Source organism: Cheilinus undulatus, linkage group 4 (genome assembly GCF_018320785.1).
Source record: "Cheilinus undulatus linkage group 4, ASM1832078v1, whole genome shotgun sequence".
Lineage (NCBI taxonomy): Eukaryota > Metazoa > Chordata > Actinopteri > Labriformes > Labridae > Cheilinus > Cheilinus undulatus.
This window is the reverse complement of record NC_054868.1, coordinates 21,808,193-21,952,371: the sequence shown is the minus strand read 5'-3', so window position 1 is coordinate 21,952,371 and position 144,179 is coordinate 21,808,193. Positions and strand designations below refer to the sequence as shown.

The 144,179-nt window shown below is 37.6% G+C and overlaps 6 protein-coding genes and 1 non-coding gene across 13 annotated transcripts in view; 5 read left to right on the top strand and 2 right to left on the bottom strand.

Annotated features, from left to right (window-relative positions):
• Nucleotides 1–26,315: 26,315 nt before the first annotated feature.
• On the bottom strand, nucleotides 26,316–30,474 carry LOC121508770 (fibroblast growth factor 20-like). The gene is made up of 3 exons (XM_041785850.1): nucleotides 30,057–30,474; nucleotides 27,507–27,610; nucleotides 26,316–27,410 (listed from the first exon to the last, which is right to left on the bottom strand). The coding sequence occupies exons 1-3, from the start codon at nucleotides 30,388–30,390 to the stop codon at nucleotides 27,165–27,167; spliced, it is 684 nt and encodes a 227-aa protein (XP_041641784.1). The 5' UTR covers nucleotides 30,391–30,474; the 3' UTR covers nucleotides 26,316–27,164.
• A 5,198-nt stretch (nucleotides 30,475–35,672) lies between these two features.
• Nucleotides 35,673–82,546, top strand: micu3a (mitochondrial calcium uptake family, member 3a). Of its 6 annotated transcripts, XM_041784198.1 has the most exons (15): nucleotides 35,673–35,968; nucleotides 43,628–43,775; nucleotides 45,196–45,227; nucleotides 46,002–46,080; nucleotides 51,954–52,001; nucleotides 53,680–53,762; nucleotides 55,131–55,202; nucleotides 57,294–57,335; nucleotides 64,767–64,862; nucleotides 73,405–73,499; nucleotides 73,630–73,801; nucleotides 77,695–77,803; nucleotides 77,911–78,068; nucleotides 80,342–80,406; nucleotides 81,381–82,546. In XM_041784198.1, the coding sequence occupies exons 1-15, from the start codon at nucleotides 35,705–35,707 to the stop codon at nucleotides 81,385–81,387; spliced, it is 1,470 nt and encodes a 489-aa protein (XP_041640132.1). In that variant the 5' UTR covers nucleotides 35,673–35,704; the 3' UTR covers nucleotides 81,388–82,546. The 6 variants fall into 6 exon arrangements, with proteins under 6 accessions (XP_041640132.1, XP_041640131.1, XP_041640133.1 ...); XM_041784197.1 differs by lacking the exon at nucleotides 80,342–80,406 and having other exon boundaries at nucleotides 81,384–82,546; XM_041784199.1 differs by lacking the exons at nucleotides 57,294–57,335; nucleotides 80,342–80,406 and having other exon boundaries at nucleotides 81,384–82,546.
• A 1,331-nt stretch (nucleotides 82,547–83,877) lies between these two features.
• On the top strand, nucleotides 83,878–84,093 carry LOC121509174. The gene has a single exon (XR_005991851.1). It is a non-coding gene; the product is annotated as a small nucleolar RNA U3 (small nucleolar RNA).
• An 8,137-nt stretch (nucleotides 84,094–92,230) lies between these two features.
• vps37a (VPS37A subunit of ESCRT-I) lies at nucleotides 92,231–105,525 on the top strand. Of its 2 annotated transcripts, none has more exons than XM_041785933.1 (12): nucleotides 92,231–92,693; nucleotides 97,103–97,177; nucleotides 98,732–98,849; nucleotides 99,471–99,574; nucleotides 99,838–100,036; nucleotides 100,457–100,527; nucleotides 101,275–101,402; nucleotides 101,519–101,577; nucleotides 101,692–101,760; nucleotides 101,888–102,031; nucleotides 102,132–102,220; nucleotides 103,137–105,525. In XM_041785933.1, exons 1-11 carry the CDS (start codon nucleotides 92,584–92,586, stop codon nucleotides 102,210–102,212), a joined length of 1,158 nt encoding a protein of 385 aa, XP_041641867.1. In that variant the 5' UTR covers nucleotides 92,231–92,583; the 3' UTR covers nucleotides 102,213–102,220; nucleotides 103,137–105,525. The 2 variants fall into 2 exon arrangements, with proteins under 2 accessions (XP_041641867.1, XP_041641866.1); XM_041785932.1 differs by having other exon boundaries at nucleotides 99,835–100,036.
• A 764-nt stretch (nucleotides 105,526–106,289) lies between these two features.
• On the top strand, nucleotides 106,290–112,544 carry nsmce1 (NSE1 homolog, SMC5-SMC6 complex component). Its single transcript, XM_041785526.1, has 8 exons — nucleotides 106,290–106,426; nucleotides 106,946–107,081; nucleotides 107,359–107,480; nucleotides 108,539–108,616; nucleotides 109,075–109,221; nucleotides 111,099–111,215; nucleotides 111,844–111,970; nucleotides 112,147–112,544. Exons 2-8 carry the CDS (start codon nucleotides 106,964–106,966, stop codon nucleotides 112,167–112,169), a joined length of 732 nt encoding a protein of 243 aa, XP_041641460.1. The 5' UTR covers nucleotides 106,290–106,426; nucleotides 106,946–106,963; the 3' UTR covers nucleotides 112,170–112,544.
• A 2,806-nt stretch (nucleotides 112,545–115,350) lies between these two features.
• Nucleotides 115,351–116,343, bottom strand: LOC121509024 (trace amine-associated receptor 13c-like). The gene has a single exon (XM_041786213.1). It carries the CDS (start codon nucleotides 116,341–116,343, stop codon nucleotides 115,351–115,353), a length of 993 nt encoding a protein of 330 aa, XP_041642147.1.
• An 18,231-nt stretch (nucleotides 116,344–134,574) lies between these two features.
• The window catches only part of caly (calcyon neuron-specific vesicular protein), a 20,819-nt gene continuing 11,214 nt past the window's right edge, over nucleotides 134,575–144,179 (top strand). The window contains exons 1-3 of the mRNA XM_041784394.1: nucleotides 134,575–134,658; nucleotides 140,225–140,387; nucleotides 142,427–142,540. Coding sequence (XP_041640328.1) covers nucleotides 140,259–140,387; nucleotides 142,427–142,540 — 243 coding nt within the window. The 5' untranslated portion in view covers nucleotides 134,575–134,658; nucleotides 140,225–140,258. The remainder of the gene's footprint in view (nucleotides 134,659–140,224; nucleotides 140,388–142,426; nucleotides 142,541–144,179) is intronic.

The window sequence follows — 144,179 nt, the reverse complement described above, 5'->3', positions numbered from 1 at the left end:
GAAGAGCATTTGCATTTATGCTGAGTAGGAAAAAGGCAGTCACATGACTGGGTATAAAGGAGCATTTTAGAGAGGCAGTGTCTCAGAACTAAAGATAGGCAGAGGTTCACCAATCTCCTAAAACCTGCATCTAAAAATTGTGGAGTTATTTCAGGAAAATGTTCATCAATGTAAAAAAAACTGAAGATTTTGAATATCCCACTATCTACAGTACATAATATCATCAAAAGATTCAGAGAATCTGGAGAAATTTCAATGTGTGAAAGGAGCAAGGCTGTAGGTCAACAATGGATGCTCATAAACATCGGGCCCTCATGTGGCACTGCATCAAAAACAGGCATGATTGTGTATTGGACATTGTTGCATGGGTTCAGGAACACCTCCAGAAATTATTGTTGGTCAACACAGTTTGCCATGCCATCCACAAATGCAAGTTAAATCTGTATTGTAGCATCCCTCCTGAATGAATGACGGTTGACTCTTGTATTGATGATTTTCATGGTTTATTTTAACTTGACAAAATAAAACAAACTGTAGTTGCAGAAGTCAAAAATTCACCATAAGAGCTTGATGCCTGCACAGGGGGTGCTAGGTTTTCACTTTCTAGCGTTGCTCTCTTTGTTTTCCTTGCTCCGTTAACTTTTCTTAACATAGTCAAGTTACCTTGTGTTACTTTAGTCACTTCCGTTCTGGGACTTTCAAAGTAAAAGTCTGCTACTGTTAAACAGGAAGTAAAGTTACCTCAGCTTAAATCAATACAAAACTTGGTTTACTCGGTTACTTACATGTGTCATGAAAAGAAGAAGCCATATGTGAACTCAATCCAAAAATGCTGCATCCTCACTGGGACAAAGATCATTTAAAATGGACTGAGGCAAACTGGAAAACTGTTCTGTGGTCAGACGAATCACAATTTGATTTTTTTTTTAAACAATGAGCACCATGTTCTGCAAACAAAAGAGGAGAGGGACCATCCAGCTTGTTATCAGCCCACAGTTCAAAAGCATGCATCTCTGATAGTATGGGGTTGCATTGGTGCCTATGGCTGGACAGCTTACATATCTGGAATAGTACTATCAATCCTAAAAAAGTATGTAGAGGTTTTAGAGCAGCACATGCTCCCATGCAGACAATGTCTCTTTCAGGGAAGGCTTGTAAGGACAATGCTTAACCAAATACCGCATCCATCACAACAGCATGGCTTTGCAGTAGAGGATGATGAACTGGCCTGCCTACAGTCAAGACCTTTCACCAACAGAAAACATTGGGTGAATTGAAAAATGAAAAATCCAGCAAAGAAGAGCCAAGACTTGAGCAGCTAGAATCCTACATCAGACAAGAATGGGACAACATTCCCCTCACAAAACTCCACCAACTCGTCTCCTTACTTTCCAGTTGTTTACAGACTGGTATTGAAAGGCTAAGGGATGCTACACAATGGTAAACATGGCGCTGTCCCAATTTTTTTTAAGATTTGTTGCTGCCATCAAATTTAAAATGAGCTAATATTTTCATGAATAGGTCAAATGTCTCAGTTTCAACATTTCATATGTCGATTATATCCTGTTGAATGAAATTTGGGTTTATGAGATTTCATTGAAGTCATTGCTTTCTGCTGTTATTTACATTTCACATAGCGCCCAAACTTGTTTGGAATTGTGTTACACTTGTCACATGAGGAGGCAAAATCTCCTCTAATAAGACCAAAAACAAAGCTTTAAGAGGGCTGATATTGGTATTCTTTTCTTTAGGCATACACTAGGGGAGAGTGAGGTACACACAAGCCAGTGGGGGAGTTGACCCACCCCCTGTATCCAGCACTATATTTTGTCATGTGACCATCTATTCAAGAAGTATCCATTATTTCTGTCGCTAAGTTGGAGAGAAGCACATTGGAAAAGTGTTAAGTAATTTTTTTACACACAAAAAAAAAAAGCGTTTTGCCTGTCAAAGTAAATGTTCTTCATGTCAGGAATAACTATATATCACACATGTTGGTCACTTACTAACATAAAGAACCATGTAAATCACTCTGCTAAGGATTAGGCTGAATCGCTAAACTAGGCATTATTTTCCAGAATGGTTGCTCTGGGGTACAGTGAGCCTAAGGCTATGGGGTAAGTTGAGCCAACACCATGAAGGCATCTAAGATCAGTTGAGTCTCCAAAGGGTGAGAGTGCAAAAATGAAAGTCCTTTGACTTTTAAGTTTATGTAGGCACTCAGAGCTATGTTGCACTAAGCCGAGTTCCATATTTACTGAAAACTTTAAGAATATTCATGTTTTTTTTTTTTAAATAAAGAAGTGCTTTGAACTTTAGGTAAGACTGCCTATGTATATTACCATGAACTCAAACATATCTGCAGCATCCTGTCTGTTTGGTGAGTTTTTTTCACTTATATGTGTGTGTTAGGATTAATCCCTGGTGTTCGCCCTGACAGCTACATGTTTCATTAAAGAGAAACAGATAAAAGCTCTGGGGAAGGCTGTGTTGTTGTGAAGTCATGTTTTGTTCTCAAAATCTGGCAACTCATCAGCCCGGCTGCTGTCTACACCTCTCCCAGCTGAAAACACACATACACACACTTGCTTTTAGAAAAGGTGTAATAAAACTTCCCTGTCAGTCTTTCATGTGTGAGGCTTAAGAGCTGTCAGACTCACAGGAGGAAACCACCATGCTTTGATAGAGCTTCGAAACTGAACAGAACACAACACACAACGTGCATGGACGTGTGCAGCTGTGTTTTAGTGTATCTGTGTCCTGCGTTTACTCAGGTTTTATTGCTCCAACAGATAGTTTGATATCTGAGTATCATCTGACAGAAAAATCCCATCAAAGATGTCAAAACCCTGCCAAGGTCAATAGTCTTTTCTGTGATGAAAATTTAGCAGTGCAACTTTCATTCATGTCCTGGTATATTTAAAATAAACTCTAGACTTGTGTTTTAGACCTGAAGCAAAGTGTCTGTAAGACTTATTTGCAAACATAGCCAATGCAACCCTGCACAAATCTTTTCATCGATAAGACATTCAAAACTGGTTAAAATTTTAAGCATTGACCAGAGACATACAGTACTTGCTATTTAACTTTGCAATCAGCTGTGTCATGAATGTAACTGTATGCTTAGTATGTACCATGTATGCTACTGCAGCCGCATACCTGATTTGATACAAGGCCCAACAGGACACAGGGCTCTCTACATGGTGTGCATAAACATAAGCACTGGGTTTATCAGTGCCCCCCTGTGCAAAGCTTTTTGAGAGCACTAGTTCTTACTCCTGGTTGAATATTTGGTAATAATGATGGACAGTGAAACCCAACATTAAACCTTAAGGATTTTATTAAAATAAGTCACGCTCAAGCTGCTAAGTGCAAAAAATGCACTTTTCATACAGTAGCTACAGAAACATGATGATGAGTATTTTTTCTACTTTCATTGAGCTAATTTTTCCACCTACAACTAACCTATTTTTTTCAAACCCTTTAATTGCCAATTCTTTGTCATGATGCCACAATGTTTTTCAATGAAAAAAAAAAAAACTCAAAAAGAACTACTTTCAATACACTGTATGCAAAGTATTTTTTAGTGTTGAATTATTTCAGTCTGGGATATATCAAGTAGCAGCAACATTGATTTTTATGCATTATTATTTTTTTTTGTGTTTAGCATGTTTGTTCTCCATATGTCAAAAATGTTCAAAATGATGCCATCTGGTGGAGAATAGTAAAAATGATCTATTCTGAGGCAAAAGCCCAGATTGACACCTATATTGTATGTAATAAAATGCATGCATTATGCTTTAATGGAAGTGAGATTAAAAAAAAAGCAGTTAAATGGGTTTCAGTGGTGCATTTTTAGCTCAACAACTGGAAATAAGAAAACAAATAAAAATACAAAATCTTGCCAAAATTCATGCCATATACTTGAAAACAAAATTATCAAACACGGAGAATGAAAAGTGGGTGAAATGTGCACAAGCTCCCCTAAGGGTTTAAGTCATTCCAGGTACAACTGTTTCAGTCTTAAGGCCTTTGGACTCTAAGCTGGCATGGCAGATGGATTTCTTTTACACATCCATCTGGAAAACCACTCATAGACAGCGTTTGGGAAAGGGCAGAGCCTTTGAAAAAAACTTGGAGGGTGATTGGACAAACTGTTCTGTCTGTCATATCTTTACGGGCCAATCAGAGCAACAAAACATGTGACGTAGCCGCTACCAACCTGCGCCCCTACCGAAGGAGTAAACTCCGTATAGAACTGCATGAAACATGAACCATGGCGACTGTAGACATGTCAGTACATGACTTTTGTCATTTTTGAAAAGAAAACAACTCAATGCTGTTCTTTGTTCTTCTTTCAACGAAAATATGTCATCAAGTTTTGATAAAACTGGTGCTTTACCAGCATCCACACTAATGTCTTCCGCCATAATTGCACTGGTCTCTTGTCGCTGCTTGCTTACGTCATGACCCCGCTGCACCCGAAAGTACTGCACCTCGTCGCTGATTGGTCATGTCACTTTCTAACCCAGATGGTTTAGGTTTTTCTATATTTGATTTAAATCTCTTGTGATGTCAGATATCTGATATGCTGATAATTACAAATTAATTTTAGCAGATATAGATTAGTCCAGACTACTTTGTTCATACGACAATATTTACAGCTGATTGTAGGCAGAATTTAAAGCCAAAATATTGGCAGAAATTTGCATATATCTTTATACCAATAGATTCACTTTTTAGGCTTATATCTGTTGAAATTGATGTCATGCCGATAATACTGTGCATCCTTAGTAAAGTGATCATGGACACATCAATACCTGAAAATTTTAATTAAAGAATAACATAAGCATCCTGGAAAGGCAATAATGCCTTGTCATTTTTTTCAAACCTATGCTGTTCTACTTTTTAGATTCTAAAGTGCAAAACATGTTCAAAAGTGTTGGTAGAGCCTTGCATTGTCAGCTACCTTATGGTATCAAACCAAGGTCTTTATTTCTCATATTCTCATCTCAAAGGGCTTAAAGAAAGCTTAGCCTGAGTACTACAATAAGAAAAACTACAGACATTTTATTTTCTATGTTCCAACAGTCAGCACAAAATATATAATTTGAAAAAAAAACATGTTGTTAATTTATGGGGGCTGGAAATTGAAAGTGAGACTAGGTCTTGTATGAAGAGGGTCTTGAAAAAGATTTAATACCAAATATTTTTGTATTTACCTTGTGACAGCATGGAATGAGCCAGTGTGAGTCATCTTTACTTTTTTTTTCTCTTCACAGTATGAAACTCTGCCACGTTCTACTAACTTTTGCAGTGGCCAGCAGACTCAGTGTTCAAGGTTTCAGTACCTGATACTTTGTAGCTTACTACAGATGTGAAAAACATCTGAAAATAACAGACTCAGTTTGGAACCTTACATTGTTTCGAGGTTGCTTTAATAGCTCTATGGATTTAAGAAAATAAACTCAACCCAATACTTTTTTTTTTTCCTTAAAATTTTCTGAAGGCAAAATGGGAGTGGGCCTGATTTTGCTACCAGTTAATGATCACTTATAACTTCTCTATGATTTTTAATGTCTTGGTATGTACAAACTGGATATTTGGTTTCTCAGCATTCCTTTGTAATAATTTTCAGGAAAAAAATCCAAGCAACTCTTGCAGAAGTTCAGGTTTAATGTCCTTAAGTCCTTGACCCCGAGTGCTTCATGCTTCTCAATGTTTCAGCATCTTATTTTCGTGGGTGACCTCCAATTTTTACATACTCAGTCCACTCGCAAAGCACATCGTGGAGCACATCGCTCCCTTTCTTGTCAATTTTTGAAATTCCACTGCAGGCGCTGAGATCCATCTCTAGTTTGTCCCAGAAGCACCACTAGGCTCTGCTCCACTTAAATGTGAGAAGTTTATTTCCAGCACATTGACCTAAACAGCTAACCTGACAAACCTCCCATTGACTGTGTTTGGGAAACACATTTTATTCATTCTAAAACCTGGACTATCAGAAAGAGCTCTCATTATTATCCAATGCCGCTGGTTAACATACATTAAATCATAATAAAACTAAAGTAGTGGCAGAGAAAGGTTAAGGAGCTCAGTCACACAGTTGAGGAACTGAGCCAAGATGCAAACCCTCTTAGGATTGATCCCAAATCGGGGATAATCAATTCAACTCCAATTGAATTCACATCAAGCAGAGGGGAGAGGCATTTCAACAGAGCAGCAGAGGCGTTCTCCTTCTTCACCATTGATGGTGCGTTTGACACACATTTGTCATGTTGGGACCTTGTGGAGAAATCCAAACGATTATTCAGTAAAAATCCATATCTCTCTGTTCCCTGGATGCTTCTGCAAAATCTCAGCTCTCATTTCTTTTCCTGTCACTCCTGGTCAGCTGGGCTTTGTCCTGGCTGCAGTGCAGAGTCACTGGGGTATTATGTATTTATGATGACTGTACAGACTGTGTGGACTGAACACACATAACCACAGTCATCTCCCCCATGATAAACCCCCATGCTGTTCCATTGATCCACTAATCTAGCGGGGGGGGGGGGGCAAGACTCTCATTTAGTTAAAATCATTACCCCTACCACAAGATAGAGAGATGCAGGGATTTAAGGAAAAAAGAGGCAAGCATTGTGGGAAAAGGGGGGGGGAGGGGGCAAGTGAGCTGACTAAAAAAAATCAAAGCAGAAGTAATCAAGAAAAGGACAAAGCTAAATCAGCTTTAGCACATTATTCTGCACAGGGCATCACTGTCTGTCTGTCTGTCTGTAAATTCCTCTGTCCACGCACACAAAAATACACAAACACAACACACACACTGCAGAGATGAGTGTTTTGCAGGGGGAAGTCTTCGCAGCGGTCGATAGCACTTGGCGAGTGATCTATCGACAGAGCAGGAGCGTGTGAGAGATGAGTTCAATATACTTCAATTTAGCTCCACTTGCTTTAATTACTTCCACCCTGTGTGTGTGTGTGTGCTCCCTGAGGCTGAGTGCTGTTAGACTACTCGTGAAGGCTGATAATAAAAATACAGCTTTAGCCCTTATTGAAATTAGGGTCTGCAGAGTATTTAGGAGGCTCCTGAGGGCTGGGACTTTATTTTTATTTGATTCATTTATTTGTAAACATGTCTATTTGATACTTTTATGTGATAGATGTATATTCTTGGAAACATTTTTGCAGCCACTATATTTTTCCAGTGATGATAAGTCAGAGGACTAAGCTGACATCAGTGTTACTTTTGAGAGCTATTTTAAATTCATTCTCCTTTAAATTAAAATATTATTTTGTTTTAGTTACATTTTTTTTTTCTAAGATTTATTTTTGGGCCTTTTCATGCCCTTATCTGATAGAGGAAGGACAGTGGATAGACCTGGAAACTGGGAAGAGAGTTGGGAGAGACATGGGGTAAATGACCTCAGGCTGGATTCGAACCCGGACCGCCCACGCACATGGGCAACGCCCCAAACCACCCGACCACCTGCGCTCCCGTTTTAGTCACAGTTAAGTCTTTTTTTTTTAATAGCTTTAGTCAAGTTTGGTTGATGGAAATTATATAAAATAGTCATTTTATTTTAGTCTTTACTTTAGTCACAACGGTTATTCTCTTGAAAGAGATGTAATCAGCCACATTGTAAAATTAACATAAATGTAATATACTCATATTAATGCACTATCAATACTTTAATTGATTTAAATACAATGGTGAAAATACTGGTATAAAAGGTGTGGCTGTTAAATAATGAGCCTGTGCTTATGAGGATAAAACCACGTGGTTAACAGTCACACTGAGTGTTATATATTAAAGACTGGGTATTCACACACAGCCGTTTTTAGTTTCAAATAAGTGACATCTTTAGTTCACTGCTAGATTCTGATTAAAGTGAACATGTTTTTGCTAAGGCATCAGAAAATGAGTAGCTTAACAGTTTTGTAACTTCAGTGAATGCTCTGGGCACCCTTGCACATCAAAAACTTATAAAAACATTAGACAAATTGAACAAATCATTTGAAGGGCTCAGTATAACAATGATAGCACACACAATCTCCATAGATAAAGAGACAGTTCGGCAAAGTTTGCATGAAAATTTGAACGTGACAAAAGTGTGGGCCAAGCAAATTTGTGGAGGCATTTTGGAACAAATTGAAGCAAAAGGAGTGCGCTGAACATTTTCCAACTCCTTAAAGTGTATCAAACATGGCACAAATAAGAGGAAATCAAAAAGATGCTAAACAAAAAAGCAACACTGGGCGTGCCGGTAGTCGAGTGGTTAGGGCGCACACCATGTACGCAGGCAACCCAGGTTCGAATCCGGCCCGTGGCACTATTTCCTACATGTCTCTCCCCGCTCTCCTCCCTGTTTCCAACTCTATCCACTGTCCTATCTAATGAAGGCAAAAAAGGCCAAAAATAAATCTTTAAAAAAAAAAAAAAGCAACACTGAAATTAAAAGTCTAATATCTCCTGATATGAAATGATAAATACTTTGCTTGTTTCTTCAGCCGTTTCTCTCGCCTGTTCTGCCTCTCTCCTTCACTTGCTTTGTTTTTTCTGATATTGATGATTCTGCTCTTAAAAAGTGAATTTTGTCTGTGAATCCATATCATCGAGTGGACATGTCCTCTGTTAACCACAGCAATGATTTTACACCAGTAAGGTCGAGATCCACAGGGGAAAAATTTGCATGTCTTAATCCCTTCTTTTCTAACCGTTTTAGTTTTGTTCCTGAAATATCTGCAGAAAGGATCCAAGCATTTTATCTAAGCACACATGTGCACACAAATACCTAAATTATTTATGCTTTTGCTGTATAACCAAAAACAGATTGAAAATCAGAGAAATGTGTTTATAGGGTCATAAAAAGCAAAGTGCAAAAGTCTTTGTAGCTTGTTGAACAGTATTTTAAGTATATATCCCAGGTTGCTCACTGGCGTACTGTGGTCTGGATCAGGACTGAGGTGCTGTTATATCCGGACCTTTGTGTTACGTTATTCTGACTATCACTCTTATCTCAACCTGTGCTTCTTTTTCACATTAACAGTAATGTATTTTGATTCACACAGCTTCTCTCATCTTAATGGTGGTGACATATGACACTACTCAGCCAATCAGATGCTTTACTCAGAAGAGGAACAGCTAGTGAAGATGCTGGATGAGGGAGCAGCTGCAGACACACACAAAAAAGGCGGGAAAGTGTCCGAAACTCAGCAGAGAAAATTAGTTAAAGATTAGAGACACTGTGTTTTGAAATAAAAAGATGACAAGGAAAAGAGATGTTTTAATCAAAAATGGACAGACTGTCATATGTTTATGTCATATGTTTCTACAAAAGCCAACACGCCTCATATGTTTTAATACATTTGCTTTGATTAAATGTGGTAAAGTCAAACATTGCTACGAGTCAAAGCACACATCTTTAAAAAAGCACACTGACATCTGATCTGAGGAAGCAGAAAATAAACTACCACAGAGCCTAAAATGATCACTCCATGCTAATACAGCTCTCATGAAGTTGTTTTGGCTTAACATCAACATTTAAATTGCTTTGTGACTCCGGGGTTTTCTGATACAGACCTGATTTTGTCTCAGATTCAAAATGGGTGATCATTCCGCTCATAAAACATGAGAAAAGTATGAGAGTGGGAGAAGGGAAAGAGAGAAAAGCACATGTTAAAGCTGTTTAATTTTTTTATATTTAGATCTTTTATTTAAAATTGGCTTTGAAAATTAATTCCTCAAAAACTAGAGAAGGGGAAACCATCACTTCTTTGATTACATTTTTTCTAAAATTCAACCTTGAATTTGTATAAGGCCATTTTTAAGAGCCACTTTTTTTTATTTAAATAGCCCACAATGCTTTTATTAGTGCTGTTTTATTGTGTATATTCCCGACCTTTGCTTCAGGAAATTTTGTCAAGCCAGACCTCAGAGGATTTTAATTGATGACCCCTGGTATGTATCAATGATTTCACCTATTGTTGTTAAGATTAAAAAAAAATATTGATTTGAAGTTGACCACGTTTAAGTTATTTGTACATAAAACTTAATAACATAAAAGTGCTAAACTGATCATGTAAAACATTATTCTGTTAAATGATATATTTGTCTGTGTTTTAGCATATTTGATTGCAGATAAATGCAACATTGACTCTTAGTTCATCATATCTGCACTCAAAAATGTGTAAGAGTGCTCTCAAGTGTATACTTAAGATTTTGAGTCTTAGCTAAGAACAAATTACAGATAAAATGTTTTTGGTGAATATCAAAATCTTCCTAAAACTGCCTAGGTTTGGTAAACACATTTCTTCTAGAGAAAAGTTGGCGAATGAGGCCTAATGTCATTATTATTTGTTCTAGGCTGTGAATGTGTTTCTGCTGTTTGGATGGGTGTCTCTGGGACTTATGGTACTTTTGTAGCCAGCCTCAAGTGGACACTCAGTGAACTGCACTTTTAGTATTTCCTTTAATGGCTTCATTTTTCCACATTTGGCACTTTTAAATAAATATTTTAAGTCCAGTGAGACGTCAGTATCCCATTTAGATTTCAAGTTAGTGAAAAAGCTCTTGCCTGGATGCACGTCGTCTTTCTTGATGGCTTTCTTTCCTCATTCTTCTTTTAACCTTAAACAAGCAGAGGCCAAATTGTAAAAACTAATGAAAGGAAATGAACTAAAACCCAAAAGCTGCCCCACAGAGAATGTTCTGCCTCTAAGGTGGTTATTCTGCTTGAGTTCATTGGTACAATGAGCATTTCCCGAACAGGTGGGTAAAAGAAAAACCTGCTTTTGTAGGGATCACATAGTCAGGTTTGTTCTTTTTGGCAAACAAACATTACCAGGCCTCAACAGGCACTTTCAGATGATTAAATAAACTTTCATAAAGGTAAAAACTGTTTGGAGCCATTAATAATACTTATTCATGCACAGTCCTTTCTCAATGATCTATGGCTTATTATGTTTCAGCAACTTAAAAGACGTTATTTACCTGCTTATGGTTGTAAAGCTAAAAATCTTAATACAACAACTATTGTAAGCTAACAAATAAAAGGGATCTAAATGATTATCCTCAAGAGACAAGCAGATGTTTTTCTTTAAAAAATAAGAACTTTTCATGCACTTTTATTCCCTGAAGTGTATAATTTGTGGTTTGTAGATATGAGCTGAAGACAGTAGTTAGCTGGGTATTTGACATGGAATCTGCACGCTTACTTCTGCTCGACAACATGTTCTCCTGCTTCAGAACCGTTGATGATGACAGGGTTGAAAATATGTGCACTGGTCGGCGTGAATCTTTCATCTGTAATATGTCGGTTCACACCGTCTCATTGAAACAAGCACAGAGAAAACAGCAGCAGGGTGTGGAGACCAACATCAGGTACACTCACTCCACCTCAGCTCATGATGTGGTTTGTTGTATCTCCTGGGTTGATTTTTACACTTATTTGACTAATGTCTTCTAAATAAACCCCCTTTACATAATAGTAATGTATTTGGATCAATGTTCAATATTTTAACATTGAACACACCTATTTAGCTTTTTAGAAATGCTTGATTTATAATGACTGATTCTTTTACCAGTGTAGGAAAAGGAAACAATCTTAATATCAACCAGTGTTGTTGAAGTTCAGTTATCAACAACCGAAAAGCCCACTTTAAACATTTACCCTCCTTCTAGCTCTGTTCACACTTGCTGAAAAGAGAATTGCGACACTTTTTAATCTTGCTGCAACTTATTTAAAAAGTTCATGAACGATTCAACAGATCTAGGGCTGCACCCCATGAATTTTGTTATTGATTAATCTATCAACTATTAATCAGTTAATGTGTTGATTATTTTGGGATTGAATCCAGCTGAGTTTTTTTAGGTGGCCACAAACTTTACAAATAAATTTCAAAAGCTTATATAAGCATCATCATAAGCACCATCTCTGTCTCACAACTGTGCTAGTCATACTTGGATAACATAATCCTGAAAATAAAATTATATAATTAACCAGGAAACAGTCAGGAATCTAGATGGCCATAGGAGGAAGCATAACACCGAAAACATGAAGCATAAAGTTTAAATGGATGTCAGATATGGAGGACCAACTTGTAGAAAGGGTTGGATTTAGACTGAAATCGTTAATGCAGTGGATTTACCAATAAGCTAACAGTTAGCAACATTTGGCTTGTTTACTCTAAAGTATGGTGAATGGTGAATAAATAAATCTGTTGGTAGTATCAGCACTGCCACTACCTGGAGCTTGTGTATAAAGACACTTGACAACCCTGCTGGTGTTTTGCTGTCCAAGCTTCAGTGGGTTTAGGGGCTCCTTTGCTGAGTGCTTATCATTTCTGACCAGCACAAGTGTTTTTACCTCAAATCTAAGAACAGAATCGGTTAACTCTGTGTAATTCAGTTGCTGGCTGCAGCTCCCAAATGCAGTATTTTGATGTCTTTAGTTACTGAAACAGCATGTTGTCGCAAATTGCATGTCAGTTAAGCCTAATGACATCAGAGTTTAAAAGGTGAAGTCATTTGTTGGTTTGAAAGCTGATGAGTTCACAACTGTGTAATATGTCTAAGAATTCGCTTTTTTTTTTTTTTTTTGTCTGAATTCACCACAGCTGACTCACTGCTGCAGCACCATTAATCTCACACCCTGAGAGCCGATGACGGATGAGCACCTCTTATGTGTGTGCACTTATGAGTGTATTGGCGACTGCAGGAAGCACACCTGTGTACCAGCAGAGATCACTGACTTCTTCACCTGCCTAGAGGAAAACAAAACACACATAAACATGCACTTCATGACACATATGTGGCTTAAGCACTATCACACAGAAAGATTATTTATCACTAGGGGACCTTTGGTCATTTATAATAATCACAGATGACTTCTGTGTTTTTATCCTGTGTGAAGAAACTATGTCTGCATTTTGTGAAGTAAAAAGGTCAAATTATCTAACAAAGTTCAGCACAGCCCATGGGCCTGGTAGCATTTACAAAAATAAACTTGGTAAAAATGAAACATACTGTTATAATTAGGTCTATCTAGATTAGTGTTAATCACCTGAATGTGTAAAATAGTTTTACTTTTCTTCACTCAAAAAAATCCTTGTATTCTTACATACAGTTGAAACCAGAAGTTCACATAGACTGTATAAAAAAATACATACAACCTTTTTTTCTTACCGTCTGGCATTAAATGAGACTAAACTTATCTTGTTCTAGGTCAAATAGGATTACAAAAATTGTTTCTATTTGCTTAATGCCAGAATAAAGAGAGGGAGTATTTTTATTTCTTTCTACAAAGTTAGAAGATTATATACATTTCCTTTGTATTTGCCTTAAAACTGTGTAACTAAGGTCAAATGTTGTTCTTCCCCAAGCTTCTCACAAGAGTTTGCTGTAATTTTAGCCCATTCCTTCTGACAGAACTGGTGTAACTGACTCCGCTTTGTAGTCCGCCTTGCTCCCACATGCCTCTTTATCTCTGCCCACAAATTTTCTATGGGATTGAGATCAGGGCTTTGTGATGGCCACTCCAAAACATTGACTTTGCTGTCCTTAAGCCACGTTGTAACTAATTTGGCAGTATGCTTACGGTCACTGTTCATTTGGAAGACCCATTTGAACCCAAGCTTTAACCTCCTGGCTGATGTCTTGAGATGTTGCTTCACTATTTCTAAATAATGTTCTTTCCTCACAAAGTCATATATTTTGAGAAGCACACCAGTCCGTTTTTGCAGCAAAACACCCTCACAACATGATGCTACCACCTGCACACTTCACAGTTGTGATGATGTTCTCTTGCAAGCTAACCCTCGTTTTCCTAAAAAAATGATGGTCATTATGGCCAAACAGTTGAATTTTAGTTTCATCAGACCTCTGAAAATTAAGGCCTTTTTCCCTGTTGTTATTTTTTGGAAACTGTAATCTGGCATATTAATGTTGCTTTTGGAGTAATGGCTTCTTCTCGTTGAGTGGCCTTTCAGTCCACGTCAGTACAGGACTCATTTCACTGTGGATAATGACACTTTCCTACCATCCTCAGCCAGCATCTTCACAAGGTCTTGCTTTTGTTCTATTGTTTATATGCACATTTCACACCAAAGCATGTTCACGTCTGGGACACAGAACCCATCTTGTTCCTGAATGGTATGATGTATGGACATTCCCATTGTGTTTATACTCCTGTGGATGTCCACAATTCTTTCCCTGACATCTTGGCTGATTTCTTTGGATTCTCCCATGATGTCATACAAGTAAGCCGTGTGTTTGAGTTGTGACTTAAAATACATCAACAGGTTTGCCTCCAATGAACTCAAATGTTGTCAGTTAACCTGTCAGAAGCTCCGCAGCCGTGAAATCATCATCGTCTGAGCTTTCCCAAATCATTTAAAGTTATAAAAATCTTTGTTTATGTAAACTTCTGACTTTGAAGAGGGTAATAAAAATTATCAGAGAAATTCTCTCTCATTATTCTGGCATTTAGCAAATACAAATAATTTTGGTTATCCTAACTGACCTAAAACAAAAAAGGTTTTGTCTGTTTAATGTCAGACAGTGACAAAGAAAAGTGTTTTGTCTTTTTATCCAGTGTATGTAAACTTCTGGTTTTAACAGTAGCAAAAGTCCCGTTCATGGACTCCACCATCTTGATTTTTGCATCCTGCATGCTTCTAAAGTACCACAGAAGAGACCAGAATCTGTCTGTTAGTTAATGAAGGAGCCTCTTGTGCTTCAGCGCCTCCACATGTGGAGGTCAGTATTACTGCCTTTATACTGTAGCTACATCCAAGCTAAATGCTGCACCAGTGGCAGCCACTGCTATCGGCTTCCAGTACAATCCAAACCCCGGCCATAGCCTCCACCTCATTCTCCTAAAATGATGCTGATTGGCCAGGTCTGTTCTCAGACCAGACACAAATGTTTCAGTTTGGAGTTGACAAGACGGATCTGCCCGATGACAGACATGGAAGTGGGCCCAGTCATTCGCTTTTCAAGGTTAAAATCAGAACCTAAGCATAAGAATTCATATTGGTAATTTTGTGTCAAGCTTCATTAGAAAGATCACATGAGTGTTGAAGAGTTGAACTGATCCATAAAAGAAAAGGATGCATTTTTTTCTCTTTTCCTCATCTTTTGCTCTGGTTGTTTTTGCATGGACCATTTCCTGCTGGATCCAACAGTGGAGATCTAACCAGTCAATGGAAACCCCCACAGAGGATAGACAGAGAGGGAAGATAGGGGGTGGAGGCAGGACATCACACACAAGTCTTCACAGATCAGTCAGACAGCCCTCTAGTCAGGAGAACCCCTGGCTTACCTTCACACAGATTTACAGATCACACACACAAACACACACAGAAGTTGCTCTGACACGAATCCACGCCGTCACTTTGACTCACATAAACATGCCTCCCCCTCCCTGAAAACACTTCAAAGGAAGATTGTAACCTGACAGGCCAACAACACTCGAACCCACATACTGATTTTTCTTATTCTCTTCTCAAAAACCCACCTGTTTCTTACAGACCTTTACCTCTTTCTCTCCATGTCTCACACACACTGTGAGTCCGATCCTATGCTGGTACTCAGGCGATGTCCGTGTGATGTTCTCTCGACCACATCTTACACTGTGTACCCTTATCTTTGGATTATACACACACTGAACCCTGTCCTAACTGGAAACAGTGTAACCATGTTCCTGCAGGTACAACTGTCCAGATGTGAACAACAGCGCTCTGTAATCTTATCTGAAACATGTTGCCGAGCAGATGAGCCTGTATGCTGGCAGCAACCTGCACATGGCAGTAACTCCTTGATGTAAAATGCAGCTGGGGACATGAAACAATTTGATACAAATTTGACAGAACCGGAGTTTCCCCAGTGCCAGAAAAAGCATGGGCCAGATGTTAAGGGCTACAGTCAGGTTTGGGGCATCACTATCAGCCTACACAGGGGCCATGCAGGTGTCAGTCATAGTAGGTAAAAGTACAAGACTACTGTATTCAAGAATAAGTAGTTACTTTGGTTAAAACTTACCTAAGAAGTAATAGGTACTTATGAAACTCAAGGGTGTTGTACAGTAAATATGATCTTTTATTAATGTGCAATAACAAGAGAACATAGATTTCCAACCAGGTGGGTAAAGACACGCCTTTAAGAAGTAAAAGGGAACATCTGTTTCTGGCTGTAATGTGGAATCGTTCTGTCACTAAGTACTACTCACTGTTGTGTAATTGAAGCCAAACAACTGCAGTTTCATGTCATTGTCAGAAAGCCAGAAACTCCTTGTTTGGACCTTTAGTTTTTATTTTTTTCATATCAGAAATGAATGCTTTTTAAATGAAGTTAAGTACAATACTTCCCACAAAATATACTTAAGTGAAAGTACAATTATTGATTCTTTCAGTCCAGACCTTTCACCAAGAGAAAGAAAAACTTTGGAAAATGATAACACAAAAAAAACAGCAAAGAAGACCCAGGACTGTTGAGCAGCTAGAATCCTACGTCAGACAAGAATGGTACAACATTCCTCTCCCAAAACTCCGCAACTACTCTCCTCTCTTCACAGACGTCTACAGACTGTTGAAAGAAGAGGGGAGGTTACACAATGGTAAACATTGCCCTGTCCCTACTTTTTGAGATGTTTTGCTGCCATCAAATCCAAAATGAGCTCATAGATTTCATGAAATGTTAAAATGTTTCAGTTTAAACATCTGATATATTTTTATATGTTTATTCTGAATAAAATATGGGTGCATGAGATTTGCCAATCATTTGCATTGCATTTGGTTTATTGTCCCAACTTTTCTTGGAATTGGGGTTGTGGTTACTTTCCACCCCTGGTCATTGTAAGAAGTATAAGCATTGTATCTCACTTATAACTACCCCTACAGGGTCTTTTGGGGCATTTAGCCTTTGCTAAGTAGAACAAAGGTAACTAAACAGATCAGGAGGTTAAATTCCTACAAGGCCACCAGGTAATTCTAGTCTAGGGCTTAAGGAGGGCGAAAGTAATTCAAAAGATTGACAGGGGACTGAGCTTTGTAAGTAAATTATCCACACTCACTTTTCTTTCCTTGCTCACAGCAGCCCTAATCTGAAAGTCTTGAATAAACTGTTTATCCAACACAAACACACGTGTTTGTTTAAAAAAAATACATAAGAAGTAGTGGCTAACTGCTCGAGGCACTGAAACTGAGATTTTGTTTCCTTTACTCTGCATAGAGGTATAACTGGCTATAATCAGTGGTCTCAGCTGCAGCTCCTAAACTCAAATTTTGCAAGCTAAATTGACAATTAGCATATTTTCTTGTAGCTAGTTAGCTGAATATTGTTAGACACCAGTCAAACAAAAAGTTCTTTGGCAATGGAGGCATTTAGGTTTGCACTTTGCACAGAGCTAATAACTTCATTCGGCAAAGATATTTAAGTTTGTAAGTTTAAGTTAATATGACAGCTCAGCAGTGTGGTTCAGGAAGTAAAAACCCCATTCTCTCAACAGCAGATCTGATTAATAGTAGGGGTGTGAGTATTTGTATTTGGGTACGGTGCACGTAGTCACAAGTCAAAGCAGAATTATTTCCATTTATGGTTTGAATGGTCAAATGGCAATCACAGATGACAGTATTACTGCCAATCAAGGGAGAGGGGTCTGGCTGTAGGATGTACATTTCTGATGGACACTCCCACATACGTTCATCTGAGGCCCCGTCCCCACGGAAACAAATTCAGGTGTATACGCAAAAGTTTTATGTCGGATCGGCATTTCATCCACATGGAAACGGTGTTTCAGGTAACTGTAAACGATACTTTTTGTAAACGGGTCCCAGAGTGCATAAATCTGTAAATGACTACCGTTTCATCTCTGTGTGGACACTTTTCGCATCTTTCTTGAAACAATTACTTCACACATAGCGTATCTCCCTTAAGATGCCTGCACGGGTCCGACCAAAACATTAATGATGGACTACAAGGTTGTGTTTGTGCTGCAGAAGCTACTAAGCTTGTTATGGCTTTTACAGCAAAATCTGATGCTCCTTTACCACCACTGCGAAATGCATAAATCATATGTTCTTAAATCCAACGCGGAGAACACCCAGAAGGACGACTAGATGAAAGTTTGTGTCAGTTTTCGGTGGTCTTCTTTTTCTCCTTTGGTGCATTTCTGTGGCAGCGTTACAGTGTCACATACAGGCTTGGCATATGCATTACAGCTTTTTCAGTCGTTTCAGTGGATCCTGAAAAAAACTCCGTCTTTATGGAAAACTTTTTCAAAACGAAACGGCAATATATTGTTTTCGTCTCCGTGTGGACGGAGACTGAGACACTGTATACCTCAGTATGAAAGTGCTGTTAGAATTTTTTTTTAAATTAAACTTCATTCTAAAACAAAGTCTGGCAGTTACATTTATGAAATAATCACATTGCAAACATTAGGCAAAATTTCTTAACTAAAAACTGAGAAAAAGATCAGAGGTGTATTCTGAAATTAAATCACGTTTATACCATTTTATAACCACTCATACAAACCATGGCTCACTTTAGTTTTAGATAAAAATAACATAGCTATACTTGCAACGTAATTAACGTTACCATTGCAATGTTATGTTAACCAAATGTAGCTAAAGCTAATGTAGCTGCAAAGAGAATGCAGTAACATAGTTTGTGTAGCTTACATAGCTTATGTAGCTGCTTTCTGAGGCTAGCTTTAGCTACAGAGCTATGTAGGCTACACTTGCTACCTAAGAATGTTTTAATGGAGAACAAGCTTTTTCCTGTAAGCAGACTGTTTATTCTGCTTCATCGAGCGCTTTATAATCAGGTTTTTCAGGTCAGGTTTTTAACTTTTAGATTTTTGTTATCCATTTCCACACAACTAATGCTAACCTGAAGTTTGATCCAATTTTATTTCCAAAGTTTTAGCATGTATTTCTTTTTTTAAATAGACAGCATCTCAGATGAACAGTCCGTCAGAGATGGAATGTCTGCAGCCAGACTGACTTGAGTCTTGGTGGCAGTAACGCTCATAACTGTTTGCTGACCGCTTTTAAATGACCAATGTAGAAGAGTAAGAAACAGCATAACAAAACACAAAGAAGAAAAGTAAACTACAGGTGCAGTAGCACAGGAGCAACTGGAGCGATAAAACCTGCCAGCTCAGCTGTAAATGTAGAGAAGGTCGAGGACATTAGCAATGCTAATACACTTTCTAGGTCGTACGTGGATATACAGAAGTATAGAACAGTGGCTACAAGTGTGTGTTTACATGAGTTGTTCTGCCATCCTTCACAGATGAACACGAGTCCTAACTTTCTACATGACACCTTAACTAATGTCCTCTTTACTTAACCATGAAAACCTTCAATATGATGTTCATGAACAGCTATGTGACAGGCTGACGGTGTCATGGTCTACTACATAAAAAATAGATACCTTAAAAGGTCTCTTATAAACACAGTCTCATTATCATGCATGAGTTTGATTATTCTCAGGAGATAAAAGAAAATTAATGTCTGCTGCTTTTTACTTGGCATCTTTTTTTAATCTTAGTTTAAATAATCTTAAAATAAATGAATAAAAATAGCTACACTAAGCATTTTCCCACCATGAACTACAATGTTTCACACAAATAGTGCATTCCATTTAATCTCAGAGCTCAGAAATTCCCATTTGACGTCATCAAAAATGTACCCTGGACTCGTAATACTGACTCGTAAAGTTGGAACAACCTGCAGTACTACCAGACTCTAATGCTGTGTTCCATTTACCTGGGATGTCTAAGAAGGGAATGGCGTCACAACCGTGTTGTATGCGTCCCATTTGCTCCAAGCTGGGGGTTTTATTACAAAGGCAAATTTTTGATGACATCAGCTCAGAATTTCAGAGTTCCAGGATTAAATGGAAAGCACCATTAATTGATCAAGGATGGCACCAATCTCCCAAAACACATATTTTTAAGGTTAGTTTACTAATGTGTGACGCCCAGGTAAATCTTATGTTTGGTCAACGTTGTATATAAATAACCTTGATCGTATTCATTATACAAACATCGGCCTGATGTGCAGAGGAGGAACCCCCCCCCCCCAGGTGATGTGAGGCCCTACGCATCGTGCATGGTCTATGGATAGGGAGGGGCCGGCCTATTACTACTTTCTCACGAATAAGTGATTTCAAATTCATTTGTTCAGTGAATCTGTGTGTTTTATTTTTTGTACTATAAATGAATCATAAAATGATATAAAAAATCAATCATAGCTACTTACAGTATTAGACAATTTTGTAGGGGTATCCAGTCAACTCTTGTCGCTTAGATCAAGAGGAACCTTTTTTTTCCAATAAAATCAACATCATCATGTCTGAATAGAAACAGAAACATCAGCATCTCCAGGACAGCTTTAAAAAGACTACTAGATGTGGGCTGAAATGGGTCTGGATGTTATATTTTTCTTAGTTGGTCCTATGTTGTTTAGAATGAACTTGGAGTCTCAACACACAGTTATGGCATTACACTTGTGTTTATGTTGTTACTCTAAAAAAACTATTATTTAACATGAAAGTCTCTTCATCCTTGTCTTTGGCTGCCTTACTACATAGTTTTCTCTTTGGCATTACTCTTTTTCTCCCCTCTGCTTGATTGACATCTAGTCCGTTCAGTCTCAGGTGTTGTAAGATCTCTGAGTGACTCATCAAAGACAGCCGGATGAAGAGAGCGATAAAGGGATGATGAAGAAAAGGATAAAAGAGTGAAGCGGTGCACTCAGCCTGCCAGTCACTTGTGTAATTGCAGTGTCTGTCAGAGGAAGCGTGTGCTGTCTCTTCACACCAATGACTTCATGTTATTTTTCTCCTCCTTTCCCATTACTCCCATCACTGTCTATCTCTATTAGCTGAGACATACGCCCAACCATTTGTCACTCTCCTCTTATGCCTGGCTTTTCTAATGCCTCACTCTAACTTTTTTTTTAACTTTTGATACGTTGTTTTGCAAAATAGGTGATGATAAATTCCAGTCTGGAACCCGGTGCTATCATTGGAAACAGTCTCTTACTTTACTTTGACAAATTTTAACAGTCCAAGCTTTTGCGACCCGTCATTCTGGCAATTTTTCTGCTGATAGTACTGACGCAATTTGCAACCCTGCTATCTACAACCCCAATTCCAGAAAAAATGTGGGTGCTTTGTAAAATAAAAATAAAACAGAATGCATTGATTTGAAAAGCTCTTAAACCATTTTATTATTTACAATAGAACATTAACAACATATGAGGTGTTGAACTGAGAAATTTTAACATTTCTTAAAAATATTTGCTAATTTTGAATTTGATGGCAGCAACACATCTCAAAAAAGTAGGGATGGGACAACATAAGGCTGGAAAAGTAAATGGTACTAATGAAAAAACAACCCATCTACAATTTATAGTATCAAAATAATCTGGAGAAATATCTGTGCAATGGACAAGATCGATGGTCAGTGTTGGATGCCTGTGATCTTTGGGCCTTCAGCATTAAAAACAAGCATAGTTCTGTCCTTGAAATCCCTGCATGGGCTCAAGAACACTTCCTGTCAGTCAACACAGTTATCCGTGCCATCCACACAGGAAGTTGTATCATGCAAAGAACAAGCCATACGTGAACATTAACCAGAAAAACTGCTATAGGCAAGAGCTCATTTAAAATGGACAGAGGCAACATGGAAACCTGTTCTGTGGCCAAAAGAATCAAAATTTGATTGTTTTTTTGTTTTTTGGAAACAAGGATGCAGAGTCTCATGCAGACTAAAGAGGAGAGGGACCATCCAGCTTATCAGCACACAGCTCAAAAGCCTGCATCTTTGATGTATGTGGCTGCATTAATGGCTATGGCGGCAGCTTACACGTCTGGAAATGCACTATTAATGCAGAGACGTGTATTAAAGTTTTAGAGCGACACATGCGCCCAGCCAGGCAACATCTCTTTTAGGGATGGCCTTGCATATTTCAGCAAGATGATGCTAAACCACTGCATCCATCACAACAGCATGACTTCACAGTAGGAGAGTCCTGGTGCTGAACTGGTCTACCTTCAGGCAAGACCTTTCACTAGTAGAAAACGTTTGGTGCATCGTAACATAAAAAAACAGCAAAGAAGACCCAGGACTGTTGAGCAGGTACAATCCAATGTCAAACAAGTATGGGACAACATTCCTCTCCAACAACTCCAGCAACTAATCTTCTCACTTCCCAGATTTTTACAGACTGTTGTAAAAAGAAAAGGGAAGGCTACACAATGATGGGATTTTTTTTAGATGTGTTGCTGCCATCAAATTCAAAAGAGCTAATATTTTTCATGAAATACTAAAATGTCTCAGTATAAAAATCTGATATGTTGAATAGAATATGGGTTTACCAAATTTGTAAATCCTTTGGTTCTATTTTATTTACATATTACAAAGTGCCCCAACTTTTTTTGGTTGCATTGTTATTGGATATTATTGGAGCTGTAAGCTATGATGCTAGCATATGTTCCTGAAACATCTACCCCCTCAACAAGGCAGCCTTAACTTAGTCAATATCAGCTTTTCTGAATAGGTCTAGATGTAGTCACATATCAGCAGAGTACCAGTATTTTACTACTCCGTAAACTAATCGAGGATTGTTTTGAGAACTGCACATCAGATGCTGTAGTGTTAACTGTCAAATCATTAAAAATGTAAAATGCCAATTATCTCAGAATTTCTGTTGTTAATCGCGAAATTTTGACATAAAAATGATCATTCCCTTCAATACAAAAAAAAAATCATATTAAATTTGCAGTGCAAGTCAAAAGAAATGTTTTAAGTTGGTTATTTATTTATTTATTTTAGAATTTTTCAGCCCTATTGTTATCTACCCATGTTTTATTTGTTACAATAAATGGTTTCTTGCTCTTTTTTCGATAAACGCTCAAGATTACAGATTTGAAAATTCCATATTAAATGTCAATTGCAATTTTGGAATTAATCACAATTGGATAATTAAGCAACAAACTAGGGCTGAACTATTTGGGAAAATCTGTCATAATATAGTTTGTTCTATGGATAATCTAGAGTTTTACTATCTTGATATCTTCTAAACTTTTCAGTTTTAGTCCTACCGCCTTGTGTCCTTGTCACAGTTTCAGCATTTCCTTGATTTAGCTATCTCTTTTAATTTACTATTTTTTTTGTTATTGAAGTTTTTAATTTGTCATATACAGTGTTATCAAAATGAACTTTAATTGACAACTTGAGAATCTCGAGTCTCTAGATTATTTCTCAGTCTGTCTTGTAAATTGCTGGTATTGACCTACAGTCATTATATGGGTGCAGCCATCTTTTCTGGTTGCTGTAACTGTGGTGTCTCCTGTTACCTGCTGACTGTGACAGCAGCAGAGATGGCTGGATTAAAAATGTTGGCTGTAATTTCATAAGTCTAACTTGAGTTAAAAATGATCTGATTCTGGCAGCTTTACCAGCAGCTAACATTTTTAATGCAATCATCTACTGGTACATGTAGCTTTAACTTAACTATGCTTGCAAGAAGACCACTAAAAATGAGATTACTTTAGAAAACATCTTGGGATGCACAATATTGGATTTTTGCCGATATCTGAGATGCTGATGTTTACAGATTGATTCTAGCTGATAGCAGAATGGATACTAATATTTAACTTAAGTTTACTAATTTATTATTATGTATGGGCAAAATTTACAGTCAATATATGGTGATATTCACAGCCAAAATATCAACTGTAAATATCCTTGGTAACTAAAAAAAAGCTAAATACTGGCAGATATCAAAATTTCTATCTGCTGATACTGATACCAGACCAATATCATGCATTCCAAGACACCTCTAAAGATCACTCAAAAACAACTGGAAATATTTTTTGACAATTTGTCCTTTTAAAGAATATAACTGGTCTGAAAAAAGCTTTGTGCTTTCACTTCATGACTTCTGGAGCAGATCAGAAGTCGACTAATTCTCTGTTATATCCTGTAACTGGTTGCAAACATGCTCATTCAAACCTGCTTATATATTAGAATGGGTTACCACCACCGTAATGGCGGCTTGTCGACTTCCTTGTCTTTCCCTTGTTCTGTCTGTGTTGAAGATTTCGGCACTAATTACTGACCTGTTTAAACCCAACTTAAACCTTAACCTTGATAATCAATGTAATATTGTATTAAGTTGCACAGTGTTGAATATCAAATGTTAGAATCTGTAGTCTTGAGGAAATTGTTTTCAAAATAATGAATTCTGACCAAAAATATTGAAGATTGTATTTCAAAAATCTGCTGAATGGTTTAAAATTGTTCGAATGCATAAAGACTGCATGCATTGCAACTTATTTAATTTTCGTTTTTCACTTTAAACGGCAACTTTTGCTTTCTCCACATTTTTAAGGTAGCCTCTTCTGTTGACTTGAAATAAAATAACTCGACTTAAAATTTTGTTTCCATGTTTGTCAAAAGTCTTACATATTATGTGTTCCCTATGCTTCGTGTGTTTTTGTCTAATAAATGTTGGAGATGTTGCTGAGAATATATGGCTTCTGTTGTGATTGTTCGATAATGTTGGTTAATTCCTGTTATTTCCTGTTTTATTATTGACTGACAAGGAGCCCTTACAGAATTTTGACCAGCGGGACTAGATTTGGGTGACTTTTTGAGGTCCAAAAATTAAATCCACATCAGTAACTCTGCCATTGAATGTTTTTTTTTTTTTTTTTACACATTTTTAATCCATTTTAAATCTTTTAATTTTAAAAGGAGATGTTCCATTTAAATAATGAATTCATTTATTTAACATATCTTTTTCTGGAAATTAGAAATGTCATTTTCATAATGTCATACACTGTGCAAAGAGATGAGATTTGAAATGCTAATTTAATCATTTTGAGTCAAAAATGCACATTTTTCCTTTGTGTAAGAGGGCTTCCATGTTTTAATTATAAAATCTTATTCATTGTTTTGTCTAAGTGTTTCTTTATAGGTACTTACATGAATATAGATCACTGAACTATTCATTAAAATCAATTTTATGTGATTGTTTGTGCTTTTTATTCTGACAATTCACACACTCCTAGTCTATTTGTATTGCCTTATAGCAGACTTGCCTCTTGCAATATGGCAACGACATCAACGTACAGCCAGTCAGTCATTGAGGCATCTACGTATGTTATGTCTATGATCATGGATTAGTGATTATCAAAGCTGTCTACTTGTGTGCCAGTCACATTAACTCATCAGGGATTTAAGTGTAAATTATACATCTTAGCCTGAGTCTATTCAAAAATATATTTCCACTACTTAAAAATTTTGATGTAATCATTTTCCACGATTTTGTGTATTTTCAACTTGTTCCGTGTCATAGTGTAGCTGCTTTGGTAGCCACTGAGCCGTCAAATATGTTGTTGTTTATCGATGTCCTAATGTCTTTTATTACTTTCAGTCATTCTTTTAGATGCTGAACAGTTGATAAGAGAGTGAGCGATCATTTTTCATTAGATTCCTACGTTTGTTAGTGACTACAGTCTCGATGCACCCCTTGCTCCTATTTTTTCTGCATTCATATCTAGGGGTAAGGTGTTCCAACTTTTGTTGAAATGGAGGGGTAGAGTGAACTGGTAGGGCTACATAACCCTTCAAACAGATATTTTCCAGAAGCAAAGTCTGAAATTAGTGACGTTTGGAAATCTCCCAAAATGCCTTGGTAATTATCAGCAAGAAGGCAGCTCATTGGCTGAGTGAAGTGTACAAATGTTTGGACTTTCCTTGTTAAGATTTGAACATTATGACGGTAATCTTATTTAAATGTTTTGATGTTTCAATGCATGATGGTGTTTTTTTCCCCCCAAAAAAGCATTTCAAAAATTCCCATGTATAAACATTGTAGTGTTCATTTACATAAATACCATCAACAGCTACCAATGACTTATCAGGAGTTTGAAAGGTTGTCCCATTTCTCAGAATGAGATTCAACCACAACCCTCGTACCTGGGCACTAAGGGGCAGGAAGCAGAAATGGGACTGAGCCTATATCAGCATTTCAGCTTCCAGTTATCAGAGAAATGATTGCTGAATAAATGTGTTTTAAGGCACAACACAAATGTGATACCTCCTTAAACACGCTGCAAAAAAAGCAAACAGCACTGCATAATGACACAATAAAAAATCTGTCACGGTCTGTTAAGATTTTTTTATTTTATCTCATACCTGTAAAAATATATTCTCAAAATAAATAAATATATGAAATAAATATAGAGTATGTCCTAGCAACAGAAACTTATAAATAAGAATAAAATCTGTCCACAGGTGTGTAAAGGTGTCTCTGTCCGTCAGTCTGCTGGAACAACAGAATTCCTTCACAGGGTTCTAGAACACGTCTCTAGAGTTCCAATGGTATTCCACAACAGAAGTCCTCATAAAAAATCTTTCACTGAATCTTTTCTTCTTCTCTTGTTCCTCATGCAGCTTGTAGAAAAAGTCACCTTTTCTGAGCAGCATCGTCTTTGGAGCGGTTTCAAAGGAATTCCATCCGCTACTCCAACTTTCATGACTCTCTTATCTCTTAAACCTGATTCCCCAAACAGACATGTCCGCCTTCCAGTGCATAAAACTACCTTTATGTGTAAACCAGCCACTCTGTGTTGGTGATAATGTGTTTTTAAATAATCATTTACTTAGCAGCCAAATTGAATTATATTAAAAGACCAACTGAAAATAGCTGGCTTGACTCAGCATGTGTAGAAATAACAAGCAGCCTGGTTTAACTTGTACCCTTTGTTCCCACTCTCTGTCTGCTTGTACATGCACTTTGGGCTTGCAGATATTTGGACTCAGTAAGTAGCAAAATAATCTGTTGGCCACCATGGCCTCTGCATAGGACAATAATAGGGGAAAGGTAGCATCTCCTTCCATAATGGGGCCTTCACATCTCTCCTTGGAGATCTGTGTTTGCATTTAGCCAAACTCCACAGTCTGTTTTCCAGAGGGTCCCTTCCTTCCTCTATGCCACCACTGAGGAGTGATTTGGTGCACATCCTGTTCCCTCTAGTCCAACAAGAGCTTCGCACTCCCAAAGAAGGAGTCGTATTATGTGCACTTGGGCTGCTTTTGAGCTCACACTGGCTTTGACTGAGTCAAGGTTTGGTCCCTTTAGTCTCAGCTCTGTCCAAGGATGTCTCTGTACAGCTCTGGTACTCTCTCAGGGTCTACAGGCCTCGGTAGAAAGTGAGTGAACCTTTGATGTCTCCTCGACCTTGTTCCATCTCTGGAAGTCCCATCTTTGTTCAGAGCAACAAAGTAAAATGCACCTTTTTCTCCATGTCGGTAAATGTTTGACGAGTAAGTGTTGTACCAGTTCTCTTCAAACTGTTCCCTAAAAACACACTCTGCTGACAGCTTCTCCTGCAGAAAAAAAAAGAGAGACAATTGGTGTTCCCTGCTAACCAAGGGTTACATGCTGGAAAAATACTATACTGGACTGTATGTATGCCAACTTACTGATCCATAAAGTTCCCCCCTGCTGTTCATGGCGAGGTAAAGACCACTGTCCACGCCTCTGATGCTAACCAGTCCTACAGCCAGACTGATGAACTCCAAAATACCTGCAAAAAGATATTATAGCACATATTACAACACTAATACAATAATAAAGTAGACACTTTTATTGAAGGGTGCTATAAGGAACTTTTGGTTTGTTTTGATCCTGGCGCCCCCTGCAGATGAGGTGGCATATGTTCTCCCTTTACTGATCTTGTCTGTCTTTAAGCAGTATTCTAACACAAATAAAGAAAAGAAAGAAACATAATCCTACTTTCTTGTCAGTGCCTACATTGTGCTGCAGTTCTGACGCCTACCCTGCAGCAGTGGTTACAGGCATCACTCTGATCACATAGAAATGTTCAGCCTTGTCTATAATAGTCTTGTTTGCTGTTGTGGCTGTCCTAGTGTCATCAGTCTGTTTCAAAACCAGATAGGATTTCTGAAGTGTTAACTACTTTAATTAAGCATACACAACCTTGTAGATCCAAGATTGTCCACATTATTTCCATCGAAGGCCACATACAGAAGAATAAAAGGGTGGTCCAGCCACCTTGATATCCTTAATCTTTAGTGTATTAAAAAAACAATCCATTATACTTTGTTGCTGGAAGGCAATCCTTGTGATGTGATTTTTTAGTCAGATCTTGAGATGGGCTTGATAGCAGAGCAAATGATTCCCATTTGTGCTGCTATTTGCTGCTGTTATCCTTTTATTTTTGTAGTCATCAGAGCATTATCAATCAGGATATCTTTATCCTTTTCATTGTCAATTTCATCATGAAAGAGTATATGTCAACGAATTTCTCATGTCAAAACGTTTGTTTATAGAATCAACATGGCAGCACAATCTTGTGTCAAGACTAAGAAGTTTGTCGATCTGAAGCTTCATGTTCTAATGAGGGCCATTTTTCATTTTATTTCTAGAATTGATTGCAGGCCAATTAAAATGATCCACAAGTCAAAGTTGGCCCCTGGACCATAGTTTGGAAGGCCCTGTCGTAGACTCATCTGACAACACCAATAAAAAAGAAGTTTAGAATATCTCCATAGAGCAGCATTTGCCCTCACTTTTTGGTGATGGTGACCCACTTTTTACACAGCACAAGCCATTGCGACCCAACAACTTTGTTTTCCAAATGCCATTTCTTATCAGTTCTGCCTACTGTGCTGTCTTGGGCTGGTTCGTAGAGCTGATGGCTGGTGCTAGCCTGTAAAGCACTCTCTGCTTTACAAGCCTGAAAGAAGCCACTTTACTCCAGCCACTTGGTCTAGAACAATGTATCTTTTTTATTAGCCAAGCATCGATAACTGTGATTTTAGCTCTTTTGCCATGCAGTGGCTGGCCTTGTTTTGTGTTTTATTATGGTGGAGAGGTGAGTATTGCAGGGTGGAGCCCCCCATTTGGCTATAATGTGTACTAGATACATAAATGGCATTATTTGGCATATTAATACTGCAGCAAATAAATTCTGAAAACTCAAAAAAAAAAAAAAAAAAAAATCTACTATGACCAGACCGCAGGTCACAACCCAAACTTTGGAAATGAGGGCATGCCCACTTCTAAATCCTCTCCTTGGATGGCAAAGGCAACAACAAAGTAATGAAATACAAGTCTTTGGGCCAGCGGTGATCATAAAATCTGCTCTTCTTTTGTTGTTAATTTTGTACTGGTCCTTAATTCCTTAAACAGCAGGAGAAGTGATAATGTGCAAATAATAGAGGCCCATTTTAGGTGAGCTAAACATGCAAAATAGTCTTAGATGTCTTTGTTTATTAAACAGGGTGGATATCCTTTGTTTTTCCACCATGTCCTTTACATTACGCTACATTTGAGACTGTGATACCAAAATGTACCTGAACTAAATAGCTATGTATATCCATTGCTGACTTAATCAAGCAAGAGCATCTGGAATGGCCCCAGGCAAGAAGTTACATTCAAGCCTCAAATGGAATAAATCAGCTGATGGAGGAGCAACAGCCTCTCAGCCCTAAGAAAAATCACCATGCTGCAGCTGTTGATCTTCATACCCCAAGATAAACTGGTACAAAGGGAGAAATTTCAGTCCAATGATCTGAGTCACTGTTCAAATATACAATCATTTGGGGAAAAAAGGCCTATTTTGCAAAGCTACTCAAACTGAGGTTGGAAAATTTTGAGGTATGATTAAAATCTAATGGTACCCCAGTAGATTTATATGTAGTATATCATTATTAGTTAATTAGGGTTGTATTTAATTTTTAACTCCTGTTGAGTATTGTGGGTATGATCCTGTGGTATCATCGTTTTATCATGACTACGTGGGTTTCCCTGTGAGTGGAAGTGATGCAACTCTGTGTGAAATACACTTTGCATTCATTTTTGCCTTTAAATCAAATAAATGTACTTTTCACATAAAGACATTGTAACTAACGTATGTTTTTTAGACTACCCGTCTTATGGCAATACTACTAGAAATGATAAGCTGATAATGAGGTAAATAGCAAGTTTATTCCAGGACTGGTCTGTACCGAATCTGCTGTGGTCCTTCCTGGTGCCCTGCACAGTGCCATCAGGTCGGATCTCCAGGTGAAACCCGGTCCTGCAGTAGAGCTGCCGCCGTCTCAGGATCCCCTTTAGATGACTGAGGTCCGCTAGGCTCCGGGACAGCCTTTCCGCGGACACCAGGTGCTCCTGCTGCTGCCCCTGTACCCCCATCATAAGTCCGCCCACAGAGTTGTAGTCCACCGCCCCGGCTGGGGTGAGCACGAAATGAGAGCCTACGGGAGCCGGAGCGGCACCAGCGGAGCCAAAGCTGTCCAGAAATCCGTTGACGAAGCTCCCAACCTCCGTCGCTGCCCCCATCACAGAAAATAAAAAAAACAGATCCGGATAACAGCTCGGGAGATCCAAGTGATGAACAAAATGTCTCAGTGCGATTGATAAAGCGGAGAAATGGAAAAGTTGGACGTGCGAGCAGAGAAAATGCCCAATTCGTGCGCGTTTTTGCGCAGTCACCAGCTGCGTTAATTAAACTGACACTTGATTGAGATCAAAGTCCCGTTTTGTCACGATGTGTGCAGGTATCTCCAGTTCAGAAGCCAGTACCCCCTCTTCTCATCTCACTGCTATTTATCCCTCCTCTCTCTCTCTCTAGCTCTCTGCGCGCTCCCTCACTCTCCTCTTCCCTTCGGGATACTCCCCTTTGCTCCGGAGCACTCCGGGTTTTCCTCTCTCTCTCTCTCTCTACCACATTTCACCTCAGCTTATTTCTGCGGTACCCTCCTATTTCTTCTATCTTCTAACAGCTGCATGCAGCACAGTATGGGCCAGTTTTACACTGCACACTTCGCGTCTATCACACAACAATATTCCCTCTTTATAGAAATTCACCTCAAGTTGCCTTTTTATGCTAATGCGCCCTGATCTTCCCCCTTTATCGCTCTTTTCTGATCCCTTTTGAAAGTGCGCCCTCATCCCACAGCTCGTCGTGCTCTTCCTCATCTTTGATGTTCAGTTTTAGTGCAGAGAGCGCAGGGACTTGGAGAAGAAATAAAAAAACACTGATAAAAAGGAGTCTGAGAGGCGGAATTCCCCTTGCTTCTTACAGAGCAGTAAGATCACATAGATGCAAAATTTGGACACCTCGGTAGCGGCCACTTGCACATTGAACAGTGATTGTGTGTGTGTGTGTGCAGCGGCAACTTGTGTGTGCATTGGACATATAAAGAAAGTGAGAGTGTGTGTGTCCCAAACATCGTGAAAGTGATATTGCCATGATACCCTTAACGCTTACGGCCCCACGCCCCCATCTCCAAACGAGTCAGGTGCGGCAGCAGAGACACACAGAGAGGAAAGCCCCCATTTGCGTAATTTTCGCACTCGGGTGTTGATTTATTGCCCCTGTTTTATGTAACCCAGCCGCGCGTTTACTGCACCACCACAGACAGACACACACAACCACACACACGCACCCACACACACACCTGTGCAAACGACATCACTTGACTGTCAATCCCCTCATTGATCTTCCCGCAATGCTTTGAACAGTTCAGGGAGCCCACAGCCTATATCCTTAATTGTGGTCTTTAAAGACGAATCAAAGACGCAGATGCTTCAAAGCGGCGGGATCTTGTAAGGGGATCAGGTAATAACAACCAGAAGAAGGGAATATACCTGTTTGAACTTCAAGCTCGGATAATACCCAACACTTGACTTTTAAAGGGCTTGTAGTAGCTGTTAATCTTTTCTTAAACAGACTGACTTTGTTATGCATATGCAGCTTTTTATCGATCATGACTTTGAACATTGATCATGTGTGATACTATGAAGGTCTCATTTCAAATGACGGTTATTCTCAGTTTGCCTGCTGCTGTTTTAAAGCAATTACAATAAAGACTGACTATTCTATTCTATTCTATTCCATTCTATTCTATTCTTCATGTGATGGTGCAAACATAATAATCGTTGTTTTCTGTTTGCATTTATTAATGCTCCAGCCAATTGGATTGTTAACAAATGCAATAGCAAATATAGGGCTACAGCAAAGCTTTTGATGACGTTTCGCTCAGCTGACGTTTATAAACTAATTCAACCTCCCAATGTCTTTACATCCTCTTTGCAGGACTAAAGGGTCAAACAGCAGTTTACATGTTAGATTTAAACGTTCTTTTACCCAAACAGTGGCACGAGGGGCCATGTTCCAGCCTATATGACATTGATTTTGGCAGCTATACAGACCTGCGCTCGCGCGCAGCTGCCCCCTCCCCTGGGAGCCGCGTTGATAAATGAGTTGAAGGTGCAGAGGTGTTTGTGTGTGCGCGTGTGCGTGTGTGGTCGCTGCACGCAGGTCATTTTCTAGGCCTACTTATATCCATTTCTACTGAGTGACAGGAAGACAGAGGCATTGTGGAGCAGCTTTAAGGTTTTTAATATCATTTTATTTGTGCTAATCTGATTGCACAGTGTACAGCTATTGTGCGCGGACTCTGCTTTTGTTCACGTCAGCCTCAGACAGAATGCGTTTCTACGTGTGTGGCGTGCGTCCTCCTTCCTCTGGCTTCATTAGTATTTATGACCGGCCGGGAAAAAAACTTTTTCTTAAAGGAGACTGGATCAATAGGAATAGCCCTCGGCCTGATCAGATCCTGATATATTGGATATCGACCCGTCCACAATGGACATGTCAACTGCAACGCCACATTTCCAAGCATCCTTGCAAGCTGCAAAAGGGGTTCCCATGGTCACATGGTCTGCTCTAACATGTATTTTCTAGAGGTTTACTGCTTTGTTTTTAATAGAGGGAGGCCAAGCATGCAGCCACCCTAACAGTCATGGAGGCCCCAAGGCTTCTCTACCCCTCACCCAACCTCCCCCCCACCCACACATACACACACAAAGAAATTACAACCTAATCGAATGCCTGGATAATGGAATAACTGAATAAGTAGCCTGGAGGTTATTAATGCAAGTGGATCCAAACTGAGGTCCATGAAACTCCAGGGGTCCAAAGCAGGACTCATAAGACCCCCTGAATTTGTTAAATTTAATTATGAATAACACATTTAGATACAACTGTTGTCACCCATATACCACATAGGAAAAAGACGTGTATTATTCTGCCTATGACTTAGGATGTCATGCTGTTCCACCTAACTTAAAAACCAGTCATTCCTGCACAATTTGATTTCATCATTCATGTATTTCTGATCCGTTCTTTTTTACAATGCAAACCACAGACTAGTGCCACTCTAGGTCCATAAAAGTAGAATTATGTTATGTTTGTCACATAATAAGTCTATTGATTGTAAATTATAAAGATTGATTAGGAAAATAAAGAGGGAAATGCAAATGAAAATAACCCTATTGTGAAACTTTTTCTTGTTTTTTTTTCAACCACCTTATATCAGTGTTGGCTCTTTAGAATATTTAAACAAAAAATAAATAAATAACCGCTTGTGTTTCATATTCTGTTTTAAAACCATAAATCCAAATTACCCAAAGTTACAATGCCCAGGTCATCCACTGTGACAAAACCTAACTGGAGGCTGACCCCCACACTCCAATTAAACTGTCCAACTATTTTCATGCTTCTGAAGCCCACAGTGTGCATGTATAATGTTGATTTACCTGGAGCTCTGTGAAATGAATATGTACAAGGAATGGGGCAGTGATTTGGTCATTTGAGGTGCTATCAAACTCACAAGAATTCAATGATGGGAGTTTTTTGTTTTCTACATTTAGGTTGTAATTTTGCCTTAACAAACCATCTCCATGTGCGTCAGTCAACTTTGAAATAATCATCAAAATAGTCAAACTTATTTGGGATCATAAGCAAAATTTAAAATCAAACGAAAACATTAAAGGCTTTATAATTAGCCTTTTAAAGCATTTATTTGTTACCACTAGGTCTTGATATTCATTGTTTGATCTGTTCTCAACTTTTGGCTAAATGGAGCTTACAGGTCACAGTGATCCACCATGCTTCATGTGTGAACAGGTGACAGGCCCATGTATTAGACTTCACTCCTTTCTTCTCCAAGCATCAAAGTCAGAGGAAAAGCCCCATCAGGTTAACATTAGTCCTACATGTAAAGACTTAAATGAAGAGTTCATCTTTGATATTCGTTTGATATCTGCTCTCCGTTTGCTGCTTTGATCCTGCACTTCTCATTGGAAATTTGATACCACACTGACCCTTAGTGAAAAGAAGAGGATTGACAGATGTTTATCATCAACACTTTTAATTTCCACCATGTAAATGGAGATGGCTTTCAAGATCTTCCAAGATAATTTGTTGTGAGATATTTGAGGTAATAGAAAGAGGTATATATTACTGTTTTTGACTTCAGTTTGCCAGATTTGTCAATTTCTTTTGAGATCTGCACAAGGTCTTATTAATAATTCTTGGATGGGTCTTTACTTTGTTGTAACCGATTAAAGTAAGAAAGAACAGCCTCCCAACTTAGTTCTAAAAAGAAACAATGTGAAAATATAGCTTGAACTGCAACACATAGAGGAATACTTGCTTTTAAAAATATCATTGTGTATTTGAGTAACTCTAATACTTTTAGTTACCCTATTAGCAAACATTTTCTTCTTTTAGTAGGTCGAATTCAGGTTGACTGGCCCAGTTAAATATGATGAAAATGTATAATCTTATGGATATGGCGTCATGTAGGTGTGTTGGGCAAGCATCAACAAAGAGGCTGACTGTGTAATTCTTTAGGAGAGGAAAATGAAATGTTCATCTTCAGGTCATAAAGTTGTCTGCACTGATGAACTGCTCAAACTTTTGATGCATCTTAAATGTCTGTACTAATACAACAAAACCAGTCAAAAGAATGTTTACTCAGTGTGTATTCATTTTGGCATTAGGCTGTACTGTCACATCCAACCAATTGTGGTTTGGCTAGAAAACATTATTTTGATTGATTGGAACAGTGCTAAAATGCTTATGCTGTAAAGAAAATGATTAACCTTTTAATAGGAGACATTTGTGTGTCCTCTGCATGCTCCAAATCAGAGTTTCCCAACATCTTTGACCCCTAAAGAGTCATTAAAATATGACTGGCGTCAGGGATTTGGCCTTTTTGCTTGCCGTAGGCCAGATGTTTTTTTTTTTTCTGGAACCTAAGGATGCCCGGAAAATTCCCGCTTTTGCCCATTTTTAACAAATGCAGCAATCAGGCCTTACTCCAGTAACACATTTCTAGTTTGAAGAACTGTTTGGCTGATGAAGGTCTAACACCAAAACACTACGAGTATATTACATTTTGATTTTTTTCTTTTGAACTATTTGAAGCAAATAAATGTCAAAAGATGCTTCTTTCACCACCACGTAGGAGGGGAAGATTTACTTTTGTCCGCAAATACATTCATGTCGTTTGGAGCTTATAGGTCACTTAAGCTAATAGTCGGGATATTTTCCTGTTTCGCTGGTTGAATTTAGTCCTGTGTTTAGGTAAGGCTACATACTCGCACAGTGAATAACTGAATAACTTACCCTTACTTGGTAAAGTAGCTACCACATCCCCTCCACTCTGTCCTGGGAATGCTGTCAGCATCAGCACTGCTCACACATCTCGCGGTAACGACAAGAAACGCGATATTTCAGCGCTCCCCGCAAAGTTCTAACCAAAGCAGCACAGCGGCAGCAGCAGCGACCAAAACAGCAGCAATGGCCGCTTTCCGCAGAGTGGCAGCGCTGGCCGGTAAGCTTAACTTCTGGGCGGCGGCGAGAAACGAGCTCGCCGTTGGTAGGAAGACCGGTGAAAGAAGAGCTCGGAGGTGTCTGGCTGTCGGTACGTGTCTTGTAGCGGGAGGCGCAGTGGCACTTTACTTTTACAACGATATCATGACCGCCAGAGGCAGGAAGAGGATGAGGTGTCACAGCATCAACGGTCTGCTCCCGTCCATCCCGACCGTTGAAGCCAAGGAGAAGGTAGGAGGCTGCGTTTGACTACGGCTCTGCTTTTTAATGTTCCAACGAGGATTAAGTGACAAATAGAGGCTTAGTGGACTTATTGCAGATAAATTGTCGTCCCACATGGGCCTTCTGTGTGTAAAACAGTAAAGAAGAAACGACAGAACACTGTCAGAGGGCGCTGAGTATTTTCCACATCTTTTCCTTACTGAACTCAGAACCCGTAAAAGCAGTTTTAGGCCTGCTTCTGTTTTGTAGCCATGACTGGGCAGGCTATTTATGAGCTTGGTCGGATAAAATGTGTCATTCATTCCCAGCTCGCTTGGTGGAAACACTTCGCTCACTGTTTGGCTTGACTGCAGGACGGTGTGCGCGCGCAGATGCAGGAATGGCGCTCTCCGCTCGAGCTGGTGCTGAAATGACAGCCCGGATGTCGGTCAGTCAGTCAGTCAAGACACACAGCTGCGTGCCCACATCTGTCCAGAGTAACTGCAGGCACATTTGAATTTCAAAGCTAAAATTAAGTGCAACCATTGTGACTGTAGCAATAATTGTTTTCTCACATTATGCCTGATCAGTGATTAGTTGGTAGTTTCATCTTAAGTCACTTTAGAAAGGTAATAAGATCGCATTTTTCATGACATAACAACGTGTGCAGCACACTTCATTTAAAAACAATGCAAACAAATCTAGAAGGCTTATTTGGCCAGAGACCTTTCTTAAAATCATTACAACGCCTTTTATGGCGTACAATTCAGTTTTAACTCATACATATCATTGTAACCTATAAATCTGTGAAATCAATTCGAAGGACAAATAACATCTAAACTAGAACCACAACTGAGAGTGTTTACTGTTATTATAATAAGTAGGCATTAGTTGTATACACACTTTCAAAAGCTATATTGGTTTAACAGGATAGACAGTAGTAGAAACAGCAACAGTTTTTGGAACAAAAGCCTAAAATATTTATACCTGATACTTACAGCCATTTTATCGTTTGTTAATAATGATAGAAATTTTCATATCAGCTTATACTGAAAATTAACTTCTTAAGCCAATCACTGCCAATACCCATATCATGCCGACAATATAGTGCATGCCTATTTTCAACTAGTTAGAGATTTGTAATTAGAGATCTTTTTCAAGCTTTCCCCTGTTTTGTCTCCATCATGGAATAATTTTAGATTATGATCAGTCAATGAGAGAGAGCTGTCAGTTTGCAAAAAAACAACAACAAAGCCCCCCCCCCCAAAAAAAAAAAAAAAAAACATTGTCACAAGCAGTTGGAGATCCCGGAAAAAATGCACAGGGCCATGTTAAAGTTGCTGATTTAGATTTTTTTTTTTTTTTCTTGACAAAACTACCAACTTAAAAAATGACTACTTGACGCTCCCAGACAAGTGGATATAGCTAGTTAAGATCAGTAGAGCCACCCTGAGTAAGATCTTTTCTCCTTGATCCCAGTCAAACTTGACTGTTGTTGGGTATCTGCAGAGTCTTGTCTTATGTATTTGATCAGCTCCTGTGGGCACATTAAGGTGGAAATGGAAAAAGCTAGAAATGTATTTAATGTGATGTACATGCCTATTTAATATGTATTTGGGGCAGTGGAACAACAGCTGTTTTGGAAGCCCATTGTGATGACCTGATACTGTGGTTTACTTTTTATTTTTTCCGTAACGGAGACAGCCTAGAACTTGTGGTTCATAATCCCATCAGTAAGGTCAAGTATGTTGATTGTTTCTATAAAGTTAGATTGAAGTTTATATGAGATGCTGCGATGAAGGGAGCGTGTTGCCACTCACTTTATTAGCATGAGAGTCCATAGGAAGAGCAATAGCCACATGACTGTGGAACAGGATATTTCCAGTGGGAAAAGGAGAAAGAGCAGCCATCTGTTTCTCAGCTAATTTATTATGAAGGAAATCTGAATAATTAGGTTTAGAGTAATCATGAGAGCTCACCTGCAGGAGAACAAACCAGCAGGTAAACGAAGGTTTCACCTGAAAAGAAGATTACAGTTAAATCTAAAAAATACTATTATCAAGTGGGCTTTACTTTTCATCCCTTGTTATCTTGTTTTCCTGTTTTTAACCCTTAGAGCTCACGCAGCACGGATCCATGCCACAGGCACATCCTTTATAAATTACTTGGTAACGTCATAGACGCTAACTTGGTTTTTCCTATGAAAGCTCTTCGTTGTGCCTGTCTAATCATGTTCTCCAGAACTTCGGAACTTCGGTGACTTTTCAGGGTGTTTGGAGATTAAATTCACAGCGTTACATCCGATAATAAGCTCCTTTTCTTCCATCTGTAATCCATTTTTGATCATGTACTTTGGCTTTCTTCAGTGGGCAGTGCCATTTTTGTTGACATGCAATGCATTGTGGGAGTTGTAGTTGGCCAGTTGCATCTCTACTGCTTAGAGGAGTGGCACAAATGAATCTAACTGCAAAAAAATGCATGGACTTTTTCTTTGTATATATGTGGATATTTTGAAAACTGTTAGTCATGGTATGTTTATTTCTTCACTGTTTTGTCCCCAAGAGATGGGAGAACAAGTCTGTGCAAAGAAAAGGCTTAGTCACTATTGTTAACTGTGTGTTTTCAATAAGAATCGGTGAGTTTCAAATTCTGATTTATTTTTTTCTTTTGTCTTTAGAGTCCTATATCTTTTTTTAAAATTCAAGTGACATTACTGTGTTAGATATATTCTTAAATGATGTTTTATAAGCTTTTTAAGGCAAAAAGTCCAGACAAGGCATGATGGTGAAAAAAATAGCTGTGAGCTCTAATGGTTAATATGGATCTATGGAATTTGTTACATGGAACTACTTGATTTGAGCCTAAAGGTTTCAAAAGTACAGGATGGACAAGACTAAATTTAGCTTGGGTTAACAAGCCTTCAGAAAGTAATTTGGTCCTTATTCTGTATGGCCATGCTATATATAGAATGACTTTATGTCTGTTTGGCCACTGAGCACCAGTGACTGCATATGTGATGGCGATGGCATAAACAGAGTTCAGTTACTTAGCTCATTTTGTTTATAGACCTAACACAATTTAAAGTTTGAGGATGAACAACTTTACAAATTTCAGCCTTTAAAAAACACTTTAAAGTGTAAGAAATGATGATGAATAAATTAAAGACTTTAGCCTGAGTAGGTCCATTAAGCTTAACTCCACAAACTTCTTTGTTCTTACAAATGCGCCCAATATTGGCTACTGATACATGCAGATTTTTCTTGCCAAAATATCAGCCCTAAATATGGGCAGAAATGCTCATATCTGTATCACCGATAACTCACTTTTTAAGGTAATATCTGCCAATACTGGTATCATACCAATAATACTGTGACATACATCCCTAATTTTCGCTGACATTCAGCTCAAGTTTTGTTTTATGACAATAAAGAAAACTTCTTATTCACCGCTTTGAAATTGTTAGGGCAGAAAATGTTTGTGACCCTTCTAGTTGCTGGTTGAATCTGCTGGGACCTTTTCTGGACAGTGGCCACTAGATTTCACTGAATTTAAATAACTAAACTTGACAGCAGACAGGACAAAAAAAAGAACTGAAATTTGGAGAGTTAAAATCTAAAGGAATTCAGGCAGTGGACCAAAAGCTGCCACCTTGAATGGCGAGCGCTGTGCTGCCTGAGGGGAAATCACTGGAGCATCTGCTCTGCAGCCAAGAAAACAAGACTAGACGACAGTAACAAGTCTAGCTGGGCCCACACAGCATTGAAACTGTAAAAGAGCACAGTGTACCAAAGACAGTCCGATTTGAAAGGACTACAGTTTCATTCCTTTTTACACCAAGAAGCTTCCATTACATACATCAGGTTGTACAGCATGCATGTGCACTGAGCTGCCTTTGCAGAACTTCGTAATCTTCATTCATTAGTGCGAGTTGGAGCCATGGGCATCTTTGCTCTTTCACTTGATTACAGTGCATTCCTATGAAGCTGAGTGCTCATCTCCTATTCATGCCTTCAAAAGCCCCCTTGGTGAAAGCAGCATCAAAGCTTTATGAATGAATCTGTGTGTGCTCATTAGCATGTTAGCTGAGCTGAGCAGGAACATCGGTGCACTGGGCCCCGCAGCCAAACAGGTTTAAATTTGGAAACCTCTCCACTAATTACACAGCTCCATACTGCACTATCTGTTGGCTTAGCAGCTTTCCTACACTGCAGCAAATCAGGCTGAAGCCCCGGCTCCTTACAGAGAGAGACAGAGACAGAGGGGGAGACGCTAATTAAGTAGAAAAGTGACAAAGTATTCATGTGTTTTTTTTCTTGTGTGTTCGCACATGCCCCTGTGTTCTAGCTATGAATTGTGCCAGAGGTACTTTCTCTTTATAATCTCAGAGAGCTAAATTGAGACAGTCGAAGCCAAAAATAGACCATTTCCTCATTACTGAGGTTCAAAAGCAGTGAAGAGGCAATTCCACTTGAAATTCAGTGTGAGAGGGAAGAGAGTTTGACTGTAAAGGAGGCCAGAGTTAAGGGAATCACATTCACATAGAATGAAATTGGGATTATTTTAAAGCTGCAACTCACACTTGTTTTTTATGATCAATTATTAGGTTGACTATTCATGTGATTAAATGATTATTCTTTTGGTCTATCAAAGTTTTAAATTGAAGAAAAATGAGGATGTATATTTCCCAAAGCCAAACATGATATCCTTCACTCTTTTGACATCTAAAGCATATTCAGTTCAGTGTCAAAGAGGAGTAGAAGCTGTCTTGTTGATGTAGATTTGTTACTTTTTTCTAAAAGCTTTGAATGATTTTGATTGAAAAAGACTGAAATGGAGAGAAACACTGTAACAATGGCAGCTGATTTTGCATTTGTGATGAAGAGGCTGCATTTTTTGACAAATGATGAGCGTTGGGTCTTTATAACAATATGTCCAAGAGAACGGTCTTGGCCTGCCCTCTTTGTGAAAGGCATGGAGATAACTTTGGTTATGAATTGGCACTATGCAAACAGTCACTGATTGATTGATTGATTGTTTGACTGATTTCTTAATTACACACATCTATTTGAAGAGCATTATAAATTACTGTACACCTCTCAATAAAACCTAGTACCCTTGCTTCCCTATGCTGCTTTGCTAAAGCTACTGTAGACAATGTTGAGAACAGAAGCATCCTCTACTTGAAAAAGTACTTGATAACTCCATATATAAATCACAGCAAACATTATTTACAGAAATATGTCCTGTCCAAATGGTATTTTTGTGCACACTGGGTAATACTGATAACTGCAAATTGCTTTCTTTCTAATCAGTCTTTGCAATTACACTGCACACTGCACTCCGGTCAGCCTCCGCTCTGCTCCACTTGAGTTATGGGCCAGATCTATTTTCAGCACCAGCCACTGCTAAAACGCATCAGTCCACATAGGGACAATCAACCCAAACAGCTAGAAAAACTTGCAAAGCATCCGGTCAACTTCAACATAAAACACAATGCATTGATCCCTGATAGTAAGTCATCACTATATCAACTATATCATATATATCATCAGAGGTGGAAAAGTACCAGACCATATTACTCAAGTAAAAGTACTGTTACTTTAGTTAAAATGTACTTAAGTAGTTGAAAAGTGCTGCTCTATAGATCTACTCGAGTAAAAGTAAAAAGGAAGTTATAAGTTTACTCAGAGTATTGAGTACTGAGTGGCTCCTTGTGATCCTCAAAGGATGTTGAAGGTAAAATATGATCTTTCTTTAATGTGCAATATAAATGAAAGGATATGGGTCTCTAACAAGGTTGTTTATTGTAAGGTGTTACTTAACCTAAAGTGAAATGCAACAGGATAAAATGTGGGATAATTCTCTGGATTTATGCTTCTGACTGTCATGTGTTATGGAAGTTAGATTTGTAACCATTTTCTTCTTGTTGGCAGAAAGCTTAGATGTCCTCATTTTGTTTTTTTTATTGAGTTTTTTTACTCAGTACTTTATGCTTTTTGAAATATAATTAAGTACAATACTTTCCTCAAAATATACTTAAGTAAAAGTAAAATGACAAGTAATGATTTTAAAAAGCACTTAAAATGTACAAGTACACAAAAAAGCCACTTAATTACAGTAACTTGAGTAAATGTAATGAGTTACTTTCCAGACCTGTCTATCATATACCACAGGGGTTTTCAAAGTGTGGGAGAGTGAGCCTCCCCTAAGAGAAAATTATTCATTCAGTGGACCCCCATAAAACCCCAAAAAGATTCAGACTGAAAAAAAAATATATATATATTGTCAAACTTTAACAATTTTTAACAATATATTTTTGATACTTTGGTCTGCAAATGTTCTTAAACATCTGTCTTTCCCAGGCAATCAGTTGTTTGGCTTCAGTAATAAATGTATTGCCAATACTACCTGATTGTTATGCGCTTCGCTCTTATTTAGTGGGAACCTAATAAGTTTTCATCTGTACAGTTGATGCAGGATTGCATAACAGCAGACCATCCTCCACTTTCTGCCTTTCTTGGTACTTGCTTTTGATCAGTGCTGGTGCACTGATCAGTGAGCGAAATTCCTTTAACTTCCTGTTAAAAATTCCCCTAGTTTGGTCACTAGACTTTTTGCTCAGTCTTAAGATGACCCCAAGATTTACACAGCCTCATGCTGTCAATAGCTTGGATCTTTGCAAATTAAAAACTGTGACTTGAGCATCACCAGGATCAATGCAGGAAAATCCTAACTTGAAAAGTTGACTCTATAGCATAGTCCCTATAGTAACTGTAAGTCTATCCATTTTGCTCCATGCACAGCAGAATTTAGATCACCTTTTCTCTGGTTTCTGGTTCCGCGTCTCCCCTGAAGTTCTGTGGCGCCCCCCAGGAGAGGCCCGCCTCACACTTTGAAAACCGCTGTAAATATCCCTTTCTGTGGCACGAGCTACAGTTCATCTGTTGATTAGTGGGTCACAGAGCTACTATGGCACCACTGATGAAAAAAAGTCAACTTCTGATGTAGAAAACCACAGAATTTTACATGTAACACTTCTTTTGTAGAAAACATAGACCTTTAAACGTCATAATGTACTCAACCATGGTGGAATACAGGATACAGAACGCTCTAGAGCGCAGCTCAGGAGTAGTACGTGGATTATAGTCAGAACACCATAATCATGCCATTTTTTTCTGGAAACGGCCTGAATGGTAGTGGATTTATTTTCAAACATGACCATGACTCTAAGCAGAATGCTAATGCAGTGAAATAATTTCTGTGGGGAAAAACAACTGATAAATGATAAAAAAAATACAGATAGTGCTGTAAGTAGCTAGATAGTTTGGGATCATAGGGACAGGGAAATAAATAAAAAACTGCAGAAATGTGAAAATAATATTTAAAAAAATGATTAAAGATTACTTAAGAAATCTAAAAGACTTTCTCTAGACGTGCTCAAGATGCACTAAGTATGGAAGTCACAAAGAGCCAACTTTTGCCTGTGGAAGACATCTTTATTTTACTTTTATTTTGACACTTTGTAAATTATGAAAAAAATTAGTGATAAAATGGATTATCATTAAACTCTAAACAAAAAGGCGAATGATGGCCCAAGACTTTTGTATTTTGTATGTACTTTTGTATTGCTGTGTATGTCTGGCTCTATATAAAGCAGTTGAGCGTATTGTTTTTTTCTTTTATCTGCAGGCACGTTCCTTTGACTTTGAGGAGGGGGACGTGTACATGTCATCCCATGAACATCGCTTCCGCATGTTCAGCTCAGTAGAGTATGAAGGGCAGCTGTACATGACTCCGCAGAACTTCATTGAGTCAGTCACCATGAGCGAACCAAGAAGTAAGTCACATATTTAAAATGAGCTCTTGTCGATTGATATCATTCCGATTAAAGTTTATTCAACAAGTCTGAGAATTGTTGCTTTGATAGAAATTAAATTTTCTTATTGAATAATTTCAGTTAAGTAACACTTGAAGTTCATTTTGACTGGTTTTCATCTGGTAATAACATGCTACTGACAACTTAAATTCCATCGAGAATCAAGCACTTATAGATCACAGGGATCACAGAACACATGCATGTTGATTGGATGGAAATAACTGTTTAAATTTCCATCTTAGAGTTTGAATGATTTCAGTTACATTTTAACATCAATAAGTGTCATAATTAAATGTGATATTTTTAGCTTCCTGGTATTGATGTCTGATAAAGTTGCAGATCTTTTTTATTAAAACAAAGTTTAGTTCATTTGTTTAGTTGATAGGGGGCATGCAAAACAGAGCTGCTGAGCCAGAGTTAGCTATGAAGCTAATTTACATCTGTAGTCCCTGGGCAGGAAGATGTAATAACTACACAATACAAATGATAAAAACGAACATGCTAGCGTTCAAAACAATACAAGCTCAACAACAGTTCACCACTTAAAAACAACATACTTAAAACTGCATTTAATTGTCTGTAAGATTGATGCATTCAGAGGTTTACATGATAGTTTTTCTTAGTCTTAGAACACTTTGAAGTCCTATTTTTAAACAGGTCTTTGCCATTTCTGTCAGCCTGCTGCCAGTAGTAACAGATTAGACTGGCCAGCCAGCCTCAAAGCAGATGGCTTTACAGCTATTGTTTAGTCTGAGGTTCAAGTTAGTCACACGCACGCACGCACCCACACATGTACACACCTGCCACACTTCCTTACTTGTCCACATTTCTGTTTTTTATGCTTTTTCTGAACAACTAAACTATCTACAACTAAAACTTTTAAGTGTCTCATTGCTATCAGAAATGAAGTTATCAGAAATATCTGTGAAAAAATCTCTACCGTCAGTGTTTTGTGATTGTTGCGTGCAAACTGTGCACCTGTATGCTTATGTTTACATCAACCCTGGCCCAGTGACATACGATACAGCCACACATAACCTCTCAGCAGCCGACATCCTCTAATGCTGCCTTTGAAGTTGAATTAGATGAACTTTGTTGTATAAAACAGAACAAAAGTAGTATGTGCTTTTACTGGGACATTCCACCTACTACAAAGACAAGCACAGGGCACTTTAGACGCTACAAATGGGCCTGTGATGATGACAGTGTATATACAGCGAGTGTGTCTGCACGTTTTAGTGTGTGTGTGTGCCTTTTGTGACTGTACCAAGCACATTAAGACCCATTTCTACATCATACAGATGCTATCTGACCAAGCCCACCCAAACTCTCTCTTCTCCTGTTCCCCTTCTTCTCTGCTCTTTTGTCTCGTTCCTGGCAGACAAGCGGCCCTGGAGGTCCCTGACCAAACAGGTGGGAGACACAAGCTGAATGCTTATGTTGCTGCCATCTGTTACATGTTACATCTGTAGCAGTCCTTTGAAACCCTGCAACATGAACTCATGATTTTGCAACACCTGATGAAGACTTGTTTAAGGTTTACTAAATGTTTTGCTTGTAGAATTGGTGTATTATTGTGATCATCATCATCAGAACAGAAGATCATAAGTAAAGGACCTCTGTCCTGAGTTTATTAACCACTTGAGTGGTTCAGAGTTGCTGCTGGGTTGCCAGGTCAAGTCAGGTCACTTATTGCTTAGTCATATTTTAAGAATGTAGTTTAACTCTTTCACAAACATTTTTGGATGTTTATGACTTAAATAGATATGAATCTAGAAGAATTTAACAGATCTGTTTATTTTGCAATACACGTCACTGTTTTTTTTAAATGTTCCCTAAAAAAATAAATATGGGTCAACAAATAAGCTGGTATGAAACCCTTTTTTTGTTTCCACAAAGTGATCTGATTGGACGAGGGTCGTTTTGTGGGTGCTGATAAAAAATTACATAAATGTGGTTTTAACCTTTGGTTTTTAATGCTCACATAATGGTAAAATATAGCAATTGAACACAATGAAGTATTTTGATAAACAGTGTGTGGGATTGTTGAATTCTTTCCTCCTTCTCCATCTCCTGGCATGTTCTCTGTTTCTCTCTATTTCATTGGTTGAAGTTTAAAGGTTTGTTGGTTTGCTGTGCACATCATTAAGGTTGCTCTAAACCATGTTTTTTGTACATATTGGTCAGGAGCTGGAGAAAATTCTCACGGAGACTCCCCCAGTATGGAGAGGATCCTCGAAGCTGTTCCGCAACCTGAGAGAACGAGGTTTGACAGAGTACACACACATACACCACTCCCGCCTCCACCACCACCATCACCACCCCACCCCCCCCCCCCCCCCCGGTAATAAACATGACACAATCAACATCTACAAAATATACTCAGAAAAAGCTTTTGCAAATGCACCTTGATTACTTTTGCCAGCACTAACACTACAAACACATTTAGCACATTTTTGAATCCAATTTTAATGCTCTTTGAGGGAGTAACTAGCAGTCACCAATTTTAAAGAAACACAAAATACTTGTACCCCAATGAAAGGATACGTGCTCAGTGAATAGACCTCAGTCTCTATTGTGTCCCCATGCATTGCTGATAAGTCAGCCAAATACAGATTAAGAAAATGAAACTGAGACTTTTTAGCTCTAAACTGTCTGTCATGACATAAATGATGTTGTTTCTTTGGTAACATCTTACAGTACCAACTTCCTCAATCTTCTTTCAAGTTGCTTTATTTACATTTGAGACTGCTCCGCATGCTGAAATTTCTGTGCTCTTGTTGGTAAACATCACTGACATTATCGAACAAATCATGGGACGCAGGACAAAAATCAAACATGCTCAACTTTCTGTTGGGGGGTCGTGAGGAGTGTCCTTGATTGTTGTTATTTTGACACTGGACATGAGATGAATCAACAGAATTTTTGGGCCAATGGGTCCTAAAACTCAACAGCTGAAGGTGGGGTTATAATCGTGTTGAAAACAGGTAGACTAACCCAGCCTTTAAGCAGACCCATGATCTGTATATGAGATCTTCAGAAAGCACACCCATGCTAACACTAGGGATGGGTGATGTGGACTAAAAAATTTATCACGATATTTTGCTGTATTTATTGTGATAACGATATAAATCACGATAAAAAATAGCACCATTCAACACAACCTTTTTGGCTAGGTAAAATGTATCCAATTGGCTGCTTAACTACACCAGCTACATATAAATAAAGATATATAAATATATTTATTTAAATAGATATCTATTCATTTAGGGATAATTTAGTAAAAAAAACTATGTTGCCTCTACATTTAAGAGATTCAAAGAGAAATTTAGTTGGAAATAGTACAAAGAATGTTCCAACTTCACACATTATTAAACATTTCAGTATTAGCATTAAAAATTGACCCTAAATTAGAAGTATTACATTACTGTTTCACCTCCATATGGCCCATCCTGGATATGTCCTGTTTGCCTCTATCTCTAGTGTTTAAATCTAAAATGCAGTCTGATATCCTCTTTTAAGTTTGGAGGTTCCTTCAGTGGAGCAGAGCTGCCAGGCTCCACCATGTTTGCTTTTACAGAGATAAGTCATTTACTGCAAGTCCAAGTTGAAAGTCTTGTTGTGAAATTAATAAAAATAAGTAAATTTGATACATTTTTTTAACTAAGTTTGATTAAGTCCTTGATGTATAATTACACTGAAGCTTATAGTGTGGTAGTAGTAGTAATAGTCACATTTTCAGATATAATACATACGGTGTGGTGCTTTAATGTTTATCTGTCCCTCCATCATACACTTCTGTCTGTCTGTCTGCTGTCTGTGAGGTGTCTACATTAGACACACACCTATGCACCTAACAGACAGAACCCACAGCGCTGATAAAAATAAGCATGCGTCATGTTATCTATCATATTATGTACATTCTATGTTGTTGTAAATGTTACAATATGCAAACTTTATAGAAAATCTACATGAGATGCGAGTTTACTACTCATATCTTTCTAAATATTACACAAAGCGCTCCGTTATTTCCTTGTATAAACAGTGGGGCCGTGCGTAATTTCCACTGCTGTGAAACGGAGGAATAGGGGATCATAAAATAAAGCACACTGTGCAAATTACCGTTGTCTGCTCCACGTCTGATTTCCTCTAACCAAACCATTTCTAGATAACGGAGGTAGCTCCTCGTTCAGCAACAAACTCATCCTCTGTTTTAACTCCACCTTCGGCAATGTTTGTTACGTTTCTGCACGTGAGTTACGAGTGCGTCACAGTTGATGACATGTATGCGCGACGATCAGAGACATATATGCCATCAACCATAGTATATCGTTATTATTGTTGAATGCCATTTTCTCATCGTGGAAAGTTTTTTTTCGCGGTATATCACAAACGATAGGATATCGCCTATTCCTAGCTAACACCCTATCACATGACCCCTCAAGGGCCTCCCACTTAGCTATATTGACAGATGGAATAAAAAGCACATTGAAGGATAGCGGATCAGTCAGTAAAAGTTTAAAGTTTGAAATGCTTTGTGGTTTACTTTGCTCCATAAATACACTCATGATACTGATGAAGAATTTAAAAGTGATAGACTGATATTGTTGGTTCTCATTTCTCTTCCTTTTGTATATGTGTAATATAGCTTACCTGCTGGTGTGTGACTAAATAGTGCTTGTGAAAATGTGTGTGTGTCACTGCAGGTGTCTCTAATCCGGGGTTGGAGTCGTGCTGTCCCTCCTTACAGCCAAACAACCTGCTAAAATAACTAAAAATAAAACCTCTCCTTTCCTCTCCTTCATATGTAATAATCAGCTTGAAAGTGAGAGAGATGGAAAGCTCCTCTTTAATAGTGTACATAATTACACATACAGGGAATGTTACTCATAGCACTCCATTTCTCCCCCTACCAAGACAATGTTTTCTGTTTGTGATAAGTATGTGGATGTAGGTCTGTGTTACATTTAAACATCAGTCATCACATCATTATGCATCATTTAAAAAAAAACACATTTAAAAGGAGTCAGAAGATGATGTGATACTGACAGATTAAAGGAAGTGTAATTAGAATAGAGAAAAAGCAAGAAAGGAAAAAAGAGGGGATGCACTTTATTGGATTTTTGCTGATATGCAAATATTTCCAAACTTAATTCAGCTGATACTGATATACAGTGCTTAACAAATTTATTAGACCACCCTAACCCTAACCAGAGTAAGGTTTATGTCACAGCTGCCCTAAATTAACAGCATTGGTAATTACCAAAATCATTTTTTATGTTTTTGCAATAGTTAATACACCAATATGTAGAACCGAAATTATATTTTTAATGCTAAAATATAATTAGTATAATTCTTATCCATGAATTTTCAAATTTACTGATTTACAAAAAAAAACTGAAAAAATAGTAAAGCACATTATTATTTCTTGATTAATATGTCAAATTAGTTTTAGTGGTTGAATGTTATGCTTAATTTCTGACTTCTCAGAGAAGACCAGTGAGCCGGCTCAAACTTGGGTGAATTCAGTTTGAAATCCCTCATTCCTGTTCAAAATGGTAAAACGTGGAGAGCTCACTGAAAATGAAAGAGTCCGCATTAAAGCACTTCATGATGCTAGATGGTCTCTGAGACAAATATGACAGGTGGTCTAATAAATTTGTTAAGCACTGTATACACTCCCCTTTTTTACAGTAATAAACACCATCAAACTCTGTCTCTGATGCAAAGAGAGGCTGAGTCAAGCAGAGCCGAGAGAGGAGCAGGGAAGTGGACGGTCTGATAGTTTGTTTTATGTTTGGGGCTTTAATCAAAATGTTGAGGGCTCACAGTGGGCCCTCTTAAGTTGTTGCGCTCTAGGCGACCACCTTTACCTGATAGAACAGTTGAATATTTTACCAATTTTAAGGATATGCAGTTTACTGCTTATATGTACAGCTGATATTTCAAATGTAAATATCATCTGCAATATTTAAATTTTAGGTAAATATCCGTCATGCTGATAATATTGTGCATCCCTAAAGCAAGAATACAGAAAAGGCTAAAATTACAAGAGAAATAAAAAAGAGCAGGGACACAAAGAAAAGACAGAGCATGATAGTAAGCCTGTCCTGAGTCCTCAAGAGGAAGACATTGTATTTATATACACTGCATGTCTATTCAGAGTATTGTTGGCATATTTCCAAGACCACACACACAATCACATAGACATGTATTCACTGTCTGCATGCAGTAGTTCCTCTCTATGTGCTCTTGTTCATTTTTATTACCTTTAACCCACTCATTTCTTTTACAGGTTCGCTTACAGTGTGTACCTTGTATAATGTTAATAATTTGTATGTGTATTTAACTGGATGTGTGTGTATTTGACTGGATGTGTGTGTTTTTGCGTGTGTTTGTGTGTCTGCTGATGTCAGTACATGCTCGTCTGTTCATGCCATGATGAGCGAGGACAGTTAAAATCCACAGGATGGCTTTGGATTTCTGAGAATGACAAAGGAATGCACACAGCTGCCAAACACTGTTGACTATATGTGTGTGTGTGGGTGTGTGGGTGTGTGTGTGTGTGTGTTTAAAATCAGTTGTATTTATGATTACAGAAGAATAAATGTGTGTAATTTAGATGTCCAGTGTGGTGTTACTTAATAATACTGTGATTAGAAAAGTGCTCATATACATAATACAGCCCCACTTCCAAATAAGTTGGGGTGCTGTATAAAATGTAAATAAAACAGAACGCAATGATTTGCAATCACATGAACCCATGTTTTATTCACAATAGACACAACATGGACTCAGTGTACCATGTTGCCTTGCATTATGCCTCTGGTCTTGGTTTTCACACCCATCATGGTGTTTTGTATGAGAAATGTGTTTTTTTTTTTTTTCAACTAATACAAGCAATAAATCATTCTATATTATAACCAATACATTCAGTTAAACTCAGGTCAGACTGACTCATATTTCAAATTTGAAATGAATTGTTGTATTCTCATTTTGGTTAAGAAAAGATATCACTGGCGTCGGGCCAAAACCTTGTATCTCCAAAATCTCCAATTTTCAAGGAACGAAAAAAAAACCTCTGTATCTTTCAAATAATTTCACACTGACTGGTCATAGTCAGCATTGTTTTGATTCTTTATATTGCTTTAAATTTGTTAAAACCTACCGACAGATGTAAAGGTGGCCAATAGCACTGATTTATAAAAAAGAATTGGTTGGGGCTACCAACAGGCTATAGCTACAGCCCCAACAAGTGGTGGGCGGGGCTTGGATGAATTGACTTTCTACTGAGTTGAAGTGACACAGTTGGATCAACACTGTCAAATAACTTAAACCCTGAAGACCCCATAACTAAAGATGGGCCAAAATTACACTTTGAGAGTGAAAATCAACCCTGGAATGTTTAACCATAGATATAAACACTCCAGTTTTTGCTGTGTAGTTGAAATGTTCATCAGTTTGTTATACAGCATTTATTGCTGAGAGTGTGTTAGTGTAAGCATGTAGCATGTATCTGAGAAACCTGAGTGGTGTCAAAATGTATCTCCTGCTCTTTGCAGAGAGCTTGGGCTTCAAGCTGAAAAGAGAATTCGGTTCCAAATCAGCTCCTCTACACAAAGCAGCCGAGCATCAGGAAAACACTAAGCTCACAGTGGCCTTAACTGGTGTCATGTTCACCTACACACACACACACAGGCATGGGGAAGCAGTCTCCCGTAACACTCAAGCGAGTCACCCTGAACTATCTGAGCGATCAGACAGAAAGCGAAACAGAGGGAGAGAGGGATGAGATGGAGCTACAAAGATTCCTAAATGGGCCCGAGGCAAGAAAGGATCATCTCCTGAAACATTTTTCACTCGCTTATCCAAACACGCACACATCCAGCCCCGCCAGCCGGTGTCTTTACTTTGGGCACTTGGGGTGTAGAAAAGAAACGGTGTGTGGCCAAATGGCTGTTGGCGGCTCAGCTCAGAAAGACACATTTTAAGATGCTATCTTCATGAAAGGAAGGATTATGTGTGTGAGTGTGTGTCAGGAGGCCCTTGCATTTTGAACATCTGTAAACATTGTGTGTGTAGGGAGGTGTGTTCAATGTGACCTTTTCTTTAACTCCCTCTGTCTCTGTCTTATTACAGGCATCATCTCATACACAGAGTATCTGTTCCTGCTCTGCATCCTGACAAGTGAGTCAGTTTAGTGTCTCTACTCAGCCTTCACTTTATCCCCACTTCTACCTTTTTATTCTGTGTTTCTAGCTTCACTTGGACAGTCTCAAGACAAACAATGTTAGCTAAGGTACATGACAGAAAGCAAACCTAGGCCCACCCAGATTTTAACAAGAGGCAATTATAACTGCTGGGTTTCCCCTTCCCCTTGGGGTAACACAGAAGTTAAGAGAAGACGTAGAGTAAGAAAAGAATACCTCTACTTAAACTCTCAACACTTAAATCGAGACAGGAATGCAAGGTCATTACAGTTTTCACTTTTCATTAGTTTTTATTAGTGATGCAAGATACTGGATTTTTGCCAATATCTGATATGTTGTAATTTGCAAAATATACTGTATTCATAATCAGCATCGTCTTGGTATCAACAGTAGTAAGTTTAAAGGAGAATTATGTGTATTGTCAGAAATGTCCATTTCTGCTGATATTTTGGCAAAAACAATCTGCCTATATCAGCTGTAACTATTGAATGTACAAGCAAATAAGTAAGTGAAGTTTTAGGCTAGACCAACAAACCTACATCAGCTGAAGTGTGTTTCTTCATCTATCATCATCCTTACACTTTGAAGTATGTTTTAACTACTGAACTTTGTAAATTTGTTCAATGGCAAACTTAAATTTGTTCATCCTCAATGTTGTTATCTACATGGGTATCAGCTAAATATTGGCATTTCAGGTATTGGGAAAAAAAAACAAAAAGTTATATATATATATTCTTTGTTTTACTTGTTTAAAAAAATGTTCATGTCTGCCCCTCTCCTATTTTAAAAATGCCTATAACAATGCCAGATTTGTCTTTTTTTAAGTGCTTTAATCCATGTGTAACTGCAAAATAAATACATAAAACCAAAGAGAGAGAGAGATTTTCAGCAAACTAAAGAGGAGAAAAATTACTTTTCGTCCACATCAAAGGACAGGTTATCTGTGTTCATTTTGACAGCTATTTAAAATGTAGTTTAATTTCAAATGTAAATGTTCCTTAGTTATAGTCTAATTTTAGACAAAAACAAAAATATATTTTTTCAGTTCTGGTCAATAAAAAGCCCTCTTGTTTTAGTCTTTTCTCCTTCTTAAATTAATGTTACTATAAAACACACAACTCTCTCAGCTCTGCTTGTGTTTTGACAAATCATGTGTTCGATAGAGAAGTATACACATTTTAGTGTATGTGTGATGTTGTATCAATCATCACGGAAGATTCATCTTTATAGCTGCTTGATCAATTTAAATGTTAAATTCATGAATATTTTTTAAAGAACTTTGATTACTTTATTTTTGACAAAGTAGTTAAAAAACAAAGTGCTTTACATAGTAGCACCTCCTTTGTGTTTATGAGTTTCAGTGATTATTATAAATGAAAGGCTTTATAGATAGCAAAATGTTCAGTTGAAATGTCTGCATTTGCTGTGGTTATAAACATCCATGTACTAGTAATCTGAAATTGGTAGATCACCAAATACATGTGATCAATAAGAATCAGGTCGAGTGATTTAAAGAATATGAATGTTACCTGATTTATCTGTACTTCTCCAGCCTGCTTGTGACACTTTAGTGCTATTTCTGGATTTAGAAATTGCCTTTAACACACAAGCAAGCACACTCAGTCACTCCATGTGCTCTACTCTCTGTCCTCCAGAGCCCCACGCTGGCTTTAAGATTGCTTTCAATATGTTTGATGCAGACGGCAACCAGATGGTGGACAAGAGGGAGTTCTTGGTGGTGAGTCTCTGATACTGAGAAAAAATAAATCCTGCCATTATTTCTCAGTGAAGGAAATTCTTAATGAAGATATTGACAAGGTCAGATACTGGTGCGGATGTAACGATCTTAGCTCCTATTCTGTACCAGTGTTGGGTGGCGTTACTTTTGAAACTTACTCGTTAGATTACTGTGGTACATACTGAGAAAAGTAACTCTTTACGTTACTGCGTTACCTATTTCTAAAACTAACGCGTTAGAGTACTTTTGCGTTACTAAATATTAACACCCTTAAGCCACTTGTTCCACTCTGGTTGTAAAAATGACAGATAAAGGCCGCACGTCTGCATTTGAATGTGCAGACTCTAATGCCAATGTAGAGCCTAATTTACAGCCCATAATCTGTGCAGCCTGAGAACACCACTAACAGACAGGAAAACTTTTACAGCTCTTTAACATGCTCACAATCTGACAACAAGCTGAGCAGAAGCAGACAGAAACACTCAAATACTGTGCGTAATAAGCGCATAAATGGAACAGCTGCACAGCCGATTCAATAAAAGCAAACGGAGCTTTTAAACTTACGTTTCACCTCGATGCTGTTCTTGTCCCTTTTATCCAAAAATCCATCATAATGGGGATAATTCCACAGTGTCATGCTTTCCTCTGTTATCTCATTGGCTCAACAAGCTAACAATGCACGTGTAATGGTACAGAATGTGTACCTTCTGCTGGTATGGCTTTAAGTGCCAACCTGACAACAGCAGGAGAGAAGGACAAACAAGTGCTTCAAGGAGCCTGCTTTTTTCTTTCTCTCTTTTTGAAGCCATGGGAAAGAGAGGAAATTTGGGATTTTTCTTTCAGTAACAGATTACTTGTATGAAAATGTAAAATGTAAATGTAAAGGGATTACTTGAAAAAAACTAATGCGTTATGTTACTCATTACAACAAAAAAGTAATCTGAGTACTCTAACGGATTATTTTGTACCGCGTTACCCCCAACACTGTTCTGTACCATGTTAGTTGCTACTGCAGAGTATTCTTTTGTACTTCTAATTTTTGCTTTGTTTGAATGCATAAACAATTGGTGCTACTTTCCTGGGTCTTTGAGAGCAGGAAAGAAAATGATGACCACTTACTCAACAGACTAAGTGTAATTAATGACACCAAAAGATTCCTTTCTGATGTGATTCAGTATTGATTTGTGACCATGTGGCATTTCAAAAGTAAAACTACTCTCTTAATCATGTTGGAAAAGGCCACTACTTGAATCAAAGACCAGCCTCATAGACTGAACCAGCCCGACAGACAAAATGATGTTGTAACTAAACTTAAAAACTTCAACAAAAAAATTGATGATGAGATCCTGGTTTGATCTCTTGTCACAGCTTCAAGAGATCTTCAGGAAGAAAAACGAGAAGAAAGGGCGGAAAGGAGATGCTGAGAAGTCGGCACAGTTGGTAAGAAAGCTGGTAACAAAGGAAAAGGGTTTGTTTATATACGAGGAGAGGCACTTATGTATGAATGATAAATGCAACTATTCAGCTAAAAGATAAGGATTTTTATAGCCATGGACATCAGCTCTTCAGCTGTTATCAGTGTGGTACATTTCAAATACAAAGATGCAAAATATTTGGAGGCCAACAGTTACATGTTAACATAAATCTTAAGTTACTCCTCTTTCTAAACAGCATTTTAATACAGCCACAAGTATAATGTGGCACAACATCTCTTCTATTTTAGATAAATGTGTGAAGAGATTGTTGTGCCAAACTGTGCTTGTGAATGTATAAAAAATGACACATCATCATCCAAGCTAATCATCATGTGTATAAAACAGGTTGAAAGTAAGTTTAAACCCTTCATGTATACTATGTGAGTGCATGCAGCCACATAGAATCAGTTATTATGAAGTAATTTCTCATCAGAGTTTAATGTGAAGTTAACCCTGTTGTGTATTTGTTTGATCAGATACACTCCTTAAAGATTTTGTCTTTTTCAACTCCTCTGTGATGACTATGCAACACGGAGCACCTTCCTTTTTTGACTGAATCATTCAAATACACAGCTTTCCACATTATTATGCAAATTTCATTTTTCTCTTATTTTCCTAAATGACAGTCAGAATATTTTTTTTAAGTCATCAGCCGCTAGAACATAATTCATATGTTTTTGAACAAACTTCATACTGATAACCAATATTTTTTTTTTTAATGAAAACCTCAAAAGGCACTGTTCCACATTATTAAGCACAACAGAGTTTTAAAAGATTTTATAGGTTGTGAAGAACTGAAAATGGTCATTCATTGAATTTGCAGCATTAGGAGGTCATATTTACTGAAATCAAAAGCTATTTCAATCAAAAACATCTTAACAGGCAAAGTTACATGTTAACATGTAGATAAAGGGATAAGTTTTTTATTTGGGATGCCATGATTGACTGGTAACCAATCATTATCTGCCGATTTTCATTAAAAATGCGTGTAGATTGGAAATAACGCTTGTTATCACAGATCACCAAAACTGATCACCTGTGGTTAATAGTAAAAGTATCTACAGATGAGAGAAGTTCTGAGTAGTTATGTAACTGAAATTGGCAGTCGATAAGTATGAAGCACTTAAGCATTGTGGACAAAATTAAACCAAAACACAACATCTTTGACTGTCAGCTAGAGAAAAATTCCATCAGCTTGTGTGCTGCTTCTGTCGCTACAGCAGGACAGACATAATCGTTCTCCATTTAAAGCAGTTGTAGTAAGATCTCCAAAATTTTGTTGTGAGTCCTGCTGTTTGAAAATAATAAACTGTGAATAAAATGTTTAAACACATTAAACATTTTACTCACAGTTTTGTCCAATAAAACATTGATTTGAAGGAGCCTAATGAAACTGTTTCATTGTAATTTGAATTCTTAGAGATTTGTTATTATCTGTTTAAAGCCATAAAGAGCTGTTATTCTTGGATCATTAATGAATAGTTAGTGGCTCAAATATTTGCCTCCTCTTGTCAGTGAATAACACAACCCTTTGTTAAAATAATTGCAGTCTTGCAAACTAAAAATGCACTTTTATTCCCACACTAGAATGTATTATCACTTATTTAAAAAGATTTAATGAGCTTATATGTTAATGACTTAACCCTCATAGTATAAAACCTTACAATTAAATCTTCTCATGAAGTGATAGTTTGTGCATTTATTTCTCTAAGGCAACTCTAAGTCCTGCAGATCTTTCCTGCTAAAGGTATCATTACGGTAGATATGATAAGTGATTTAAAATGAAAACAAATCAAAATGAGACAGATTTGTCATTTTTCTGCTTACAGTTATGCAAATCATCGCCACTGGGAAGATCAGTGTTGTGATGCACAGTGTTGTTGTAGAATGTAATCACAGCCGTGTTGAAAATGACACATCCCTCTGCAGAGTGTATCCACAACCTCTTTCCTTGCATGTACTAACATGTTTTTACCTTCTCTCTTCTTTCCCTCTAAATGCATGCTCTGTGCTGCTCTCTCTCTCTCTCTCTCTCATGTCTCTCTCTGTGTGTTAGAGTATGCAGCTCTATGGATATCAGGTTGCCCCCATGAACAGCGTATGTATCCAAAACCATAATCCTTTAGCCTCCTCTCTGCTCGTCTTTAGATGGGTAAAGAAATGGGTTGAAGGATGAACAGGGAGCTTTAGATGTTAACACAGGCTATATGACCAAAAATGGCAGCACAGCTCACAATTTTATATGATAGCAGTGGAAACTTCCATGCAACGGTATTAAATGGGTGGAAGACAGATAATTGATTAACAACAGTTCTTTGTAAAATGATGCTATTTTGATATTGTAAAAATGGTCTCTTCTTGTCTTGTTATGGAGGCTGCCATAGGTTGTGAGTTCAGTCATTCAAACTTACCTCCCTAACATGAAACCCCTCACACAAGGCATTTCCAGTGAGTTGAGACAGCATTGCTCAGCACCTAACTCTGCATCCTCCTTCTTGAGTAGGAGTACTCTGATCAATCAAAGCGGCACCTCATAAGGTGTATTTACTTAACAGAAAACCAATGTTTTGTCTTTATTCAGAAATATTTTATAATGAGGGAGAAATGGACTCAAAGTGCACTTCCATGTTTGCGCTGAGGCGGTACAAGAGCGCTTGCGCATCTATGGATCCCAGAGCCCAAGTGCATTCTGGGACTTCCAGCTCGGACACCGAAGTGCACCTTTTAGTGCGGTTGTCCCTCATTAAGAGAAATTTTAAATGAAAACAAAACGTCAGATTTCTATTTAGTTAATGTGCCTTGTGAAGTGCTATTTTTATTGTGCAGAGTCCTTAATTCAGAACAAGAAGTAAACAGCAAAGCTGGGCAGCGCTGGTCTGTACTGCTTCACATTGTATTATTAGTTTGGTTGAGAGCCCCCTAACAGAGTACTGTGCGTTTAACTCCTGGATAATTTATGTTTAAAGAACACACAAATGTAAAGTGACTTTCTTTAGTTGTTTGAAGTGTCTTTCTTATCTAACAGTGGTGACAAAATTTAGAAGTCGCATTTCCTGGTTGCTGTTTTTGAAATTTTAGACAGAACTTGCTAGCCTTTTTCATCTGAGTTAGATCCTTATACCAAGCTAGCAAGAAAGCACAGAAGAATTTCTTGAAAATGATCTGTTTTTCAATTTTTTAAGGGTTTTTCAATCTTTCATGTCCTAAAAAAACTCACTGCCAATGACGGCCAAATGACAGTTATTTGAATTGTAAAATAAGGCGATGTAGTGGATTGGAGGAACTGGAACTAGCATTATTTTTATTTTCAGGCACGTTTTGAAAAAAAGCTCATCTTACTTGCAGTACACAACATGCTGGTTAGTCAACAAATCAAGCAAAAATTTTTTTTTTTCTTTTTAAAAATTATTTTTTTCAAGGCCTGTTAGATGTACAACCCAAATTCCAAAAAGTTGGGGCACTTACTAAAATGTAAGTAAAAACAGAATGTAATCATTTACAAATCTCATAAACCCATATTTATTCCCAATAGAACATAATCAATACACCAGATGTTGTAACAGACATTTTACCATTTCATGAAAAATTATTAGCTAAATTGGAATTTGATGGCGGCAACACATCTCAGAAAAGTAGGGAAGGGGCCATGTTTACCATTGTGTAGCATCTCCTGTTCTTTAAACAACAGTCTGTAAGTATCTGGGAAGTAAGGAGACCAGTAATGGAGTTTTGGAGAGGAATGTTGTCCCATCTTTGTTTTTTCTTGTTTAACTTTAGCTGCTAAACAGTCCTGGGTCTTCATCGCTGTTTTTTAGGGGCACTCTGCAGATGAAATATGAAGGCCTTCTCTGAAAGACATGTTTTCTGGATGGGAGCATATGTTGCTCTTAAACCTTCCCAGATGTAAAAGCTACCCACACCTTAAGCAAAAATGCAACCCCAATCAATCAGCGATGCAGGTTTTTGAACTGTGCAATGATAACAAACTGGATGGTCCCTCTACTCTTTAGTCCACATCTCACAGCGTTTGTGGTTTTCAGAAACACTCGAATTTGGATTCATCTGACCACGGAACAGTTTTCCATTCACCTTAGTCCATTTTAAATGAGTTTTGGCCCAGAGAGGAAAGCTGCATTTCTGGATCATGTACACAAATGGCTTCTTTTTTGCATGACACAGCTTTGACTTGCAATTGTGGATGGCACAGCAAACAGTGTTGACAGACACTGATTTTTGGAAGTGTTCCCGAGCCCATGTACACTGTAAATTCTAATAAGTTAAGTTTACTTAAAAGATTTTAGGAAACCGATAACCTTGGGAAAAGTAAGTAAAAGAACTTAATTGTGTCACGTAGAGTGAAATTATTATATCTGAGTAAGCTGTACTTCTTTTAAAGTTGTGAGCACTGAAAGTATCTCAGTATAGTTAACTTCAAATCAAGCTATTACAACTAAAATTCTTTGAGTCAAATTAACTTAATATATTCCACCAAACAAGTGGGCATTACTTGACATTAGTAATAAACTACACTTAGTGTATCTAAGTGTAATCCACTTCAATAGAGTTGACAGAAACTCAATGAAGATAAGTCACATGGACTTCAAAAAATTAAATCATATTGAAAAGATTACAAACAAAAGCTTTACACTTAGCGGAATCAACGGCAACCTTCCGTAGTGATTTCCTGCACAGAATCATGCCAATTTTTAATGCAGTGCCCCCTGAAGGCTTGAAGATCACAATCATCCAGTGTTGACCTTAGGCCTTGTCCCTTGCACAGTTTTCTCCATATTCTTTGAATCTTTTGATGATATGATGTACTGTAAATGATAGGATATTCAAGGTCTTCGCAGTTTTACATTGAGGGACATTTTTCCAAAGTTGTTCCACAATTTTTGTAGGTGCAGTTCAGTCAGGACCACATTGTCAAGAAACACGTAGTGTTTGTGGAAAGAATCAAGCATTAACAGCACATGCTCCTGCCCTTCTGGTGCATACAATGAAAGCCTGAGGCAGGGAGAGAAGCAGCGAAAAACCCCAGAGCAGAGCAGAGCAGGCATCAATGACAATAGAATGACATTGATTAAGTCAGATGCAGCATAATGGAGGAGCGAGGGTGGATGAGGGCTGAGAAAGCAAAAAGCTCATTTTGAGCTGACATTTTTCATGAAATGGTAAAAAGTTTCATTATAATACTTTTTTCGAATTGGGGTTGTAAATGTCAGTAGCACTGGGATCCTCAGCAGGCTTTGTTTTTATTTCCCCATCTCCCACTTTTGTTCCTTGACCTGGCCTTTAGAGAGCCTTCACCCTATAACACAGTCCACGTGACTCTCTGTTCTGAGGAACATGTCCACAGTAGACTCCCTAAAAGGATGTATGGACAGAATAAATAGGAGGGAAGGAGAAGGAGTTCCTAATGACAGTGTCCATCTGTCCATTCAGTTGAGTGATTGATTGAGGGATGATGACACAGTGAAGGATGAATGGAGAGATAGGGAGCAGTAGAAGAGTTATAGATTTAAGGGGTCGGAAGAGATGAACTCCTACAAAAAGAGAGTAATGTGATTTAGAAAGACTCGGAGCAATCAGATGCTGATGATATTAAGCTGGTTTAGCATACGTGTTGTTTGGCAGGGTGTCTGTTGATGGAAAGTTTTACTGATGAAAGAACTATTTAGGAAGTTGGCTATGGGTTGCCCCAGCTATGCGTAAGTTAAAATGTAGCCTAGTTCAAACGTAAGTTCTTACTTACGACTGAGTTTATGCTCTGCTATTATTTAACGTGTAAGCTAAAGATACAGACTGAAGAAAAAATAGGTCTTTACACACCCTAGTAGGTGTAAAGACTTACATAAAATATGGCTGTTATGGTGATAGCTTTGAAAGGTGGGATGATTCCAAGGATGACAAGGAATTTTCTGGCTGTTTGATGTCAGCAGTGCATTTTCTGTAATCAATTACACAATTGTTTTTCATGAGCAAAGATCATTTCTGCCATCCACCATTAAATTATGTGGTGTTATTTCTGATTTTACCACTCATATCAGTGCTTTTGTGTCCGGGCTCTAGCTTAAGGGTGTAGGGCTAATCACCCAAGCAAAATGCTTAGTCATATTTTGCAAGGCTTCACTGTCAGTGCTGTTTGAGAAATAACGGCAATCAGCAGAAGTTAATTTCAGCATTTAGCCTGTTTAAAGACAATTTGGCACATGTTACAGCACTATTACAAACAGTGTTAAAAATGCTTTCAATGATTGGTCAAAAGAAGCAAAAACATCATAGCTGTGTAATTGCTCTGGTTAGTTTGGACATGAAGTTCTCCTAGTCAAGATCAGTCTTACGTCTCCTTGGTGCAATCAAACAACCAAAGCTATAAATTAACTGCTTTCAATGAAGAGTTTAGTGTGGACATTACGCCATAACTCAAGACATGACTTACACAAAGCTGGTGCAACATGCAGCTGGATGCCTTCAGAAAGCTGCTTCTGCTGTTTGAGCACATTGACATTTACATTCTGATAGAGTAAACAGGACTTATCCTCTTAAGCTGTTTTCACACATGCACTCCTGCCCTTTCTGAGTTCCTCCCTTTCAGACAGGGAGCTAGGAGTCTGAAGAGTCAAGATATGACATAAAATGGTCACAATGGCAGATGTGTCAGAGCCAGACACTATGATAATACTAAAGCAGATGCTTTAATGGTTTTCGTTAATTAATGTGTCATTGGACGTATTCACAGACCATGGTGGGTAGCAGAAAAATATAATGCCTGTTCCAATTACTCGTTAGGAGTTTTCCTTATTTTATGCCGTGGCAGTGGTGACACATTAGCTTGCCTTGATTTCCCCTAGAAATTTAGCTCTGGGGCTGGCAGAAAAAATCAAAATAAAGTCTGAATTAAAACTCTGGCTGATTGTGTTCACACATGCACCTCACCCAGAGAATTTAGTGTATTTTATGAATGAGTGAAGGCAGCATTGTATTCTAAAATTACTATCTTTTTCATCTTGTTATATGGAAATTTGATTTCATTTCATATTAAAATGAGTCTGATTTAAACTTAACACATGGCATATGAGACACTTTACTTTGAAGTCCCTTTTTGGCCCAAACTCCCCTTTTAAAGCCCTTCCTCAGTTGTGTTTTTTTTTTTTTTTTCATTCAGATGTGGTATAATTTAGCATAAATGTCATGCAATGAAGGATAGCAGACTCTATTTTTCTCTATCTCTCTACCCCCCTCTCCCTCTCTCTCTGTGCTCAATACACACACACACACACACTCTTACAGCCCTTGTCCTGTCAGGGTTGTGATGGATAGCTGCATTGTCACTGTGAAGTTAAGAGCGGTGCAGGGTCATGTTAAAATGGCTGCTGCAGCTTCTCCCTAGAGAGCAGGGCAAGGTGGGTGGTCACAACAGCACCCGGGTTGTGTATCATAAAGACAGAATACGCACTGACTGAACACGCTCTTTTTTAAGCATCTAGACAACAGCAGTATGTAACGTGGGTTCACTAACATTGAAGTTCAAGAACAAAAACCTCAGTTTGGAAGGACAAATGTTTATTTTTGCTTGGGACATTGCTTGCATGTTTTAGTTTTTCATTGAATTTTACCTTTGTCATTGATTTAACTGAAATGCAAAGAAACAAGTCTTCGATGAAGTGGTTTTAAGGTATGGGGTCAGCAAAACAACTGAAGTCTATTAAATGCAGTATATCACTGAAAGGATCTTGGAACAACAGTTGCTTTTATGCTTTTGTTAGGTAACAATTAACCATTGGTATAGATTGCATTGATATATTAAGTATAAAGCTAAAAAATGCGACAGATCTTCAAATTCTTAACCCAAAATGAGAAATCTCTGGGTAGAAATATGTTGATTTCAATACCTAATCACCACCAACATACCTATGCAATTCAGATAGTCTGCAGGAGTTTCCATTTATGTTTTGGTAATAAAAAGCAGTTATCAAGTTTATTATGTAATTTTTCTTTCTTTTTTTTTTCTCTCATTTTCACTTTTGTTTTGTTTTCAATTTTAATTTAGTATTTGTTATTTTTTATTGCTGGTTTGTTTAGTTTCTATTTCAGTTTTCGTTTTCTTCAGTGATACCTGCTAGGGTTGAGACCCCAAAGGGCCAGAAAAAGTACACATTATACAATTTTCAGAAATATATTCTAATAGGCAACACATCACGCCTTATTTTATTTATTCATATTTGTTGTTTGAATACAACTCGAACCTAAATTAACCATTGTTTGAAGTCTTCTTCAGTCAGATCAGGCTATTTAAACACCCAGGTTTGGGTGTTTAAATATGAATCACTATGCACATGCTAAAGACAACAACTAAGAGTATTTTGTCCCTGATTTAATTTATTTTAGTTTTTTAAGCACACAAAAAATAGTAACAAGATTTCAGACTGTGAAGAGATTTTATTTTTAATAACAATTATTATCAGAATTTTTGTAGATAATTGCAATAATTCTCCCTTTTTGCATTTTAAAATTCCACTATTTTGCATTCAGAAGTGTTTTTGTGTCATTTTTTATTTTTCTTCTGTCCTTACTTAAGGGTAAATGACTTCCTGTTTGGATAAAGACCTGCTTTTATAGGTAGATAACCAACGAAAATAACACAACATGCAGATGTCTTTTGACTTTACCCCTGAGCTGTCTGTGGGATTTTAAAGTGAAATGAGACATTAAGGAGCAGTGGTAGAATTGTTATATCACTGTTGCAATGGCTTAACCAAATTGAGCTGAAGGGGACAATAAAGTATGTGATTAATTGTGATTTTAGAAAATTAATGCACCAAACATGGACCTTGATTAATTTGTATTAATGCAATTAATCTTGGCAACCCTAGTTATTTTGAAGCCTTGTTTAGATTTTAATTTGAGTTAAAGATTTTTATTTTTCAGTTTTTGCTTCAGTGAACTTTAATAACCTTTTTTTTGCTTTTATCTTTAACTTAATCTTCAATGCTGTATCTCACTTTTTCCTAAGTTTTTGTTTTTCTGCTTAGGGCTTTATCACAGTTGTGCTAAAAAAAATGTTAAGTCAAACATCACAAATTTGATGGCATTTAATTGAGTTTATATCTTTAGATTCTAAACTTTTATTTTATTTCCTTTTCCATAATTCTTTCTGACCTTTTCACCTAATAAACAAAGTTTTCTCAACGTACGCTTAGAAACTATTGACACTGCTTACACTGAAAAATAGTTTGGCTTGTTCTGTTTGGGTTAGGGTTAGGGTTAAAATGAACTGACGAGGCATTTTACACAGCTACAGAGGTGCGGTATGGCTTCATAGTAATAGAATTGATAGATAAACATTGATTGTGGAACCTGGTTTTTGAATATACATTGTCTGTACTGGAAATAAGAGTGAATATAAGTATTCTGCAATTCCTTTTTTGATTCTGTTTATTAGTTGAAAATTAGAGACCAATGACGTTTACTTCCTGAAGTATGTGAGTCGGAGGGGAACTGACCCTGGCCCTGCTTGACCCTACAGGTGCTAAAAAAAGACAGTCAGGAGTTTGTGGCGAGGAGTTACTGGGACGTTCTGAGGCGAGGCGCCAGTCAAGTCCTCTTTTCGGACCTGGCGGAGGTACATAGACCCAGCTGTCCTCTGTTACTGCATCCTTCCATATTTCATCCTTCACCTCTACTCCTTAGGCCCCTGTGTAGTTAATGTTGATCCTTTTAGTAGCCCTGTAGATTTAGAATAATGTTGCTGCATCAAGCTTGGCCAGAAAAAGACCTGAAATTACTAAAAATTAGATAATTACTTTACATGTTAGCTGAAATGATTTATTCTGTGATTTACAATGCAAGCTTACTGATCTGCTAAATTCTAACAATCTCAAGAGGATTTATCGAAGAATTTGTTAATTAAAGACCACACCACACAAATGTGAGTGTCTTTATTCTGGTTTGGCTTGATACTGTTTAATTACTTAGATTGTCCTGTCTCTCTGTCTTGTACCTTTCATAAACTATATCATATATAATATAGGCTACTTATTCGTCACAGTCCTATATTATGGTAGTAGGAAACTGACATCCATCAATCCATTTTTCATTTCCTTTCCTCATGTGAAGCCATTTCTATTTGAATGAGCCCTTCTTTCACAAAACAGTTTCTCCATCAAATTCAACTCCTCTTAAACTCAGAACAAGGCTCCTGTGAGGTGACTTCATTGTTTTATTGTGTCACTCTTGTTCCAAATAAAAATGGAGCTTCTTTCTTTATATTTGTTCTTAGTAAATACCATCTGTACAGGATGATATCTTGCTGCTATCACAGTATTAATTCTTTCATGTTAATTAATAGATATTGTAATGTTCAATAACCTGTTTGTTTCTCACCTGCCCTCCTCGGTCTCTTCATTGTGCTTTTGTATGTGGATCTGTGCCTTGTTATCTGTGCTGTGTTGTGGCTAGTGTTGTAGCTTTGCTGTCAAGTTGTTGTTACACCACAAAACACTCTACAACTCTGGTATGATGATAACAAGGGTGACTGCAGAGCACATATAAAAACCTAATCATTGTAGCACAACACACACAAATGATTCTGATCAAATGCATGTTTGTTTTTAAGTGTAGCCACAGGATTTTACCTCTGCATACTTAAATAAGTCATCAGATTAAAGCCACTGTAAGGATTTTTAACAGGTTCAAAACAGACTGAATTTAATAGTGATGTCTCTATATGAGCTGCAAGTTATATTTTGGAATAACTTTAACCTTTGACATGTGGTAGGTGTCAGAAAATACCATTTAAAGCTTTGGCTCTTATCTGGTGGGTTGGGACCCAAAAGTGGATTGTGTGACCCAATTTCAATGGGCCATGGATGTGTGCCTGGAAAAAATGTGGCAAAAAAGAATCAATAATGTGCTTTTATTTTGAAGAAAAAATATATTTTGCTCCATCTTAGGTCAAAACTGCAGCATTTGGTAAACTTGAGTCACAATTTGTCATTAAGGAGTTGCTGGTGGTCCTGAAGGGTTCTGAAGGATTTTTTTCAGAAAACTACCAGTGCACATTCAGGACAAGATCAGGAAAACTTAAACCATACCATGTTTTCCAAAGGAGTCAGCAAAGTCCCCACAAACAAAAAGTAAAGAAAGTTTTCTTTTTCCTTCCACATTCTTTCTACAAGTGTAAACCAGTATGAAATGTTGAGACACATGCTGTCATTACCAGTGCTGCTACCATTGTCACATATTGCATGTGACCTGAAGTAGTGGAAAAGTCACCCTATTCTTTGTGTTGTCATGTGTATAGCTAAAATGTGCTAGGTAATGTAGTGATGCAGATCAGGCTAGCAAAAACTTCAAAAGACTTCTCAATTAAAGACAACAACTGACCAGGAGGTGGTCCCAAGGCTGTGGGTCTAATACAACTATTATACTAACTTTAGCTTGCTAATATAAACACATAAAGTCTGACTAACCATTGAGGCACATCATGACTCATGGACAAGCGGGTTGAGTTAAAACAGGAAACATGGCTTCATTGTTTATTTCACCAAATAATTGTAAACTTACCATTGAGACAAATTATTTTCTTCAACAAATTTGATGTTCAGCCAAGCTGCTCTGGGCTCTAGTTCTCTCTGCTGTAAGGAGGGAAATATAGAAGTGTGACATGAAAGGAGTCAGAGCGCCCTCTACTGGATAAATAATAGAACACAGACATCATGTCTAACTAAAACTAAGTCATACTTCCTGCACTCTATTAGTGAAAATACAATACACAGCTTTCTATTGGCTGATTAACGATTATTTTTAATAGGCTATAATCGGTCTTAAAAATGTAGGTGACATAGTAATTCACCACAGTTTAACTTTTAGCACGGATTTAATAGAAATGAAGACTACTGGCTTACAGCTATGGATCTTGCTCTGTATGCATTGTGGTTATTGAAGTAAATGCTAACATGTTCATGGTAGCAATTCTGTCATGCTGATGTTGAGCAAGTTGAACAATTACTGCTCAAATTATAAGTTAGTGTGACAGAGTGGAGACTTGGAAATCAGCATGTAGTAAAAGAGGTTGATTAGAAAATAACAAGTTTTGCAAATACTCAGTCATACTCAGTAAAATCAAACATTTGACCATTTTTTGCATAATAGAAAATCTACTTTATTACCTCCACCAAGGAGGTTATGTGATTGTCAGGGTTTGTTAGTTTGTTTGTTAGCAACAAAACTCAAAAAGTTGTGGGCGGATTTTGATGAAATTTTCAGGAAATGTCACAAATGGCATAAGGGAGAACTGAATAGATTTTGGGAGTGATCTGGATCACCGTCTGGATCCAGGAACTTTTTAAAGGATTCTTTACTATTGGGAGATAGGTCTAATGGTGGAGGTCTGTGCTCTCCGAGTGCATTTCTAGTTTAATATCTTAAGCAGCTAGTTTATTTGTAACCCAAATTGTTTTTTCTTTTATATTTGAAACAGGGCTTTATGCTAGTAATGCTTATCAAATGCTTATCAGAACTTACAGTGCTAGCAGGCTAGCTGACTAATGACAGCCTTTGAGCTGTGGTGGCAGCGGAAGCTGAGGTGGAGGTAATAACAGTGGAGTGTAATGGGGCTGACCTTGTATTTACGTCGAACAGTCTTTAATCTGCCGGGATGTCAGACGGACAGAACAGATGAATCAGACAGAGGAGGGAGGGCTGGTAAAACTAAAAGGGAGAAAAAAAGGATGTTATAAGTGTGAGGGATTAATAAATCATACTTAAACATAAACATATAAGAAAATCGTTTAGAGAAGCAAGATCCTGGAGTTGTAACAGCTCAATAAGAACCAGATCAGATAAGCAGTAAACCTAAGAAGGGGAGCTAAAAAATGGGGAAAGATAAAATCAGTGACAACAAACAGGTGAGAGAGGCCCATAGAAGATGACACAGGTCAGCAGAGAGAACAAATGTCAAGCAACAAAGTGGGTGGGGAGAGAAGGAGTTCGGGAAATACATTTAGGGGAAAAGAGTGAAGCAGGTTGTATTTAGAGAGAGATGTGTTTACTCAACAGATTAGTCACCATTATACTCTCTTTGCTTTTGTCTGGAGAAGGAGGGACTGACTGACAGGTTGAGGAGGAGGGAGAGAGGTAAAGAGCAAGACACCTTTCGTGTTTGTCAAGTGAAGGAGGTAACGACGGGTTGTGTGAGGAGAAAGGAAATCAGAGAAATCAGAGCAGGGGAAGAAAGAAGAGATAGAGAGGGAAAGAAAAACAAAGAGACAGGCAGGTCGTGGGAAGGTAAAGACAAGGTTCCTGTTTTTACCCTTAAAGGTGTGAGTGACTGACAGCCTGACTGACCTGACTAAAGAGCGACAATGAGTTCTTCCTCTGAGGTATTACTCACAGAGAGGGAGGGGGAGGAAGACCATTTAGTGTTTACATCAGTAATTACTGTTTTTACCTGCAGCCTTGTGATCAAAGTCTGTTAAAGCTCTCTCTCACACACATACAGATGGACAAACAGACACACCAGGTGTTGGCTCGTGCCTGGTGGGCGTGGCTAATATTACGTCTTTCTGGGGATGATGAGCTCACAGTGCTGCTGCCACACTTCCAGGAACAATGATGAGCTCGTAATGATTAGTTTAGTATGACGTCTACCTAAAGTTGCACTGACAGGAGTCTTAGAGGAGTTCATAATGAAGCAGATTTTTTTATTTATAATAAAAATTAATAATAATAAAGACTTCTAGGTTTGATAGTAGGCGTAGCCTACTTTACTGTCTGTTTAATTTGATTAGGAGAATCCATTGCAGTATAATCAGAAAACAACATTTCAGACTACACTTTACAGTTTTAAGGTTGTCAAAATTGTAATCTCAGTTATTTTAAAAATGAACAATAGTACAATAGAACTAAAACAAAAGTACAACTGTATTGAACAAGGCCAAAGTTTTTTAAATAATAAACTTCATCTATTCCTCATAAGAGAAGGGCTTAGGGGGTATTTTAGGTGGGTAGCAGATGTGAATAGAAAAAAAATGTAACAAAAAGTAAATAATGTGCTTTTATTTTGAAGGATGTCTGTTTGATCCATCGCATCTTTGGGTCCATCATAATTTTTAACTGCCTTTTTTTCCTTGAAACATTTGATTATGATTGAAAATGTTAAGAAACTTGGGTAACATGTTGTTAAGGAGTTGGTCATAGGTACTGATGCTAGACTAGTGGAGAACCGGAGAAAATTATATAGTAAACAGAGATTTGACAGATCTGATCCAGTATCAGTTCTGGGTCCAAAATTTACATGATTCTTTTTACCGGACGTCGGACTGACAATGCTGATACAAGTCACTGATCCAAATTCTGGAGTTTTTGCTTGAACGCTCTGGTAGCATGCATTGTGTTGCAATTTACACACAAGGCATAAACAATGCAATACAAAAAATTATATGTGACAGACAACAGCTCAGTCTGAGTCCACTCGTCATCAGTTTTCTCTCCAACACTAAAGATCAGTCTATAACAACACAAGCGTCACCTGTTTGTTCCAGTGTGATTAATGTAAAGCACAGAAATGAGGTAAAAGGTGTGTTCTCACCCCTCTAAGCTTAATGTCTGTAATAACAGCAACATGAAGCGAGTATACTTGCTTTCCAAATCATCTCTAACTGCCTGTCTGGGGCTTTAATAAGAGCTACAGTGTAACCTTAAACAAAATACGTCTAAGAATACTGATTATGATTAAAAGTACCTGAATCAATATGGTGTCGTATTGGAAACATATTGGCACTGAAAAAAGGAGACTGGTGCATCACTTGTCATGACCAACTCCAGGTTTGACAAAAATGTATTTAACTCTGTTTCACATCATATTTTGACTCATGTTTTAACTATTAACATGGAGGAAGCAGAATTTATGACCTATGCTGCAGCCAGTCAGCAGGGGTAGCTCCAAATATTTTTACTTCACACTTGGGCAGCTGTTTTCTGTCCATCTTAATAAACAGTCTATGCTCTGTACTTGAATCACTTTAATTCTATTTCTAATTTTTAGAAAAATGAATTACCAAACCAGACTGAGAGCAACAGAAAATCACAGGAAAGAAAAACAACATAATAAACAGATAAAACATGCTGTAATGTTGAAAGGAGGCATGAGAATTAGAGACACACCACCTGGATGCTGTCTAGAGGTATGAACAGATCATGTGTCATAAAGACGTGAGTGCTGTGTCACTTTTAAGATAAAAGACCCAAAGTATGTTTGTCCTGTTTGTCAGAAATTAAAGGTATAATGAAAAGATCCTCAAATGAGTGAGACACAGAAAACAAGACACTGACACAAGAAGCTGGTAACTGTTTCAGTGCGTCTGGATGTAATTTTGTCCTTAATCAGAGACCAGACTGCAGAATGAATCAGAAACCATCCTAAATGATGGTGATCCCAAAACAGAATGAGGGCATTTTATCTCTTTGCTAAATCCACTACAATTAGAGGGACTACAGAGTTTTTTTCACTGAATGTAGCATCAATTTACTCATTAATCATCATGGTGTTTCCCATCTGATTTTTTTCTACTTTTACTGATCATTACATTTGTCTTGGCTTGTTTCTTACACTCCTCAAGATGTCTGAAAAGTATAAATCTGAGACTATCTGAAAAAGGTAATACTGTTAGCATTAAGAGTTTATCAAAATATGTACACTAACCTTTGATTGGGGGCATTAGTTAAATGTTTCTAATCAGGCTGTCAAATGATAAATAACTAATTGCTATTAATCTCTGAATTTCTGTGGTCAATCACGATTAATTGCATCCTTTGTATCCCTTTTTAATTTCACTATTTTGCATTTAAAACTGTGTAAGGTTATTAAGGATGTTTCTATTGTCTTAAGGTTAACTGACTTCCCATTGGATACAGCCCAGGTTTTATAGGTAGATTGTACATTACAATCTGCTCTTAACCACAGCAAAAAACGGACTTGTTACAAATTTGAGAGGAAATAAGGGAACAGTAAAAAGGTAGATGTTTGATAACAGAGGATGCAGATTACTTCTGACTTCTCCACTGAGCTGTCTGTGAGGTTTTTTAAGTGAAATGAGACTTTTAGGAGCTGTGGGGTTCTTATTTTGCATCGCTGTGGGAGACACTGCAGTGGCTTAACCTAAGTGTGTTAAAAAGGACAATAAAGCATGCAATTATCGTGATAAACATAAATAATACACTAGTTGTGGATCTTTGTTAATCACAATTAATGGGATTAATCTTGACAGCCCTAGTTTTAAAGCTATGGGACAAAATGCCATGTATTTTTACACTTAAAGAACAAATGGTTGTTTTTGCATCCTTACACACATTATGTGTTTTTCAGTCTTTGTCATTTTCTCATTCTTGAGTGAATGAATACACATTTATGTCACCAAAACCTCAGAACAACTGCAGCATCCGTCAAAGATGTGAAACTGTATTGTTTTCTCCCACTCCTTTTTTTTTTTTTTAACTTTTGTAAATCTGTGTCGTCTTGTCTGACATTTTCTTATCACCCCACTTTGGATTTTAGGATTTTACTCTTGAGGTAGAACCACGAATGGCATCGTGGTTTTGATGACAATGATGGTGATGATGATGATGGAAATGGCCTTAATGCTCTTCCTCCTTAATATGACATTAGATTCCAACCAATCTGATGTCTGCACTTCCTTCAGCATGGCCTTTGATTGGAAAGGGAGGTGGCTGAGGAGGGCATGGCAGGAAGAAGGAGAAAAGATGGGCGTTATATGACTCCTTTATGCTGACACACCGCAGAAATAGAAGCACCTTTTTCTGATGTAGATATATTAGTGTGCAAAACACAATAAAACAGTGAAATACAAACTCGGTAAGAGTTTTCTTAAAGACTCGTTAAACTTTACAGTGTCCCCTTGTTTGAGATTTAGAGAAACAGATTAATGCAGGAGTAAAAACAAACATCCCAAAGCCAAACAGACTCTTTGGATAGATAATATTCACAGTTAATTTAGAAAAAAAAAAAATAAGATAAACTACAGAAGCCCTGAGTGGACAGGCATCCTAACGTTTTATTTGCTTTATTCTCTCTCCATGTTTAATTTCTGGTTGTTTTCCTCCTATCTCAGTAAAGCCTATTCTTATCTCTGTTTTGTGCTTTTCAGCTCTGGATATACAAGATAAGACGAAATCTTGAGAAAACAACCAGATTTACCAATAATCATGGAAATATGGATTTATTTGTACATGTATTGATGTATGTCTACTTAAGGCTTCCAAAATAAACCAAAGAACGATGAAAAAAAAAACCAAAATAATCCCTCCCTTGACGGAAAAAGGTGGAATCGGCCTACATTCACTGCATTTGTGCTTACGTGGGTTTCATTTTTGTGCTGCTGTTTGTGACATGAGGTTCTGTCGAGGTGTGTCGATGTGGCATTGGCAGAGAAATGCATGGGACGTGGTGGCTTTAATGTGTTTCTGACAGCTAACTGTTGTGACTGTCTTTCTGTCTCAGTCTTAGATTTTTACATGTATTCTTTCCCTCTTCTCTCTATCCATTGTCTCTTTGGACAACACTGTGTCCTCCATCTTTTTATCTTCTTGCTGACCCCCATTCCCGCTCTCCTAATATTTGCATGACTGCTTTTTATTTTGTCTCAGCAAGCTCAGCACTCCTTGTGTCTTCATTGGAAGTATCGGTCTGTGTTTCATGCTGCTGCAACAAAACTTTTTTGCCAGTCTAGGCAGCATTGGAAGCATAGCTGAAAATAGACAAAGACCTGTATATTTGACCCTAGCAAATCATTTAAACTGTTTATTTTTTACATTTATATCCCCCTGAAGCACTGAAATAGTCCCACCAGGTTTAATCCTGTCATTTAAGTGTTCATGTATGAGACCGGCCTGCTATTTTTCTGTATGAAGTGTTTTTTACTGCCTAGACTGGTATGTGTGATGACATGATGGCTGTCTGAGCTCATTCGTTTGGTCGACAGCGTTATGATGCTTTTCTGGCTTCCTGCTAAGCCTGGCACCATGGTCGCCATGCTGGATTGATGATGGATTTGTCTCACCCACTGCTTCTCCTCTTATCACAATGCTTGATTTTTATTGATTGTTAACTCATTTATGCTAATTCCTCCCTCTTTGATGATTCATAGCGAGCAGATGAGAGCATCACCATCGACACCACCCTGTTGGTGCATTTCTTTGGCAAGAAAGGGAAAGCAGAGCTTACATTTGATGACTACTACAGGTAGTAAAAAATATACAATAGAGAGCCTCAAATATTTCATTGATGACTTAAATTATTACCCATACCATAAAATGATAAGATTTTTTAAACCTTTGTAAAATGTCTGTCTTACATCCTTTGCTGTTTTCAGGTTTATGGATAACCTTCAAACAGAAGTGCTTGAAATAGAGTTTCTGACCTACTCTAAAGGAATGACCACCATCAGTGAAGAAGACTTTGCCAAAATCCTGTTGCGCTTCACCAACGTGGAGAACATCAGTGCCTACCTGGAGAATGTTCGCCAGTGTATACCTGATGAAAAGGTAACACATAAAACACTGACACAGGCCTTTAACTGGAAAATAGCACACAGAAAATATGAGATCAGTACAAAAGCCTGACAACAAACTTTTATCTCAGGCTCAGCATCTTTACAATGTAATGTAGAAAGAGTCACGTTTTTAGCAAGAAGTAAACATATGCAGCCAAAAAAAAGGTCTACAACCAAAGACTCTATAAGCAAGGACATGTCTCAGTGACATCACTTATTGGTGTTATGAAGCCGAGTGATGGTGGTCACCATATTGGCAATACTGAATGCTCTTAAGGCCTTTGCTCACTGAGGCTGTTTTTTTGTCCAAATTTTTCACGTATTTAAAAGGAAAATTGAACTCATGTTTTATGTTTGCACAGGGACGCAACACCTCAACACCTGGTTATATTTTCTGTGAAATTTATTCAGAGTCCAAGCCATTTAAATGGATGATTGATGATTCAAAACAGCGCCTGCGCACTCACTCACCCACCACCCCCCTTCACTCTCTCTGTCTCTCGCACCAAAACCTCACTTTAAACACTGGGATTTGCCCATGGATTATATGGATCTCAACCATTTAAATATAACAGATAGAGGCATAAGTTTGTTCTTACAACCACCTAACAGAGACTGAATTAAAAGTTGCTGTCCAACTTGGCACAGCTGTGACGTAAGATCTGGTGCTGTATGAGGATCTCCGTGAGGATGGTTGGATCAAGTGGGATTATAAAAGAGTAACAGAGCCACAGGCTCATCCTCACTACTTATGTGAGCTGCAGTCCAAAAAATTTTTCCATGTTCTATGATTTTTTGCAGTGAATACACAGAAAACGCAATGGACTCAGTATGCAGGGTTTGAGTGTGTATCTTTTTTTCAGGTCTGTGACCCAAGAAGCACTGGGAGTAAATCAATTTATTGATGGAAGTACGTCTGACTTCACTGGGTGGCAAGATGTCCCCTTTCAGCTAGTTACTATCAGAGCTTCCTCTAGTAAACTTATTATGCCACTTTCCAAAGAGCTGAAGGACAAGTTTGCTAGCAGCACACTGGATGTACTGTATGTGTATGAAAACACTGACATCTTTACAGCTCTGTAAGTGTTGTACTCTGTACTATGTTGATACTTTAACCTCATTTTTATCTGTATTTTCCATTTTAACTCAAAGCCTGGTGCACATTTTACCAAGCATATACAGAAAGCCAGTTTGGGTCAGATTAAGGTACACAAAAGACTGACTTGAATCCCAACTACATATTTACATGTGTTTTAAATGTGAATTAAAATAAATCAACTTTCTAGTATTGTGTTAGAAGATTTTTGGTGCATTGTTATGCAGATATGTTCAAACTCATTTTAGCCAATACTGATGCTGACGCTGATTTAAACATGACATTTTTTTGGCTGTAAAAAAAATACCAAGTCTCTCCTCTACTAGAATTGACTGGTTATTCTTGATGTAGCAATCTATTTCACTTTGAAAAAAAGATAAAACAAGGCAAGCATCAAGTGATTCGACAATCATCAAAACTGATTTTTCACATATTCACCAACATATTAATGACGTTTTAAAAGTTAATAATCATCTCATTTAACAAGGTTGAAGTCCATACATAAAGTATGGGATGTCTGTTTATGATGACTCCAGTCACAAGATGTGAGTGAGTCTCAACAGACACTCAAATGCACCTAAAATTTTAACATGCTAATTATTATTCTAAGGTAACTTATTTGTAGGTATAACTCACTGGGAATGGCTCTCAATACTTGTAGTTTGGACAAGCAACATCATTGGTTTTCAGATTTTAAAAGAATTTAAAAAAACATACAGAACTGGGTTTTTCCGTACTGGGGTTTTGATCTCCATCCTTCATGAGAATGCCTTAGTTTTTTTAGATTCAGCCTCTTGTGGACAAACAAGGAACTTCAGGTTTTACGCTTCTGCATTGGCTTCTTTTTTCAATGCCGCTTGATTAGACCACTTTTGCAGTTTATTACAGAGATGATTTTGCATTAATATATTTTATTCTGATAACAGCAGAGAGCTCTCATAATCATTTGTGTGTCTGTTTGATTTCCTCCCCCTGTTCTATGGGGTTGCTGCTCTGCCTTCCAGCCATCAAGAGCATTTGCAATTTCCCACCACTGTCTCCGCCCAAGGCTGTTGTGGCTCTCCACACCTCAATGCTCCACTGCTTCACTTGACCACACACACACACACACACACCCACACCCACACACACACACGCACAGTTGACAGCAGCACTTCAAGCTGCACGTGAATGTGAATATCTATCTATCTATCTATCTATCTATCTATCTATCTATCTATCTATCTATCTGTCTGTCTGTCTGTCTGTCTGTCTGTCTGTCTGTCTATTCAGAATTCAGACCCCCTTATTCAATTTTTTGATGCAGCAGCCTGATGCTACAGTCGTTTGAAATATTTTTTCTCATGAATCTGCACTCAGTACTCCATCATGACAAAGTGAAAACAGAATTTTTGGAACTTTATCTTTGCAAATTTATTAAAAAGAAAAAACTGAAATATCACATTGACATAAATACTCAGGCCCATTGCTCAGTACTTAGTTGAAGCATCCTTGGCATTATTACAGCATTAAGTCTTCTTGGATACGATGCAACAAGCTTTGCACACCCAGATTGAGGGATTTTCTGCCATTGTTTGCAAGTCCTCTCAGGCTCAGTCAGGTTGGATGTCGACCGTTGGTGGACAGCTATTAAGGGTTCCAGTCAGGGCTTTCTTTAAACCCTGACAAGTCTCCCAGTCCCTGCTGCTGAAAAACATTCCCACAGCATGATGCTGCCACCATCATGCTTCACTTGATGGGATGGCATTGGGCAGGTGATAAGTGGTGCCCTGTTTTTCTTGGCATAACATTTAGAATTGAGGCCAAACCTTTAAATCAGGTGTTTTTTTTTGCAAACTTTAAGCGGGCTTTCATGTGTTTTGCACTGAGGAGAGACTTCAGTGAGGGCTGCAGTGATGGTTGTCATTTTCCACACAGGATCTCTGGAGCTCAGTCAGAGTGACCATCAGGTTTAATAAATTTGCAAAAAAGACTAAATTCTGTTTTCATTTTGTCATGATGGGTACTGAGTGCAGATTAATGGGAGAAAAAATGAACTTAAACGATAGTGGCTTTAGGCTACAACATAACTAAATTGAAAGGAAAAACACTGTATCTATATCCATCCATCCATCCATCCATCCATCCATCCACCTTTCTATTGACATGTAGTCCAAAGTCCAACACTGTTTCTATCCCCCGTTCTTTCCTTTTCATGCCTTGGAAGAAGCAGGTTGGTTTTCTGCCTCGTATGACATACGGCCTGCAGTTACAATCCGTCAGTCTATCTTGCTTTTCAGTTACATCCCCACCTTTTTTTGCTAGGTCAAAGACACGGCTACCTGGTTATTTTTGTATTTATCTTCATTAATCTGCATTTATTTTGTGAATGAAAACAGAGTGCATTCCCTTTGTTATTAATCTTGTTGTTAAAGTTAAGTTAAAGTTTTATGTTGATTATTCACAGCAGAGAGCATGCAGCAGTCACAGCTCCTTGTTGAATGGCTTTAGCACCTTAACTGTATGCAGATATACCAGGGTTATGATCCTGCCATTAATGGACTTTAATGTCATTAATGGGACTTCTAGATTGAATCTCACAGCTGTTGTTTAATAGTATTAGTTGCATACAGTTACGTTTTTGTGATTTTGGTTAATTTTTCAGACAGCAGAGTGGATGGGCCTCCTGGAATGCCTTATGCACGTCTGTCAAGGTCCCTATGGATGGCAGTCTGCACTGAAACACTCATTTCTCTTATATTTACTCCTTTGGCTTGGTCAACCTCACACATTTTTTTCTGGTATTATAGGGAATCACGTTTGATGAATTCAGGTCCTTCTTCCAGTTCCTCAACAACCTCGAAGATTTTGCCATAGCCATGCAGATGTACAACTTTGCTTCTCGCCCTATTGGACAAGGTAAAAGAGGACAGTTGTGCTAAAAAGGATTGCTTACACACATTGAATTGTATTATCTTGCAACAAGTCGGTGTAATAATGAAAATACATTTTATTCTCTCTTCTAGATGAGTTTGCAAGAGCGGTGTATGTAGCCACAGGGCTGAATCTCACACGCCACCTTGTAAACACCATCTTTAAGATCTTTGATGTTGATCATGATGACCAGCTCTCCTACAAAGAGTTCATTGGGATAATGAAAGACCGGCTGCACAGGGGAGCAAGGGTAAGACATCCAAACAACAGAACTCCCCCTGATAAGGTCAAATATAGTCGGGCGCTGCAAGGAGGGCATGCAGAAGAGTAGGACTTTTTTAATCAAACTGGGAACATCAGTGTCTGCAACAGAGGACACAAAGATGGAATTAGTGATAGGATCATGTAGGACTTAGAAATCTTTATTTAAGGTCATAAGTGTAAAACTCATAGTGAACAGTCACATTATACATTACTGAATTTTAAAATTATTGAAACGTGAACAAAACTCCATGATTTTTAGGTCAATTAAACCAGTTGTGTAATCCTAAATACTTTCCTTTCTCATGCCATGAGTGCCCGGTTAAAATAGACTTTGGTTCTGGGTTGATGATTGTTTTAAATGGTAAATGTTGTCAAAAAGTGCTGAAAAAAACATGCCCCTCTTTAAATCAAGACAGAACAATATTGATTTTGCTTTAATTCTGACATGAGCATTAAAGTTTGAGAGTTTGTAAAAGGGGTTTTGTTGAGTCAAAGACAGGGGTGAAATTAACTGCCTGGGCAATAGTAAACAGGCAAGTTGTACAGCAAAAGTTTCTTTTTAATAGTTTTGAAACACACAAATGCTATTTTTTTGTTTCTGCTGTTGTTGAAAAGCTCCAGTGATAGAGGAATTTAATGATCTTCAATAAATGCACAGCATGTTGGTAAGATAAAGGATACCTTGAGTAGTAAGGAAGAACATTCACACATTTCTGCATATACTGTGGTCTACATTGACTACAGTATATGTTTGCAGTGGTATTGTGCAAGATGATTTATAGTTCAGACTTTTCCACCTGCAATCATTGCTTTTTATGTCTTTAGATGGATAGATACTGTATTAATCCAGGGGGAAATTCACTTGAAAAGAAAAACATTCCCGTCATATTTTTGATCATGAAAGTTCAAAAGTATTGTGAAATCTTGGATTGTCTCGTTCTCGTAAGCCAAATCTCGTCTCTTCATACTCCTACATTGAACTGAACTGGAAACCACCTTTTAAACGCTGAAGATGTTTTTTTTTTTTTAACAAAAATGAATGCTGCCATCTAATGGGTAAATTATGGTTCCTATCAATATTTAATTGTCAGCTCTTTTAAGAATGTGTTCATTTATGTGAAATGTTTTATATTTATCTATTTTGACTGAGATTTATTGAAATGTACTCCAGAAAGGAGTGGGAGGAAGTGTGCTTTTGTTTTTTTCCACCCCTTTTCCATATGCATTGATTGTTACTGTCCCGCTTCCTTATAGATATCAATCTCACAATCGGTATCTCCTTAACCTGATCCAATCCATAGTCTGAATTGCCAATAATTTTAGTCTTACCAACTAACAATGCATTTATAGCAATCAATTATATGATTTTATGTTATTATAGTTCATGACTTTAAGTATCTTTATCAAATATATATTTATTGATTAATTAATTATTGATTAATTAATATTTGTGTCGGTAAACATGCACACTCACATAAGCAACAACACATACTTCCAACTTTGTGTTGTTATTTACAAAAAGTGAAAAGCTGAAGTAAGAAGAACAATAAAATAAACATTAAACACCCAATGACAGTCAAAACACCTTCATACCTGTGCCTTGTCAAAATCATCTCTTTGTACCTCTTTTTAAACTGTATTATTCATGGACATTGCTTGATTTCCACATTTGGACTGTTCTGTAGTTTCACCCCCATAAACAGAAATAGAATTTACAGAGACTTAAGAAAATCTCCCAATAAACATCAGATAGAAGTTATTAAATGTTTGAAGTGAATTTAATTAGACTGCCTAACATTACTCTTTTTTTATATCCTAGTGACCTTAATCACACAAAAATAATTTTGCAGTTTCTGTTGAAGTGAAGGGAGTTTGTCCCAAAGCCTGCTGCTTAATTTAATCCCTCCACCCTCCAACAGAGGGAGCTTCTTTTATGATATCAGAAGGAGTTTACTAAAATTGGAGTGAAAGTGACAAGGGAGCAGTTTGATAAAGGACCCTTATATCTGATGTTACACAAACACCACTAACACCTCACAACAGTGAACCTGAAAGTTGTTCTGTTTATGACTCTTTGAACTCTGGAAACTATTTGGCCTCACAGTCTTGGCTTACTAACATTTTCTTCTCTTCTATCTCTTTTTTCTCTGTCTCTCCTTACTTTACTTGCTACCACACCTATTTGTGCTCCACCCTGTACTATGTCTTCCCCTGACACCTACCTCTTCTTGCCACGATGTCTCTTCACCGACCTCTCAGGGTTATAAAGCTGTGGAGCGTGCCACCTCTTTTAGGTCCTGTTTGAAGAAGGAGCTTGCAAGCAGATAAGTATCATTAATATCAAAAAGCTGGGTTACAATAATGATTTTTATTTTTATTTATTTATTTATTTTATATTTCACACCTTGAGTTAGTACTGAAGATAGTTTGAGTAACCTTAGTAAAAGAGCTATGCATGCATAATGAAAATATTTTTGCAATCAGCCAAAAGTAGCCCTTTCAGACTGGCAGGGCTCCGTGCCGGTTCTAGTTCCTGAACCCAAATTTGAACCGGCCGGAGCGTTCAGGAAAAAACTGGTTCTGAACCTGAAAAGTTGGTTCTCAGCTGGAACCAAAAATAGTTGGTTCTTTCTTGGGAACAATGACATCTTCAGTGGGCATAACACATTCTAGGTTGTGAAGATGAGCAGAAAAAAAAGAAAAATTTGTCTGCTGGGGAGACTAAATGTTTGGTTGTGATCTGAGCATTGACAGAACTCCAGGTGAAGCTGGAGAGTAGTACAAGGAAGAGCATGTTATATGCCGAACTTGTGGAAGAGATGGCAAAGGCTGGGTTCACCTGAACACCAGACCAAATAATTGATTTACTCAAAGAACTGAAGAAGGAATACTAGGACTGCATGAAAGACTTGGGCAAAAGTGGAGCAGGACATGGTAATGCATGTCCATCATGTCCTCCCACTTTGGTTCTACTTAAACTGGTGTCAACATGGGCTGGTTTGCTAGAAAGCACCAAGGTTCTGGGTCTCCAGAACGGAACCAGTGCCAGAACCAGAACCGTGTCTGTCTGAAAACACTCAAGGTTGCACTACACATCTCTGACGTCTCTGACATCTCTGGATCATCTATCCTACCTTTAATAAACAAACTCAGGGTCTGCTCAATGTGTATGTTTTCATCCTCAAACAGAAGATCAGCCTGAACGGTCATTTTATACTTTATTTTTTGCACTGTAGCTCTAGTATATATAGTATTAGTATTTAAAAAATGACTGTGCCTTTCTTTGCTCCTTGTTCACCAGGTGAAGGGCCGACACCACACCACCTTCTCTGGCTGTGTTCGCTCAGAGGCCAGAAAACAAGTACACCAGCTCTGGAGGAGGTACAGGGAGAATCCATAGAAGAGGAAAAAATGTGAAGGAATACAGAAATTAAGTATCAAGGAAGATTAATTGAATGGAATAAAACAAACTGAGCAAATAACTGTGTGTCTTCAAGAGCCGATCTCCAGTGGACTTTGCAAATAATAACTACCGGCATGACCGCTCACAGCTGACTGACACCCTGTGTGCTGATCTTGGCAACAATATTCCTGATTTTCTGTTGGTCATTTTGATTTGATGCCAGTTATACCCACTATAATTTACAGTATGTTAAAACAAAATAGGATTCAATTACAGCATTATTCTCTATGCATGACACTTCGAGAGCAGTCAGGTCTGCGACTTATTTTATAAACAAGCTGTGTGTGACTTTTTTGTAAAAACAGACAATTGTTACTGCTGCACTACAAAGTGTTAAAATTGAAACCACAATCATAACCACAGTCGTGGTCTAACTGTTATATTAAAACACAACAAGATCTTTGTGATAATTATAAAATCCATATGAATTCAACAACACAGAAAAAACATTACATAAAGAGAAAAATCCCTGCTTACTTAACCGTCTTCATCTAATTTTAGCCAACACTATTATTTATATTATTCTGTTAACTGAACTTTGAATATATTACACCTGGATAAAGCAGCATGAGACAGATTGCTTTAGTTCAATATTTATTATGAATATTTACTTGAAATGCTGGCTATTTAGTGTGAGCATCTAAACTAATTACTATATGCAGTATATATATATCATAGTTGTCCGCTGAGGTGCCTTGTATTTGTTCTCTGTCTTATTTGAGAATTGTATAGAAACCAGACTTCTGGAAAATAATTCAGCCCTGTATTACTGTTTAAATGCAACAAATCAGAAAAAATATGCATTAATTATACAAATTGAACTATGTTTTGTCGTAAATGTAATACTTTCTGAACCATTCCAATAGTTTAAAAGTCTTCCTGTAAAATATGGATTGCTTGGTGTGTTGTGTACCTGCTAAGTTATTTCTAATAATGCACATTTTTGACTCGTGCTCCCAGTCTTCCAAGTGTTTGTCACATTCTTGGAAATATATTATCATGCATGAATAAAGTTTTATTATAAAGACACGTGCAATCGGTGGCATTCACTACGCATGCGCAACGAATGTCCTTTCAGTTACCACTTCTACCATCAACGGAGGCTGCCACTACAGGAGATCAAGTTTAGTATAAACTCTCATCCTTATTTCAGGGTTCAACAGGCTGTTTGCGGCTGTCACGTGGGTAAGTTCTGACAATGTTGTTACATTGAAAGTCTGAATAAAGAGTTAGTCCACAACCTGAAAGTTTTTGGGTGAAGTGACTACTTTCCGTAGTTAGCATGTTAAAGCTGATTCCTAAGTTAGCTACCAGACGGCGAGGGTGTTGCATATTGTCACCAGTTTATCCTCTCAATCTTAACATTTTACATTCAACAATGCGTTTTTAAAGTTACATCGCCTGGAGTTCATGGAGCTTTTGATGTGAAGATACTTTGATAACCTCGCCTGGCTTTGTTTTGTAACATATCTAAATAATATCTGTGGAAATGGTTAACTTCTGTAACGTTCGGTAATTCTGCTCTTTTCACTGCGTCTTAGGAAACTCATTTTACTTGCTTATTTTACTATCGTAATACGAGGGCAATTTAATGTTATTCAGTACTTGTACGTGTTTATCCTCGTCGGCAGTGCTTGGTTGTGAGTGAAATGCCGCCCCCCTGTGTGAAAGTGCAAAAACTCAAGACGAGGTAGTTTGGTTAACGTCAACCATATGACTAACATTTAGGTTCTTTTGAAGCAAGTTTATAAACAACCGTAAATTTACAGACTAGGCTCAGTGCGCTTAAAAGAATTTATCTGTGACCATCCATAATAACAGCGGAGGTTTTATCCACGCTGACGTCGTGAACAGCTTTAATATTCGAGACGAGATGGCGGTTGAAGCGTATGCGGAACCTTACATTTGCATGCAGGTTTTCTGTCAGGAGCGTTATAAACAACGCACCCTAAAGCCTGAGTCTTTAGAAAATTCTACATTTTATCACAATAAAATGGTAGCCATCGTGTTGTCGGGAAATGTCCAAACAGCTCAGTTATTTGTCAAACGTAAGGCTCGAAAAAGAAACTAATCTATCAATATATCGTCATAAAAGTACAAAGCAAACATGACTCGGACCGCAAAGCATTGTGGGGTTTCTGTAATCTACATAGAATAAGCGGCCAAAGCCGTGCGGAAGCTAAAAGTGATGATATCTTTGTATATTCGTGTTATATTCAGTGCACTGTTAATTTTTTTATTCATCATTCAGTTACTTGCGGCTGTAGAGAGAACCCTGACTGAGAATGCTTTCTCCACACATCACCTCCGTTTTCACTGCAGTTAGTAAGTTAAGACTATACTTTCAGGGATCATTTCTATAGTTTCTAACTTGAGAAATGTGTTTCTAAAGTGTTTGGTCTCGCTAACCACGATGATGAGTTCTGATATTCCTTTCTGAGCGTGAAGCGGACGGAGAATTATGATTCACTTCATATGTTCTCTGTCATTGATGATCGTTCTGTGCTTCTTTATGGAGCACTGAGGAAGGGAATATGGTCAGAGTGGTGACTTACATGTCCAAAAGTAACAAGCCATCCAAGAGTGTAAAGTACTGCTCATGAAAATTGATAAATGTTTCTGATAGAGTAGAAGCAGTAAGCGTAGATAGTGATGTGTGCACACTGTGTCTAAAACATAACTACAAACATAGGCACTGTAGTGTTGTCCATACACCAAATGACTATGACTAAACTTTAGAAAGACTAACATCTGACACCCACTGATGGTGCAATTAGGCTTCATGAAGCATTGAAGCTTTCCAGCAAATCAGTTCAGAAAAGGATCCATTTCTCAAGGCTTCATGTGCAACACAAAACCACCTGCAGGCCAAAGTGTGTAAAACAGGCAACTGTGATCTTAACTAGGGGTGTGTATTGTCAAGAATCTGGCAATACAATACGTGTCGCGATACAGGGGTGCTGATATCGATATATATTGCGATACTATGAGCAAGGTGATATATTGTGATATTATATATATATATATATATATATATATATATATATATATATATATATATATATGTATATATATGTATATATATACATATATATATATATATATATGGCAAGCAGTTTTAACATTTAAAAGTTAAGTTTGACTCTCCAGAATTAACATTGCAGATATCTGTGATTCAATTTTGCCTGGTCAAAAACAACATTTCAGATATCCACAAATACATTCTGCCTATCCACAATTGTCATTACAGATATCTACTACGTCATTTTGACTAGGCGAAATTACGTCACTCTTGCCATTCATGTGTATGGGGTTTCTCATTACAGATATCTACAACGTCATTTCGGATATCCACAATGTGAATTACGGTTATCTGCAAATGAATTGTAGATATCTGTAATTCTAATTCAAGATATCTCTAATTACATTTTGACTAGGCAGAATTACAATTACAGATATCTTTAATTCACATCAATTCTATACAGTTCAAGATATCTACATGTCCCTTTTTGGATATCTTAAATTTTGACTAGGCAAGATTAAATTGTAGATATTTGTAAATGTAAGTATAACTAGTCAAAATGGAATTGTAGATATCTACAATTGAATTATAGATATCTTGAAATGAATTTTGATTACATATATTCAAAATTGGAGATATCTGTAAATGTAATTCTGCCTAGTCAAAATGTAATTAGAGATATCTTGAATTAGAATTTTGACTAGGCGAAATAAAAAATTACAACAAATTTGGCCTGCCTCCCATTTTGGGTGGGAGCGGAGCGGGCTTTTGTTCAAATCATCAAATCTATGGAAATCCGCTCGCCATACATGTCACATTGTAAGCCTACCTGTGTGAGCCAACGCCATGACTGCTTCTTTCTTCCTCCATTTATAGAAACAAGGAAATAAACCCACTTCTTGTTTGATTATGGTGGGGAGGGGGAGAAAAATGACGGATTTCTGGATATCCAAAATAGAGCAGCGTCATGATGTCTGAGATATCTTTAATTCACATTCTGCCTAGGTGAAATTGAATTACAGATATCTATAACTGGCATTAGAGATGTGTGACGAGTTGAATGACGTTTTTGGTAATGTCATTGCAGATATCTTTAATTAATTTCACCTAGCTAAGGCCTGGCTAAGGCACGGCGCTGATGGCATGACATGTTACGTCTGCCAAAAGCATTGCGCTGTCTCAGCGCAGCAACTTGCTGGTGGGTTTGTGAGGCAGCCGTCTACAAGCTACAGGCTGGATTGCCTTAAACGCCACGAAATGAGAGGCACTCATAAAGCGGCAGAGGAGAAAGAGAAACAACTTAAAGAAGGTAGCACTTTACAAAGCTATACTTAGTGGGTTACTTAAAGACATGACATTAAAATTAAAATGTTTTAAAAAGTTAATAATAATAATACTTTACAGGGAAAACACTGCAGCGTGCCATAGCCGCACAAGTGGATATGGAGCACAGGGCTCTTGAAGGCTGCTTCAAAATAATTTATGAATGTCTGAAGCAAAAATGGCCCCATCACACCAGCTATGAGCCCATTATAAATCTATGCAAGCGACTGGGCTGTGCTTATTTTAATGGTTTAAATGTAAGTCTGCAGCTAAACATGGAAAACTAAACATCTCCAAATTACTGTCAGTTAGGTTAATCTAATCACTTTTCTGCCCCTAGGTCAGTGACAACACCAAATACACAAGCAGCCACATAATCAATGAAATGGTACAGATCATCGGTGAAGTTTTGGATGACCACCTGGTGGCTGAGTTGTCAAAATCCCCAGTGTGGGGATTAATGGTTGATGAGACCACAGACATCTCTGTCACCAAACAACTGGGTCTTATTGTGAGGTGAGACTACTCTTTACAAATAAACAATCAAACTAAACAATAATAATAATATATATATATATATATATAAAAACATATTTAAATTATTTTGACCATAAATATTTACTTCTATAGTTTTTTGGGACCAGATGAACTGGGAAACACCACAGTGAAAACTAAAGTGATCCACTTGGGTCAAATGTCCAGTGGTGATGCTGCAACTTTATATGACACTATACTCAGAGTCATAAGAGATGAAAAGAGGCTCCCCACCAACAAGCTGGCCTCTTTCGCCAGTGATTGTGTCCCAGTAATGACTGGTGGGTTGTCTCTATTGCTTCTAATAATTGACAGCTGGAATCTGGAAAAGGTGCAGCAGCAGTAGTTTCATTGGTTAAAATTATTTTCAAAATTCAGTTCATTTTCATCAGACATTCTTCATCCTTGCATTGGACAATTTACCAATGCATAGTAGGGCTGAACCATTTATCATATGTCTATCGCAATGGCGGAGTGTGCATGCGTTATCGTCACATCACAAGAACGTGCTGCTTCTGTGCTTTTGGAATTGAGCCAAAAAGCAAATTTTCTTGTTTCCGTGAAGAATGTGCATCAGCCCACCTGAAATCAAAATCAGAAGCCAGAGGGGTGAGCTGTGCAGCAGTGTCGGGGCTGTGTCCGAAACCACTCACTCATTCCCTACTCCCTATCCTCTATATAGTGGGCTACACATAGTGGACTATATAGTGCACTCACTTAAAGAAAACGGTTTCGGACACTACTCTGGCTGCAGGCAATGATGCCATTGCCGTCTCACAATTAAAGCGTTAAGCAACAACGGCTCGTAGATTTCCATGACAATGACTCAGGATCTGGTTCTGGTTCTGGCACTGGTTCCTTTCTGGAGACTCAGGACTTTGGTGCTTTCTGGCAAACCAGCCCGTTTTCACACCAGTTGAAGTAGAACCAAAGTGGGAGGACATGATGGACATGTATTACCACGTCCTTCTCCACTTTGCCCAAGTCTTTTATGCAGTCCTGGTAGTTTCTTTAGTAAATCAATTATTTGGTCTGGTGTTCAGGTGAACCCAGCTTTTGCCATCTCTTTCTCAAGTTCGACATATATTGTGTTCATCCTTGTACTACTCTCCAGCTTCACCTGGAATTCTGTCGATGCTCAGATCACAACCAAACATTTTGTCTCCCCAACAGACAACTTTTACTTTTTTTTCTGCTCATCTTCACAACCTAGAATGTGATTGCCCACTGATGATGTCACGGTTCCTAAGAAGGAACCAACTATTTTTGGTTCCAACTTTTCCGTTTCAGAACCAGTTTTTTCCCCTTATGAATGTGCTGACTGGTTCAAATTTAGGTTCAGGGACCAGAACTGGCACAGGGCCCTGCCAGTCTGAAAGGCCTAACTGTGATATTAGAAATCCAAGTATGACGTAAAGACCAAATAAGATTTTTTTTTTTTACTAAAATATAAATGTATGTAGAAGGCACTTCAGTCATCTGATTTTATTAATTTGTTTTTTAAATTAAAATTGATTGGCCACATTATTAGGTACACCTTGCAGAACTGCCTTCATTCTTCATGGAATAGTTCAACAAGGTGCTCAAAACATTTCTCAGAAATTTATATTGACATGACAGCAACACATAGTTGCTGTAGATTTGTCAGCTGAGTTGCTGCCTTGATTGGCTAAAATTAGCTATTTATGTTAACAAGTAATTGAACATGTACCTAATACAGTGGCCGGTGACTGTATGTGGCAGAGAGAAAACGGTCACAATGTCTGTTTTTTTTCCATTGTCCCTAAGCCCTAGTGCATGGTTTTTATTCTTTACTTTTGTCATCCTTACTTGTGTTAAAATATTACCATCTGAAAATATGGCCCCCGCTTTGAACACATACTCACATAATGAGGATCTAGCATAATGCATTAAAATGATACCAAGTAGAGTACCTGCAATATGTTATGAGTAAGAGTACAAGTACTTTGGCTTAGTATTGGCAGCGATACCTGATACTGGTATCCATGTCTGTACACCCCTAGTAAATGCTATTTCGGGACTGAAACATAAACAATACCCCTCAGCCAATTAATAACAAAGACCCTTATTCCCACACACTTATAAGTAAGTGGAGTATGTAATGTCGGCTTATAAGCTAGAACATACATGAGCACTTCTGATAGTAGTAACTAAATTTATTTTGAATTGATCACACATCAGTGTTTATTCAATACTCTGAAAATAAATAAATAAATAAATAAAAAAACAGAACCACCATTAATGTCTTATGATGGTCATGCAAACTTTTCTCAAACCTAACACTCATTTACACAAAAAGGTAAGCACATTTCTATTTTTCAATCACAAGAAAGGGGATTTGGTCACAAAGTTGTAGAAATACTATCCATAAAATGAGTTCTAGTTGACAACTTAAAAAAAGCAAGTGCCTTTTTTTCTGTATCTATTCTCCTCCTTCTCTATGTGAATGTGTTTGAAATCTCGTTTTTTAGAGCCTGTTTCCTGTAGAGCACGTTGCTTTCTTTTTGAGTTTTACAGATAAGGAAGTGAATCATTATAGAAACAGTAAGGGGGTGTCCCATTTTGTCCTGAAAGCAGTAGAAAGTCCAGTGAAGTCCTGAATTTTCTAAAAATGCCCTAAATCATTGACAGTGAGTCCTATTTCAAAATGAAACAGAAGGAGGCATTACAGGCTTCTATAAATCTATAATTTGTATTTTTGATAGTATAAATTAGGAAACCTCACAGAGTGATACAAAGGGGAAATAAGCATTGAAGTTACAGTACAATTACAACAAACTACAAAGTGGACCAGCACATTATAGCAAATCCTATTTTTTGATTTCCTAAAAGCTAACATTTTCACACCTTTCTTTTACTAATGTGTCATTTTACTTAGGTCATAATTATCCCAGACAAGCTCTTTAGTCAGTACAAAATGTATATAAAATTTAGGTAGTAAGTTGCCCTCATGAAGAGGCTGATCTCATGGTTGAAATGTTAAGATTTTTTTCCTAAATGTTTCAGTCACTGTCAATCCTGAATGCCAGAAAAACTCTGAATGTAATTATTTTGGTACATTAAGTGTGTTCTGCAGTGGTCCAGTTTATTCAATGTTATTTCTTGTATAAAAGATAAGTATAAGTAGCCTATAATGTATTAAATCTGTTTGTGACACGAATCCCAAAGCATTGTTGGTTTTCTTAAATCAAAATGAGATTAAACAAAGAGCTTTAGTAGCATTTAAGGTGATTGTGGCACTGTTTTATTAAAGTTACAGTTTGTTTTCTGTTCTTAAATAATCCCTGACACGTGCAACAGCAGAGAGAAACCCAGGGGGACAATGATTTACATACACAAGACCCACATTACCCACATTAGGACTATATACTAGAATAAATCATTTCTATCATTTCTAACTTGAGAACTGTGTTTCCAAAGTAATTGCTCTTGCTTACCACAAGGATGAGATGTGATTTTTAATTCTTTATATATGTTGTGAAACGACAGTCATGATTGAGTTAACATGCCCTCTGTTGTTGATGATTTGATGCTTTTACATGATGTGAGTCATAAACAGCTGTAGAATCAGTTCAATCATCCATGGCCAGAGTTAAGTGTGTTTTGGGTTTGGAGCAAAGGAGTGTCTTAAATCAGCTGAGTATTATTGATCAGTTAAAATGAAACAAGTAGTAGTCATTAATTCAAAAGGAAAACACAAACTGGTCAAATATACAGAAATTCAAAACATGTACTGTTTTTGTAAATAATTAATGAAAGACAAATATGGTGAGCCATTTAATCAAATAACTACAGATACTACAGACACACCGCTTTCCACATTATTAGGCAAATGACTTTTTTCTCTTTTTTTCCTTCTGACATCCTGCAAGGAAATTCAAGCAGAAACTCGCCAAAAACTCACAAGTTCAATGGATGCAAGAATAGTGACGGTGATATCAAAAAAGGGCTCCTATGTTAACATGTAACTTTGCCTGTTAAGATGTTTTTGTTTGAAATAGCTTTTCATTTCAGTAAATATGGCCTCCTAATGCTGCAAATTCAATAAATGACCATTTTCAGTTCTTTAAACCTATAAAATCGTTTAAAACTCTGTTTTATTGATTAATAATGTGGAACAGTGCATTTTGAGCATTTTATAAAAAAAAAGGTTATTATGAAGTTTGTTCAAAAACAATTGAATTATGCTCTTACGACTGACGACTTGAAAAATATTCTGTCATTTGCATTAACATTTAGGAAAATAAGAGAAAAATGTCATTTGCATAATAATGTGGAAAGCAGTATACAAACAGTAAGAGGACTTTTTAAACTAACTCCATCCTGATGCTGAATCTTTCAACTGTGGGGTATAATATATACCAGTGGCTCTCAAATGGTGTGGCAAGGCACACTAGTGTGCCTTAAGGCAAGTCTTGGTGTGCCATGGAAATTTGTACCATACGTTATTACTACAACTTTATAAACAGGCCTGCCAGCAGATCTGGCTAGACTCCTGAAACCCCCCTAAAGAATGGGCCCTCCCCAGCTGTGATTTATTGATGATATCAGTGTATGTGTGTTGGATCAGTAGCATTGATGCTATGATCCTGGCTAACAGTTACCTCATTAAGAGCTAAAAAGCATAAGAAGCTATTACTGGGTTGAGATTGGTGATGAAAGTATTCATGCTATTTTTAACCAAGTAAACCAGTTTTTCTACCCACTTTTGCCTCTTCCTTTGACAACTAAAACCATGTTGCTGCCTTTTAGCATTTTTGCCACTTCTTATCACTACTTTGGACCCATTTTTTCCACTTTTTGGAATGTTTGGCCACATTTAACCCATTTTTGCCACCTTTTGTCCACTTCTGCCACCCCCAGTTAGGCTGGGCGCCAGAAACCTCTCCCCTTTATCCCCCCTCATGGGCTACCTTGACTGTTATATTATTTAAAAAGTCTACTTTGTAGTAATATGAATATGGTGTGCCTTGAGATTTTGGCTTAAACTCAGGTGTGCCTTGGGTGAAAAAAGTTTTAAAACCACTGATCTATACAGTACATTTACATTTTTGAAAGGGCTGTTGCTGCACTAAGACTTTTTCAAGATGGAACAATATAATAGTACAGTCAACACTAAAATCAAAAAAACACACTAAGATAAAAAAAAAAAAAAAACACAAAAGGTCTCCAAGATACTTATGGGAATATTTATTTTTTTAATAAATGGTCTCTATTTGTCAATCAATAAGATTTTGTTTGATTTTTATTCAACAAAATGCCCCCGGTTCAAACATGCACATTATAAATAAAAAGACTTAATAAAAACCAGTAACTAATAAACTTGAGATTGAGAACGCTGTCATGAATTTGTGGGAACAAACATGGGATGGAAAGTGGTATTAAATATTTAAATCCTAAAGACAATTACAAATATTGTCGAAATAAATAAAATAAGCACAAGATAATCAGTGAAAATAAAAAGATTATTTGAAGACAATCCAGTAGAAAAAATAAATGCTAAAAAATGAAAAATGATGAAGAAACCAGTAAAACACAATGATAATACACTGGAAAATGTCCCAAATCACAAAACATAGGAATAAAATCATTTGAGAGGAAACAAGAATGAACTGAATGGCTATAATAACTGTTAGTTAACACAGTCTTATAAGATTAAGATTTAGTGTGGACATAACGTCTGTGTATGCAATAATGGAAATGTCAGTATTATCGTTTTATTATGAAAATGTGAAAACAGGAAATTGCGCGTTACGTATATGTCTAAACTGACGTCATACGTAAATAAGTTGATCAAGCTTCTCCTGTTTTGTCGGAAGGTGGTTGTTTTTCTTAAGACATAATTTCCAGGAGCCCATTTACACTGATGGCACTGCTCCAGTCTCGCAGAAACAATCGAGGTTAACACGGATTAATATTTGTCCCAGACACAGAGGCGTTAACACCTGACAGTGAAACCAGTCTGAAAGGGAGCCTCGTGTGAACTACAAACCAAAGCGCTGTCGCCCAACAGCTAACAGGAGTTAGCATCAGATCTTCACGCCGTGTACGGTCTAGTCTCACTTTCTCTTCCATTTCGTCTGGTATCGGTTCTTGGACTCTGTCAAAAACTTCAGTCGGTGGCTTCGCCAGGAGAGGATGAACTGGCTTTTCCCCTCGTCCAAAGGCTCCGGACCGCTCCCTCCTCTCAACAGCCTCCATCAACAAAGACAGCGGCAGATCGAGTCGCTCAAAGCCGCTCATCCTAGGTATAAAAAGACCCTGTTGCTTCTTATTTACCTGTTAAATACGACATTATATCGCCTAACTCAGGGAGCAGTAACTCCAATGACTCGTGGCCACGTAAAAGACATTTTACTGGAGCATGTGTGCTTAGCTCATGTTTTCTTTGTCAAGTTATGTTAAATTACATATGTCAAGCTAGTTTAAGTAAACCTCATGTTTTGCACTGTAAAAGAGAAAGAAAAGGAAGTCACACGATTTTCATGAGCCATCTACGGCTGCTGAGATGCATGCTAATGTGGCTAATGTTTGCTAACCAAATGCTAGCTAGATGTGATTTGCCCACTGTGCTGTTAGCTGGCTAGCTAAGCAAATGACATTCTCAGCGTCTATTTATAGGGCTGTTGACACGAGTTGTAGCCGGCCTGCCTTGTCCTGTGATCGCTCCAGTTTTTTGCCAGGCCACCTTGTCACGCGTTTATTTGAAGGAGTAGTCTGCTAGCGTTAATTAGATGTGGAGATTAAAGTATTAGCCTTTGTTTACCTAGAAGCTTGGTCATCTCCGACACTGTTCTGTTTTTAATTTCTAGACAACCAGATATAAACATTGCAAGATAAACAGTTTACAGAGTGTGTTATAAAGTGATGGGATTCAGTAGTGATGGTGAGGAAACTGTGCGTTTGGATTCATGGGAAAGCACAGGTCAGAGGGGATAGCATTTATGTGCTGTAGTAATTGCTACTATCATGGGCCAAAAGCATTGCAGGGTTTTTTTGTTTGTTTGTTTGTTTTGTTTTTCTTTCTTTAAACTGACTGGGAATATAGTACCGACACTTTTAGAACAAGTTTAAGGGGTTGGTGTGAGGATGAGTAGTTTTTAAATTAAACTCATGCAAATCATATATTGGGGATGAATAATTCTTGTGAGGCATACTGTGCAGCAAGGTTAAGCAACTGACATAAATTCTGGGAAAATATAAAACTGTCATCCCTCAATAAATATTTTTGCTTCCAAGATCAACCTTTATACAAGATGGCAGTAAACATTAACCTTGCAAAGCAGATGGATACGCCTGTTTCCTTGTTTTTCACTGGTGAATCCATCTTGCAAAGCTCCCATCTGAACCGTTTGGGCCCGGTTAGAAATTGACAGGACCAATCGGCGACAAGGGGCAGTATTTCGGGCGCATCAGAGTCGTGACGTAAACAAGCAGCAGCAAGAGCTGGTGCAGTTATGGAGGAAGAGATTAGTGTGGATGCTGCTAAAGCACCAGTTTTATCAGAACTTGACAACATTTCTTCATTAGAAGAAGAACAAAGAACAGCAGTGAGTTGTTTTCTTGTCAAAAATGGCAAAAGTCGAGTCCTTAAGGTCGCCATATATTGCGTTATTCTTAACTAGCTGCGCACGCGCAGCTCAATAGCAGCTACGTCACGTGTTTTGTTGCTCTTATTGGCCCGTAGAGATGTGACAGAACATTCATCCAATCACACTTCGAGTTTTTTTCAAATCCTCTGCCATTTCTCAAACGTTTCCTATTGAAGCTTTCCCAGATGGATGTGTGAAACACATCCATCTGACTTGACAGGTTAAGTAAACATTGGGATATTGTAGAAATGGCATAAAGTAATCGGACTTAAATACGATTATCACTTTCATAAACAAAAACATGGTGATATTAAAAAAAAATTTATAGAAATAATGATATATAATAACAATGAATGAACAAACTGATCTAATTTATATCACACAGAAAACATGAAGACAATGTAAAGGAATCCGGCCCTTAACGTAGGCAGAAACTCTGGACCTGAAAACTTGTCCTCAAAAAGATGAGTTGGATTTGTTTCCCTATCTCCATTGTCAGAGGTCCTGCCCTTTCTTGATTCAAATGGATATTGAGGGAAAAGTGAAATCGATGAGTGCAGCGCTGTTCCAAAAGTTGAATGGTTTTCAAATGAGAGTGCTTTAAGCGCAGCAACAAAAACAGCTAATGCTGAGGGCATGTTTAATGCTGGACTACATTGGTTCTGAATTAGGGATGCACCGAAAATTCGGCCACCGAAGATTTTTGGCCAAAAATTACCCAAAAGTGCATTTTTGTTTTTTGGCTGAAAGACTTTTATCGCTGAAACTCGACGTTGTGATGATGCAAGCAAAAACTGCGTCCAGCATGCGCTTGGATCAGTGGTTCTCAAACAGTGGTACGCGTATGTGAAGGCACTCCAGGGGGTACACGAGATTTTGAAATACATGCCGACTATTTAAGAAAAATAGCGCCTTTCTTTGCACGTCAGGAGCGACGCAATTTTGCAAGTATATTACATACATTCTAAAATCACATTCATGCTGCGAACATCTACGGTGTGTTTTCTCTGTCCTCTGATAAACAGTGATATTTATTGGAGCAGAAGATAAAAGGAGGTTTGTCCCTCTATGTCCTTCACTCCATGTGTAGCACGGCACTTTTACGCACAGCCAGGAGGTCAGTGCCGTTTTATTTCACTGTTTCATTCACTGTGCCAGCCAAGTTTGTAAGAGGAGGGACTGACTTTTGATTCACTCTATATCAAATATGATCAATAAGAGTGGGGTGCAGCTGAGGCTCATGGTGAGAGGTGTTAACTCTCTCCACAGCACACAGATTGGCTCACCTGTTTGTGTTCCAGACTGGTCAGAGGAGTGATTTAGCTGGTTGATCTGGTGCATTTATAAGTCGTATGTCTGAGGTCAGAGGAGACTGTTGTCGTAGTTATGTAGTTATGCGTAGCCCTCTGACATGTTCGATTTTATGCGAAATTCCGTATGTGTACAAGGTGACTGATGATTCAAAACAGTTCCCGCTGCTTCCACCTCGCTTGCTCACCACTGAAACCTCACTTTAAACACCAGAGTTTGCTCATTTATCATGTGGATATCAACCATGGAAGTATAACAAAAAAGAGTTGGGTGAATGATGATTCCGATCAGCGCCTGTTGCCTTATTCTCTCTCGCTCGCTCACCCCCACCCGACCCTACTCGCTCTCACTCTCGCTCTGAAACCTCTCTCTTTAACACTGTAGTTTCCATGATATCAGTCATGGAAATCTAACAGATAAAGGCATACGTTTGTAGCCTACTCACAGGTCATAACAGCGACAGAATTAAAAAGTTGTTCTCCCTCTCTCCAACTTGTCTTAGCGCTGTAAAGCATGACCATGTGCTGTACGAAGCTCTCTGTCAGGATGGATCCAGCAGGATTTTAAGGGAGTGACAGACAACAAAAAAGTCCAGCGCAACCTCTGGTTTGTGCTTATGTGCAAACATGTAATATCGACTACTGGTTGTAATCACACACCCAAGCATCCACTCTTTCATTAAAAACAGACGCGCCCAGTTCAGCAGAGAGTGACACAGACCCTCGGATGTGACCCCTCTGAAACCATACACACACACAGCCACACCCTCCTAGTGTCATGGCGGTGAATTGCAGAGCCACAGCAGCTTCTAGTGGTGGGAAACTCACTGCAGTTAAAAAGAGCATTATAGACCAGGATTTCAAGCTTGTGTTTATAATATAATATAGGTAAACCGTTAACTTACTTGTAAATCTCACGCCAGCTAATTTGATAAACGAATTTACCTGTTAACCGTGCACATCCCTACCCTGAAGTGTTTCATATCACTGAGCTGAGCCTGTGGAAGCACAGGCAACATCAGGGTTAACTGTTACCAATTATGACAAACTGTATCGAACCAAACTTGAGCACTTGGTGGAAACGAACCACATGTGAGCGTTGTCTGACTCTGCTTATCAAGGCTTCTGACCAGGGCTTTTTAACCATGTCTGCCTCTGTTCCCATGTGAGCTTTTTAATCTTTTTGGCTAAATGTGTCACTACTTACAGGAGACAAAAGTAGTTTAAGAAATATTTTTTTATTCACAGTTTGAATGGCTGGCAATAAACAGTATAAAACATGGAAAAGCATTAATAGAGCTTCTTTGTACAAAAATCTCTTCCTGCCCCCATTTGGAGTACTTTGCTGTGATGTGTCTTCATGCAAAGAACCTATAGAGAGATGTCTTATTCTTCTGTCCTTCAGAAGTTCTTGCCTCTTAGCAGTTGTCTTCAAGTTTAAACTCAGTGTAGTTGTCCACTGGACAGGTCCTACAAGGTATCAGTGCATAGACATGGGAAAATGTTCAAAAGTTTCTATTAACGCATGCACAATTTACATCACGAAAATGGCAGTGCTTTAGGATGTGTTTGTAGTTCTGTAAGATTTCAATGGAAATGTAATTGATAGACCTCTTTGTGTGAATTTATCTCTCTCGTTACAATCACACAGAAGCTTCATAAACATACATAGAAAAATAATTATCCCTTTTCTAACAGCACTCATTGTGACCTTAGATTTAATCTAACAATCTTGCCATTCCTGCATTTCAACAGTCTTGCAGAGATCCAGAAGGATGTGGAGTACAGAATACCATTCACAGTCAACAACTCCACCATCAGTGTTAACATGTGAGTACATCTTTGCACCTTTAGTCACTGGCTTCACAGACACTGTGTGCTTCAGTTCCAGATCTGAAAGACTGTAACAAACACCAAAGGCCTAAAGGCAAATTTACGATTACATTTAGAGTGAAAACAGGAAAAACCACACAAAGCACTGAGCAATCAGCAAACATACTCCCGCTCCAAACATTTAACTATTCAAATGTTGTTTGCATGTTTGTAAGAGCACAGTCGAAAACTTTCCAATAATTTCAAACAATTTTGCAAAGACTTCTGATTATATTACTTGAAGTCCCTATAAAGTGAAATCCAAACTTGGTGTCTTAACACACAAGATATGTATAAGGTTGCTGTAAACATGTAGAAACACAAAGTTCTGCAGTGCTTAACAAATTTATTAGACCACCCTAACCAAAGTAAGGTTTATGCCACAGCTGCCCTAAATTAACAGCATTGGTAATTACCAAAATCATTTTTTACGTTTCTGCAATGGTTAATACACCAATATGTAGAAGCTCTTTAACCCAAATGATATTTTTAATGCTAAAATATAATTATTATTGTTATCCATGAATTTTCAAACTTACTGATTTAAAAAGACATAAAAAAAATATTAAAGCACATTAATATTTCTTGATTGATATGTCAAATTATAGTTATTTACTTGCATTCCTGAGCAGAAAAATGAGTTTTAGTGGTTGAATGTTATGCTTGATTAATTTCTGACTTCTCAGAGAAGCCCAGTGAGCCGGCTCAAATTTGGGTGAATTCAGTTTGAAATTCCTCATTCCTGTTCAAAATGGTAAAATGTGGAGAGTTCACTGAAAATGAAAGAGTCCGCATTAAAGCACTTCATGATGCTGGATGGTCTCTGAGACAAATATGACAGGTAGTCTGATAAATTAGTTAAGCACTGTATGTGTGACTGAGTTTTGATTTAGACCGTTAGAAAGTTGTTCACCTGTTTGCCTGCTTGGTCTTATTTGAGCGGGTCAAATATAGGAGCCCATGACATCACCAGTCTTGATGGGGAATTACCCAGCCCCCTTAACTCTACAGCTATACAAAATCACTCAGCAGTTCATCTCAGTCTGTTACCTGATGTCACTGCCTTCATTGAAAGTTAACAGTCAGCTACATGCTGTGTTTTTATTCACTGTGAGGTAAATTTCCAAAATCTATCAGCAACAGTGTCCTACAGGTAATTAAAAGTTTCATAACAGTGAGATTTGTGCCAGAAAACTGTAAATTATAACCCAGATTCAGTCTCTCTGCTTCAACCAACATTCCCACACCATCCTAGAGCAGAGTTTACTGCCTCATTTTTATGATTTTGAAGCTAAATTTTCTAAACTTAAAAGATGTTTTTCATGACTGAAATTTGGTGTAGTGATTCATAACACAGGGATCCATCATACAATCAAAAATAAAGATTTTTAAATCGCTTTACAGGGACTTAAAGAAGCCTCAGAGATTGTAGGACTGGAACTTATACTTAAAATTCTGATACTTAAATTCCTGAAAGCTAAACTTGTCGCATTCTTTTCCCTTCTCCTGCAGCCTACTACCTCCTCAGTTCCCCCAAGAGAAGCCGGTGGTCAGTGTCTACCCTCCTGTTGGTCATCATCTAATTGATAGTAATAATGGCACCATGGTCACCAGCCCCCTCATCACTAATGTAAGTCATCCAGACTGTTGAAATAGATTGACAGAGGGCTTTTTTGACTTTGCTTTTGTAGAACTTCTTTTTTATTGAAAGTCAGTAATATAACCACATTGAGTGCTGTATTTTGGCACCAGCAAGGGTTAGCCAGCTTTATTTTGACCAATGGCACAGTAAAATGATCCTTTTTTCTTTGTATTAACCCTTGTTTTGTAGCTAAAATCCAACCACATGATGCCTTTGACTGTTCCAAAGAAAAATAAGACAAATCATCGGGGCACAATTTTTGAGGCAGTAGTATGAAAAGTATAAAAGGATTTGTCTTTTCTTTATAGCTGTTTCCAAAGAGATCAAACTTTACAGCAGAATTATACTGCATTATGCTTTAACAGCTGAGCAGGAGGCTTTCAGGCACATTACAATAAACAAAAATGGCAGCCACTCCAAACACAGCCTGTCACTGGGTCCTAAGTCCAGATTCTGTTTGATCAAGAGAACCAAGGTTAACATGTTTCATAGAATTTGTTCTTTTGAACATTTGTGGTGCTGCTGTCATCAATATGCAGGTTTTTGATTTAGTTCTTCTGGTTTGTCGTCTCTCCTATGTGTACTAATTTTGCTTATTGTATGTTTCAGTTTGGGATGCACTCAGATCTCGGCAAAGTAATTCAGAGTTTGCTGGACGAGTTCTGGAAAAGTCCTCCTGCATTGATACCCTCTGGCCCTTCTGGCTTTCCATAGTGAGTCCCTTGTTAAAGTCATGGACTTGACTCTCGTTACTTTCACTTTGCTCTTGCATTGATTTGGGCTGTGAAATAATATTAAATCATTGTGTTTTAACTGTGGCACAGAATATATTTGTTATAAGACATTTGGTGTAATTGAATGTCATTTTGACACCTTGATTTATAAATGAATTTAAGTTTGATAAGATTTTCTTTAAATTGTGTCTTTGTTCTTTCTTTTAGCAAAGTAATCTCTCCCCTCATGTTTACCTTAGCAGTATGTACAAGCAATCAGGCGTGGCTCCTTACCCCACTCAGGCGTATCACTATCCTCGCCATGTGGGCCCCTCTCACACGCCACCTGCTGGTCCAGGCCCAGCACCATCTCCAACTCCCATGCCTCACTCAGGGGTTGACAGCACCCATGGGCCCCCGAGAGCTCCAGCACCTTATGGCCTGATTTCTGACCTCCCACAGGTACTCTTACAACTGGCAGCATCAATTTTTTACAAACAAACTAAATGTGACCCACACTGCTTTTCATGAGCTATTTGAGTGGAGCTGCCCTCAACTCCAGTGCTTTGTAAAGAAAATATCATATTGAGCAAGAACAGTTTTCAGAACATCTGGTTCACATTTCTACATGAAACATGACAATTTAAAGAAAGTCAGGTTAACATCTGCAAAGATCACTCTGAATATTTCAGTCCAGAATAGGAAGGGGTGGTAATGAAGCAATCCTATATCCCAGGGTTAACCCTTTGTATGGGATATGTAGCTGAGGTTTAAAGGTACTTGTATTTTGCAAATCCATTCTTGGAGTGAGACTGATTGTTATCAGATAAAAGGAATGAAATAGATTTATTTAGCGATTAATGTACTGTCTGTGTGTTTCAGGCTGGACTCAATGGACACATGTACAAGATGCCTGAGATCCCTGAATCGTTTCCTGAACTCAATGACTTAAAGTAAAGCAGTCCTAAGTTTTTTCAACCAAAGATTTTCTTCATATGCCAGAGAGATCCTCGCTTTTACCTATGCAGTGCATGATGGTTATTGTGCATGCCATGTGTAAATTTAGACCATGGACTGTGCACACTCAAGAAATAACGCCACACTGTTGCTAGATGCAGTATACACATGAGCGTAGGTGTAGAGACAGAGGGGATGTGGCAGTTATCACTGCAGTAGGAACAACAATAGTAGAAAGTTCTGAAGACTATGATCCTCATGTCTGCAATGAGTCATTTCTACTGCACAGTGAAAAACATGCTTGCAAAAACTGCTTGCAGCAGAGTGGTACAGGAAAAAAAGAGGAACATGATTGCCATTTTCTTCTTTTAGGAGCAAAGCATACCATCTACGTTGGCACTGCTTGTGCTTCTTTATTTTTTTGCTGTGATCTCAGAATTAACATAATTGTAACCTTATCGAGTGTCACCATGTCTTTTGAACATCAGGTATTTAGTAACAAATGGCCTGAGCTTTCTCGTCTACATCTTAGATACTTTCCTCTGGTGATATGGCAGGTGTATTGACAAGCATGTGAACAATTACCTTCATAACTCAGCTAGCTGTGTATAAAAACACAAGGTCAAAAAGCAAGGATATCTCTGGTCTTTTATTTTGGTATTTGTACTGATTTTTTCTTATGTTTGTCCACCTATTGCTTCTCATCTGTACATGTCCCTCTCCTTCTCTGTTCTCCATCCAAGTTTGACGCAGCTGTCTAGCATGTCTGAAAACGAGGATCTGTTACTGGAATTCTTTGTGAGTTTGCCACAACTCAAACAGGTCGCCAGTGATAAAGAGGAGCTGGTCAACAGCATAGTGGACATGGCAAGTAAGTCCCTTTATTCACCCAGTGCTGAGGGTCACATTGGTCCTTCGTCAAAGATCTTAAATTTTAGTAGGTTTACAAGGATGAAGATTTAGGAAGTCTCTGTTTTACACTCATAGAAAAAAACCTTCAGATGGAGCCACAGCTGGAAGCAAAAAGACAAGAAATGCTTTACAAGGTCTGTAATTTCATCCTGTCCTCCCTGCTCCTGTTGTGTATCTGTCAGCACACAACAAACACATTCATACTCCTGTAAAACAGCTCATAATGTGCTTTTTTGATGTGTTGATAGTATGAACAGCTGACTCAGATGAAGTCTGCCTTTGAGACAAGAATGCAGAGACAGCATGAGCTCAGTGAGGTGAGAGGCTATACCTGTTACTCAGGGGGTTTCTAAGTTAAAAGATACCAGCTTAATCCTTTCTTTTAAAATCTACAAAAATCCTATATTCTCTAGTTTTTACTTCTGTGTCTTCAATCTCCACTAGAGCTGCAGCCTAAGTGCCCTGCAGGCTCGGTTAAAAGTTGCGGCCCATCAAGCAGAGGAGGAGTCAGAGGTGACGGCTGAAAGTTTCTTGGAGGGACGCACAGACATTGATGAATTTCTGACCAGCTTCATGGAGAAGAGAACGGTGAGGGATTAAGTGGCCTTTTAGGCCTCTTTAAAGAGCCCTATAAATGTGGCATTCAACGAGGAAATTTGTATTGAATGTTTTTTTTGTTTTTGCACAGCTTTGTCATAGCAGAAGGGCCAAAGAGGAAAAGTTACAACACTCCATCAACACACATGGGCCGTTTCCTACCAGCCACTAGGACACAAGGTAGAAAACAAACAAACAAACATACACACATTACTTAAGCCTTGATTTCTTTCCATTGCCATCCATGATAATCTGCCAGTTTTCACAGTTGTTTGGAGTTCCCACAGACTCTGTCGTGTCTGTATCCAGTTCTGTTGTCTTGCCAACTTTACACCAATTTAGTTCTGTTTTTCTGTGTGTATGTGCTTGTTCACGTTACAGTTAACAGACTTCTATACTTCAGATCTTTCTGTCCAACGTTAACAAGCCTATTCCCTTACTTTGGTGAAATTTTTAGTTTAAATAATTTCACTTTAACATTTAGGTTAGGTTTTCTCACTAGGAGATCTTTATTTTTCATGTAAAAGGCAAAATCAACAGAATTCTGTCATGTAATCTACATTTTAAATGAAACTGCTTATTTTAAAATTACCATGTAAAAATAACAAATACAAGTTAACTAGAAAGCAAACATTATGATGGAAATGGCCTTTTCTAAACTAATAATCCATTCTTTGTTATTCTGAATTATGAACTGAATTTCACCAAATAGAATTGCATAAAAATTCACCTGAATTTAGTGCATTGAGTGTTGGATGCTCAAAGTGTTGTTGGGAGGATCCAGTTCTTGAACCTCAGGGCTACAAAGTTGCCACCTAAACATTTAAACAAACCACCATTTTGACAGGCCTTCTTTGGAAGAAAAGCATTGAATCCCATGAACTGTTCATTAAATCAGGAAATTTGGACTGGACCAGTTGACAAAGAAATCTCAAATACCTTTCATTTTGACTGTTTTGACTGTTTACCATGCAGAACACTGGTATTCTTCTACCCAGTTCAGTCTTAAAAAGGTTTCCAAAAGTCTTCAATTAGATTTTTAAAAGTATGTAGGAAGCATGTTGTTTATTCTTCTAACGTCTTGTTTTTTTCTCAGGTTTTTTTTGTCTCTCAGCCTACTGCTGCCAACTTAAAGGATAAAGACATCTGAGGTGATGACAAGCACACTGAGTCAACCAGGGGCACTTTGTAGGAAAAGAAAACATTGATGGCAATGAGGAGATCTGAGCCCAGTCTTTAAAAATGCTGAAGTTGGATTCTGTGAGAGCAAAATGGAGAAGCTAAAGACACACCACAGGAGGCTAACACTGGGAGAAAGTGTGACACATATCAGTTTTTCCAACTTTCACATTTTGGATCATTTCTTTTGCACATGCCGTTTGTCCAGTTTTGACTTCACAGTGATGACAAAAATTGGTTTCTTTTAAGAATTTATGTCGTGTTGCTCAACCAGAGCAAAAATTGCACCAGATCTGACTGGTTGGTGATGTGAACACATTTGGAAAAGTGAGGTAGTAAGTGTTACTTTGATGTAACTTTTGAGGCTCTAATGTTGGTGTCTGTACTTTCACCTATGAGATCATTGTCAAATCATGCATAACCATCCTTGAAAGATTCATTCATAGGGGAAAAATAGAACAACTTACATCAAAATTCATCTGTTTACATTGGAAAGGCTTTCCACGACATTTACATCGAAACTCCTCTACATCATTTTTCAGAAGTCAAGATTCCCAACAATAAAAGAGGCAAGAACAGAACAAGGAGGTGATTTTTTTCATTCAAATTCTTTATTGGAAGGTGTTTTTTTTCTGTTGGTGGGTTTCTGTAAAGCACTGGTTCCCAACCTAGGGTTCCAGGCCCCTTAAGGGGTTGTTAAAGATTTCAGGGGGGGTGCAAGGCTTTGTCCATTTTGAGGTTGTCAAAAATTAGGTGTGCATATTAAGTAAAATCAATGTAATACACTTACTGGATGGTTTACATAAAGGTCTTTTGGTAGTGACAGATGTGTATGGGCCTGTATTTTATCACTGAAAAAACTAAAGCTGACCCTAATCTTTGACAGCAATGCATTTTTCTTGCCCATTTTGGTCCTGGGGGCTTCATCTTTTATGATACAAGTAGGGGGTGCTTCAAGGAAAAGGTTGGGAACCACTGCTCTAAAGTACTGTCTGAAAGAGCCTCAGGTTTCAGGGTGTTTGCACAAAAACTGAGTTGTTCAAATTCACCCAGACAGCATTCTTGTTTTCATACAATTGTTAAACCCATAATAAAATTATCTACTATCTGTTTAAGTCAGTCAACATAACCAAAATTACAAAGCCCAGTAACTTTTTGATTTTTCATATTGCTTTGATAGATTTGTAAGTGATCCCATTTTCACGAGGTTACCAAAAAGTATTGTTGACCAGTTAAACAAGCAAAATTGGATGAAAATGGAATCAGAATACCGTAAAACAGTTAAAACGGTTTGATCTGACTATTAAATTGTGTGCCCTTTACATGAATCTGTGTCGTGTGAACACACTGAGGATGATGAGCACCGTTGTGATTTTCTGACACTGTTTGAGCTTGAAATTTATGATGATGGAGCGCCTCAAGATTTTTGACCATGTTGAGAATTATTAGGTTAAATGCTGCAGTAAAACTCGAGGACATTGGATACTGTATTTAATGTTAATAATAGGCTATATTGTAATCAAAAACTCAGCCACCTTGTATTATATATTATTTAATTTGTTAGAATAATAAAGCATTTAGAATAAATATTGTTGGCCTCATTTTTCCACTATACATTGGACTGTTTCTGAAGATGAAAACGTACTGGAATACTGGATACAATGTTGTAGTTTTTAAAATCTCATATTATGTAAATGCTGTAAATGCTATCCCTCCAATGAATTTTCTTAATCATAACTTTTTTTCCTCAAACTTGAGCATGCACATGTTCACAGCAGAGGCTCTCATCCTCACACGGTTGAAGCAGAAATTGTCATACAAAGCAGGTGTTTTTCTGTTATGAAATATTAAAGCAGTACAACAGAAACCTCCAGGCCCAAACCGAAAAACACTAACACAAAAGAGGGCTTAACTCTGCTCTGCTGTACAACAACTGAGAGAAACAATGTGATTACTAATCACTGGCAGCTGTGACTGGCCAAAGTTCATCTTTGCTAATGTTTACATGACATTGCCTCTTTGTGGACGATTAATGGCTAATGTTTTAGAAATGTTTCATCAAATCGAAGTAATACACCTTTAAAGGTGGGCATCCATCTACTTATTGTACATTTCAATAGATTAAAAGTGGACAAGACATGTATTTACCTGCTTTCAATGATGGAAAGTAACTAATTACATTTACTAAAGTTACTGTAATTTAGTAGGTTTTTGTGTACTTTTACTTAAGGGTAGTTTTTTTTTTAAATCATTTTACTTTTATTTAGATATATTTTGGGAGAAGTTTTGTACCTGACTACCATTGAAACGGCATCTGTTCTTGAGTAAAATAACATGAAATTAAATTACAAAAAGAGGTATGAGCTTCCTGTCAACTGTGTGATACTTGCCAGTTCTTGGTCTTCTAAGGGGATCAGGAGCATAGTATAAGGAAAGAAAGTGGTATGATAATAAATGAAAATGGTTTGCATTAAATAATTTGGTTGGAGTTTAATTTCTCTTGTTTTTTATTTCACGGAGGAAAAACTAATTAAAGTTATTAAAGTTAGGCCAGATATTTATTCAATGTATTTATTGAATTGCAATCCTACATCATATAAATATTGGTACATTTAAGGTGAGTGCACCATGTATTTAGTTATTTATTTATTGACTTTATTTTCAGTCCAAATGTTGTTAAATAAAGGTGGGTAAAAAATGTATGCATTTGTTTACTTGCTTACAAACTTGCCGGTACTTCCGATTGAATGTAGTACACAAGTAGTAAACTTGGGTGGAGACCTTTTTTTTCTAATAAACTTTATTTTTTACTTTTATATTAATTATAGTACATTCTTTCATGCTTTCTTACGTCATATAAATTTAGGTACACACCTGAATTTGGGAGGGATGTTTATATGTTAATTTATTTGTGTTTATTGCCTGATTTCTAAATTCCTGTACATTTAGACTAAAGAACATTAAAGGTTTGCGAGACATTTGTAAGAACTTAGTTCCTTTCTCTGTTCCGATGCAACAGAGGGCGCAGTGTCGCCTACATGCCTGTGATACCAACTACCGGAAACGGGCTGTGGAACGAAGAAGAAACACGGAAGTACAGTGGAGGCGCGTATTGTGAGAGAGGAATAACACCCGTTGTGTGAAAGTAATTTAATTTTAAAAGTCCAGTTTTCTTATATTTTCGATTAACAGCAGCACAAACAGAAGGTAATCAAAAAGAACCACTTTCTTACAAAACCTAAGTATGTTTGCATGTGAGAGGTTGACGTACAGTGCAGTTTATTGGACAAGTAAGTGTAGTGTAATGTAAATTTCGCCTTAACGCGTGTTCAGTTTTAAATATCAAAGGTATATATATATATATATATATATATATATATATTTTTTTTTTTTTTTTTTTTTTACGTTGATCAATCGACGTTTTAACGAAAGTAAAAGCCAGCGCCTTAGTCTTCTGCTTCCATTGTTGTATCCATGGTTACAGTGTCATGATCATAACCATGGGAACTACTTCAGTCTGGCGGTTTTACGGACGAACCAACATGAAAGCATCGATTCAGTAAACATCAGATTAATTTTTTGGTTTTGAAAGCAGTAACAGATGCTTCAATGACGAAGTCTCTTCCTGTTTTTTTCTGTGCTGTTGTTAGGTGACACTGCTTTATTAGACCAGCGGTATCTTTAATGTTTAAAGACTATGTGAGCATATGTGTTCTGTGTTTGTAGGTCAGTTTAGACTGAGTCATGTCACGACAGATGGGAGACAGCCATCGCAGATTTCTACAGACCATGATGGCCTGTGGCATTGTTGATGAACCAGGGGCACGGAGGCTTTTTCAATATTGCTGTCAGACCCACAATGGTAAATGCTTATTCAGTCTAAATAATCTGATTTTATGATTATAGATTAACCCCTAGAACAACTCTTTGTCAGGTAAAAAAAAATAAAGTCATCATTTAGAAACTGCATTTTGTATTTACTTGGGTTGTCTTTGTGAGATATTAAAATTGATTTGATGATCTGAAATATTTCAGTGTGATAAATAAGCAAAAAAATCAGGAATCAGAAAGGGGGCAATACTTTTTCACAGCATTGTATCTGCCAAAGCTACCATATTTCCCTTTGTTTCGTTCCCCAGCACAGCACACCCCTGACCAACTGGATGATTTTATTGAAACCATCAACTCCAAGCTGCAGCCCCTGTTCATGCAGATTAGGAAGGGGATTTCTGAAGACACTGGCCAGCAGTTCTATGCCCTGGTTAGTGGGTGTTACTTATGTACTGGGCCTGTATTGTCACGCCTGTGTCTTTTCTTGGTTACTATTTTAAGAATATTAATCTGAGTTTCTTTAGCCCCTATTCAACTGCATGTTCTGCAGTCACATATACATGAAAACTGAATTTACTGCATGAAAACAAATGGTCATAAAATTTGCTTTCTTCAGCTGGTAATATGGTGTTAATTACTGGTAATCACATTTATGTTGTTAAAATGTTTAATGTTGTAAAACAGGGTCAAAGTAAACTTTTAAAAATTTATCATATTTAATAAAAATCATGTCCCAAAATATGTCTGAATAATAGGCAGTTTGCTGATGATATCATGGCACAGCAAAGAACTCCAGAGAGGTGCAGGAACTGTTTTTTGCATAGAGAAGCACTGTCAAAATGCCTAAAATTTGTGCTTTTTAACCCAGTGTCAACCCTTCCAACTGGAAAAAAATGCTGAGGTTTCCATCAAGCGGTCTGGTTTGGTTCAGTATAGTATGGTTGCCATGAATTTGCACAGTAAACCCTGGTTTTGATTGTGTTTCCACAGCTGATGTGTGTTGTCTCGCTCGTATGATGGGTAGAGATCTGGAGCATTTGGCTCAGCTTAGTAATAAGAGCTGGTCCTTTGGCTCCCAAACAGCTCTTCACTGGCACTAGTTAACCAAAAAATAAAACAAAGCAAACTGCTAATCAAATGGAAGCCAGTTTCTGTGGTCCACATAAAAGAGTAGCTTCATCAATAAGGCTCATTTGTGAACAACACATCATTATGCTCTGTGTCCACAGGGGGTTTTTCTTTTTCTTTCTTTTCCTTTTTGCACTGGCAACACTCAGGACCAAGCACAATAATACCCTTTCACACACATTTCAGATTCACAATTTGCCCAATGGAAGCTGAAAATTGTTTAAAATTCGGTTGGATATTTTAAAATTACTATGTGACTACTGTAACTACTGAGACGTGAGAAAGTCTGTATGAAAAGTAAATTACGCTCCCTAACAGTATTGTCATAACAATTTTATTTTATTTTTTTACCCTGTCTAGGTAAACATGGCTGTGACTGATATCACCAGGATGTCTTCAGATTATGCCGACAATGAGCTCGAGCTGTTTGGAAAAACAGTGAGTTAACATTACTGATGGATATCATGTAGATTAGTGTGGGCCGGGGCCCTGAAAGATTTTCAGGTCTCAAATTAGGCTGCAACATACTGAAGTTTGAGAAATGCTGTTTTAGATTAACAATCTATAGATCCTCTTCATCAAAAAAACTTAAACAATGCAGTCCTTACATATGCTTTTATTTTTTCAGATCTCTGATAGAAATCCCCTCTTGAAACACTAACTGACTGCCATGCTCTAAGTCGTCCCGTTAGCATCACTGTTTAAGGATGCTTTAAAGATTTTTAGTACTGTGAAAATACAACATTTATCTTTGGACATAAGATAGGATACCACAAGTAACTTCTAAGCAGTTGGTAGTAGAGGGCAGAGAGAAAATAGCAGCAGTAATTAGGATGTTCAGCTGTAACATCCCAGCCTGAATTTTGTCATGACTGACTAGAGTTTTTCTGATCCAGATTGACCTGATAGTGAGCTCTGACAATGGTAGAGTGTCCTCTACTGACATTTTAAACAGTGCTGACACCCTGGCCACCAAAAAGCTGAAGAAGAGTGAGACAGAGCACCTCCTGAACCGACTTGTGCAAGACAAATGGCTGAATGAGGTAAAATACAACATTTCGGTCTTCATCTGAAATAAATTGTTACATATGTGTGGACAGCAAGTCACATTTTTAACACGTCTTGAGCCCGGTGTTGACACCATGTAAGGTCAGGCATTCTGTGTAAAGTTAAGCCTGCTGTGATAGTGACTTCACTTAACTTTAACGATATCAGCACAATATCAATCATATTAAAATGTCAACAAGAAAGGAAATTGGAGCTAATTGTTCAAAGTCCAACTATTCCTTCAACAAAAGCATTATTTATCAACTGTTTCCAGTACTTATGAACTGCCTGAATGATATGTGATCCACGTTTACATCTCAGAGCTGCTCTACTCAGCCTGTAGCTCCTGAGCTGTGTGGCACTAGCTGTGGCTGTTACCTCAAAAACATTTCCTCTAAACCACTCTGGGGTTGAGGGATAATATATAATGGGCTCAAATCTGTAAAATCATTTCTGAAGCTCCTTTATTACAATTTAAGTCTAATAATTGTATTTTGGTTACCATTAGTTAATTGTGTAGATTTTATAATTGTTGATACTTGGAGTCCATGCACTTCTCTCTCTTTTCATCATACACTGTATTAGTCCCAGAAGCAGATTGTTCTCAGGGAGCATTCTCTGATTGAGGCTCTTGAAATAATTTTTGTCAATGTGACGTCTGTGCTTGTCATGGACTGTCCAGAACAAAAGCTGTGTTCAAGCATAGGGATGTTCACAAATGTACTTACCAGAACACCCCAGGTAAAGATTGATTATCAACTTTGTTGTTGTATCATCTGAACTACCGTGGACATTCAGGTGAAGAGAGGCAGAGCTGTAGACTGATCACCACCTGGTGCTGGGTAGACCCATGCTCAAAAAATCAATATGGCAATATATTATCTCATGCACCTTGCCCGATGCATGAATCAATATAGATTTTACAGAATCGATATGGCTGTGGATGCTGTGTTGGCAGTTTTGAAATAGACATCCCTCATGGTGCAGTTAACAACAAAGCCAGCAGTTGTAACAGGGCATGACACAGCATGCCTCCTGATCAAAACAAGGTGATACCCAGACCAGTAACATGAGTAGTGTTCATCTACAGCCAACAGGCTAAAAGCAAAGATTCTAGACGTTTTTGGGTTTCTTTAAACACCAAAAAGTCAGGAGATGGATATGAGTCATGCAAGTTGCAAGAAGGTAAATCATTGCAGGAACAACAGTCTTCATCGACACATGACACCAGGAATATTAGCGGTTAGCAACACTCACCAGACTAGTCTGTGTCATTCAACCAGCACTGAATGACGCTGTTATGTCAAAGTTTCCCATCACAAGCAGCACTTAATGCTTTAGTTGTAAAGACATGAGCCGGACAGCGTCGCTAATATCAACTGCTTCAGACAGCTGCTTCAGATAGTGTTAGTAACTTTGTTTAATCCCCACTCATCCATTCATTAAAGAAACTGCGGTGCCGTTTATTTAGAAGTAAGGCAAAAAATAGTGTTCACTACAGCGTACAGTTGAGCCAACTTGTTTTTTTTTTGTCTATTTTTAACAAAAACTTGCTAAATAACCCAACCTAGCGTCCCAAGGTGTATCGTGATTAAATGGCCAACACTCACTGAAATCACTGGAGGCTAATACCACTAGTGCTAAGTATCTTATACAGCCCAACTTCAAAATGCCGGAACATCCCTTTAATAGAAATAAAACACAACCAAAACAGGCAGTCATGGATCATTTGTAAAAATGTGTTTTAAAGCCCTTTGAATCCTGCTCTGCTCTCAGTTTATTGACCAGATGTCTCTCGCTTTGGTAACAAACAACATTCTCCAGTTTAGTGGCTCTTATTTGTTGTTTAATTGATCTCTGTTCTTCGGTTTAGAAAAGGGGGGAGTACACTTTATCCACCAGATGTATTATAGAGATGGAGCCGTACATCCGCACAATGTACCAGGACCAGGTCAAAGTGTGCCACATCTGTCGCAACATCGCTATCCAGGTGAATGTTTCCTGTCACTATTTTACTCCTGTAATAAATCCATAAAAGAACTCTGTCATCAACAATACCAGGTAGAACTCTTTTCTTAAATAAAAGGTGTATTATCATAAAACATGCTCATTTTAATACTTGCTACTGCTAAGAAGATTGTCTTTACCAGCAAAAATGCATGTTTGTTTTGGCTGTGAAAGTAAAAACTAGATATATCTTGAAACAATTATTTAATTCAACTTTCAAAACTCTTAAAAACTGTCTCAAAATCAGCACCAGTATAAATCCAGTCTGATGAAGAAAATTACTAATCGACACATGAACTTGTTCTGAGGGAATCACATGATTATAAATGGTCTAGATATCAGTTGTTTAATATTTTAATAATATGACTTAGAAAGAGATACAGAAAGTTTTTTAAGTGACAATACTGTTCCTTTTGTTTTCTCATTGCTTCAGGTCTTTCAGTTTCATATTGTGTGTATTGTTAGGTTGTTTATGGTGTTTTCCTCATAATGCTGGTGGTTAATTTTTATAAGTTTTTCTTACTTTAGCTTTCTTCTGACAAAATGCTTTATATCTTTCCTATAGGAGTTTCTCACAGTGTTTAATTAATCTTTTGTGTATTTTTTAACAGAGCCAAATTTGTGAGAATCCTATATGTGGGATAAAAATACACTACCATTGTGTGGCCCGATACTTTAAAGGAAGAGCAGAGCCGCGCTGTCCAGCCTGTGAGGACTTTTGGCCACATGAAATCCCTGGTATTCATTCTTTCTGACTCATTTTTTATTATACATTTGGCTCTTTAAACTGTTTGATGTATTAAACTTACTTCATTAATGAGTGTTTTAACAGATATTTATATGAGGAACAAGTGACAAGAAAAAAGGCAACACAGTGTTTGTAAGTCTGACATATTCTTTGTTGTTTGTTTCAGAAGTCAGACGGTCTCACTCTTAGTCCAGAAGAGGAAATCTGCAGGAAATTTTCTTTTGACTGCAAAATATTTAACTATGTTTTTGACTAAACTGTTAGTGAAACAAAGCTGTACATATTAAAGTTTTTTATTTTTATCTTTCAAAAACCTATGAGAAGGCATCTGATGCTGTAAGGTTAATATGTTCACAGTATATGTCAGCAACTTGTTTGTTCCCACCCTTTGTTCTTTTGTTGACTCTGTTGTTCCCTTTTATCAGCCAAATGCCTCTATATTCTTGAGAACATAAGAAACCTAAAATTTGTTTTAGGCTACATTTGCTGACATATTTTGTTTTATGCACATTCAGCAATGCTTGTATCTGTCTTTTTCTTATTCTAATAAAATTCCTCAGAGGAGATTACTTAGTTTTTAAGATGTCAAATCCACTGTCACACATTTCCCCACCAATCTGAGCAGTCTGCTGGCAGACAGACACAGAAAATTGTGTCTTATCCTCAGTAGGAACATTCAGGGTCCCTTAGACCAGGCTGAACCAATATTAACATTCATTTGTGGCCATGTTGATTAACCCCTGGAACCCAAGCCAGTTTTTGCTATTTTTTAGTCTGCCTGTATTTTTTATGCAAAAATACATGTAGAATCTCAACCCTTTTAAGGATAATCAAGTTATCGGCATCTTGTTTTTCAGGATACATGTGCTACAAGGATGTCACATGAATGTATCAAAAGTTATATGACCAGAAAGACCAGTAAAAAATAACAAGGAAATTTAATCTCATTGAACTTCATGCAAATCACACCCAGCTCAACAATGAACAAGCCTTTTCACATCTGCATTTAGTTCCAGGCCTTGTCTATTAAAAATATAACAATTTGCTAACAAACACAAAACAGAAACTATCACTATCATTTTTCTCCAATTCAGATTTGGTGTGCATGTAGTATTCCAGTATTCCTTTGCTTACACGTAGTGAAACATTGACACACTTTTATCCACAAGGTTGTTCAGTCTTCCTTCTTCATATCCTCTGACTTACATCAGTCAGGAACTTACAATCTTTGGTCTTGGGATCTTTTCTGTTTGTTGGAGCTTGGAAAAAAGTATTCAAGTTTGCTCTTTCATTCCTTTGCCTGGCATTAATTACAAAAGACTTAAAACTAAATTATCTGTTCTCATTGCTTTTAAGAGGAATTTAAATGACTTGGAGGCAGATACTTTGCAGATGCTTTGATTCATTTACAAATGCGGTCAATTTTGGCAAATATTTGTTGTTTAAACGTGTTTTTTTCTTGTCACTTAACCCATTTAGACTATGTTTCTTGTATTATGTTTGCTGCGTATGACTGCAGCTCTTTGTCTGATTATTTATGTACTTACATTTGATTCCCAGTAGTTGTTGCCACAGTGACATCTATTCTTCCTGGGGTCAACATAAGAAGCCAGACAAAATCAATCAAATACACAAAGATTAGTAAAAGATAAGTAAAGATAAGTAAGGTTGATACATTGTTTTTTACAGCCCCAATTCCAAAAGAATGGGGTGCTGTTTTAATTGATTTGATTTGCAAATCTCATAAAAACACATTCACAATGAGTACAATAATATATTATGTTAATTATATTAATTCATTCTTTGTGATCTGAACCAGATATAGTGGCTATTTATTCATTATAGACATAATATGTAAACTGTTTGTACCTGTCTGAAGTACACTCTTAGTAACGTGAATTTGAATCTCCACAAGATCTATCCAGATTTAATAAAGGTTGCATAAAAATACTTAGAAAATGCATTTAATTCTTCAACTATAAAGACAAACATGGGCCTGCTTAAGTTTCTAAACCTCAGAGGATGCAATATTTCTTTAACCTAAATGTGTGTCAAAATACTAGGTTGATACATTTTTGTACGCAGGGATCTTATTCGCTACACTTTATGCAAACATTCAAGTGTCAATTTTTCTACAGTAGTTTGCAAAAAATCCAGCTTTCCTTATTTTTGTATATTGCTGATGTTGAGCCAAAACCTCATATCTCCATTTTTTCTATATGTATTAGTGCTATTGGTCCCCCTTTACATTTGCTAGTGGGTTTTAACCAGTTTTTATAGCAATAAAAAGTGTCAAAAAGATGCTGACTATGACCGTTCAGCATTTTTAAAAATCTCTTGTTAAGTGGTGATTATGGAAATAGGAGATTTTTGCCCGACACCAGCAAATGCATGTCTTATTTAAAAAAAAAAACCTTTTATACAACAGCTTTGATTGCAATTAGATGTTTTTCAGGATTGTTCAGCCTTAGTTTAATCCAGCAAAAATTATGGACATTATAATATAGAATGATTTATTGCTTGTTTGTTGAGAAATCTGCATAAGAAGGGGAAATTAAAGATATTTGCATATTAAATCACAATGCTGAGCAAAAAAGGCAATTAGATTATTTTCCCACATTGCTCAGTCCTACCCATGTGACTGAGTCTTTGGTGATAAATTTCAATTTTATTCTTACTGATTGCCTCATGACTTTATTTAGTGTCCTGTTTAAGCAACAGAACAATAGTTTGAGCAAAAATTAAATGCAAATCTGACAAGAAAATACAAATCAGGTCCAGAAATACATTTGAACATTTTTTTCTAATAGATTACTGTTGAATGTTTCTCTAAGAAAGGCTACGTGCAGAAGTTCATGCTTTAAAAGTAAAATTATACTGGAACAAAGCTGGCTGTAATTCTCTTCATATCTGATCTGTCTTATCTTTTTTTATGACGTTTTTATTGGAAATTACATAACAGCAGAAAAAAAGCCCTCCAGTTAAAGATGACATAAAATGTTTTTATTTTTAGAATCTGCAAAATTAAATATTCAGTTTTCTGCTATACAATTCAATAAAAAGCCAAACAACATTTTTAAAGCAACATATATTTCAATTATTGCATGACAAATTACTATGATTTCATTTTTAAGAATTTGCTTTAGTTTTAGTAAACATTTTAGCTCTTGCTCTCATGCATGCATTTATCCTGAGGATAACATGCTGAGAGAGAAAGCACAAAGAGAAATGACCAAAGCAAACATTGTCAGTGAAGTCACATGTAAAATAATCTGATCTGGGATTTATTGCCTAACACTCCTTTGCATGTAAATGATAAAATTATTTCTGCATGCATATTTAACGTGTTACATGCTGTGAAAAAAGCCAGTTAAATTATAGTAGCCAGAGAGGAGTACTGTTTGAGTATCTGAAGTGTAACAATAAACTTGATCGCTTTTCTAAACCAGGGATAGAACAAAGCGTAGATGAGGGGGTTCAAACAAGAATTAAAGTACAGTAGCCAGGACACGATGGCCCATGATGAAGCACTGTTTGATATATCTTGTCCTGAAAGAGAGGGGTAGTAATACGGACAGAAACTTAACAAAAACACCAGTATGACCACACCCAGAGTCCTGGCTGCTTTTTTCTCTGATTTCTTTGCAGTGATTCTGACATTCCTGACCGCAGCTGCTCTAACATGATTCTGCATGGCCCGAGCTTGAGACACTGCTACAATAAACACCCTCATGTACAGGACAATGATAACCAAACAGGGGCCAATAAAGGTGAACACGAGGTCCACTGTTCCTGAGACATAGTTAATCACCACCACACACTCCCCGAAGCAGGAGTTATACCTGTCCGGCTGTCTGAGATGGTCCTTTAAAATGAGCCCATTGTAGAGAAATGAGCAGGCCCAGCACAGACACACAGACAGCTTCACCCGTCTGTGCGTGACTTGGTTGGAGTACTGCAAAGGATAACAAATAGCAACATAGCGATCAATTGAAATAAGCACCATGTTCCCCACAGATGCTGAGGTAAGAGTGAAACCCACAATGTAAGACAGAGCACACATGAGATTTCCCAGCAGCCAGCAGGTTTCTATGAACCGCACTGTCTCCACTGGCATCACCAGCAGCCCAACGAGGAGGTCTGAGATGGCCAGGGAGAGCAGGAGCAGGTTAGTTGGGGTGTGAAGCTGTCTAAAGTGGGAGATGGAGATGATAACTAGCAGGTTGAGAATAACAGTGAGGGCGGCAGTAAAGGAGAGCAGAGTGTAGAGGAAGATAGCCTCAGAGTAAGGGCGCATTAAACCCCTACAAGACAAGTTCAGGAGCTGAGGGTAGCAGAGCTCAGCTCCCTGCAGGTCATCCATCATCCAACACAGGAGAAGTAGCGTCTGAGCACAGTCAGCTTTCTGAGTGCCAGATATATTACAGGTTACTTTTCTCAAAAGGTACAGCTCAGCTCCCTAGTCATCCTCTTCATCACCGTCTACTGTAGACCAACTGGCAGGTGTAGTCTGTTTTTTTTCTTTTTAGCTGTCATCCATCTGATATCCCCTCCTCTTCCTACCATCTCCCTTGATCATTCTCTTACTGTCTAATCCCAGTGTTACATGATTCAACAAATTAGACTGATGCAACTGATGGAAAAAGTTTCTAAACAAAGGTTACTTTTGTCTGCTTAAAGTTTGTCATAAGATGTTCATTGACTGCCCTTTTTACATGAGAGAGACGTCTAGTTGACACATAATTGTGTGATTTAAATGAGAAATATGAAAGGTATTTACCTCCTTGGATGTTTTACCTTTTGATTTATTTTATAAATCAATCATGATCATTATAATTTTGCTTTTTGACAAAATAAACTACAATAAACCTCTAATGTCAAGGTGAAAACAGATTTCTACTAAGTAATGTCCATCTGATAAAAATATGTAACTTAAAATAAGCATAAATACTCACCCCCTTCAAGTCAGTATTTAGTAGATGCACGTTTGGCCGCAATCACAGCCCTGAGTTTGTGTGGATAGGCTTGCACATCTAGACACTGCAATTCTTCTTTGCAAAACTGCTCAAGCTCTGTCAGGTTGCTCTGGGATCTTGCATGAACAGTCCTTTTCAAGTCCAGGTACAAATTCTCTATTGAATTAAGGTCTATGCTTTGACTTGGCCACTCCAGAACATTCACCTTGTTTTCTTTAACCCATTTCTGTGTAGCTTTTGCTGTGTGCTTCAGGTCATTGTCTTGCTAGAAAATAAATCCTCTCCCAAGCCTTATTTCTCTTGCAGATTGAAAAGAATTGTCCCCAAGGATTTTCCTATATTTTAAAGCATTCATTTACCCTCTGCCTTTAGAAGCCTTCCGGGGAAGCACCCCTACAGCTTGATGCTGCCACCAATGTGCTTCACAGTGGGAATGGTGTGTTTGAGATGATGTGCAGTGTTGGTGTCTGCCAAGCATTGTGTCTAGTCTGATGGCATTAAAGTACTATTTTGGTCTCATCTGACTAAAGAACTTTCTCCCACTTCATGATGGAGTCTCACTCATTCTTTCTGAAGAACTCTAGTCAAGATTTAATCTGATTTTTCTTCAACAGTGGCTTTCTCTTTGCCACTCTCCCATAAAGCTTTGACTGGTGAAGAACCTGGGCAACCGTTGTATGCAGAGTTTCTCCCATCTCAGCTGCTGAAGCTTCCCTCAGAGTAGTCATAGGTGTCTTGGTGAACTCTCTCACTAGTCTCATTCTTGTACACTCAGTTTGTGACGACGGCCTGATCTGGGCAGATTTACACATGTGCCATATTCCTTCCATTTCTTGATGATGGATTGAAATAAAGGGATTTTTGGTGCCTAGAATTTCTCTGAATCCATAGCCTGACTAATACTTTCCAGTAACCTTTTCTGTGAGTAGCGTGGGGTGTTCTTTTGTCTTCATGATGTAATGGTAGCAAGAAGTACTGATTAACCAGTGACTGGATCTTTAAGACATAGGCGTCTTTATACAACATTCACTTGTGACACATTTACTGCATGCAGGTGATCCCCATTTCACTAATTGTGAGACTACAAGCACCAGTTTGACCTCTGTTGAATTAGATCAGTGCCTTTGAAGGAGGTGAATAGGTCAATTGGCATTACTTAGTAGGAATATGTGTTCACTTTGACAAATTATGTTAACCATGATTCATTTATAAAAGCAATAAAATGAAAACATCCAAGGGACTGAATACTTTTCTTATAGAAACTGTATAAAAATGCTCATGGGTCAATGACGTGACACATGTTTTAAAGTAGCCAAAAGTTTTAATAATATCTAAAAGGAGTGAATATTATTAAGATTCATACTAATCCCTTTCACTTATGCCCCTTTTACTGCCCTAATCTAAATTTTCAGGTTTCAATCAACTTTGAGAGAATGATCAGGCAGTTTAGGCAAAAATGTCAATGTGGTGTAACCAAAAAAAAACTGGTACAAAAAAATTCAACTTTAAAAAAAAAAAAAAAAAGATGAAAATCCAAACTAAACCCTCTATAAACTAGTCTAGCATAATTTTACACTAGTACTGTTGAATATTAGATAAATGTCTTGAACAGTTCTTGTTTTGTGTATTTTTGATAGTTTGGGGAATTTTTGGAGTCCGGTTGACTTCCTAAAATGTCAGCATGGTGTAACCACCATTCAAGGGGCCATTTTGCTAATATTTTTCAAAAAGACATTTTCAAAAGAAATGATGTCACAGAGATGAACATCTGATGGTCATAACTGGTACATCTCAAGGTCGGTATCTCTTATCAAAAGCTGATATAATTGGACATTTCTAGGGCTTGTTAAGGAATGTCAATGATCAGATGTCAAATAATATGACCCAAGAAAAGCGTCTATATTTCATGATCTTTGTAAAAAAAAAATAAAAATAAAAATAAAATTAAAAAAATATATATATTTTTTTTTTTTCTTTTTTTTTTTACATTAAAAGTTCTCTTTGACATCTTTATACCAAAACCATGAGCTTCCATAGGTGTCTGTGATAATGCCTGTTAAATTTGATTTTAGAGTGAAATGTCAAATGGTGTGACCGGTTACACCATTTGACACCTTTTACAAAATTCATATTTTATCAATAATCAGAACTTTGTGATGCTGATTAAAGATGCAGTAAGAAGAAACTTGCTGCTTAAAACTATTTTCCAGAGTTAATCACTTAATATTTTTAGATATGGGATTTATTCACAACTTTATGTGATTTCTGTTAGACTAAGATAAAATGATTTTATTGAGTAACCTTTATGTTTAGGAAATGTTTGGTATTAACTCTTCATTCCTTGAAGGAAATGAGAGGGTGTCTCTGACTGAAAGAAGCAGGGAGCAAGGCCCTGACTGTTGGTTTTCCTTACACACCAAACAGCAGTTTGGAGTAATGCTGAGGAATGCTGATCTGAGTGGTGTTCTGCTAGACTTCTCTGCTAGCTGTCCACTGCCCATACTAACGCTATATTTGACCATACTAGTCCAGAGACTGATGATAGAGTATGTAGCTGTCTTATCAGATCTGCCCCCGTACGTCTTGGAGACTGAGGTGAAGAAGGGAGAAGGGCCGTTAGCTGATCACCACCAGTTGGATCAGATGGTGGAGTAGGCCATCAGACAGACCTGGTAATCCTAAACAGGTTGTGAAAGTGAACTGTGAACTTCAGGTGGGGGTCTGTGCCTAGAAGGATTTTCAGTTCCCATCCATAAGAAGTTTGGTGCTACCTGGGGGAGGTTGGGGACATGGAGTCCAAGTAGTCCATATTTAAAGCTTACATATTGGGAGTGGTTGCATCAAGAAGACCATTGGTGCCTGTCATTATAGCAGCCTGAAAACCCACTGGTGGAGGTCATCAGGCTGAAGAGGGAGGCCTTCTGGGCTTGGCTAACTCTGGGGTCTCTGAAAGCAGCAGACAGGATGTAATGGCTTTGGGGCCGTGGATTGGCAGTTGTAGTAACAAAAAGCCTGTTGTGTGATTAATTTTATTGGGAGAACTTTTAGGGTTCTCCAAGGATGTTCTGAAAATCTGATTGTCCGAGAGAACATGTTCTCAGCAGGAGTGGAGAAGTGCTGGTGTGGACTGTTGACCCAAAGATCACTTTGAGGAACTCCTTAGTATACCTGGAGAAGTCCTACAGTCATGTCCCTCAAGGGATCATGTGGGGAGTACCTTGGGAATATGAACCCTGGGGCTGTTGCTGTGAGCCATCCTGTCTCTCAGAGTAAAAGTTATGGCTGTGTCTGAAATCACTCCGTATTCACTATATAGTGCACTACCTATATAGTGAAAACACCATATTGTGTCGGTGTCCAAATTCTGAGTGAGAATTGTTATTCACTACATAGTACACTCATTCTGTCCCACAATGCATTGTGAAATGTAGTGAATAGCCGATGGTCACTAGCCCAGCAAATATTAACCATCATGCATCATGGTTGCTGCTCTTAAACCACGTGGCAACCTCCAGTCCTAAAAAAATGAAGCCCATGTGGAATTGCAAAAAATTGCTATACCGCAAGTGTCCACTTGAGGCTGGCTGCAGGAACACAGGATGTTCCATCTGCACACATGTTAAACAGTCGATTTTGACACACAAAATAAACTGGTTTACAGCCTGGTTCAAAACACCAAACGTGTCTCATTAGCTAGTGTCTTATTGTGCTCCCTCTGTACGGGGGGTGAATTTTTTTGTACCACGATCATTTGGATTATATTTACGATGAAAGCTGAGTGGCGCGTCTCATTTGATTGACAGATAGCTCGGCAGGCAGAGGCTCCATTTCTGTCAACCGGAATGCTAGCTAGCAGGCTGACAGGAAGTCGCACTTAGCGGGCGGGCCATTAGGTTGATCCAAAGTTCGGTTGAGACCGCGATTTCAATATGGAAGCCTCCACAAATGGGCTTCAAGAGCTGTTTTAGCCTGCCTATTGTAAGCAGACAACTGACATCACACAAGGTTTGTCCAATTCTTTCTACAGTCTATGTCTTAAACATGACGGACAAATGAGAGGAGCACAGGAACACAAATAAAGACTTTTTTTATACTTTTGTATTTGTTGGTTTTAACCAAAATATTTAATCTGTAAGAAAATGTTAAGGATATAAAATGAAGTAGCCTTTTCCCCTGTGTGGATTACAAGACATGAGACCATCATCTTTGTGCAGAAGTAAGTTATAATACACACAAAAACTCTACTTTTTCGCACTACAGTCACAAAACTTTTCTTCTCTAAGTATTTATATTTTTGTGAAAATATCTTTCGTTCTGTATCAGTTTTCAGTGAAATTCTGTCTTTAATTTCGATCCTCAGCCGTTGTCATAGAAATCTACGAGCCGTTGTTGCTAAACATTTTAATTTTGAGACAGCGATGACGTGATCGCCTGCGGCTGGAGTAGTGTCCGAAATCATTTTTGTGTTTGTAGTTGAGTCCACTAGTCCACTCTATGCTGCTCACTATGGAGTGGATAGGGAGTAGTGAATGAGTGAGTGGTTTCAGACAGCCTGTCTACATCCTCGGTACAATGTCAGACATGTTCCTGGTGCATGTTGGCCCTGCCAGGGCTGTCCCATGTCAGTGATTCTGTATGTGATTTTCCCTGATCACACCAAAAGATGTGAGTTCAGTCCAATATCTCAGTAAATGAATAAACAATTATATAAAATCAGTTCAGGTGATCTTTTTGAATATGCTGTGTGATGTCAGTATCAAATTCTTAAACAAACATGGCTTTTAACCATAGAACAACAACATGGTCAGGTGGTGTAACCACTGTTTTTCATCAAAATATTAAAATATACAGAAAATGAATTTAGCATAGAAAAACTATGCTATTACAAGGGGATCAAGTGGTTTTAAACCTTTTTTGCAAAATTTGCCACCAGTTATTTAGAATATGGAGATATTTTAGGCACATATCCCCAATTCAGTATTACCAAAACACATTAAATTTGAATTTAAGGTTCTTGGATAAAATCTATTTTTGCATGATATTTGAGGATGAGTTACTTGTTTATATGAGCACCTCTGAAAACACCATAGGTATTTAAAATATGAAATAATGGTAATTATTTTATGGTTACACCATTTGACATATTCAGCTCATTTTAGTCTAACTTTCTGACAAAAAATGTAAAAACTGTATTCTAAAGTACCTGAAACCATTACATTCTGACAAACCAAATGAATGCTTTAAAAACTAGTTTTTGGGAAATCTTATTTTTTTCATCTTGCCAAACCTTGTTTGTCACTGACCCGCATACAATTTTCAGAAACAAGATACATTAGATTAAAAATAAGGTCAGATTTATCTTAAGCCATCATAAGTACATTGTATATCTCTGTTGCTTTTTTACACAATGGTGATTTGGTCAAAGGCAATAATATGTCATATATATTAGCTGTAAATATCACCAGAAATGTTCAAATCTGCTGATACCAGATTTAACTTTTAACACTGATATCTGCGGACATAGGTACCATGCCGATAATATTTTGCATCCCTCGTATTGGAGGGATTATATTTCTCCTTATGTGATCTGGGATGCCTGAGTACTCTTTGGATTAGTTGGAAAATGTAACTAGACACTTATACCTCAGCCTGTTTTACACCAAGTCCTGTATCATCAGCAGAACTCTGCTCTGAGAGTACTGACTCAGTATCTACCCTGTCCCTCTGAACTCTGAGACTCACAGACTTGTGCAGAAGGGAATTAATTTTCCAAATTTGTAATAGTAGACATAAACTGAGCTTTTGTGTTTTAATGGGTACGTCTTGTACTAGCAGCATGGGTGCTTTATAAAGTCTGATTACACAATACAGAGAGCGAGTTCATCTGCATGAGCCAGGAGTCAGAGCACAGTGCCGGTTCAGATTAACATAAAAAGCTTTATTATTTCACAGTTAACACAATCAGAGAAGAATCTGGCTTCACTGACATGTAATGCAGCTCTAAGACTTTCAATAGTTTCTAAATAAACAGTATTATTGTGCCCCTGTTTACCAGTCCTACATTTTGTGACTCATCTATCTACATTGTGACTGTGGTGCTCTTTCTGTGCTCATCTTTTCATTACCAGCTATGAAGTCTGACAAAACCATGTAACATATATTTGATAGAACTCAGCATTATTTCAGTCTTTTTCTGAGCACCTTGTGGGGGTTCATGTGTTGTGCTTTGGTTTTTCACTTTATCAAACAGCAGAAAGTAGAAATTACTTTCTGTACTGGATGCGCCTTGTGTGCTTTTCTCAAACATGTTGATTTTCTCCCAGTTTTTCAGGACACTACAAACAGGTAAATAGACGATTTTTACTGCAGCCGTGGTCATGACCTTGCATGTGTGGAGGGGAGACAGTTGCATCATGTTTTGATGCTGAAGTGTATTCATTAACACCTTTGTGTGGAATCCACCTGTGGTTTTATGTGTTATCACCATATGTGTCCCCCTGGTCCACAACACAGTTTTCATTTTCATGTTTGTTTGTCATGTTGAAACTAATGTGCTCTCTGAGGAGCTGAGGACGGTTGTAACTCTTGAAAACTTTCTCTACATTGTTCTCAGATTTGAAATAGAACATTTATATGAACAAATTACTTTAAAATGGTAAATGTGGATTTTTATGTTTGAGTTCCTGCAGTCTCAGCAGGTTTGACTGTTTTTTGCTTTTGATTATTTAAAAGTTTGCTTTACAAATGTGAAAGTAAATACAGTAATATAATTTGAAAAGTTGTACTCCAATAGCAAAGACTACTTTTATCATTTTTTCCTTCACCATATTGGTAATGGTACAAATCTTTTCCTTGTTTTAGGGGCTGTCAAGCAATAATGTGTTAGTGGTAATGCACTAAGGAACTTTTTTTAAAAATCAGAATTAATCACAATCCCTTCAATCATTTTTAGTATTCACATCCTTTACTCACTGTAAAATAAACGGAGTTGAGCTTACTCAAAAAAAGGGTCAAAAAATGGCATCAAAATTAATGTACTGCCTAGAAGAATTTTTTGTAGTTACATGATTCCTTTATGTCCTCCTCCAAGGTACTGGGATAGTATTATTGTTAAAAATTTTTATGGAAAGGCAGATGCCCTAAAACAAAATTTGCTAATTTACAAAGAAAAAAGGAGTAAGGGGGGGCTTTCTGTACCTGACTTTCAGTTATACATCCAAGCTCTTACCCTTCATCCAATTCTGAATTTGTTTGAAGATAATCTTTCAACTCCATGGATAATATTGAGAAAGATTTGGTGGCTGCAGTTTCTCTAAAAGACATTTTATTTGCACAATGTTCAATTAAAAAACTGCAGGAATAAGGATGGCCCAATAATAAGTCATGCAATTAAAAATGTTAAGAATATGAAAATATATATATATATATAAATCTAACTGGCACACAAACACTGTTAAAATCTGGTGGAAAACATTTTGTTTCACAACAATGGTACAATCTGGGGGTTTACTGTTAAGGAGATATTATGAATAGTTTAGGATTAAGAAGTTTAAGAAGATTAAGAAACTTTCAGGGCTTTCTATAAGACATGTGTCCATGATTTCCGCCTCTTTTGCCTGAGGAGACTCCGATCAATAAACATCTGCAGTAAGAGGCTGCAGATGTTTTATCAGTCTGTGGTGGCAAGTCTTCTGTTTTATGCTGCAGTCTGCTGGGGAGGCAGTGTAAAACACAAGGATGCAAGGCGTCTAAACAAACTGGTTAAAAAAGCTGGCTCTGTGGTCAGAATCAAATTGAATTCATTGGAGGATGAGGTGGAGAGACACGCACTGAGCAAGGTGGAGGCTATTCTGAGAAACATGGATCATCCACTTCATATCTCCCTCAATGAGCAAAGAAACAACGGTGGTGGACAGCTCCTATCCCTGCGCTGCAGGACAGAAAGATTTAGAAAATCTTTCATACCATCAGCAATTAGACTGTACAATTCTAAAGTAAACAGATGAAACTCCCAGACGATTGATTTTCCCTTCGGGAATAAATAACATTCTTGTATTGTATTGTATTGTATTGTATTGTATTATGATTTATAGCACACTTTAAGGGCAAACACAGTCTTCCTTAGCTATTACATCAAAATGGAACAGAGACTGCCCTGAATCATCTGTCAACTGGGTTAAAGTTTGGCAAAATTTATCTTGTATATCGCAAAATCTAAATTATAAACTAACAAACTTATATACTTTATCTATCAGACTTATTTACAGTACCGTCAAGTCATAACTTTACAGTTTTAAGTGCAAAACTTGTTAAAAAATGTTTTTTAAGTGTTCAAAACTGGTTTAACATTCATTATTTTAAGTGCCGTATGGTATTTTTAAATCAATTATTTCAAGTGATCAAAACAGAGAATCAAATGTTAATATGAATTTGCAGTACTTAAGCTAAACCATGTACTTTGAATGTGCAACACTTCTAATTCAATTATTTATTTAAAACTGTAAAATCCTGATAGGACTCAAAATATTCTAGATAACCTATTAGTTTAAAAGATTTCAGTAAAGATAGTACTTAAAGATATTCTAAATTACTATTTCTCTTAAGGTAGGCCATCTTAAGCCACCATGTGAGAAAAGGATTTTACTAACCCAAGTAGTAGTGTTAACTTAAAACTAAAAATGAGTTCATCAACTCAGAAGCACAGTTTAAATAGCTGTTTTGAATTTTTCAACAACCTTTTACTGTTCACTCTTAAAGTGCAAAGAAAACAGTTACAAGTTCTTAATACTTAATTTATTTTAAAAAAAAGTAAAATTAAATAAATGAGTTCTTTAGCTTTTATGGTTTTTGGCTTTTATAAGTAACTTGTTTATGATAAGTGTTTATAACAGGTCACAAAAAAATTAAGTTCAACTCAGTGTTTCTGAGTAAGTTGGAGGTTAGTGTTGTGCAGCAATTACAGCCTCAAGTCTTTTTGAATATGAAGCAACAAGCATTGCACACCTGGATTGTGGGGTTGTCTGCCTTTCTTCTTTGCCAATCCTCTCAAGCTCAGTCAGTTTGGATGTGGACTGTTAGTGGACAGCCATTTTCAGGTCTCCCCAGAGATGTCCGATACAGTTCAAGTCATGGCTCTGGCTGGGCCACTCAAGGACATTCACAGAGCTGTCCCTAAGCCACTCCTGCGTTGTCTTGGCTGTGTTCTTAGGGTCATTGTCATGAGGTCCTGAGCGCTGCAGGGCAGCTTTTCATTGAGGGTATCTCTGTATTTAGCTCCATTCACCTTTCCCTGAACCCTGACCAGTCTCCCCGTCCCTGCTACTGAAAAACATCCCCACAGCATGATGCTGCCATGTCAGCATCATGCTTCACTGTTGGGATGGTATTGGGCAGGTGATGAGCAGTGCCTGGTTCCCTCCACACATGACATTTAGAATTGAGGCCCAACAGTTTAATCTTGGTTTCATCAGACCTGAGAATGTTGTTCCTCAAGTCATAGAGGTGCTTTTTTTTTTTTTTTTTTTTTGCAAACTTTAAGCAGGCTTTCATGTCTTTTGCGCTGAGGAGAGGCTTCCGTCTCGCCACTCTGCCATAAGCCCAGATAAGTGGAGGGATGCAGTGATAGTTGTCCTTTTGGAATTTGTCCCATCTCCACACAGGATCTGAGCTCAGACAGAGTGACCATCAGGTTCTTAGTCTCCTCTCTTATTAGAGCCCTTCTCCCTGATTGCTCAGTTTAGCCAGGCAGCCAGTTCTTGTGAGAGTCCTGGCTGTGCCGAACTTCTCCAGTCGAGAATTACAGAGACCCCTGTGCTCTTGGGAACCTTCAGTGCAGAACTTTTTGTAGCCTTCAGATCTGTGCATTGCAACAATCCTGTCTCTGAGCTCTGCAGGTAGTTCCTTTGACCTCATGGCTCAGTTTTTGCTCTGATATGCACTGTCAGCTGTGAGGCCTTCTGTAGAGAGGTGTGTGTGCCTTTCCAAATCATGTCCAATAAATTTAATTTACCACAGGTGGACCCCAGTCAAGGTGTAGAAACATCTCAGCATTGTTTGAGAGAGATGGAGGCACCAGAGCTAAATTTCAACAGTTGTTGCAAAGGGTCTGAATGCTTATGTCAATGTGATAGATCGGTTTTTAATTGTTTTATAAATTTGCAAAAAAAATTATTAAATTCTGTTTTCACTTTGTCATTGTGATACTGAGTGTAGATTACTCAGTGAGAAAAATTGTAATTCCACTGACTGTAGCATCAGGATGCAACATAACAAAACTGAAAAAAGAGAAAGGGGTCTGATTACTTTCTGAATACACTGTAGGTCTGTTTAGGGCTTCTTTACATGACGACTTTTTGTAGATATGCATAAATACCTTTATTGTTAAGTTCATTCAAAATTGTATCATAAGCTCAATAATTATGGAAGAAACTGCTCACTGCTGCATCCTCGCTTATCTAACAAGATTGGTCCGTTCAAAAATATTCCAAGAGACAACAGACTTTGTGAGTTGTGTGATTCAGCTGAAGTGTAAAGTGAGTCACATTTTCTTTTGCATTGTACAAAATGTGATGATATAAGAGAGTTACTGCTTCATGAAATGGCTTTTCAAAACCCTGAAATACCGCAGTGGACTGATTGGCAAAAACTGGAACGCATTTTTGTCTCAAAAGCATGGAAAAGAAGAAAACGATAAACCAAAGAAATAAACCTAGCTTCTGGTTGTACCTTTTGTTATTTATGTGCGGTTGGATATCTGATCACAGCAAGATGTGAAGCTGAAACTCATGGCGTGATCTGTAGTTGTTCATGACCCCACGTGCCACAGTCTGTTTCAGAAAAATCATCCTCCACTGGAGATGTTATGAGACTGTTTCACCACTAGAGGATGCTGTTGATAAAGCAGTATGAATGTTTTCTGCTCAGTGCTTTAAGCTTAGGGACAACTTTTTTTGCACGCTGTGCCTCAGAATCTCCTCAAAACAGATGTGATCTAAACCATGAAGACCATGTAAAGACATTGTGGGTTAACATTAAGATACTTCATATTATTATCAATAGCCACTTTACCTGCATTTCTTTGATACCATCCAGATAATACAATAATAGTACATCATTCTGAGTGTCATGTCCTGGATTCAGTAATAAAAAGATATGTTAATATATTGTAGATTAAGAAAATGGTGATGATAAAAAAATATGTCAGAGCAAGGATCATCTGATATGAATGTTTATAGTTTTGATCAGAAAGTAAACAAAATGATGTATTTTAGTTGTTGCTGTTGTAACTACATAATACATACACAGTTTTTTTTACATTGCACACAGCATGTGATGTATTTATTCAAAGAAGTCCATCAGGTGTCTTATTTATCTCTACAGAATGACAACTTAATATCCCGCCTGAACAGTATAAAAACACAAATGCCTTCATTTTCTTCAGTATAGGTGAAGTTTAGATCATGGTATGGGTGCTGAAAAGAAAGAGTTTTAAACTCACAGGACTCAGAGGTTTTGAAGGTTATGTTTCTCTAAAGGAAGAAAAGTTTTCCATTAGAAGATGAAGAAACAGACTGTCTCCAGGACTGGATGGTCGAGTCGAGTGCAGGGACTCAGTGTGAGAAGGTCTTAGGTCAACCTTTGGCAGATCTGAGAGCTGCAGTGTCTCCATATCAAGGCTGAAAACCTTATACAGAATCCGGCTTCTTTTAATCTAATGCTGATTTTCAAAGATGTGGTTTAGACTTAATTTGAGTATTACTTTGGAGTTTGTTTAGACATTTTTTTGGTTTACTGCTAAATCCTGCATTGTGCTGCATGTTTACAGGCCAAGGACAGGGTGGTGTAATAACCAGAGGTGGAAGAGTCAAAGACTATTGTACTTAAGTAATAGTACAGCTGCTTTGGTCAATAAATCTACTCAAGTAAAGACTCCAATATTTTTATAGACTTATTTTACATCACTGTGCTGCAGGGAGAGGCTGACATAAAAGTGTGTTGAAACACACTAAAGCATGTGATTAATCATGATTAAAAAAATAGTGCACTTATTATGGACCTTGAATAATTGCAGTTAGCTTAGTTAATCTTGACAGCTCTAGTTAAAGTCATTCATTAAAAGTTTACTCAAAGTACAGAGTAGCTTTTGACACCCATGGATCTAAGAATATGAAAAATTGCGGCCATCATATTTAAATATTTTTAATAAAATTTCTGCATTTTTGGACTTTAAATGGAACAAAAATGTGATGGGATGGGAGTGAAGGGATAGAAACATATCCTTCAAAATAAAAGCCCTTTTTGCTTTTTTTTTCTAGGCACACATCTGCAACCTTCTGAAAATGGCTTCATGAACCATGTTTGGGTCCTGACCCACCAATTGAGAACCAAAGGTCTGGGTAAAGCCAAACCTATAGATTTAAGTGAAATCCAACAGCTTTTTTAAGATGTAATGTGGAGTCATTTATTTTTTTGCTATGAGCTACTGACCACTGTGAAGCAAAAATAAGCTTAAATTTTTTGTTTTATTTTTTTACTCATGGGCGATCAAAAAAATATGCAGTGAGGTAAAATACTTCCTCTGAAATATACGCATGTAAAGGAAAATTGCTAATTTTAAAACTACTCAGAAAGTACAAGTAAAAGCTACACCGTCACAGTCATTTGAGTAGATGTAATAACTAACTTTCCACCTCTGTTAATAACACTGAAACTATGGCAAATGAATCTGCCTACTTTTATTTTAAAAATAATAATTATTTTGTCCAAGAAAACTTGCTTAATATCAGGGTTGCTATATATAATGAACCAAATAAAAAAAAAACAGCTACCTCTATAGCAGACAACTGAAACAGCATGATTTCAAAGATTTATCCATCAGAAATATTAAGTCTGGTTATGTTAGAGTTAGATGAGGATTTGTGACAGAAACACTTTAAATCAATCACAGTTGTGAGAAAATCTGAGGCATGAGTATGCATTGGTGAAATAATGGCAAACATTAAAGTCTGTTTGTCTTTTTCTCTAACCACATCATTAACGCTCTGCCCCAAATAAAAAATAAAATACAGCAAGAAACTGTGAAGTCATCTGTCGTCATGTTCACAAACTCCAGTGAGAATTAAACCACTTTATGACTAAAAGGTTGCTCTTGTTGATATTATTTTTTTTTTTATGACTTAAGGAGTTAAGTCCATTTTTAAATCAGTGAGCAGCTCTGATTATTTGTAAATTGTCTGTGTGTGTGTGTTTATCTAAATAAGACAAATACAGGTTTTTGTCCATATATAAAAAACTGACTTCACTACAACCACATTGAAACAGAATAGTTTTAGTGCTGCCTTGCCATGAGACCAGAGATCCATTACTTATAAAACACAGTGCTGAAATAAATGAGAGCTAAACAAAATAATGTCACTATCTACTCCAAAACTATGTAATGATTTTAGATCATGGCCTCATTCATTTAATACTTTGTGTTTGACAAATGTGACCAAATGAATAAATAAACTTGCCCATTTAACCAGGGTTTTGGTTAAAATGTAAACAAGTATGTTCAGTTTAACAGATGAATAACATAATTATTTAAATGTGTCAGTGATTTAGAATCACACACTTGTGTACACAAACATGCCCATGCATTAGCTCGCCTGACTCCCCCTGTTTCTCTTCCCTCACCCGCTCCCTAATTGATTCTCATTTTAATTATGTTGACCCAGACTCCGTCTCTCTTCTTCTCTGACAACAAAAACCAGTGCAGGCCGGCAGTCTGCCTCTCACACTGTGAGGATGACACCTCCGTCTCCTCACAGAGGAACCCGTCCAGGATCCACTTTGATGTCACTCCCCCGCAAAGAAAAGGTCAAAATAATAAATGTAGGCCCAATTGATGGGTTGGCAGGGGGGCGTGGGGGGGTTTGAGAACTGATTTTTGGACGAGTGCTTCCCTAAAGGCATAATGAATTCATACAGTCAGAGTCAGCCACAGAGGAAAACAGCAGGAGTCCTTTTCCCACTCATCCTCCAACTCGTCACTCTCTCTCTCTCCCTCTCTCTCTCTCTCTCTCTCTCTCTCTCAGTCTCACACATATGTACATGTATAAGACTCAAAAGTTAAATCATTCACTTACATCTGAAATACACACAGAAATACACACATGTTTGAATACATCTGAATACTTCTCAGATCATCCACATCAATTAGTTCTCATATAAGGTATCTGCTAGTAGCCAAAGCAGCTAAACTACAACATGCCTGCTAGCCTCCTGTCTAGCATTACAAGCCAGAGTCTTCTGGTCATGTTCTGAGAATAACCTTATTTTAAGTAATAGATAACATCCCTAGCCCAACAAAACTCATAACAAATACATCACAGCCATTTGAATCAAATTGACATTGATGCTGATGTCAAGAAATGTGAATTTTATCAACAAGTATCTCTAAAAATTCCAAGCAGCTCATGATTGAATGTTTCACCTAACTGTAGTTTGGGTTTCAGTAATGATGGAAGAACATCTAAAGCCTTTACTCACAATTAAACAGGCAAAAATTACATAAAAAAATGAGAGCTGCCAGCATTAAGGCATTTATCCTACTTAATTAGGGATTATACTTCTATATATCTCATATTTCAGTTGAAAAAACTCACACACAGCTCAGTGGACAAGTCAAAAGCTATCTGCACCTTGTGTTAACAAGGGATCAAGTATTTACTTTTCTCCTGTTTCATTTTCAATCCATACCAAGGTTTTTTTTTTCAAATTATTATTTTCTATCTACTTAAAGTTCCTAATTTTCTTTCAACTTAAAAGCAGATCTCTATCCAAATAGGAAGTCAGTTACCCTTATTTTGATACGCACGAACACAAATCATTTCAAACATCTAAAATGAGACAAACATTTTTTTAAAATGCAAAACTATGAAATTTCAAAATGAAGTGATTCATGGTGATTCACTAAAGAAATTCTGATATTAACCGCCATTAAAAATAATAATAATTTGACAGCCCTATTAAAAATATTTTCTTTAAAAGTGGTCAGTATGCTGCTTATGACAAAATATGTCTGTATCTATCCTCAAAAGCATAAGAAAAACTTAAAAAAGTCCTGATAATACAAACTGGCCTCTTTTAGAAAGTAACTGTTACATGTTTGAAGCAGGAGTAAGTCAACTTTTCTCATAAGATTTTGTATGCTTTATAGTTTTGTTTAACTTTCATTTTTACAGTTTTGTCTGTGCTAGAGCACTTAAAACAATACCGATGAAATACTAATGAAAGCATTTAAAGAATTATAAAACTGTGGGGAAAATGGTAAACATGTTATTCATGCTATATAACACTCTAGTTTTATGTTAAGTAGATAAGGATCTAACAGAGTCATTGGTCAAATGCAGCTTGTGCAGCTTTATGTATCACGGTGAATAATATAAGATATGATAACACACATGAGGTAATTCATAACAGGTCTTTTCAGGTTAAGAAGCCATTTATGACATGTTCTACATAGGGCAGTCAGCATTAATGCATTAATCCAGATTAATGAGAAACTATATTTATTCGTTCAAAATCCGTCAAAAACAGAATTTAAAATGGAATTTAGGCAAAATATAGGAAAAACAAAATGTGACAATAAAGTGAGATAAATTGCGATTGACCAAAGAAATTTCAAAATGATTAATACATTCAATAGTTTGAAAGCTTCAATATTAATTTTGTTGACTTAACTATGGCTTAAAATTAGGGCTGTCAACAGCAATCAAGTTAATTGCAATTTATTAAGTTTCACAATTACTGTGATCATTTTTAAAATCTCAGTCAATCTCATGCTTTATTGTCCCTTTCAGCACACTTTGGTTAATCCCTGCCAGCTTCTTCCTGCAGCCACAGTGATTTAAAATAAGTTTACCACTGCTCCTTAATGTCTCATTTCACTTAAAAAACAAACAAACCCTTATATACAGCTCAGTGGACATGTCAGAAGTCATCTGCATCTTTAAAACGATCTCTTCTTTTTCAATCCATTACAAATTCCTTTGTCCATAGTTAAGCTCATGTTAAAATCTTTCATCTATCTATCCTATAAAAACAGGTCTGGATCCAAACAGGATATCATCAATCCTCAGTGAAAGACGGTAGAAAAATCTAAATCACAAAAAAATGAATAAGAATAAAAATGCAAAATAATGGAATTTTATAATGTTATAAAAGGGGGGCGATTAATCGCAGTCAACTACAGAAAATGTGCAATTAATTGCAATTTTAAAAATGTAATCTTTTGACAGCCCTACTGAAAATGTCAGTCGACTACCTTTTCTCAATGAGGAAGATGATACCCATCTGTGATATTTCTCTACAGAGGCCAAATCCATCAAAACAACAAATATCTGTATAGCTCTTCTGCCTCTCAGCTGTAGAAAGCAGGACCCCAGGTTTGGAAGAGTGCACAGAACACTAGCGTAAGAGAATAAACCCTTTGAGGGTTAAAATTAAAGACAGAAAGGCCATCACTTTCTTCTGCCTAAAACTAGAAAGGGTAAATGAATAAAACTAATGAACATTTTAATGCTAAGACTAAAATAGCAATCAAAAAAGAACGCTACAGCTGTTGGTCTGAAAATAAATAAACACCTCGGTCTACTAAAAAAAAAACCCACTTAAAATGCAGTGTAGAAATGAAAAGGTTTAATCTTTTTAAGAAAATTTAAGACTTAAATTGATAGATTAAAACATAGTTGATGAAATAAACCAAAATATAAAAATTAGGGCTATCAAGATTAATTGAGCTAATCTTGATTAATCAAAATTAGTGCAATCATTTTTTTCATTTGCGATTAATCTCGTGCTTTTAACACACTTTAACTCATTGTAACGTCTCCCTGCAGCTACAGTGGTGTAAAATTAGTCAACCACTGCCCCTAATGTCTGATTTCAAGATCCATAACAAATTCATTTTTATGTGGTTAAGTTCATGTTATGATTGATCTACCAATAAAAAAAGCATGTCTATATCCAAACAGAAAGTCAATTACCATTAGCAAGACAGGAGGAAAATCCAAAAAGTACGAAAAACAGAGTTCAAAATTGTGGAGTTTTAAAATGCTATAAAACGGATGAGATTAATCGTGAGCAACCACAGGTATTAAGAGATAAATCGCGATTAAAATGTTTAATCTTTTGGCACTTCAAAATTCTCAGAAACAGGAAGTTGTTGCCCTCGTGATTTATTTTATTTTGCCATCCATTATTATCAGTCAACCTTACATTAGGTTCAAATAGATATGATTCTTAAATACATTCCATGATATATTAAAAGTTAAATTGTTCACCAACATTAACCCCATCCCCTCTTTGCGCAGACGCATTTCGACATATTCGCAGTTTAACTGTGTTTTTTTTGTTCAGATTCTTGGTGTTTTTCCACTCTCAGAACAAACCTTAAGGCCCTTTCTCACCGCACTGATGACAAACACTCAAACAAACCGAGATATGATTATTTCCCACTGACAAAACGCAATATCCTCACCAGCCACAGTCCCCTGTCCTCAGACTGAGCTGCCAGTTTCCTCCGGAGGCTGAATTACATGCGCAGTCCTGCCGTGAATCACACATCACCACGGCAACCGGCGTTCACACCGAGGCTCCGTCAGCGTCAGTGTTACCCTGTACCGAGCACCGACGACCAGAGGAGAGCACAGAAAACCACTGTAAGTTTAAATTATCTTCTATTTAATCATATTAATAACAGTCGTCTGGTTAATTGTGTGTTTGGACGATGCGGCTGTGGTTATGGCAGCCCGTACCACTGCGGTATTTCCCTACAACACGGAGACTCTTTCATGTGACGTGACTTACGTTCAGTTGTTTATTCAGGTGATTAATTAATGTACTTTCAGGATTTAATGAAGCTAAATATCTTTGTTTGGGTGTTGCATTGAGCTGTGTACATCTATGTCAGACTAAGATATGTTGTAATTTAAGCTAGGCTACTTCCACCTTACATAAAAGGTACAGCTGGGCTAATCAAGTATCCATCAACTAGTTAGACACGACTATAACTCTAAAACTAGCCTCATCCTGTAAGGATGTAGTGTAAAAATCACGCATGAACCATACCCTGTGTGTACTGTAGAAATAATTTTAATATATGACATAGCTTTTTATTGTTTTGTTTGTTTATTTGCCCATTTTCTGTTTAATGTGCGGTGTGATTTCAGCTTGTTCAGGCTGTATAAGTTGTCGCAGCAGTCTTCAATGCAGCAAGTTCAGATATGCATGATCAGTGAAGCCTGAAGAACTTGAGAGGCTCAGGCATAAACAGCCCGCTCTCATTCATTACACAGCATCTCTTCACCTCACCATAAGAAATCAGCAAGTCCTTGTTAAAAAATGTCCTAGTTGATGATGAAATCGTGTTGTCAGTTATTCTTTTACAATAGAAAAATGTACACATTTACAGCTTCCATTTGATGAATGTGTTTGGCCAGGGTGTGAAAACAGTATGTGTGACAGCAACAACCGGCTCATTTGTTAATCACAGATTCAGGATGATTCATGGTACCCACACTTCACTCACACTAAGAGGAGGAAACATGGTGGTCAGCACAGATTACCGCTTCAGCCACCCACTCACCAAATACATCAGTAGACTACTACGCACTGTATTAACACTTTAAAAAGTGTCTGAAAAGTACCACAACTTGACCAAACAGCTACTTTATTTCATAGGACAAGTATACACACTTGTCCACCCTCCAATAGGAGGGGAGAATCTTTTAAAATTTGCAGATAAACTTCTGCACACTGTCTTAACAGTACAAAAATATGGATAACATAAGTTTATAAACACTCACCTCTGTTCTTTAACAATTTCAGTAGTGTGCAGCAATTTCAATGAAGAAATCACCCAATATTCACTCATACCCCCCTGCTGTACACAATAGAGAAGTTGACTGTCTTAACTGCCCCATAAGTGTTTTAGCCAGTTTTATTTTTTTATCTACATTTTGGTAATGAAAAAAAATTCAACTGGATGTACTTACTGATGTGGAGAAAAGCTCATTTATACTTCTACAGAACAGAACAAGAGAAAGAAAACCCAGAGCAGAGCAAATAGTCAATAAATGCTTTCAGACACTACGCTGTCCTTTAAGATTACAATAAACAGTAGTGGAATTCAAAAATATTGATACACTAAAATATGGCAATATTTCAGAGTGAAATAATGATACTTTATGAATATCTTTTAACTGAACATTAACTTGTAAGTCTGGTAGTTTTGTGATGTTATCCAACCTCTGATCGCTAGTTGGCATTAGATATTCAGCTGTTTGTCTCTTCCCTTTTCTCCCCTTTTTAGACAACGAGATCACATGACCCTCCTTGCCTGAGAGAGCTTTACATCTGGGCATAACCAGCAGAGCGTCTTTTGCTGCATTTAAGGAATATGGACTTATTTTGGCTTCCAAAACATTGAACACAGTACAGACTTAGAGAAGAGTCAGGTCATTTGTAAGATATGCCATGCCAGAGGGAAATAACACAGTTAGTGTTAATTTCTACTGTAGATGTACCTGTAGCTAAGGTCTGGTTGGGCATTTCTGATTTCAGCTATTTGAAAAGTGTCACAGGTGCTTCATAAGGGTCCAAAGTGAGAAAATCTTATTTTAGATACATTTTTCTGTGGTTGAAAAAAATGATGTGTACATGCATCCTTTAGAAGAGATGGAAAATAAAAAGCCAGATGCCACAGCATCACCATTTAGTGATAACTTTGACTATCCTAAGTTATTACCCCCCGTTTCACATATCTATAGCATGGGGTATGTCTCACATCCATCTGGGAAACAGCACATTGAAGGTGTGGAGGGAGGAAATATATAACGTAGTGGGCATGGACAGCTCTTGACATAGTAAACTATTAGTGGAGCCAGTTAGTGAAAACACTGATATTGAGGCTGGTAAGGAGAAGAGTTAAAACTTCCTTTCGGCTCAGAAAAGCTTTTAGTGCTGTCCAAATCTAGTTAAACTTATGCTGTAGCTACATCGCAGCAAATCACTACACTGGTCAACATTGTTGTTCACTGGTTTGCAGTACAATCAAAGCCCGCCCATAGCTACCGCCTTGTTCTCCTGACGACACTGATTGGTCCATTCTCAGACCAGGCACAGATTGGGGCTTTGCAAGATGGATCTGTTTGATCACAGAAACAGAATCTGACCAATCCACTAAAAGCTATGAGTTGGGTTTCCAAGACTTTTTTATCCAGACAGGCATTGGTACCTTTAGATATTTACAAGTATTATTATAAATGTTTGTCATTCTGGCATTGTGAAAATTCTGATCCAAAAGGTCAAATATCCAAATTGAATTATGTTTGAGTGTTTTTGCAGAGTTACTCAATCAAAAAAAGAACACAATATTCAACCATAAAAGCCCAACATTACAGTTGTAGCTTTCGACTTTGCCCTTTCTTCTTTTGCAGATCCTCTTTTAACAGTAGATGGGCCAAATGGCCTTTCTCAATGATCCTGTATCTCCTTCTCAAAGACGCATTTCCTGTTCATAAGGGATCACACTCTGCAGCCCTTGGCCTCCTGCTGTGTGTATCATCATTGTGAGTCACTGGCGTCAGTGGGGCCCGTGGGGTCCTTGGCTGAGGAGAGGTGTTGTGTTGCACTGTGTGAATAAGATAAGTGGATCCTCACTCCTTCTCTCCACATATTGGATGATCATTTGATTGAGGACAGAAAATAGAATCAGTTTTAGAGCAGAGGCGTTCAGCACCACATTGGTGCCGCATGAGATCAACACTTGGATTACAACATTAGAGATAAGAGCTAGAGGACAAGATGGCTCTGAGATATGAGATAAATCATGCAGCAGTTATGAAACATGTTCCCTCCAGGCTGTTGGGTTGGATAAACAGAAGGAAAACAGCTTCTGAATGTAAAAGATTGCATTCATTAAGTCTAAAGTCATTAATATGACAACTGTTAGCAACATAATTCTAATACACTTATCCAGTTGCACCGTTGTTGAAGGTATAAGTTGAGGTTTTTAAATCCGTTCATTCAGTGTCTTGCTGAGAGTTGGATAACAAAGGTAACTAATGTTCTGTTCTGTGAAATACTGAGAGCAACTGTTACGCTTAGCTTAGCCTAAAGACTGGAAACAGGTAAACAGCTAGTCTAGCTCTATCTAAAAATAGCACAAAAAGTAGAGAAATGTGTGTTTGGTTGATTATTTCTTTGTTGTAACACTGTTTCTTAAATCTCATACTATTGGAAAGCCTGTTTATTTCCTTTTTTAATGGTGCCACAGTTGTAAGGAACATGGTTTTGTGGGCTGAGCAGCAGAGCTGAGTATGTGGGTTGCGCCCATGAAACATTTGCCGGATCTTCTCTGCCAGTGCCAAACAGCTTATTTTGCTGCGTATGACTCTTGTTTTGAGTTTCTGGTACCCCCAGGTGCTGACAGTCTGGTGCCTGGTTGGCACCTGTTACGCTCAGCGAGTGAGTCCAGATTCTACCTACAGTTGGATTGTAAGGTCAAAGTGTGGAGAAGATGCAGAGAACACTATGCTGATTGCTGCACCGATAGAGTAACATCTTTTGGTGGAGGCAGTGTGATGGCGTGGGATGGCAGCTCCCTCACTGGAAAAAAAGATTGAAGAAAATCTTAATGCAGAGAGATATCGAGATGAGATTATGCAATCAGTGGCAATCCCATACCTCCACCGTCTGGGACTGAACTCTATCCTCAAAGATGACAACGCTCGCCCCACTCTAGACTGCCTCTAGAATTTGGGAGTGGAGAGAATAGAATGACTTTCTAGCAGTCCTGACGTCAACCCCACTGAACACTTGAGAGATCAGCTTGGGCGTGCTGTTTGTGCCAGAGTGACCAACACAACCACATTGGCTGTCTTGTGACAAATGCTGGTTGAAGAATTGGGTGCCATCCCACAAAAGTGTGTGACCAGGCTGGTGACCAGCATGAAGAGGAGGTGCCAGGCTGTTGTGGCTTTATATTGTTCTGCCACACACTACTGAGGCTTCTTTTTTGTTAAATAAAGAAATTGTAAAATTGCCAATATGTCTTGTGTTTTGGCACATTCAACACTCCTCCCCGTTCAGTGTGCACCATAACTTAATTTCAGATGTCATTAAAAACACTAAGAAAAATCTTGATAAAGTCAGTCATGAACATATGAAAAATGAAGAAACATTTCTATAATTACATTTTATTATATGTTAGCAAGGAATAAGAGATGTAATTGGCTTTTATTGTTTCTGACAATTTTTACACATCATTAAATATTAAAGCATATTTATATATGCTGGTTATTATTATGTTCATTGGATTAAAAATCAGTTTTAATTGGGTTAAATCTTTGTTTGGCTGATTAAACTAAGTATTACTATTTCCATTTCAATCAGGAATTATAACTGTTGAATTGAGAACATCCTGCAATTTTTAACAATTTGGCCCTTTGGCACTGAGACAAAAAATAATTTAGCTCTCTCACTTATCGAGGTTGCCCATCTCTGATTTATAAGTATAATTTGACCAAACAGGCAAACAAGATTAAGACTTTTGCAGAGCGGTTAAGACTACACTCTTAGTGAAGCTGTTGTTCAGCACATTGGTCTTTTGATATAAATACTAAATTAACCTGCAAGTGTAAAGACAAGACAATCAAAAATAGATGAGGTTCAGCAGGTACACTAAGCACAAGCTTCTGCTGATGGTAATATGGTGATAAGGTACTGTAAACTAAAACTGTGTTAAAAACAGTGTTTTTATTCTGATGATGATGTTGATTCCTAGGTTATTACATTTCAACCTAAACAGGGCAATAACTCAGGTTTCAAGGCAATGCTCCACATAATTGCTGAGTTATTTCACTCAAACAGCACCAATACTAAATTGTAATTTTATAAGACTAAAGTCATTTCTCATTGCAGCTGGAATGTCTGAACATAATTCTCCAATCTGTTTATTAAGATTATCATTCCAAATCCTAGTTTTGGATCAAAAGCAATGAACTTGACATCTCAAAATATTTTCTTACAGGGACAGAAAACCTTTTACACCATTCTTTTTTGGTTTGGTTTTATATTACTTCTGTCCTGTTCTCCTCATCACACTGTCGTTCTCATTGTATTTCCTGCCCTCGATTTGAGCTACAGAAGTACTACTGTCACATTTGGTTACACAGCACACAGTGTGAGTCACTCTGACCTGAGCTGCCTGTTTTTGCTCTGCAGATCTGTTCAGGCATTTTCAGGCAGCGGAGCAGCCATGGTGAAGCTGGGCAGCAATCTGTCTGATAAGCTGGAGAAGCAGCCGTCCGCTGATGACGGCTTTGATAACATCCCTCTCATTACACCCCTGGAGGTCAGTCAGCTCCAGCAGTCATTTGCGGACAAGGTATGTACGTCCTGTAGGACTTCTGTTGTTCTGTTTATGTTCCTGTGTTTGTTTTTCTCCAGATGACTTTATTTCTAAGATACAAGCCAACCACAACAAACCATGCATTACAGCATTATAAAACAGCAAACAGATCACAGTATTGTTGGCGTACTGACATTTCAGATGCTGAGCTTAATGTATTTTCCACCCTCACCTGGTATCCTATGTTAAAACCTTGACATCAGCCCATGCTATGCAAGTACCTTTAATTCATAATGCAAGGAGAAAGCCCACACAATCACATTTAGGCTGCATGATACGCTCAGCTGCACAGGATGTTCCACAGAATAATTAGATGTTGCTCAAACAAAACTACTTTGTTTCTCCCATTTGTGCTCACAGACAACAATTTAAGCTGGCTGCTTTTGCAGATATGCTGATAAATTTTAGACATGCAAAGTACAACCCATTCCAAAAAAGTTGGGGGTGCTGTGTAACATATAAATAAAAACATGCAATGAGTTGCAAATCTCATACACCCATTTTTATTTACAATAGAAGAAAAACAACATATATAATTTTAAATCTGTGGAATTTTACCATTTCATTGAAAAATTTAGCTCATTTTGAATTTGATGGTAGCAACACATCTCAAAAAAGTAGGGGTGGGACAACAAAAGGCTGGAAAAAAGTGGTACTGATGAAAAACCACCAGTTAAGTTAATAAGCAACAGGCCAGTAACATGACTGGGTATAAAAGGAGCATTTTAGAGAGGAAGAGTCTCTCCAAAGTAAAGATGGACAGACATTCACAATCTGTGAAAAAGCTATGTCTAAAATTGTGGAACAATTTCAGAAAAATGTTCCTCAATGTAAAATTTTGAAGATTTTAAATGTTTAACCAATACTAAATATCATCAAAAGATTCACAGAATCTGGAGTAATGTCTGTGAGCAATGACATGTGATCCTTTGAGTCCTAAGGGTCACTGCATTAAAAACAGGCATGAGTCTGTAATCGAAATCACTGCATAAGTTCAGGAACACTTCCAGAAATCACTGTCTGTCAATACAGTTGCCATACCATCCACAAATGCACGTCTTCTCTGTGCCAAAGCTCATTTATAATGGACTGAGGCAAAATTGAAAAATGTTCTGTGGTCAGATGAATGACGGTGTTTCCTGTGGACTAAAGAGGAGGAGGACCATCCAGCTTGCTACAAGCACACAGTTCAAAAGCCTGCATCTCTGATGGGGTAGGGTTGTACCAGTACTTATGGCACGGGCAGCTTACACATCTGGAAAGGAACTATCAATGCTGAAAGGTATATAGAGGTTTTAGAGTAACATATGCTCCCATCCAGACGTCTTTATCAGGGCCTTGCATGTTTCAGTGAGACAATGCTAAACCACATACCACATCCAGCAGAACAGTATGGCCTCACAGTTGAAGAGTCTGTATGCTGAGCTGGCTTGCCTGCTGTCCGGACCTTTCACCAATAAGAAACATTTGGTACATTGAAAAACAGGAAAGCCAAGAAGACCCTGGACTGGTGAGCAAGTAGAATCCTGCATCAGACAAGAATGGGACAATGTTAGTCTCCCAAAACTCCACCAACTGGTCTCCTTACTTCCTAGATGTTTACAGACTGTTGTTAAAAGAAGAGGGGATGCTAAACAATGTTATACATGACCTTGTCCCTACTTTTCTGAGATGTGTTGCTGCCATCATCTTCAAAATGAGCTGATATTTTCATGAAATGGTAAAATGTCTCAGTTTCAACATCTGACTTGTTGTTTATGTTCAACTGTGAATAAAATATGGATTTATGAGATTTGCAGACCCTTGCATTCTGTTTTAATTTACTTTTTTCACAGCACCCAAACTTTTTTGGAATTGGGGTTGTAAAATTTGTAGCTGATACAACTGGTAAACTCATGCTGAACTCTTGAGGGTACATTCACCATAAGCAAAGTAAAATAAATCATAATTAACAAGAAGCGTTCAGTTTTTGTTCAAAGAATTGTTGCAACAACAGTGCATTGTTTCTGATGCAGGTCATTGTGAAGACGTCAACACAGTATCAGCTGCAACAGAAGAAGAAGCTGTATGTGCCCAGCATTAAGAAGCTGAATATCAACTTCTACAGTGATGTTTCAGATAAAGCAAAGGTACAACATACTGTATAGATTCATTGTTGCAAACTATTTTAAGTCCAACGGATATGATATTTGGCCTTTCTCGTTACTGCCTCTAATGATGTCATGATGTTTTCAGCCATTCCTTTTTTTAAATATACAGTGCTTAACAAATTTATTAGACCATCTGTCATATTTGTCTCAGAGATCATCCAGCATCATGAAGTGCTTTAATGCCGACTCTTTCATTTTCAGTCAGCTCTCACGTTTTACAATTTTGAACAGGAATGAGGAATTTTATACTGAATTCATCTTTTTATACCCAAATTTGAGCTGGCTCACTGGGCTTCTTTGAGAAGTCAGAAATTAATCAAGCATAACATTCAACCACTAAAACTCATTTTTCTGTTCAGGAATGCAAGTAAATAACTATCATTTGACATATTTATCAAGAAATAATAATGTGCTTTACTGTTTTTTCATTTTTTTTTGTAAATCAGTAAATTTGAAAATTCATGGATAACAATAATAATTATATTTTAGCGTTAAAAATATCATTTGGGTTAAAGAGCTTCTACATATTGGTGTATTAACCATTGCAGAAACATAAGAAATTGATTTGGTAATTACCAATGCTGTTAATTTAGGGCAGCTGTGGCATAAACCTTACTTTGGGTGGTGGTCTAATAAATTTGTTAAGCACTGTATACTTGAAGAAAATTGGTCTTTGGGGACATACACAAACTCTGCATCCGGCCAAAGGAGCATGTCAGTGTACGAGTTTAATTGACAGATGTTGACAGGCTGAGGCCAAGCAGGAGGATGAGACAAGTAAAAGTAAAAAAAATAAAGCAAACAAACTTGTGGTTTAGCCTACTTGTCAACCAGTCCATTGTAAATTGCGTTTTGTTAAGCAAGCTTTAGGCAGGAAAAGACCTGGTTGAAGCTGCAAGTATATATTTACAGCTGTCAAAAGATTACAATTTTAATCGTGTGGAAGCTCAGAATTTCTGTAGGTAATCATGATTTACTGCATCCTTTTACAGTATTTTAGATATCTCTATTTTGTATCCAAAATGTTTTTTGTTTTCTGCTGTCAAACTACAGCTAGTTGTCTTTCTGTATTAATATAGACCTGCTTTTATAGGTAGACCAAAGACATGAACAAAAGAAAACAGGATACTGTGCAATGTATACACTGTATCTCGTTTTCTGACTGCTGCAGACTACCTGCGCAGGCGCGACTTTGATTTAACTTCAGATACTTCGAAATACTTTGTCTGTGTGGTGGAGGAACAGCTAGCCCACTTCTGCCTAGATTGAGCCAATTCAGCAGCTGTCTCTGCAGTGGATCAGTCTCTGAACTGACAGCAGTTTTGTACCAAAACATGCTCGTATTTAGATAAAATGTTGAACTGAGCAGCTTGATTTTTCAGCCATGAATGAAACGTGAGCATAGTTTACTGCGGAGACAGAGAATGACCATTCATGCCATGGGTTACAGAGAATTAGAGCTTGTGTGCTAAAGATGGAAAGACAGCACTCAGCAAGCTTCCTGCACTGTGGTCCATGTCTCTCAAGCCTGAAGTTTAGAAAAAAGGACTCTTCTGGTGCACTTTTCAAAGAAAAAGCTAATCTTTTTCAAGGCCTACGTTAAACTACCTGCGTTTTC

Bases quoted from the DNA above. Each gene is read 5' to 3' on its own strand.
- LOC121508770 (XM_041785850.1), bottom strand. From the start codon at position 30,390: ATGGGGGCAGCGACGGAGGTTGGGAGCTTCGTCAACGGATTTCTGGAC. The intron at 27,611-30,056 runs GTACAGACCAGT...ATCTTTTTGCAG, and splicing joins GAAGGACCACAGCAGATTCG to GTATTTTGGAGTTCATCAGT. The intron at 27,411-27,506 runs GTAAGTTGGCAT...TTTTTTCTGCAG, and splicing joins GGGGGGAACTTTATGGATCA to GAGAAGCTGTCAGCAGAGTG.
- micu3a (XM_041784197.1), top strand. From the start codon at position 35,705: ATGGCCGCTTTCCGCAGAGTGGCAGCGCTGGCCGGTAAGCTTAACTTC. The intron at 46,081-51,953 runs GTTTGACAGAGT...GTCTTATTACAG, and splicing joins CCGCAACCTGAGAGAACGAG to GCATCATCTCATACACAGAG. The intron at 77,804-77,910 runs GTAAAAGAGGAC...TCTCTCTTCTAG, and splicing joins TTCTCGCCCTATTGGACAAG to ATGAGTTTGCAAGAGCGGTG.
- vps37a (XM_041785932.1), top strand. From the start codon at position 92,584: ATGAACTGGCTTTTCCCCTCGTCCAAAGGCTCCGGACCGCTCCCTCCT. The intron at 98,850-99,470 runs GTAAGTCATCCA...TGTATGTTTCAG, and splicing joins CCAGCCCCCTCATCACTAAT to TTTGGGATGCACTCAGATCT. The intron at 101,578-101,691 runs GTCTGTAATTTC...ATGTGTTGATAG, and splicing joins GACAAGAAATGCTTTACAAG to TATGAACAGCTGACTCAGAT.
- nsmce1 (XM_041785526.1), top strand. From the start codon at position 106,964: ATGTCACGACAGATGGGAGACAGCCATCGCAGATTTCTACAGACCATG. The intron at 107,481-108,538 runs GTTAGTGGGTGT...TACCCTGTCTAG, and splicing joins GCCAGCAGTTCTATGCCCTG to GTAAACATGGCTGTGACTGA. The intron at 108,617-109,074 runs GTGAGTTAACAT...TTTCTGATCCAG, and splicing joins TCGAGCTGTTTGGAAAAACA to ATTGACCTGATAGTGAGCTC.
- LOC121509024 (XM_041786213.1), bottom strand. From the start codon at position 116,343: ATGGATGACCTGCAGGGAGCTGAGCTCTGCTACCCTCAGCTCCTGAAC.